At 39.9% G+C, this 121896-nt stretch overlaps 2 protein-coding genes across 3 annotated transcripts; both read left to right on the top strand.

Moving 5' to 3' along the window:
• Positions 1-11867: 11867 nt before the first annotated feature.
• LOC126425070 (XK-related protein 7-like) lies at positions 11868-50007 on the top strand. Its single transcript, XM_050087980.1, has 5 exons — positions 11868-12290; positions 27983-28084; positions 33369-33583; positions 42269-42424; positions 49063-50007. Exons 1-5 carry the CDS (start codon positions 12013-12015, stop codon positions 49809-49811), a joined length of 1500 nt encoding a protein of 499 aa, XP_049943937.1. The 5' UTR covers positions 11868-12012; the 3' UTR covers positions 49812-50007.
• Positions 50008-84736: 34729 nt separating this feature from the next.
• Positions 84737-115310, top strand: LOC126425071 (XK-related protein 7-like). 2 transcript variants are annotated; one of them, XM_050087981.1, is made up of 6 exons: positions 84737-85385; positions 91284-91385; positions 94569-94783; positions 104533-104688; positions 111345-111458; positions 114384-115310. In XM_050087981.1, the coding sequence occupies exons 1-6, from the start codon at positions 85099-85101 to the stop codon at positions 114959-114961; spliced, it is 1452 nt and encodes a 483-aa protein (XP_049943938.1). In that variant the 5' UTR covers positions 84737-85098; the 3' UTR covers positions 114962-115310. The 2 variants fall into 2 exon arrangements, with proteins under 2 accessions (XP_049943938.1, XP_049943939.1); XM_050087982.1 differs by lacking the exon at positions 111345-111458.
• Positions 115311-121896: the final 6586 nt, after the last annotated feature.

The following is a 121896-nucleotide window of genomic DNA, read 5'->3' as shown; positions in this document are numbered from 1 at the left end:
AATTTCAAAATCTTTGTCAACACAGAAATTGTTCCCCCATAACACTTTTTCTGTGGTGGTTATGAACTTACATTTCCTTGAGTAGCTGGCAACACCACTACCTTTATTGTGTGTTCTGCTGTAGAACGTAGCTTGGGTGTAGCTTTCTAATTTGCAATACTGAATGTTGTTCACTGACTTCTGGTGTTCAGTATCTATTACTACATGTGGAGATAGTCCTCTGATAAATGATTCAAAAGCACCTATTCTGTTTCCCAAACCCTGTAGATTATAATGCAAAAGTGATAATTTACTCTCGTGTGGAGAGACGTCTGTTTGAGGCACATATGAAACACATACACTTGCATCTGGTGTTGTTCTGATGAAAGGTTTTATTGTCTTAAAAAAATATCGGTCTCGTCCTGCTGATGTATTGTTTTACTGACCTGGCATTTCGTGGTTCATTGTCCCAAGTATTCGTTATTTTTGTCCTTGAGAGGGATGGCACAACACTGCACATTCAGTTTGCTGTTCACTATTTCTTGAATCCGTTTTATAACTAAGTCCTTCCCCAGTCTGTTGAGATGTAGGCCATGGGACACGAGGAATCTTCTTCCTACGCAGCTTATGTCCACAGATGTAACATTTTTTAACCTCGTGCATATATTTAGGATCTGTTTATTTGCGCTTCGCATATCTCTATTTACACACGACCAGATGGCAAGTCATGACAATGTGGAACAGAGAAGACGATCAAGTTTTAGCTTCTCAGCTCATGTAGTCTTCTTTTAAGATAGATCGCTAGGTCTTTCGTTTCATTTTTTGTTACGTCATTTGTTCCCGCTAATAACACGAAAAGTCGTTATTTGTTGTTGTTTTCATGTCGTGGTTCATGGAAGTCACTGCCTGAAATTTTGCCCCCTGTTTCATTATGCTAGTTATTTTTTGGCTGCTTCTAGATTGAAATTCGGCCGCTATGTTCTGTCCTTGACTATCTGCAAATACACTCCTGGAAATGGAAAAAAGAACACATTGACACCGGTGTGTCAGACCCACCATATTTGCTCCGGACACTGCGAGAGGGCTGTACAAGCAATGATCACACGCACGGCACAGCGGACACACCAGGAACCGCGGTGTTGGCCGTCGAATGGCGCTAGCTGTGCAGCATTTGTGCACCGCCGCCGTCAGTGTCAGCCAGTTTGCCGTGGCATACGGAGCTCCATCGCAGTCTTTAACACTGGTAGCATGCCGCGACAGCGTGGACGTGAACCGTATGTGCAGCTGACGGACTTTGAACGAGGGCGTATAGTGGGCATGTGGGAGGCCGGGTGGACGTACCGCCGAATTGCTCAACACGTGGGGCGTGAGGTCTCCACAGTACATCGATGTTGTCGCCAGTGGTCGGCGGAAGGTGCACGTGCCCGTCGACCTGGGACCGGACCGCAGCGATGCACGGATGCACGCCAAGACTGTAGGATCCTACGCAGTGCCGTAGGGGACCGCACCGCCACTTCCCAGCAAATTAGGGACACTGTTGCTCCTGGGGTATCGGCGAGGACCATTCGCAACCGTCTCCATGAAGCTGGGCTACGGTCCCGCACACCGTTAGGCCGTCTTCCGCTCACGCCCCAACATCGTGCAGCCCGCCTCCAGTGGTGTCGCGACAGGCGTGAATGGAGGGATGAATGGAGACGTGTCGTCTTCAGCGATGAGAGTCACTTCTGCCTTGGTGCCAATGATGGTCGTATGCGTGTTTGGCGCCGTGCAGGTGAGCGCCACAATCAGGACTGCATACGACCGAGGCACACAGGGCCAACACCCGACATCATGGTGTGGGGAGCGATCTCCTACACTGGCCGTACACCACTGGTGATCGTTGAGGGGACACTGAATAGTGCACGGTACATCCAAACCGTCATCGAACCCATCGTTCTACCATTCCTAGAACGGCAAGGGAACTTGCTGTTCCAACAGGACAATGCACGTCCGCATGTATCCCATGCCACTCAACGTGCTCTAGAAGGTGTACGTCAACTACCCTGGCCAGCAAGATCTCCGGATCTGTCCCCCATTGAGCATGTTTGGGACTGGATGAAGCGTCGTCTCACGCGGTCTGCACGTCCAGCACGAACGCTGGTCCAACTGAGGCGCCAGGTGGAAATGGCATGGCAAGCCGTTCCACAGGACTACATCCAGCATCTCTACGATCGTCTCCATGGGAGAATAGCAGCCTGCATTGCTGCGAAAGGTGGATATACACTGTACTAGTGCCGACATTGTGCATGCTCTGTTGCCTGTGTCTATGTGCCTGTGGTTCTGTCAGTGTGATCATGTGATGTATCTGACCCCAGGAATGTGTCAATAAAGTTTCCCCTTCCTGGGACAATGGATTCACGGTGTTCTTATTTCAATTTCCAGGAGTGTAGGTTTATTTTAAACATTTTTGCTGGTTGATGATAACTATTTTTAGGCCTACCGGTACTTGGATGTTGCGTGGTGGCACTGTCTGTTTTACTTGATGTTGATTATATGTCGACGACTACACTCACGGTTGAACTGTTTTTTTCCTGTGGTTGAAAGCAACTCTGTCGTTTTTTATGATATCCTTTTTCTTTCCATTGGGTTCGACGCAGCTCATTGATCTATCACAGTCTACAGTTGAAAGCACTTCAAACGGGTTTTCGTGCACAAAGACTGTGTCACCGGTAGTTTTACCGTTTACACGATTTTGCAGGTCATGCGTGCTGTTTCTGTAAGTGACTTTAAACCACTTTTCGCTGGCAGGCGCGATGGTTTGCAGAACTTGCTGAGTATTCGGCTCACTTTTTCCAAGATGAAAATTCGAGATATCCACTTTCAGACCACTGATTATAAATTGTAAGCTGGATACACGTTCTTTTAACTTCGTGATTTCGTCATTACAATTTGCACACGTCTTCTTTTTAATGGCAAAATTAACTCTTTTTCCGCAGAGAATCTTCTCGAACTTTAACGTTGGCCGAAATTTTATTAGGGTATTTATTTTATTCATCATCCAAAAGATTATACAAGTGATTCAGGATATGTCGTTAGAATTTTAGCATGTAACACATGACAACAATGCATTACATAATAAACAAGCAACGCAAATTACATATTCACAGTACATAAAAACAAACAGAACATTCAAAACGCATACTCATGATAAACGTATGTAGGGTATTAACTGCACTTTATACACAAAATGTATAGAGGGCATTTAACAGAATCTTCACAAATATTTCATAATTTAAAAAAATTAAATTCCTTTGAATTACTGGAAGCAAGTAAAGGTTCCAATTTATTGTCTGGGACAGATATTCATTGGCACTGTAGAAGCATTTATCCATCAGGTATTTTTTTAGTTCATGCTTGAATTTACTTTCGTCATCCATCTCTTTAATTTGGGATGGACTTGCATTTGAGCTTTTTTCGTAAGTGGCTTACATGAGTCTGACTTCTGATTTGCTACATTCTACATTGGGAATGTGGACGTCTTTACAATGCCTTGTATTGTTGTTATAGTAGCTATAGTTGGTTTGAAGATTACAGAGACTTTTACTAACCATTTCCAGGCATGTTAAAATACATATAGGTGGCATTTTTAATATCTTTAGCTGTTTAAATAATATATCTTAATATCTTTAGCTGTTTAAATAAGAATCTACAGTGTGTTTGTGGTGCACTGTGAGTCATGATGCGATTAGCTCTTTTTTGTATAACAAAAATTTCTTTTAATCTTGACTTGGTTTTGCCCCAAAAACTTACGACGTTGCAACTTATTGGAAATAATCAAAGTACACACTTCTAGCACATTCTGGGTTACATAACTTGAATATTATTCTTAAGGCAAAATACGCTAAATTGTGTTTCTGAGGAAGGTACATAACCTGCTTTTTTAAATTTATTTCATATGGCTTTAAAAACAGCATCAGATTACATCAGTAATACAGCATCAAAATTACATCTGGTACATTTTGAGATAAAAGATATATGTACAATACATACTGATTATAAGATAAAACACTGATATTGACAAATGTACATAATATCAAGTCACATAGAATAAAATAATAAGTCATATACAATTTCATAAGGTGAGCATATAGTTGTGATTACTGTACTGCTCAAGGATGGGTGTCCAGTCCTTTCAGCCAGGCGGTAACTTCTCCCTTAAGCAAATGTAGGTCCTGGAAGGTGCCTTGGAATTTCCTTAAAGGGCATTCAGTGCTGTAGTGTCTGTTTCATGTGTCCACAGTCGCAGTCAAGTTCTATCAACCATGCCTAATTTATGCCTTCAGTAGTGACAATTTTGATGCTCTGTTCAGGACTGGTTGAGTGATGTCCAGGATCTCCTTGGTAGCTCAAATCTGACAGGGCATTGGCTCGGATCTTTGATTAGATTATTTGAGTCTGGATTGGAGGAAGATTATTCTCAGCGCCAAGCATCATCAGTGTTAAAACATTCTCTTACTAAACCCACTCCCACCTTCCATGATGGTTTACGAGACCTTAGTCGAGATTGGGAGATGAGGTCTAGATGTACAGGGAGTTGACAGTTGTCTAGGCATATTTGCCACTCTTTTTTCAATGCTAGCTGTCTTCGTAAGTGGGGAGGATGGATGTTGGACAGAACAGGGAGCCACTGGGTTGATGTTGACTTGATGGTTGCCAGTATCAGCCTTATAGTATTATTGAGTTGAATATCTACTGCTCGCGTATCTACTGCTGTTTAACCACGCAGAACTGCAGTATTCTCCTGCTGAATAGACAAGAGCAAGGGCTGATGTCCTGAGGGTTATCACATTCGTTCCCCAGCCATTTCCTGTCAGTTTTTTTCTTGTGTTATTTCTAGTTTTTATTTTGCTGGCTGTCTTCTCCAGGTGGGCTCTGAAGGTGAGAGTGCGTCTAGCGTTAAGCCCAGATATTCTGGTTGAGGGTTAACATATGATTTCTAAAAGCGATTCTGGCTGCATAGTGTGCCTGCTTGTTGTTTAGGTGAAAGCAACCTGTCTCTGTCTTCATGGCGTTGGGTTTAATTCGCCATACTTGGAAATATTCATCCATCTTTTTCAGATCGTTTTCAAGAGTAATTTCTAATGTCTGGAAGTCGACAGATTGGCTAATTAAACATATATCGTCGGCTTAAATGAATTTAGAGTAAGTGTTTGGTAGGTCAGATATGTGTATATTGGAGAGCAGAGGCAAAAGAACTGATCCCTGGGGAAGGGTGTCATTGAGTTGGTAGTTGTGGCTTTCCTTGCCATTAAGGTGTACTTCGATGTGTCTATTTGCCAGCATGTTGTTAAGCAGTGTGAACAGTTTTTTACAAGGTATGATGCATAGGAATTTCAGCAGCATTCCTTGTCTCCATTCTGTGTCATACGCAGATGACAGATCAATAAATGCAGCTTTGGATTTTTTCTTTTCTTCAAAGCTCCTTTCGATATGTGCAGTTACTGCTAGTACCTGGTCGCTGCAGCTCCTTTAAGGTCTAAAGCCAGCCTGTTCAACTGGTATCTTCTTCTCAACAGTGGGTTTTATTCTGTTAAGAATGAGCCTCTCTATCAATTTATAGCAGGCAATTCAGTCTTCAGGGTGCTTTCCCAGTTTTAGGATTGCTGTTGCTCTGTTTCTCATAAAAAGGGCTGACAGCCTTCCAGTCTGCAATATGTTGTTGAAGAATTCTCTCAACCAATGTAGAGCATTGGGGCTGCAATGCTTCAAACATTCTGGGAATATGCCCTAGATGCCTGTGGTTTTCCTTGTTTTTGGGTCCTTAATGGCCTTGAAGATCTTGTATGTCTCAAAATTCTTTGAGGCGTCAGTTTCACATGTTCTTCCTTTGACGCTCTTCAGTTCTGCTCTGATTTCTCTGGTTTTCTTTTTATCTGTCTCTGGCGTTCTACGTGTAAGTTTCAAAATCCTTTTGGCAACATCATTGGGACTTATATCATAACTATTGTGTACTGTTTTCATTGAAGTCACACTCAGCCTTGACAGTAAGTGCCATGCCTTTCTACCGGAATGTTCGAAACTCATTTCATTCATTAATGTGTGCCATTTTTCTCGGCGAGTGAGTCCAAACATTGCAAAAACTCGTCAGTGCCGGCATTCTCCAAGTATCCGTTATAGATTACAGTGAATTCCTTACTCCATGCAGCAATGTTTGTTTTCTGATAGCCCCTGAGGACATGCTTTCTGGCGATGAATAATAGCAGGCCCACAAATCGTACATACTTTCCTGCTTTTAGGGGAATCCATTGAATGTTAAACTCTAGCTCAGAAGTATAGTTCTCCCAGTTAGATTTACCAAAATTCCATTGGGCTTTAGGAATCGATCTGCTGACAGGAATTTGTGTCCCCATGTTGAGCAGAACAGGCCTATGTTGACTGCGAGGAAAATCGGAGAGGACTTTCTTGTTGCAACATAAAGGTATATTTTGTACACCTTTTGTGACGAAGCATAAATCTGGACAGTAGTCTCTACCCCATCTAGCAGAATGGAATGTGCTCCTGTCTTTGGGGTCATATATTAGAAAAATATTGTGCATCTCTGCCCATTTGAATACTTCTTCGCAGTCTTGGTTGGTGTAGTTGTATCCCCATTGTTCTGTTGCTGCCTGTTCATTCCTGTTTAAACGTTGGTCAATCCGCACTCTGAGAAGCTTTGCAGTACACACCTTTTCTGTTTGTTTGTTTTACAGCATAATGCACTTGTTTCCCTCTTGACACTTACTCCCATAATGAACAAGGTGTACAACATTGTTTCCGCCATTTGCCAATAGGTGGCGACAACACTAAGTAGCGGTCGAAAGAAACAGATCGCAGACATCAGGCAGTTAGCTTGGATCTTGGTCAACATAACCTCACTCAAACATTAGTCGGTTTGTGTCTGCATCATAAAGTTGTTCTTGATTGAAAATGTCAGTTTACGAGCCTAATTCTCATCATTTGCGGGAGGTGTTACTGTTTTGTTTCAATATGAATAAAACAGTGGCCGAGTCTCATCAAATGCTGTCAAGTAAGTATGGTAAGGACGCTATTAGTGAAAGAACGTGTCGTGAGTGGTTTCAATGCTTGTGATTTTAACGTCGTAGACCGGCAAAGTGGTGGAAGAGAGAATGTTTTCGAAGATGCATAATCGGAGACATTGCTGAGTGAAGACTCACGTCAAACTCAAGAATAATTGGCACGATTGGTGGGAGTGACACAACAAGTCATTTCAAAACGTCTCAAGGCTATGGGCACGATTCAGAAAGAAGGAACTTAGGTCCAGAATGAGCTGAAACCAGGAGATGTTGAACGGCATTTGTGTGTTTGTGAACAGTTGCTTCAGAGGCAAAAATGGAATGGATTTCTGCATCGCATTGTGACCGGGTACGAAAAATTGGTTCATTACAATAACCCTAAACGCAAAAAATCATGGGGATATCCTGGTCATGCTTCCATGTCGACAGCCAAACCGAATATTCACGGCTCCAAGATCTTGCTCTGCATTTGGTGGGACCAACTCGGCGTCATGTACTATGAGGTGTTAAAACCAAGTGGAACAATCACAGGTGCACGTTATAGAAGGCAGTTAATGCATCTGAGCAGAGGATTAAAAGACAAATGGCCACAATACAATGAGAGGCACGATAAAGTGATTTTGGAGCACAACAACGCTCGACCCCACGTTGCAAAAGAGGTCAAAACATACTTGGAAACGTTAAAATGGGAGTCCTACCCCACCCGCCATATTCTCCAGACATTGGTCCCTCTTGACTATCACCTGTTTAGATCAATGACACATGGCCTGGCTGACCAACACATCTCGTGAAGAAATTTCAAATTGGATCAATTCGTGGTTCACTTCAAAAGATGAACAATTTTTTCGACATGGGATTAGTATACTGCCTGAAAGATGGGAGAAGGTAGTGGGCAGCGATGGAAAATACTTTGAATGATACATGTGTAACCAATTTGTTTCATTAAACCCTCAAATGTTGGCGAAAAAACGGCGGAAGCAAAGTTGTACACCCTGTATAAAGTTATTTTTTTAATTTAAAGTCAAATTATTTAAATAAAACTATGACTGTAAGTATTAGGGCACTTTTTCTTCTATATCGCCAACTAAGACACTTTTTACGTCATCTTCAAATAGCAGAATTTTGGTTGAGCTTTGTGGGACCTGTAATATCATTGATATAAATGAGAAACAACAATGGACCCAGGATGCGGCCCTTTGAAACACCTATTACAGGTTTTTTTGGTTCTGATAGGAGTTTAAAATTATGAAAATTGAGAGATGACTCAGCTCAACAACTTGTGACATGTTTTCCAGGTACGATACAAAACTTTTTTTGACAATACCCCTAATGCCTATTGCTTCAAGTTTCCATAATAGTGTTTAACACATTGCAGTTGGGCCACAGGGACTGCTGCAGTCCCTTAGAAGTCGTGCATTTTGGCACCTTTTTTGCAATGGCTCCTGACCAATAGATAATGAACAAAAGTAAAACCTTTTAACTAATGTTTGTATTATCATCCTATATCTCAACATTTGGTTAAAGTTGTTTGAAAGATATCACATATTTACAGAATCATTATATTTTGAAAATTAGATGATTCAGAGGTAGAAAAAGTTTGTAATTACAATAAATCAGAATTTATTATACAATAAATGTACAAAACTATGTAACTGAATTTATACAACTCTTTTCATTGAGCAAAATTTGTCTTTGTGTGATATTGCTTGAAACACAAACAGGTAGACACAATACTACATTACATTATTCACACCACCATCTGGTCTCTCATTTGCCAGTACTGTGTGCGACCTGTGTGTAAACAATGCAGTATCTTGATGCATACTTCTTGCTTGTTGTCGATGGGATGTGAGTGGGGAAATGTCTTGCTGTTAAACTGTTTGCTGCTGAACCCTGCTTTTCATCTTCGTTGAAAGCTTCACCTGATTTCTCGAGTATTTGTTTTCCCAGGTTCCCCATAAAAGTAAATGTCGTGTGAATAGGGCTTACCATCAGGTAGACCGTTCGCCAGGTGCAAGTCTTTCGAGATGACGCTACTTTGGCGACTTGCGCGTCGACTGGGGTGAAATAATCATGATTAGGACAACGCAACACCCAGTCTCTGAGTGGATAAAATCTCCGACCCATCCGGGAATCAAACACGGGCCCCTAGGACTGACATTCTGTCACGCTGACCGCTCAGCTACTGGGGGTGGACACCATAAAAGTAAACAAGCTAGTTCATTTGTGAGAGATAGGCCGAAGTTTCTTGTACAGAATGTAAGAATTGACCACGCACATCATAAATACATGAAAAAATACCTTTTTCCACCATTTCATTGTTTATTGTTGAAAATAATTGTAGGTCACTAGCTGATCTCCATGATCAACACCAGTTATATTTTTATTATACTCAAGTATGAGAACAGGCTTCAGTTTTTATACCATTCCAGCCTTGGATTTTGTCTTTGTAACACTACTTGCCATTCTGTGTTTGGTAGAAAGAGCAAACAGATCCCTAGTATCTTTCCAGTGGAGTGCTAGCATGGAATTTTTTCTCTTGAATATTATTTCACCTCTTCTTAGCTTATTCTGTTTGGCTAAATGGCTCGAAGCACTATGGGACTTAACATCTAAGGTCATCAGTCCCCTAGAACTTAGAACTAGTTAAACCTAACTAACCTAAGGACATCACACACATCCATGCCCGAGGCAGGATTCTAACCTGCGACCGTAGCGGTCTCGCGGTTCCAGACTGCAGCGCCTAGAACGGCACGGCCACTTCGGCCGGCTATATTCTGTTTGAATTCCTTTGGTAGGTCTCTTCAGTTTCTCATTACTGTGCCAATAGTAGATGTGTCCTCATCAAACAATCTTCCAAATAATTTAAAGAAGTATAAAACCAGTCCATGTACAGTGTATGGCCCTTACGTAGATAACTGTTACACAAACTTAGCACCACTGAATCTGCACTGTTGTCTTTTTCACCTGCACCAGTGTACACTTCGCAGTTCAAAACACATCCAGTTGCTGAATCACTTCAAAATTTTATACCATACCTGCTCGGTTTGTTCTTGATGTACACTCGAAATCGAATTCTCACTCTGACTGGACATAAACCTTCATCAACTGTGAGATTTTCGCCAGGATAAAAACTGCTCTTGCTTTTCAGTACAAAGTTATCAAAAAAAGGTCAGATTTTGTGTAAAGGATAATGGTTTGGTTGACTCCTTCGTACGTAATTATCATTGTTATTCACCTGAAACATAAAGTAAATTGACCTAAATCTGTCTCTTTTCGTGATTTTTACAGGTAAAGAGGAATCTGGTATTAGCTCATTGCTCCAATAGTCCGTAACATTAGGTTTGTGCACAAGGCACATGTGAATAGTTACGTATAGCAAAAAACTGATATATCTCAGGTAGTGTCATAGCAGACCAATTGGTCCAAAGCGACCAGGAAGTTATCTTATTGTGCCTCCGCAATTTGGAAATTGTTGCTGCTTCGTAGTGGCTTGATCCTGGCTTTATGTTTTTTATGACACTCGCGTCAATGAAGGCGCTCCTACAGTCGAATTCAGTGCTTTCGGCGTTCTAAGGTGCCAAGACATTACATACTCCTTCAAAGGGCTTTAATTGATGCTGCACATCGTCATTTACCCAGTCAACAACGTTGCTTTGAGACTCCTGCTGTTGTTGTATTCTGCCTTTGCCTCTTTGAATGGGAGCTTCACACTCTTCAAATACATCTGATGGCCCATTTTCATTTTCGGAACACTCGTTATTACCTTCAAAATAAATTACACGAGTCAGTGAAACTGCCGAGGATATAATTGTGATCCCTAAACACAATGACTGACCACTATAATTACCATCTATCTAGGAAGAACTATGTCAGTTTCAGACCCATTATCGTCAATTTCAGATCCAGATTCTTTGAGCAGCCTCAGAATTTCCTCTTCGGCCAAACTGTCCCCCATTTTACAACAAACGTTTGCGATAAGAGAACTGCAGAAGCACATTGCAAGAACGAATGCGCGGAAATTGTTTTGGCGCCTTTTTCGAGTCACATACCGGTGAGAGGAGGCAGGAACGCCATCTATCGGTCATCCGATGTACTACAAGAACGAAAAACTCATCTCCAGACATCACCGCACAGATATACTGCTCAGCAACCTGAAATAAAAATCAAGAAGGTGGCGCGCGGAGGTTATCCGAGCGCCGACTGTTACGGCAATAAATGCGCACTCGTAGTTTCTAATGGGCAGCGACCTGTATGTGTTAATGGTTCACATTATCGGAAGCTTCTGACAAATCTAAATAAATTCTAACGACATATTTATTCAACTCCAAATTTCTTACCATTTCTGTTGCGTAGTCCGAGATGGATGTTTCTGTACTGTACCTTGCTCGAAAACGTGTTGACTGTTATTTATTAGTTTATGTTTTTCTAAATATTTTGTGACTGATTTCCATTACCGCCTCAAGTACTTGTCATTAAACATGCAAATGTTTAATACTGGGGTGCATAATACAGTTTTACAATACTGTATTACTGCACTGAATTAAAGAAGTGAAATAGTACCTAATATTCCGATATTGTTTGATATTATTACTAACAAATACAAACCTGTCGACTCTGCTAAGAAATACATCAATGGTGGAGCGTAATTCGACAAAATACTTTTATGTTATTCAAATCGGCGCAAAATAAAGAATATTATTAAAATGATATACAGTATTCAGATAATATTTCTCTTTCTTGGAACGTATTGCCGGAATTCTACCAGAGTTCTAGCTTTTCGATACGATACTATTTCATGCTCAACAATCGATTACGACATCGGGGTGTAAGCTGTCAAACAGTTTGTACAGGTTGTTGACTTGTGTGCGAAGTTGTCAATTGAAAAGGAGGCTAATACGCGTGATGTAATGTGTAACAAAGAGCTAACAGTAAGCCATAGAAAAGCGATATGTGAGCGAGTACTGTGTAGGGGCTTAAAATGCAGTTTATTAGAAGCGATGCCAGTGAAACAGAAGATGAAAACTGTCGTCCAGCTACGAGACTGGACGATACGGACTATGTTCCAAAAACCAGTCGCATTACATATCGAGACATACTATCACCGATAATTTCAATAATAAGTCACACTGCAGACGTTGCACTCGATGCTAATCTGGCGTATTCTTACTATGCTAGCGCCGAATATGTTTACTTCAAGTTAACACTTCTATTTATACTATTCCCAGCACTCGTAAACACCGTGATTAGCACAAGAATGTAAGTAATATTATTTCAAAATTATGCGTGTTTTTTTAAATGATTAATTATCCCAGGTGTCATGCAATCCTAAACTGATGAACTATATTTGGAAGCTAAATGACAAACAAACGTTTGGGATAGTGGTCTTCACCTTTCACTTGCAATTTGGTCGTAGTTTGTCATTGCTGTTGTTACTCTTTGTCTTCTTGATCATCAGCGTTCTCTTCTGGCCAAGTGCTTCTATCTTAATACTACATCAAAATACTCTGTTAATACATTCCTAACTGTGTCACACAATACTGGGCAAATATTTGTTATCCCCCTCCACATTCTCGTTCATAAACTTAGTATAGTTTCTAATGTGTTTCTTTGTCATTTAATGAAGTGATTACTTTTAATATGAGGATACGTGGGGTCGCCAGAAGCGTCCGATCCCACGCGTCGGCTTTGACCCGTGGCGTAAGGGTGTTGTCGTGTGTGACGTCATGACGGCGCGGAGTTTGGTTTGAGTGTGGCTATCTCCAGTTCTGTTTTTTCTTATTTTATTTACTTTTCTGATCTGTTCGTTCTATCTCGTGAGATTTTTTTTAAAATTTAAAAACGCTTATTACTTATTTTAATTATCTGTTTCCTCCAATTTCTGTTTTAGTTTATTATATTTATCTTTCTGATCTGTTCGTTGTATCCCGTGAGATTTTTTTTTAAAAAAGACAAAAAACACTAATCAGCTACTGAAGCATCTTTATCTTCTATGGGTTGCAGGGGTTACGACCCCTGGGGAGGTGGGTGGATATTCATGCATGGCTGTCTTCACTTACACGTTGTAGCTACGCAAGGCGTCTAAATTTGTTTATATTTAGTTTGCCCCCCACCCAAAACACCCCATTTCCCGCGCTTGTCCCGTTAGTGTCATTAGGCTTCTTGTGAAAAGTGTGTGTGTTTGTTATTGTTTCCGCCATATTTGTGACGTCATGGGTCAAAGCAGACGGGCGGGATCGGACGCTTCCGTATTTCCCATGGTATAAGACGGTGGTGTGAATGGATGGTATCTGGAAGAATCCTAGATTCTAAGTATTTACACAATTTGTACATGAAGTTTAGATGTTTGTTTATTAGCCTTTCAGCATGTTTACCATGCAGTTGGCTTCATCAGTTGAAGTTACATGTGTACTTTTTAGTTAAACGTATGCAGTTAGTAACACATTTACAAACTGATTTTCGTTACATAATTTACAATTTAGTATATATCATTGCATATCTACATAATCCTATCTAAATAAGAACATCATCTGATCCATTCTGCGTATTAACTGCAGAAGTACGCACATTTTTTTACCGTTTCACATTCTGTACATGATGTTTCTACACTTTACATGAACGAAAAAGTATATTTTGATTACACAGCTATGATACTCGTGTTTACGAGTTTTTTCCCCTCATTATTCATGTCCAATGTTTTGCTTTAAAGGTATTCTACTCTGAATAATAATGACGTATTTTTAAGTCATGCTTCTATTACTATCTTAAATTTACTTAGAGTCAGGGTTTTTACTGATTGTGGCAGTTTATTATACATTGTCAGACTTAGGTGTTTGTGGCTATTATGTGTTAGTGTTTGCCTTTGAATGTGGAATGTGTAACCTGCAGTTGTTTCTGGTACTGTGTACATGTACATTCATTCTTGGAGTAAACTTTTTTATTTCTTCTTTGACATATATATTAAGTAGTTATATATATAAAGACATGGGATTGTCATTATATTGATTTGACTGAAATATTTCTTACAGGATTCTTTCTGACCAATCTTTGAATACATCTGACTGCTTTTTTCTGCCATCTGAAAATGCAGTTTGTATGTAGCAGATTTCCCTATAACAGTACCCCATACTGCAGCTGTGACTGAAAGAATGCATAGTAGCTGAGAACCAGTAGTTTTTTGTTGATACAATACCTTACTTTATTTAGTAGAAAAATCACACTTGGCAGTTTACCATTTGGATACTTGATATAATTATCCCATGAATCATTGGTCTAGTATGAACCCAAAAGCACAACACTTTTTGATGAATGAATGAAGAACTAATTAACGAATGAATCACATCAGTTCTTGACAGTAGTTAATGTAATAGAGAACAGTCAGCCTGTAGGAGTGCTGTTGGGTCGTAATTTGTCATTAGAGAATGCTGTTACAATCAAACAATGGAAACTCCAGGTAGGAATATCAACACTGTGGGAAAAGATAGATGAGTCATTCCCCTGTCAAATCAACACACTTTAAATAAAAATTTTACCTCACCCTCTTAGATTTTGCTGAAAGTTGGCATACTCATAGTGGATGTTGAAACTAAGAAAAATACCAAATTTCAATTTTTTACCTCAAACCATTCCTGAAATATGGTCATGTAAACTTTTCAAAAACTGGCCAAAAATGTGTGATCAGACTTTTTTTAAATTGCCCTAGGAGCTGCCCTAATTGAGCTAGAGAACTGGGAAAGGTGTCATTTTGCAGCATTTTTCATGCTCTTTCCAGTGATAGACAAAGAAACATAGATTCTAATTAATAACCTTTTTCAAAATGGTAATTAATATTTTGATTTAATTTTTTTACAAAAAGTACGTAATTGAAAATTTTCAAAATATTTCCATAACTACTTCATACTGTTGTAAATCACATGGCAAAATATAAATCTGGGATGATGATGGGTTCAGTGCTAAAAAAATTATTCCAGACTCTTGTTTTTCACTAACTAAACCTTATGGAATCTGTATTTGTTGTCATATGTGATTTTTTCAGAAAATTATAGTATAGTTCTACAGGATGAAGCTCAGAGTTTCCACTGGACAAGAAAACAGATTACCATTCATCCTTTTGTTATATATTACAAACAGGAAGACAAAATTGAGCATATGAGCTTTGTCATTGTTTCTGATTGCCTGGAGCACACTACAACTGCGATTTACACCTTTCAAAAGAAGCTAATTTCATATCTAACAAATACATTTCAAAATATTCCAAAAAAGATATACTATTATTCTGACGGTTCTGCTGCTCAGTATAAAAATAAGAAAAACTTCCTGAACTTTTGCCTTCATGAGGAAGACTTCAACATAAAAGCTGAGTGGCACTTTTCAGCCACAGCACATGGGAAAGGGCCTTGTGATGGAGTAGGGGGTTCAGTAAAGAGACTTGCATCTCGTGCAAGTGTGCAAAGGCCATACCAAAATCAGATCCAAACCGCACGAGATCTATTTGAGTGGGCAGTAGATAATATCACAAATGTTGATTTTGCATATTCCACTCAAGAAGACTATTCTGCTTCAGAAATATTCTTAAAAAGCCGACTTGAAGAGGCATTGACAATCAAAGGAACACAGCAATTTCACACTTTCATTCCCAACACTACATCAAAATTAATAGTCAAATACTTCTCAGGTGATATGCAGAGTTGGGAGAGAGAAGTAACTACATCACCAGACAAACTGAAGTTACAAGGTGTATCAGGCTATGTCACCACTGTGTATGGCAGAAACTGGCGGCTTGGATACATTTTAGAAAAAAGCGAAGAACTTGATGAAGTGAAAATAACTTTTCTTCATCCATGTGAACCAGCTAAGTCATTCTCTTATCCTGCACATGCAGATGTCCTGTGGGTGTCAGTTGTGGATGCTCTCACAAAAGTGAACCCATTTACTCAGACAGGGAGAACATACATTCTTAATGAAAGTGATTTAAACCAAACCCAGTCAGCTTTATTAAAATGTAATATGTGAAGTTCCAAGACAATTTATTGGGAAACTGCTTTCAAAACTTAATTTTTGTCTCAGGTTAGTGTTAACATATATTTTATAGAAAGTTGTTTCAAAATTATTGTTACTACCTATTGTGTTAAATCTAGCATGTACAGATACCTGTTACTCAAAAAGAACCATTATGTATTTAATTTCTTTAATAGTTCCATTTCAAACATCATGGACCAGAACTATTATGTAAATACTTGTACTTATTCATACTTTATTTCAGTTTGTAGTTAAAGGCTCAATTTCTTGTTTTTGTTGTATCGGTTAATATACTGTTAGTGAAGTTGTATGAAATTAAAATAAGCAATCAACTTAATTATAAAATATGATGATTAGTTTTGGTTTAATAAGGTGATGTTTTGATATTTGTAATACTTTTTTTACTTACCTTTCAGTATATTTTAAAGAAATTCCTGTTTGTTAAGGTCAATTTGGTCAAACTAGGGCCATTAGTGAAAAACAAAAGTCCGGAATAATTTTTTTAACAATGAACCCATCATCATCCCAGATTTGTATTTTGCCATGTGATTTACAACAGTATGAAGTAGTTATGGAAATGTTTTGAAAATTTTCAATTATGTACTTTTTGTTAAAAAAGAAATTAAATCAAAATATTGATTAGTATTTTGAAAAAGGTTATTAATTAGAAGCTATGTTTTGTTGTATATCCCTGGAAAGAGCATGCAAAATGCTGCAAAATGACACCTTTCCCAGTTCTCTAGCTCAATTAGGGCAGCTCCTAGGACAATTTAAAAAAAGTCCGTTCACACATTTTTGGCTGGTTTTTGAAGAGTTTACATAGCCATATTTCAGGAATGGTTTGAGATAAAAAATTGAAATATAAGTATACCAACTTTCAGCAAAATCTAAGAGGGTGAGGTAAAATAGGTGCGTTGATTTGACATGGACTGACTCAGATTGCTACTTACCGTGAAGAAATTAGACAGTGGCTTGTTGCTTTGTGCTTTTCGTTTTGCAGGAGTCTACAGCTGTCTAATACAATCGACACACATAGCATTATCATTGCCACCGATAACACACAATTTCATTTTGGTGATGCAGAGTATGCTTGATCCAACAATTAGAGTGGGGATATGACATGTTTGCCATAAAATTTAACTCTTTTTTTACTTGAGATGGCTTTTGCATGTGATTAACATCTATTCTTTTACAGTGCGCCTGCCTCCCTCCCGACACACACACACACACACACACACACACACACACACACACACACACACACACACACCACTCTCTCTCTCTCTCTCTCTCTCTCTCCCCTATTAAATGTTAGGTGCTATCTTTGATGAAATTATGCCATTGTTGTAGGTTCAGGATTCATGTCTTTTTATTATGATCAGTTGTGTTTCCATATTGGATATTGTCACCCCTTTTTTTATTATCCTTTTAAGCATAAAACATGTTGTATTATGGACCAACGAGAACTTGCGTGCTACTTCAGTTTGTGTTTTGCATTCAGAGAACATTTCCAAAGTCTAAATTTTGCTTGTGCCCCATAAGAGTTGTTTGGAAACTTATGGCAAAGAAAGAAGAAAATTACCAACAGAAAGGTGTTTATTTTTTTACATTTATTTTTTTGTTTTGTAGACATCAAATTGGTGAATGTTGCAAACTTGAAATGTAAGAGTAATTAAACTTGGAAAATGTGCTTCTTGTACCAAAGGAAAATGCAAATGAGGTAACTAATAAATTAAGAGTCAAAATTGCTGACCAGCACTCAGGAGCACTGCCAACAGACAGATGTAGAAGGAAAAACACTATGTATGAGCCTCCGTATTAGCCCTAATTTCCCCTATTTCCTCTTTGTGGTCCTTTGGCGAAATGTAAATTGGCAGCAGTAGAATCATTCTGTATTGAATAGGATTGGGGAGAAGAGGAGTTTGTGGCACAACTTGACAAGACGAAGGGATCGGTTGGTAGGACGTGTTCTGAGGCATCAAGGGATCACCAATTTAGTATTGGAGGGCAGCGTGGAGGGTAAAAATCGTAGAGGGAGACCAAGAGATGAAAACACCAAGCAGATTCAGAAGGGTGTAGGTTGCAGTAGGTACTGGCAGATGAAGAAGCTTGCGCAGGATAGAGTAGCATGGAGAGCTGCATCAAACCAGTCTCAGAACTGAAGACCACAACAACAACAACAACAGAATCATTCTGCAGCCAGCTTCAAATGCTGGCTCTCCAAATTTTCTCAATAACGTTCCTCAAAATGAACCTTGCCTTCCTTCCAGGGATTCCAATTTGAGTTCCCAGTGAATCTCTTCCCTGTGAATTGCTGCAGTATCTGCCTTTAATCTGATCTGGTGGGGATCCAAAACACTCGAGTATTACTCAATAATGTGTTGCATTGGTGTTCTACACATGCTCTCCTTTACATATGACCCACACATTCCTAAAATTCTCCCAATAAAACAAAGTTGACCATTCTCCTTCCCTGCCAAAGTCCTCATGTGCTCTTCTCATTTCATATTGCTCTGCAGTGTTAATCAACATAGTCGTGTCAAACAGCACATTACTAGCACTGTATTTGAACAGTACAGGATTGTTTTTTATACTTATCCTCATTAGTGTACGTTTTTCTGCATTTGGAGCTAGCTGCCATTCATCACACTAACTGGAAATTTTGTCTAAGTCACTCATTGAAGACACCTTCCCAGACACCACAGCATCATCAGCAAACAGTCACAGATTGCTGCCCACCCTGTCCGCCACATTATAAGTCTGTAGGGAATAAAGCAGTCCTATCACACTTCCTAGGGAGCACTCCTAATGATACCTTTGTGAATGAACACTCACTGTCAAGGACAACATATTGCTTTCTATTGCTTCAGAAATCTTTAAGCCACTCACACATTTGGGAACCTACTCCATGTTCTCATACTTTATGCAAGGGGAACCATGTTAAATGCTGTTCAGAAAATAATAGTTCATTCGTCGAGGATAACCTAGGAGAAGGTTAAAAAGGAGTTGCAGTCACTCAGACTGCACAGTGATAGTGAGCCACTGGTAGTGACACTTAGATCTGTCACTTTTCATTTTCCACTTTGTTGAAAGTAGATATTTTCTTTTTGAAAGGAAATCTTTTCACCTATAACTTTGAAGGGTATAAGCACAATGTGACTTCCTTTTGGTGTATTTATACGCACTATGGACCTGTGTTACAAGAAATTTATAGTTATATTTTGTTCTGGTGTTGTAATTGTGTAAACTACTATATTTACTGGCTTGTTCCTCATGTGTTAATAAGAGACATGAGTAGTGTTATTGTACAAATACAAGCCACTATTTTGGAATTATTTATTTTATTGTTACTTTCATGAAGTTCAAAGTTGCTGCAGTGAACTCTTGTAGCTCCCACATCTTTTTGGATTATTTTTCAACATTGCTTTTGTCTCAAGCCTGAAATTTGCTTTTTGATTGTCATTTTCTAACTGTGCTACCTGTTTATACTGTTTAAAACAATGAAAACATGTTTTGTGGTTTGCTTTGAGCATTCATAGAATCTCCTCTTATTCTGGGATTGTATTTTAATTCCTGATATTATCACTAATTTGAATTTTGTATAGAATTTTTACTGATTTTTGTTTTGGAAAAACTATAAAAAATAACAGGTTTGTATGTGGCCTTAAATTTATTGGAATATTTGTGTGTGATATTTGAAATGTAAACATCAGCCCCATTTCCTCTTCTCGGGGGCGGGGGGGTGTTCAACATTTTCATCACTGAACTTACATACATTAGCTCTGATTTTTGTGGTTTCATGTAATAGCCATTTTAGAATCTGCGAATGGTGATCACTAAAACCAATGTTGCCTTTTGTCTTGTAGGCCTGTTGGGCCGACCCAAGCATCCGATCCCACCCGTCAGCTTTGACCCGTGATGTAAAGGCTGTTGTGATGTGTGACGTCATGATGGTGCGGAGTTTGGTTTGTGAGTGTGGCATGTTTGTAGGTCGTTGCGTTGCCATTCGTGGTGTCCTCTGATGGTGTGTTTAGGGGTTTCGTGTTGTCTGGTGTATTGGATTCATTTTGATGTTACTGCTTCTTCTGGCTGGTTCTCGTTTTGGCTGTGTGTGTAGCGGAATTGGTTTCAGCGAGTTAACGATTTATTGTTTTTGTGTGAAAGTTATTGTCGCACTGTTCGCTGTTTTGTGTTAATTTGAGTAAATTAATTTGTTGTTGCTCTTGTTAGGTATGAATAGGACCGATAAAATTAATAGTGTGCGATTACATACTATGATGGGCGCGACTCTGTTGGAGTTGATAAAATTTCTACAGCTGTTTTGGTTGATTGCAGAGGTGGTTAAGTGGGCTGTTTGTTGGCATGAAATGACATTGGCAAAAGTTCCGGTGTCTCGGACCAGGGACGCTTATATGTGGCGGTGCCATAGGGATAACCTATGGCGCTCCATACGTCGCATTTCCTGATTCGAGAAGTTTAGGTTAGGCTTGCGCGAGATTGTGTTATTGACATATTACTTTTGTTATAGATACTCTCAAAGTTTTTGCGCACGTGAGTGAGAGGAGTGTGCTTGACTGATTTTCTTATTGTCATGAAGTATGTTCTGAGTTTATTAAGTACAGGGGTAAGTTGAGTGGGCCTGGGGTTGTGTTGGAAGTGGACGAGTTGCAGTTTGGGAAAAGGCAGTATGGGAGGGGTAAGTCAGTGGTTGGTCTCCGGTTGTGTGGGGCGGTGGGCTATTGTACCGGGGAGTGGGTGTTCGTGATGTGTTTTTTAGGGTTGTGTAGGGGCGGTCTAAGGTGGAATTAGTGGGGTTAATTGAGAAGTTTATAGAACTGGGTTCCACTGTAGTTTCCGATGCTTTTTCTTCTTATAGGGGGTTGGGTGAGAGGGGGTACTATCATTAAGTTGTGAATCATAGTTTAGAGTTTAAAAATTATAAGATGGGGGCTTGTACAAATACTATAGAGGGAATGTGGGGGGCCGTTAAGTTAGTTCTTGGGAGTGTGAAGAGGCGCTCTTCTAACCTTTAGTCTCATTTAGATGAGTACTGTTGGCGGAATAGCGTCCCTGAGGGCTATTGTTTTTTTCAGTGTTTTTTAATTGCTATTAGTAAGATTTACAGGCTGAAGGTGGTTGGTTAGGGTGGTTTGGGTGGCTGCAGCTCGGCGGATGGGGGGGGGGGGGTTTAATTGTTGGTACTGTTTGTGGGGGGGGGGTGTGTGTGTTGGTTTGTGATTTAGTTGTGTAGGATCTATTTTGTTGCAGTTTTTGTTGGGTTGTAGTGTGTGATTGAGATTTTTTTATTTTGCATTTGTTTTTTGTTTATGGGTATTTTATTTTGGGGTGAGGGGAGAGGTTGAGTTGGGGGTAGGGTGTGGGTGGGTTGGGTCTTTCTTTTGGTTGTGCATTTTTCCATTGGTTTGTGTGCATGTGCGTGCGCCAGTGTGTGTACTGTGTGATTGTGGTAGCCGACCTAGGTTATGGCGCCAGAACTTTGTTGTGGTAAGTTTCTGTTTTTCTTGTTTTTAGTGTATTTGTTGTGTGTTGGGGTCAGGGGAAGTGTTAGTCCGATGTGTGGTCGTGGCTGTGTTCTGGTATCAGGAGTTGCTGTTGAGCTGTATAGGTCAAGGGAAGTGTTCAATTCCAGTTTGTGGGATCGGGAGCTGCTGTAGAGCTATATAGGCCAAGGGAAGTGTCCGATTGCAGAGGATATTGTTTTTAGTGGAATTTAGGGAGTTTTGTGTTGCCGGTTTTTTCGTCTTGTGTGGTTTGGTATGGTGGTGTGTGTCTGAATTTGGTTATATTTACTTTGTCCCCACCCAAAAACCCCCAATTTCCCATGCTTGTCCCGTTAGTTTCATTAGGTTTTTTGTGGAATGTGTGTGTGTGTGTGTGTGTGTGTGTGTGTGTGTGTGTGTGTGTGTGTGTGTGTGTGTGTGTGTGTGTGTCGATTTTTCAATGTATTTTTGTCTTTGTTGTCATGTTTACATAATGACGTCATAGATGCCATATTGGAGTCATAGTGTATGTGTCGTTTCTGCCATATTTGTGACGTCGTGACTCAAAGCAGACGGGTGGAATCGGACCCGTCTGTATTTCCGGCCTGTTTGTCTGTATTTATAAAAATCTAGTAAATAGTTTTTGTAGAAGTACTGTTTATTTGAGCTGTGTCAGCTATGGTTAGTTTTGTACTAGGGGATATCAGTATATATTTGATTTCATTTAAATTTATTGGCCTTGAGGAAATCAACATTAAAGGCTCCATGTGTGAGACAGTATTTTACTTGCCGGTGTACATATTTTCTAAACGAATTATTCCATGTGACCATGTCAACATTTTTGACACCGTGTGGCAAATATATGGATAATTATATCTTGATGTGGCAGCTCTGCTGTTAAGAGTTCTATGTCTCTTTCATTGAACAAGCTCTCAGATTTGGCTATGTTGCTGAATTTTATATTTTACCAATATGCAACTGCCACCATTCCTGAGTATTTCTCTGCAAAACATGTTCTCCAATTAGAACTGAGGGAGTTGTCATTTCTGACAAGCCTTTATTCAGTCAGTGCTCATTCACTTTATTACCATAAAGTTTGTGGTAATAGAAAATAGTGGTTGAATGCAAGGAGTGTAAGGTGTAAACTGCTCACTTGTTCCTATAATGTTTGTAATCTAACTTTTGAAGTAGGTTTTCTTAGGTTCATTGTATGGTTCTTTAAAAATCTGTGAAGTAGTTCTTCAGATGTACAATGCATTCAGTTAACACTATCACTTTTAATCTACTCTTCAAGGCTATAATTAAACTATGTTGACTTACTTTGCATATTGTTGTCTTATAGACTTATCTTTTGGGCCATTGCTTCTAAAGTAAGTATAGCATTTGTTCAGCACAAGTAAGTAGTAAGAATATTGTGTAAAGTAGGTAGCTGTAAATATTGTAGAAGTGTTTCTTGAGGATTTTAGAATTCTTACACACACACACACTTTCCAGTGCATTTACTGCTTAAAAGTTTTTGCTGTTGGTAATAAAGGATCAACCAAGAGTCGTGATTCCACTTTTTGCTTCGACCCATGATGTAACTATGTTCTTTTGTGTGACATTACAGTGGCTCAGTGTTCTTGAGTCACATCATATCTGTAGATGGTGTGTTGTAGTATTTGGTGGCACTCTCTTGCGTTAGATGTCTATGTTACAAAGTTGTGCTTTAGGTATGTTAGTGAGTCATTTGAGATTTGTGAACTGAATGTATCAGGTTGTTACAAAGAGTTTATGCTAGTTTCCTATTGACTTCTCAACTTTATGTATTATCACTGATGGACTGTTTATGTTCGGAATTACTACTGCTTCGTGTTTAATATGCTTGGAGATTTAATATTATATTTCCTTATTTGTTAGCCATAGATATGATGGAAATTTACAAGTAGGTCTCTGCTCATTGCAATGGGCGAAGAATGTTAGCTATTAAGACGAAGTCCCCATAGTTATTTGGACTGATTGCAGATGACTTTTGAGTGTGCTGCTCTTAGTACTGTGGGTTTTGTTGTAGCTGCCATATAGGCCAAGTGAAATTTGCAGTATTGAGTTTTGGAGTAGTGTGCTGGTCCGTGGTATCGAGGGCCTCGTATGAGCTGTGTAGGGTGTTCTAGGAGGAACAGTTAATATGCAGCGATATGACAGGAATGATCATTCAAAGTTAAAAAGTCTAATAAACATAGGCTCTAAAAAGTACACCTTTGAGAATTCCATGTTCTTCATTTTTGGGTTAATATATGTTTTGGGTTAGTGTCATTATTCTTATAGGCTTATATTTACTTAGTTTCTGCACAAAACTGCTACTTCCCTTAGCTGTCTTGTTAGTTTCATTTTATTGTAGGAGTTAAATAATGTTATTTATGTTTGTTTGCAGATGTAATGAATGACATCATGGTCACCATATTGTACCACATGGGTATAATAAAGTGCGCCTACTCATAGAAGCCCAGTGTGGGCTGTAAGTATTGTATGACAGTGGAACCTGGTAGTTATGCTAAGGGATTAATGCAGAACTGATCTACATTCGAAGAAAAATTAGTTCCAATTTTGGCCACCAGATGCAGATCTGGCACTGTCAATGCAAGAAAGACATTTACGAGGTGTACAAGAAAAGTAATGAGACTGAAAACAGTGCGAGCAATCTGGAAATGCTATGTTGTTCTAGTTGTGTAGATCTGTGTATTCATCCTTTCCAGATGCTCAATCTAAGTTTCAGCTCCATTTAGCCATCACGTTATGTTTGAGAGCGCCATCAGTGAAATTGTTTTTTGTTTTGTTTCACGATAATGGAAAATCGGAATTTTAGAGCAATGTGATGCCATCAAGTTTTGTGTGTTAAACTTGGGTAATCTACAAGTTTGACCTATGAAAAGTTGAGACAGACCTATGGGAAACATTCTGTGCCAAGAGCACAAGTTTTTCACTGGCACAACTGATTTTTGGAAGGCTGAGAACACGTTGAAGATGAACTTTCCTCAGGGAGACATTCAACTTCAAAAATTGGTGAAATCATCAAACATGTGTTTGTTCTTGTGAGATCAGACAGACGTTTAACAATAAGAATGGTGGGTGATGTGTTAAAACTTACACTTTCATCGTACATCAAATTTTGACTGAAGTTTTGCACATGCAAAAGGTTTGTGCCAAAATGGTCCCCCCTCCCCCCCCTCCCCCAAAAAAAACCTCACAAATGAACAGAAAGACAATCAAAGAAATATATGCATTGATCTCCTGAGAGGATTTCCTATGACCATGATTGGTTCAGTCATGTGATGACAGGTGATGAATCCTGGATTTTTTGAGTATGATCCTGAGACAGTGGCAATGTGAGAAGTGGCATGCAGAGATATCTCCTCAACTGGAAAAAGTTCAAGTGAGCAAATCGAAGATTTAAACAATGCCGATTTGCTTTTTAGCTGTAGGGGTATCGTGCATAAGGCATTTGTTCCATCTGTCAACCAAGTGTTTTACAAAGACATCCTTCAATGGCTCAGGAAATGGATGAACAGAGTGAAACCTGACATTACAGGCAAGTGGGTGGTACATCTTGATAATGCTCCATGTCACACGGCCACTTGCATTACAGAAGTTTTGATCTCTGAAGGCTTTCCTGTTGTTTCACAGCCCCCCCCCCCCCCCTCCCCCTTTTCATCAGATCTTAGTCCTTGTGAAATTTTTCTTTTCTCAAAATTTAAAAAGTCTTAAAAGCACATCATTTTGGGACTCTGGAGACTATTCAAAAGAATGTGAACGATGTGTTAAAGTCCTTACCAATAGAAACATTTCAGTGCTGCTACCAAGACTGGGAATAATATCTACCAAGTTTTGCTTGCCATAACGTGATGGCTAAATGGTGTATAGCTGCCAAAGGGAACTGCTTTAAAGGGAACAGGATTGTTGTTTACAAATAAAAACTTTGGAAAATAAAAAGTTAATCTCATTGCTTGATTTTCATTCACCTCATAGAAATGTTTTCATATGTAATGGGTTAGGGACGGGACATGGGCAGAACAGGTCAAACAAGTGAGATAGTCATAATGTTGGTATTATTAACTGCTGCTTACACAGTTTGTTCAAAATAGCACCGGAGACGTTGGCGAGATGCTGTGCAGTGCCAGATTTGCACCTTGTGGCGAAAATTGAAACTAATTTTTTTTCCAGCATAAATCAGTTCCGCATTCACACATTATAATATCTACCAAGTTTTTCTTGCCATATGATACAGTCCACACTGGGCCTCTGTGAGTAACTGAACAGTAATTGTAACCACAAGGGGTGGGCTTGAAATAGGGCTACCCACAATCTTGAAGATGTCACAGGCCACAGTATACAGTTGATATTGCAACTTTAAGCTTTGATGTAGTAGAAACTGTTTCAACTGAACTGCGATGTACACAGTCCCAATACAACACATAAAAGTGATTTTCATGTAGACTGACTCCTTGTCTAGTTTTCATGATTGTATTACGCTCTCTGGTGGTTTGATATTCGACAAGTTCACACCTAACACACAGCAAGAAACTGGGAATCCCTACCAATTCGAAAGGACAGTGCTTTGTGTTGATGAAGGATATGTCTATGCCGGGAGTGCCAAAGGTGGCGGACTGTGTGAAACCTTAATGGCAGACATTTCACAGTTCGTACAGAAATTTAATAGTAGCCAGATCAATCATGATAACTCAAAAAGAAACATGTACATTACCATTATTTGCACGATGATTCTGATGGTGTAATCAGATTTTCAATATCTTTATTAGTTTAAAGTTTAGTATCTGACAGTAAATTATACGAGTAACACCCAGCAATGAATTTCCAAAATATAAACGCTTGATCCGATTTTGTCTATTGCCATGTCTTTAAAAAGCTATTAGTGTAAACCTAAATTGGACTGAATTACAGGCATGTAACTTAAATAGTACATGAGTTATTGGAGGTCAAAGTGGCCGATTACTATCGATTGCGTCAGGCCATAAGTGAAACTTCCTGGCAGATAAAAATTGTGTGCCCGACTGAGACTTGAACTCGGGACCTTTGCCTTTCGCGGGCAAGTGCTCAGTCAGCGCACACTCCGCTGCAGAGTGAAAATCTCATTCAGGCCATAAGTACTCCACAATTACATGGAAAAAATAGTAGTAGCATGCTTATAAGTACGAGGGTTATTCCAAAAGTAAGGTCCGATCGGTCGCGAAATGGAAACGACTATGAAAATCCGATAAAGCTTTGCACAGATGTGTTGGGTAGTGTCTCTAGTATAACCGCAGTTAGCATCACGTCGCTCTTCTCATTTCTGAGCTCGCAGTGAGTGCGTAAAGATGTCTAGAAAATAGTGTCTGCCGCCAAGTACGAGGGCCTGGTGAGAAATTTCGCCTGAAGCTATGCAGCCAACATTACATAACTGTCGTGCTGTTTCGTCTTCACGACAATTCTCAGCCGCATTCTGCAGGGGCAATGAAGATGCTCCTGCATCGTTTTCAAATGGAAATGTTAGATTACCCACAATACAGTCCGCAATTGTCTCCCCCTGAGTTTCATCTCTGGTCACATGAACCGCTGTCTTTGAAGACAACATTTTGACACAGACAACGAGGTGTAGGCCAGCGTGGAGAATTGGCGGAAAGCACTGGCGGCTGCCTTCTATGATGAGGCTATTGAAAAGTTGGTACAACACTATGACAAAAGTCTAAGTCAGAACGGCGACTACGTAGAGAAGTAGCTGAAAGGTGTAGCTAATTGTTACAAGTAAAACATTTCTGATGTTCACTGTGGTTTCAATTTGGCAATCAATCGGACCTTACTTTTGGAATAACCCTCGTATATTGAAAGAAAGTGCTGGCAGGTCGATAGACACACAAACATACACACACAATTCAAGCTTTCGCAACAAACTGTTGCCTCATCAGGAAAGAGGGAAGGAGAGGGAAAGACGAAAGGATGTGGGTTTTAAGGGAGAGGGTAAGGAGTCATTCCAATCCCGGGAGCGGAAAGACTTACGGGTATACACTCGCGCGCACACACACACACACACACACACACACACACACACACACACACACACACACACAGTAAACACTACGAAATGTTCGGAAAACATCCCATGCAATCAACCCTGGTGTTTTCAGCAGCATGTTTGGGGGTTCTGTAGGTTGCTAGTAGTTTCCTTCATGACCAAAGATGTCGTGACTGGGACACCAAGCATGCATTGATTTTATGTAATTGCCAAGATCTTTATGTCTGGCCCTCTCATTCCAGGCCATTTTCTGACTGTGTGTAATTGGAGCAGCGATATATGTGCGGAAAGTGCTATGTTTAATTTATTTGGTCACTGTTCTGTTGTTGGTTAATTAAGATGTAAATCTAAGATTATTTCAGTCAGCTAAATACTTTTGATGCTCACAGGTATGTTGCGGATGAAGATAACATGACACTTACTAAGATAGCCACGAAGAGATGGCTACTTCGAATGTTTGTGCTATTTTTCCAGATTGCACCAATTTTAAGGCAAGTTTTATATTAAATAGTAGCATTTTATCTAAAATGTAGTACTTTTCATTATGTAATTCATATGATAGCTTAGCACCAGTGCAAAACTATTGTTTGACATAGTGGGTGTATGTAACACTTGTCTACTGGATATTCTCACAAATCTTGATTCTAACATCATTTTTCAGGGTGTAGCAAAAAGATCTGAGAGTTTTTGATTTATAATGACTCAAGTACTATGCATTTGAATTGTTATGTAGTTATACATTGTTGTCATTGTGGTGCCATTTTCGTAGCCATGAATCTGTGTTTGTGTAAGCACAGTGCATGTGTAGTGGGATTAATTTTTTTAAAAGTAGTGATCCTTGCATAACAACTTGCAGCTCGGTGTTAATTCCACTGGAACTTGTGATATAGGCTGGAAGATTTCCAGTCAGTAACACAATTAGTTATTATGACTGCAAATTTCAAGAGAAATGAGTTCAGCTTTAAAATGAAACTCAGCAGGGCTTCCCCTATTTGTAGAAGACAGTAAGCCATTATGGGTACATATTGCACGCAAGGGGCACATGCTTAACATTTTGGTGTGGAAGTATTTTCACACAGTAAAAGGAGGACAGTGCTAAATAAACAGACCGATTTCAGTAGTAATTGTTTCTTAGATGTCTTTAATGACTTGATGTGGATATCTGACTGCTCCATCAGTCCCCTTCCCCTCTCTCCTACTGTATTTGGGCTTTTACAACTTTTAGAGAAGCTGTATTATCCGTTTGTTTGCCCATAACTTTATCATTGATGCTGACTACTAAGTACAAGTTTTCCTCTTAGATCTTATCAAGATTGCTACAGAAACCAAGAAGATGGCTAGTTCTTCACAATTATTATAAAAACAAAACCAACAACAGAGTGTAATGATGAAGAAGAGGTTATTCTACTGTCTAATTTCATTTTACAGTTGTTTCATAAATTTCTCTTCAAAGGTTTAATCACCTTATACCAACATCTGGAGGGGTAAAACCTGTTCTTTCTATGTCAAGTGTGCCAATAAGGATATCGGGGTCTTAAAACTGTTTCATATTTGTTAACTGTACCAAAAAGGAAGTTTGTAACATTATAAAGAGGCAGAGTGGCTGATCAGTGACATAGCTTCAGGTGGTGAAATTCCAAGTACTACATATTGTTAGGATGAGGAAAACAGTTTTTTATGAATTTTAAATGTTTCTATCAGTAGTACTTCAAATTTCACCTAAATATGGACTAACAATATCATTTCTCAATTTTGATTTAGACAATTAAGTGATATGTAGAATTAAAAAGTAAGTTAGTGTGAGCTTTTCTTAACTTGGTAAAGTCACCAAACTGCAGATGCAAGTACAATCAGTCTTTTACATATGCTTTAAAAAATAAATCTCCAAAGTATTAGGTCAGGTGACAATGGAGGCCACTGGAAAAGAAGCCTTGTCATCTCCCTTCTGGCCACCACAGCATTCTGAAAGGTTACCATTTGGCCTTAATTGCTTTGATCAACATTTTAATTTCTCATCCAGTGGATGAATCAGTAGGCATTTAGATCAGTTACAAATAATCAAATAACACTGTCAGTATTTTAAGTTTAAGTTAATGCCTATTTATTGTTTGCTCAACACTTTAATATTATCAGCTTGCCAGTTAGAAGTACATTGGCACTTCTTCTGCATTGCCATGTACGGCAGTCAGCTACACTAGCAACCTCTTGAACACCCGCCTTTAGAGTCTGGACGTGTCTCCATGTGATTACTACATGTTTGGTCCACAGAGGAAGGAATTAGGAGGGGGTCGTTTCAAAGATGACACTGCAATCAAACAGTAGACGCATTATTGGGGCAGCCAGTTACTTTCTTCTGTGAAGGAAAATTTTTCTGTCTGATGGAAAAAGGTACATTTACTACAAGAAACTGTGTAGAAAAGTAAGGCACTCCAGTTGTGTTGATATGTTACAGTATTCCAGTTTATATGTGAATGCCCCTTGTATATGTTTATCCTTTGTAACATGAAAGACTTCTGTTTGGAAACTTTCAAACAGTGGTGATTGTAAATTATTTCAAAGTGTGCACACAGGTGCATTGAAAAGTTGGTTCTTTCATTCTCATGTTGAATTTTGTTGTGTATCACATCTGTGATACACATTAAACAATTAATATCTTTGTATTCATTTTGAACAATTCAGTATTTCATGCTATGAGCTTGAGATGTCTATCTCATTTTAAGTTTCTTCCTCTATTTTATTAGTGTTTTGTAATGTACTTTTGCAAGTGTCTGAGATTATTGAACATACCAATACCGTTTGTCTGCTACGATCTGTGACATCATCAAAATGGTGGATGGAAACCGCTCATTTAAATATAGTATGCTTTAAATATATGCCACAAGAAGATTCATAAGTACACTTGAGTCATCACATTATTGATTCTACCTACTGAGAGCCATACTTCCACATTTGATCCTGATGTTACACTTCAGTCTGTCACCCAACAGTGTTCCCAGGCTCTGAGCATTGGAAGATTAGGGAAGGAGTGGGAGCAAGTCATGCTAATTGCATTTTCAATGACGATACAGTTTAGAAATCTCATGACAAGAGCCGCAGGGTATGCTATCTACTAGTCAATAAACACAGCTTTTTAGTAGGTTCACCATGCTACACTGCTCTCTCAAAACATGCAGATGATGCTCTCAGTGGAGAACTTATGACATTACACGAGTCATACTTGATAAATGAGCAGTAATGCACTAGCATTGTAAAAACAGTGGGACCATTGTAGACATGAAAAGGTTCAGCATGAGGATCATAAAATTTGGTGTGTCATTGGGCTTGATAGTTGGACCTTTTCTTTTTGTAAGATACTGGGTGTCCCTCTCAAAAAAAAGCCCCACAAACTTTTGTTTAAGTTACAGTTAATGAGGCTTTGCATAAAAATCAGGAAATGAAATGAACTTGTAATACTGTTCATGGAGAAATTGAGGTGAATAACACAAGGTGCTGGAAGTGACTGCACTCGACTTGCAAACACAGTTGAACACGATGCTACAGACTTGAATGTTGGGGACCAATGACCGTAGCAGTCTGGTCCCTACAATCCCACAAACCAACCAACCAACCAACCAACTTGAATGTTGCGGTCAAGCCTCTGGTGTCACTGCCTGGATTTCACGCATAATGCATTCTTGTAAATCTTCCAAGTTGTATGGTTTGTTACTGTAGATTTTGCCTTTTATTCCACCCAAGAGGAAAAAGTCAGGTGGTGTTAAATCAGATGACCTTTGGGGGCCAGAGTCTTTCCAAAATCACTCTGCTGGGAAAAATGATTAAACTTGTAAAAATGATTAAACCTCAGCCACGGTCACTTGAAATATGTGGCATGTAGCACCTTTCTGTTGGTACCATCCAAGGGTAAGTTCTTAAGTGTCTAACTGGTTCACAAATTACCGAAACATTTCGATGTAAACTGCAGTTGTCACAGTAGACTCAAAAAAAATTGGTCCACAACACTGTGATATTGCACAGAACACACCAATCTTTTGTGAATGCAGGTGTTATTTGACCCGTGCATGTGCATTTTCATTACACCACGAACATGTATTCTGAGAGTGTACATAACCAGAGAGGTGGAACCATGCCTCATCACTGAACAATGTGTCCTGCAATATTCATGGCCTCTGAGCCACAAATTTCTGAAACCAATGGCAGCTCTGTGATATGTGCTCCACAACATTCCACATTCCTGAGATAAACATCAAACAAATGTGCAGGAAAGACCAATAATCATTGTTCCATGTCAGCCACTTTCTTCCATTAATGGCGGTCACATCCTGCTGTGTAGATTCAAAACACTGTTCCACTGCTCTTCATCTTGCAGCATTTAAATGGTATATACTGGTTACCAAACCATTCAACAAACATTCACTGACATGTCTTAATGAAATGAGTAATCCAATATTGTTTCACAAGAAATACGCGCTCTATGACAGAATAGCGATACATTATCACTAAACAGTGAATTCTGAACTCCAGCAACAGCGACATGCAGAAACACACTATTGCGTCGAATGATGTTGCAGAGTGCAGTGTTCCCTTGTCAAAAGTCACAAATTACACAGAGCAATTTCAACGGAATTGCTAAATGTTTGTGGGGCCTCTTTTGAGAGAGACACCTTGTATTGTGTAAATGATCTTCCAAGTACCCAAGTTATGAACCAGTCATTATCACATATGTTATTGTACATCTGGTCTTTACTGCAAAAAAAGATCCAGGTAATTTTCATAAGAAAGTTCAAAAGTTGATGGAGAAAACACAAAATCACACTGAAAATGAAAATTTAATGGTTAACCTCTCATAAACCCAGTGTAATTGTACTTTCAGCATGGTGGATCAAATGAACAGAATATGATGAATAGAGTCTACTGGACAGCAGAAGCCCTGTTGGTAAATCTTTGATGCATATAGAAACCTCAAGTTTATCATATATGTAATCAGGTAACATATAGTCAATATGCTTTATGGGAGTAACCTCATATCTAAATTCAGAAATATTAAGGATCACATGAACACTCTTAATCACAGGAGCCATTTACTAAAACTCATCACCCAGTGCGCTCAAAATGTTAGAGGACAAAAAGTTGAAGTGAAAACCAAGAAATGGATTATAGGTAAATGTCCATATGCCCCAGGACTGGGGAAGGGAAAGATTAAAGTATTGTGCTACTAACTGTTTTATGAAGTTTAGCTTTGACACTTGAGAATATGCATATTTTAAATCCACAGTATTTTGCTATTAATTTGAGCATCACAAAATTGTAAATGTAATGTTACAAGTTAAGCTCCTGCATGTTTTGTCACATGTTATAAACAGATAAATAAATCACATGTTGTAACTTTCTTCGGATACTGAACTGATAAGTCTGCCTGTCTGTCAGGACAGGATGCGAGTTTGATTTGCAAAGATTTTTTGTCCTTTAGATTGGGGGGATGTGAGGGAGGGTGAAGCACATGCCTCCATCTTCAGGCCCTTGAAGCACATGGCCCCCATCTTCAGGCCCTTGCTGTGTATGTTGTTGCTTTCACCACAATTTAAATAAATATTGTCATTGTTCCGTTCTCTCTCTGTCTGTGTACCTTTGATAGCATTATCATGGATCAAAGCCTACTTCTGGTGTTGCCAGGTTGAACACACCCATCTTTGTCACTATCTTATGAAATTTAAGTATTATCTTTACTGTGTCCACCGTAGAAATTTATATGTTGACTGGTGTTTTTAACGTTTCCAGACATTGCGATGTTCTTATGTACGCTTTGCAATCGTGGAAAGCAGAGAAAGATAAAGACTTCATAAACCAGCGCAAGTATTACGAACTGATGGTGAAGGAGGACTCAGATGCGGCACTTCTGCGTCTCTTCGAATGCTTCTTGGAAGCAGCACCTCAACAGGTTCTACAGGCAACTATTATTCTAACAAGAACAAAAGCAGTTTCAACTTTTACGTGTAAGATTTTATGGAACAGTTGCTTTTTTATATTTTAATCATTATTACTTCGCTGACTTTCTCGTTGTACTGACACAAGTTGCAACCCTCTGCCACTAGATGGCTCCTAATTGTAACATGTAACATGGCAATGTGTAACATAACTGTGTCAGTGTATGAGAAATAACATACTGTAATCAAGTTTCTAACTGCAGAAAATGTGACTCCAATTGAAATCCATAGAAGAAGGAAAGTTCTCTACACTGATGATTGTATTGCCATGAGGAATGTGCAATGTTGGGTTGTTCATGCTCATAATGGAGGAATTGGTCATGCTAACCTCAGTGTGTGTGTGTGGCACACCTCAGAGTGGACAACTGTGTTTCCAAAACTTAAAGAACACCTTCAGTGACTTCAGTTTGATAGTGAAGAAGCAAAGCAAGCAGACCTGAGGGATAGTGAAGAAGCAAAGCAAACAGACCTGAGGTTGCAGTTCAGTCAATAAAGTCAGATGTTCTACAGTGACTGTATCAACAATCTAGTGTCTCATTTGGAGAAATGTGTTTGTCACCAGGGTGACTGTGTTGAGAAATAAATATTTAGACATGAAGAATAAAAATTTAGTGTGTTAACAAAGTTTGTTTTATTTAAATAAGCTTTAAGAGTTTTCATGTAAAAAAAAAATTTAGAGGCATTAGTCTCCAGCATGCCCTCATATATAGCCTGAGAAGTTCCAAAGCAACCAACAAAAATTACAACCCTCTGCATCCCATAATATAGTGCCCATAACTTTACCAGCATACTGCACGCTCTTCACTTTCTTTTGTGATAGCGAATCCAAAAGGTGCCATTATACTCTGGTGTTTTCACTCGGGTTCGTAATGATGGAAATGGCTTTCATTAAATGTCACAGTACTTGCCAAAAGCAGTCTCCTTCCAAACCGAGCTTCAAATTCTCTCCTATACTGCTTATCTTCTATTAAAAGTTTTGTAGTGATTTCATTGATAGTGACACTTAAGTAATATCTAAAGGACTATTCAACTGTTTCCTTGCTGTGCACTACGGAGCAGTTTGATGTCAACCACTGTGAGGCTCATTTAGGATGCAACAGTTCACATCTAGGTGTCTTCTGTCACTGCTAACACAAATGTGCAAATATCCATTTGCATACTTAAAGAATTCGAAGGTCATCGTGAAATGCCAGTGTCTGCCATTGTGTAAATAAAGCTAATGATAGATAATAGGAATTTTCATCACAGTGTTATATCTGGATTACACTGATGTGTGGATCTTTAACACAAATCAGAATTCTAATTAATATAGATAATGTAGTTCACACGTAAAATTCTACATTACTGTATATTTTTTCTTTGTGGTAATTCAGTGTTTAAAATGTAACAATACTACGTGTACAATTGGACCTTCCAGTAAACATTAAACATGTCGGCATTCTAAGAGATTTCAAACTCTGCTTTTTTATTCTATTTTAGTTAATCTTGTTTCTTTCAATGACATATCTGACAAAACATGGGAGCCAGCATAAGCAATTTCTCTGCTCTCACTTGGTGCTAATGCCACAATGATTACATGGACAATTATTTTTTGCTATAGCAAAAGGACTTCTGCGCTTGGGTACAATCTGATGTTACAATGTGTCACCACATAGTGTAAAGTTTGTGTATTATGATAATGCAGTCATTTTTATTATATTGTAAGAATTACTTTCATGACAAACCATTGCTCACAACTTTCAGTAAGACTCTTGTAATTCCCAAGATTTGACACAACATCTTATTATGTTAGTGACCTCAAAGCCATATCTTTTCACGTGGATTCAGAAATGATTTGGTGTGTGTGCGCCCCTTCCTTGCTATATACTTAGTGTTACAGTGAATGAATGAACAGGACATACATTACGGCTTTGGTTAAATATCTGCTGATGGACATAAGCAATGATTTTTACTGTTGGCTTACTGTGTATTGTGGCTGAAAGAGAAACAATAGTGTAGCATTTATAAATATTTTACTGGGAACATTATATAACTACTGTTATTTTGCTTTTTTAAATACACATTGCATTTTACTTTTTAAGTTGAATAATGCACAGTGAAGTTCTGGAAGGTTTAAGAACTTTCCTGTATACCCTCAATGATTTAATCCTTATGCACTAAGTCATGAGAGATGAAAGTATCTGAAATGCATACCATTTTTTCCTGTATGGCTGTAAGTTTTTATGTGCAAAATTCTGTTGTCATTGGGAAATTTAATTGAATCTCCCATGTTTGTGAACCTCTTAAACATAAATGTTCCTCGAATCCAGACAATGGTGAACATCATTTAAAACCAAATCAGAACTTTGACAGGTTTGGTAGTACCTCTCCATGCAGCTGCTCCATACTCCTGTAATTTTAATGAATATGTGTGTGTTTTTATTTCAGCATAGCTATCGCAGAAAAGTTATAACAACAATAAACTGTTCACTACGTAAATTACTACTTTTGTCCCTTCTCTCTTTTTGCCCTTCTCTCTGTGCACGTGTATGTATCATTATATTGATGAATTGCAGGTGTGGAGGCAGTGAACAGGTGAACAGTTCTTTCAGTATCTGTGCACACAGCTATGTTCCACAAGCCACTGTACAATATTGGTGAGGAGGCTATTTTTAGCAGTGTTATCAAAACACTGATCTATTGAAGCAGCAATAAAAAAAACTGTTCAGTTTCTGTCATTGAATGAATTTGTTCATCAAAGAATGGTTTAAGAAATTAGTAATGCAGGAGTGTTGTACAGACATACCCTCATTTGATTGCCACACAGACTCCCTTATGGAGGATATAGTAATTAACAAGCATCCCTGCCATAGAGAAGCAACTTGAAGAGTGGAAAACAAATAATCATCAGATCCGGATGGAATCTGTCTGACTTTACCGAGAGTACCCTATAGTGTTGCCTCTTCACGTAGTTTATATTTATTCGGAACTACCACCCAGTAGAAAGTCCTGTGACGGGAGAGAAGTGCAGGTGACTCCTGTATATAAGAAGGGTAAAATAATGGACCTGCAAAATTAAAATATCAACATCCTTAACATTTGTTTGCTGCAGAATTCTTGAACATATTTTAAGTTCAAATATAAACAATTTCTTTGAGATGGAGTAGCTTCTGTCCACAAATGGATTTAGAAAACAATTGAAACTTACCTCACCCTTTTCTTACATCATGTCCTGCAAACCACGATTGAAGGGCAACAGGCAAATTCGCTATTGCTACATTTCTAAAAAGCATCTGACATGGTGCCCCACTGCAGACTCTTAATGGAGGTCCAAGTTTATGAACGGTTTCCAGATAGGTGAATGGTTCAAAGACTTCTTGTAACAGAACCCAACACTTTGTCCTGGACAACAGGTGTTCATCAGAGGCAATTGTGTAGTCAGGAATGCCCCAGTGAAGTCTGGTAGAACTGCTAGTGTTATCTTTATACATGAATGATCTGATGAACAAGGTAGCCACCAACTGTTTGTTGAAAACAGTGTAAGTGTATGGGAAAGTGTCATTGTTGACTGTAGAAGGGTGTAGGATTACTTAGACAGAATTTCTATTTGATGTGATGAATGGCAGTTTGCCCTAAATACAGAAAAATTTAAGTTAAATCAGACAAGTAGGAAAAATGACCGTGTAAATTTCGGAGTATAGTATTAGTGGTGTGCTGATTCACAAAGTCACATTGATGAAATACCTAAGTGTAATATTACAGAGTGGTATGAAATGGAAATAGCATATAAGAACAAATATAGGGAAAGCATAGCTGATCTATAAAGCGGATGACATACAGAACTCCAGTGCAGTCCATTCTTGAATACTGCTAGAGTGCTTGGGACTCTCACCAGGTTGGATTAGAGGAGGACAATGAAGCAGTTAAGAGGCATATTGCTAAATTTGTTACTGCTACATTCAGTCAACATAAGTGTGTCACAGAGAGGCTTTGTGTATTCAAATTGGAATCACTGTGGGGAAGATGATCTTTTCACAAAACACTATTGAGAAAATTTTGAGAATTGAAATTTTTAGCTGATTGTAGAACAGTTCCACCTATGCCATCATAAATTACACATAAAGATCACAAAGACAAAATTAGAGAAAGTGAGGGTCGTACAAAGGCAGTTGTTTTTGTTCACTCTGTCGGTGAGTGGAACAGGAAACTTACTGACTTGTAGTAGTACAGGGTACCCTCTGTCAATACAGATATGTAAGTAAGTGTAAATGTTGATGTAGATGTACAGGTAAACCTCATTATACAGAATAGTTATGTTCTGTGGAATTTGCACATATGCCGAATTAGCGAATTACGTAAAATAAGTGATTAGGTTCATGTATATTCACACATTAAGTTTAAAATAGCAGTGTTTCTCAGTATTTTTATGAAAAATAACCATTACCGTCTTCCTGAAATTCATTTTAATGCAAGATTTATATGCTTATTAACACTGAAACACACAATAATACTCTGAAACTATTTTAATTAAGCCTACATCCTAAATAGCCTCTGGATCATCTACATCAGAAAAATTTGATGATGGTACAGTCCATTCAGTTTCCGTGATGAATTTCCTCACATGTAGATTCTTTGTAGGTGAAGTGTTCTTCCTAGGTGCTTGTCATTCATTTGAACTGCCACAATGTTTTCCATATATATGTTTGTGAGCTGTGGAGTCTTCTTTGCCATTTGATTACAGAACTCTTTGTAACATTTAAGAGAATGTTCAACTTCTCTCTCTAGTATTGCACTATTTACTCCTTCAGCATCCTGTTCCTCAAAAATCATCATTTCAGTGTTTATCAGTTTGAAAGACTTGGCCATTTTCTTTTTTGTCAACTTTCTAACAGGCTGGAGTTTGTTGACTTCTGTTTCTTCTTTGTTACTATTCTCACTGAAAAGTCTCAAATCTTCATTGCTCTGATCCTCACAGTGACATTGTAGGAGAGCACGCACATTCTTTTTGTTGACATAACTGAATCCAGTATATCATGCCACGTATGCACTTTATCTCGTTGCAATGGTGATATCAGTAATTGCTTCATCTTGTAGCACTGATGCAATTTCGGGGCACTGTGTCCTCCATACACCACTCGTACATTTTGGAGTGATGTCAGTCCACACATCTATAACAACCATTAGTCACCACCTTAATATTAAACTATCGCCAGAAAATCTTGATGGTAAGATTGTCACCCAAATCACATATTCTATGGGACTGAATAAATTTTATGCAGATAGTATGCCTTGAATGTAGAAATAACTCTCTGGTCCATGGGTTGCAGGATTGATGTCTTTGGTTGTGGAAACAGATCTTCAGTATTTTTATTTGAATCAACCCCCACCCCCCATAGTAGGCTTTCAGTTTTCTATTTAGTTAGTTAGTCACTTAAAAAATAGTCACTGAAAATAGCAGAAGTCATCCAACCTTTTTTATTCATTCTCCATTGAATTCCCAGATTGCTCCTGTGACAACCCTTCAGTGCCTAGGATTTTGAGAGTAGTAGATCATAAAGTGTTTAATTTGCAGTCCCCTGTAACATTTCCTCTGAAGAGAAGGATGCATCGGTCCTTGAAACTTTAAATCATGTGCTGCTTTTTCTTCAACAGAAGTGAATACACAGTTAGGCACTTATTTCGAAAATGAGCCTGTTTCGTAGTATAGTCTTTTTCTGCCACAACTTTAAACATTTTTTTAATTCCTCAGCTCCAACATAATCTGCTACAGCTGCCTCTCCTGTCATTTTAATGTTGTGAAATCCAAAATGATGTTTGGAGTGGTCAAAACAATTTGGACTAGCCGTGGAAGGTGCTGGAGCAGTCTCTTCTTTAGATAAATCTGCATACGTCTTGTCTTTAGCCTGAATAGCTGCTCCAGAGAGAGGCATGTGCTGTTTGTTACGCTGCTCAATCCAATGGCTTAGCATTTCCTCCAAGCTTCAACATTTACATCACATCCATCTTTTGTACAGCAGTCCGAAACTTCTATCCTTGTTTCTAATGAATACGACCTTCATACACACTTCTTTTCCTCGGCAGTCACACTTTCTTTCCTTTTTTCCCTATGGAACCTGTCAAGTGCAACTTCACAACTCTACTAACCTGAACCGATGATTCTCATCTCGACAAACATGACAGAAGATGCCTGTTGAGATGCGTAACACATTAGTGCTTCCAGGTAGTGTTAACAAATAGCAGTGATGGAGGTAAAAATAAAATTGCGCGTATGTGAAAACACAGATAATGAATCTGCATATAACAGGACCTACTGTAGGTGTTCGTGTTCCAAATGCTTGTTTCAATCACAAGGCATGTTTTCACAACAGAATAACTTCATGTACTAATGTGAAATACAGAATGGGGAAAGAAAGGGAAGGGATGGATGGGAATTTGGCATTATGATAATGCAATTGTGAAAATTGCAAATTTCTGCCAGACCAGGACTCGAATCTGGATTTACCGCTTCTCACGAGTAGTTACCTTAAACCACTTCGGCCATCCAGACACGGGCCCTGACTCATCCAAATTTCCAATTTACTGCATGCTGCAGTGCAGCATCCCTTGTTTATTAACTCTCTATTTGCAAGTTGTTGATTCCTGTAGGAGTTTGGATGATATTAGTGGATCCACACTGATGCAAATGTCAAGGAGCCGTCACTCTCATACAGAAATGTATATATTTGTTTGTTGTCTGTTCTGTTGGGTATGACATCTGTTTTGTTGGATATGACTGATAAAAAAGGCACCACATACATATGTAAATTTCGCTACTAAAGGAAAAGTCAGTAATATAATATTATCTGTATGAAATCTGTTGTGTGTCGAATAAATTAATTCGGCGAGCAAAAGCTGAATATTCCCTTTATTACTGCATGTTCTCAAGCTGCCACAATTGTCATCCCACCTTCAACTATGGGCAAGTTTACTGTCCAGTTTTCATTTGCATGTTGAAGGAGGGAAAAATGACTGTATACGTGCTATCCCTCTTATCTTATCCTCACAGCTTTTATGTGAGATGTGTGATGAAGGTAGAATAATTGCTGTACAGCTAGCATCAAACGTTAGCTCTAAATTTGTCAGTGTTCGGTCAGAACAATATCACCTTTCCTCCATTTTATATTCCCTGACAGTACATGCTACATTTTCATGTGGTCTAGACAGCATAAATTCCAACAGTCAACAAAACATCACAGACCAATGCTTTAGTGTAACTGTCGAATTTTCCATGATATTCAGAACATTTTACTATACTTCCAGAGCATACCTAGCATTACTTTCATTTCTGTTGAACATTCATTGTCAAGAATAACATACTTGGTTCTACCAGAAAAATTTCTTTGAGTCAATATCACATTTGTGGAGATATTCCACTGTGCGTAGAGAATTGCTAATAAAGTAATAGTGTCACTGGAGAATGTCTTCGCTCTAAGAAAAGTTTTATTTATTTTTCTCCTTGGAAGTTACCTGGAGGGAAATAATAGATCATGTTAGTAGGGGAAGTAAGGTGCCATTTCAAGAATGCTCAGAGAGAACCTGATAGATTACTTTAAAAGAGGTATTTCCATTATGAAGCTCATACAAAGCTCCTGCAACTATAATTGTAGTGCCTTGGAAATATAAAGAGTTGGGATTACACCTAGGATGTGCCAAAACTTGGCATCATTTTTGATGTGGGTTTTCATTTCTGTGGATTTGTCGTAGTGGTTTATATATTCATTGTAGTCCAGTACTGTCAAACACACTTTTCATCACTGTTCACATTAACACCTGGTGTTTAGAGATTCAAGCCTCTAATTGTTATATTGTCATTATTAAAATCATCTCACATTGCTGCATTTTGTGAACATAGGTGTAAGGTGGCCTGAATGCTACTAAGCTATAATACCTGGTGCCAATCTTTTCCTCCCCACTACCATGCTCCAAAATTTGTTTCCTAGCAGTGAAGCTGTGTGGTTCTTGCAGTGAGCACCACTTCACGCCGTAGCCGGATACAAGAATTAAGGCAGTCTGAGCAGCAGCAGCAGCTCCATTTCTGGCTGCATCAGCCAGTGAGATTAATAACTACTACCACCACTACTACTACTATTACTACTACTACTACTACATGCCAGGAAGACTCGCTGGCTGGCCAGAGAGACCAACTTTGATATGTCTGAGAGGGGGGGCGAACCATTGCATCCGGGAAGTTTCTGTGCACACATTTTCTCTCTGTCACTCATACATAGTGACCACTGGTGCTTCAGTTTGTTGCTGCTGGGTATCTGCGACTTTTTTTTTAACTGCCAGACTTAACAAAAGTAAATTTTCCATGTTACTAACATTTTCTCTGTATTTGATTATTGTGTAATCTATGTGGGTGCTATACTGCACAACTGGAGAAAGCCCCACCTCAGAAAAGAAAAAGATTTTTATATTCCTTGTGCACATGCTTCTCAAGTTCATGCACATTCCTTTTGAGAAATGATTAATGTCTGTTTCTTCTCTTACTACACCATTTTCTGTCCGTCTGCTTACATGTACATCATCATACTTGAATTAATTTTGGTTCACTATGTATCTTTACAATCATGTGGAAACAGTAGTATGTTTCTGTGAATCAAACATGCACTTTATTTATTTATTTTATTGTGAGATATCTGCTCAGTAACATTGAATGCACGTTTCTCTTTCTAGATTACAGTCAGTTAGCATCTTTTGGAAGTTCAATATTAAGCATGGGCTGGTCTATGGCCTCCTATCAAAGAGTAATACGGTTTGCACAACAAGATAAAGAGAACATAACGTGGAAAGGAACAGTAATGCAGTTCCTCTGGCACTTTATGGTTACAGGTAAGGTTTGTTTTCTTTATTAATTGTTATTAACCATGTAAGAAAAGATAGACTGCACTTTACTGTAAAGGTAACACTCCAAGTTGCAAACAGACACAATTAAGACACTTACACACAATCTTTTGGCCTCATCCTTCATCAGAAAGAGAGAAACACACTTCATTTATCCAAGCAAGTACAACTCGCACACAAATCACTGCCAACTCTGGCAGTATTATTATTATTATTATTATTATAGTCAATAGGATTAATTAAAAATTGTTAACAGTGTGAAACTACTCGGTAATACAAATAAATGAGCATATTTTGAAATCTTCGTTGTAGCCATCTTCATGTAATACAGTTCAACTTGCTTTCTGTAAATAACGGATTAGTGTGGAATATAATTTACTCTTTGGGAGGCCTAAAAATAAATTATGGACTTAAAAGTATACAACGTGCAGTAATATAGCTGTAATCGTCATCCTCAACAGGCATAAATGTTGTGGTATACTTGGTGCTAACACTAAATATGACAGTAAATTTTAACTATAGAGCATCAGTGTGACCTTGTAGTAAAAGGAAGGAGGCAGATAATGTGGAGACAAGCATAAGATACTCTGAAAGTTAGTTGGGACTGAACACATGGTGTTTACAAGTCTTGTCTTCATTTGAGACTGCTGTTATCTTAGGGCTCTGCTCTTCACTGAATTTTAGAAATTTAAATGCTTAGGCTTGTCCATCTGCTTTACATATATACATACACTCCTGGAAATTGAAATAAGAACACCGTGAATTCATTGTCATAGGAAGGGGAAACTTTATTGACACATTCCTGGGGTCAGATACATCACATGATCACACTGACAGAACCACAGGCACATAGACACAGGCAACAGAGCATGCACAATGTCGGCACTAGTACAGTGTATATCCACCTTTCGCAGCAATGCAGGCTGCTATTCTCCCATGGAGACGATCGTAGAGATGCTGGATGTAGTCCTGTGGAACGGCTTGCCATGCCATTTCCACCTGGCGCCTCAGTTGAACCAGCGTTCGTGCTGGATGTGCAGACCGCGTGAGACGACGCTTCATCCAGTCCCAAACATGCTCAATGGGGGACAGATCCGGAGATCTTGCTGGCCAGGGTAGTTGACTTACACCTTCTAGAGCACGTTGGGTGGCACGGGATACATGCGGACGTGCATTGTCCTGTTGGAACAGCAAGTTCCCTTGCCGGTCTAGGAATGGTAGAACGATGGGTTCGATGACGGTTTGGATGTACCGTGCACTATTCAGTGTCCCCTCGACGATCACCAGTGGTGTACGGCCAGTGTAGGAGATCGCTCCCCACACCATGATGCCGGGTGTTGGCCCTGTGTGCCTCGGTCGTATGCAGTCCTGATTGTGGCGCTCACCTGCACGGCGCCAAACACGCATACGACCATCATTGGCACCAAGGCAGAAGCGACTCTCATCGCTGAAGACGACACGTCTCCATTCGTCCCTCCATTCACGCCTGTCGCGACACCACTGGAGGCGGGCTGCACGATGTTGGGGCGTGAGCGGAAGACGGCCTAACGGTGTGCGGGACCGTAGCCCAGCTTCATGGAGACGGTTGCGAATGGTCCTCGCCGATACCCCAGGAGCAACAGTGTCCCTAATTTGCTGGGAAGTGGCGGTGCGGTCCCCTACGGCACTGCGTAGGATCCTACGGTCTTGGCGTGCATCCGTGTGTCGCTGCGGTCCGGTCCCAGGTCGACGGGCACGTGCACCTTCCTCTGACCACTGGCGACAACATCGATGTACTGTGGAGACCTTACGCCCCACGTGTTGAGCAATTCGGCGGTACGTCCACCCGGCCTCCCGCATGCCCACTGTACGCCCTCGCTCAAAGTCCGTCAACTGCACATACGGTTCACGTCCACGCTGTTGCGGCATGCTACCAGTGTTAAAGACTGCGGCGGAGCTCCGTATGCCACGGCAAACTGGCTGACACTGACGGCAGCGGTGCACAAATGCTGTGCAGCTAGCGCCATTCGACGGCCAACACCGCGGTTCCTGGTGTGTCCGCTGTGCCGTGCGTCTGATCATTGCTTGTACAGCCCTCTCGCAGTGTCCGGAGCAAGTATAGTGGGTCTGACACACCGGTGTCAATGTGTTCTTTTTTCCATTTCCAGGAGTGTACATTATCAATGGGAACAAAATGAAAGCTATGCCCAGAGGATGACTACAATGAGTCATAATCCTAGCAAACAATGGATGATGTGTTTATTTCCCCCCCCCCCCCCCTCCCCCTCCACCGCCCTACATCCTGGCTCCACCCAAATTGGTCTTCTGACTGGTTTTATCCAGCCCACCATGATGTCCTCTTCCCATTTGCCCTCTACAGGGTGGTACAAAAAGGTAAGGCCAAACTTTCAGGAAACATTCCTTACACACAAATAAAGAAAAAATGTTATGTGGACATGTGTCCGGAAATGCTTAATTTCCATGTTAGAGCTCATTTTATTACTTCTCTTCAAATCACATTAATCATGAAATGGAAAAACACACATGTCCACATAACATATTTTCTTTCTTTGTGTGTTAGGAATGTTTCCTGAAAGTTTGGCCGTACCTTTTTGTAACAGCTTGTATAATTTCCTCTAGTACCACATAAGTTACTATCAACTGATGTCTTAACACATGTCCTGTTGTCCTCACTACATCTGCAAAAGATCTCCACATCTTTTTATGTCATCAATGCACTTGATTAACAGCATCCTTTTATAAATTGCATCATAAATGGTTTGGATATTATCTTTTCCAGACTTCCCCCAGTCAACAATTCAGTCGCATACAATGCTGTGTTCTGAAAATATATTCACAATTTCTCACTCACATTAAGACCTGCGTTAGACACCAGTTGGCTTTTTTTTGGTGTAGAATGACTCCCCCCACCCCTTACCCTGGTCCAATGGGATTCTAATCTCCTCTTTGCTTCATCTGTTATTCATTATTTTGCTTCCAAGGCACCAGAATTTCTTCACTTTGTCAACTAAAGGATCCACAATTTTTTTGTTTATGGTTAACTTCATTCTGGTACTTCTCACAACTTACATCTTTCTTTGGTTTACTCTGAGTTCAAATTCTGTCCTCAAGAAATCGCTAATTCCATTCTGTAATACTTCCTTGTTTCTAAAGTTTCCTAATATGTTTTTGGAAGGAAAAAGTCAAGTTTCCATGAAAGAGAATAAAGAGAGCACTTCCCAAAAAGATCTAGTGATGATTTTTTATATTGTGATGCAAAAAGAGACAGCCAGAGTTGCAACTAAAATGGATGTTTATGTAGCCAGTGACCGGTAGATACATACAGCAGCATATGTGATTACTGTCTGCAAAATGCGTTGTGAATAGAGTTAGTAGCAAAGAATTAATAAATTTAAATTTCATTCACTGTGTGTGGCAGTTTCCCACACTTCTCAGTGTTTATGATATCATATCTACTGAACTATGTGTGATACCCTGACATAATTGTGTAGGTGCATTTAGCAGCATATTTGAATACTGTCTGCAAAATTTATTGTGAATAGAGTTAGTAGGACACATGTAATTAATTTAAACATCATGCACAATGTGGAAATTTTTCACATGTCTCAGTGTTTGATGTCATATCTCTTGAAGTATGAGTCATACAGTGACACATTTGTGTAGTCACATTCAGTGACATGTGTGGATACTGTCTGTGAAAAATGTTACAAATAGATTTAGTAGCAAAGAAGTAATAACTTCAAGTGCCATGTATGATGCAGCAGTTTTTCACACACCTTGTTGTTCAAGTTGTTATATCTTCTGAATTGTGATAGGCAGATGGTTCTTATCCCCACAGTGATTGTTGCCTGGCAGTAAGGGATATGTGTACCAAGTTGGTTGAAATCAGTACAGTGGTTTAGGAGGACATGTGGAACATACACACACACATATGAGGTGGTTTGATAAATCTGGTAAAAAGCAAAAAAAGATGTTTATTTGACATAGTCCCCTTTGAAAGTTATGCACATGGTCCAGCAACTCTCCAGCTTTTTCATCCAATTGGAAAATAGGTTGTGTCCAACTCCACAAAATACTCATTAACTGCAACTATCACTTCCTTATTTGATGAAAATGTTTTCCCAGCAAGTCAAATTTCCAAGTTAGGGAACAGAAAGAAGTTACTTGGGGCTAAGCCTGGTGAATTGGTGAATAGGGCAGATGATGAACCAATTCAAAGCCCAATTCATGCGCTTTCACAATTGTTATCACTTTGTGTGTGATGGTGCATTACCCTGGTGATGAGACACTGTTTTGCATCCCAGACTTTGTCTCTTTTTCAGCCAACACAAATGACCCAGCAATGAAGCACAACATGGTCCAGTTATGGTTCTGCCTTTTCCAAGTAATATATGAGGATTATTCCTTGAAGTCCCAAAAAACATTGACCATCACCTTACCGACTGACAAAGTGGTCTTTGCCTTCCTTGCCGTACTTTCACCAGCCTTTGTCCATTGTTTTGACTGCTTTTTGGACTCTGGTCTGTAATGTTGGGTCCAGGCGTCAGCAACAGTCACAAATCTGGCACAAAAAGACTTGCGGATTGCGATTAAACATTGCCAGACATTCTGTTTAAATGTTGCACCAGATGAGCTTTTGGTCAATTGTGAGCAATTGTGGCACCTGTCTCGCACACAACTCCTTCGTAGCCAATTCTCTGTGCAGGATATTATGCACTTGCTCCGTTGAGATGGCCACAATCTCAGCAATCTCATGAATTTTTATTCAGTGGTCTTGCATTTTTATTTATTTACATTTTATGGCCTTCATTGGACCACTCTAGCCAACTTCATACAAAGAATTTTTCAGTTTCCTGTCAGCTCAGTACTTCTTCATTCTCTTGGATCTCATCCTTCTTTCTTCATCAGAAATCTCCCTTCCTATTGTCTGCTTGTTGATTCTCATTTGCAGTCTGGCGTGTTTGTCTGTGAGTTTCCTGATTTTGTCAGTTTTGTTTCTTAGGTCTTCCAAGGTAATCTGTAGCTCATCCACATCTTCCTTGATTTCTGAAATCCACATAATGTTGCACTTACTATTCCACAATTTTTCTATTATGCTCTTGATGATCCTGTTCTCTGTTGTTCCGATTAGATGCAAAAAAAATGAAATGTGTTTCTTCCTGATTGTACTCATTACTGGTTCTATTTCCTTGTAGGATGTTTCATTTGTAGCTACTCTCCAGTGTCCGTTACCATATGATTGATTTTTTTTTTTTATTTTTATTTTTTTTTTTTTTTTTCCCAGTGGTTTCCTTTATGATGACCTTAATTGAATGGCCAGAGTGTGATTCGTCTCTGATGCTTATCCGACCACATTTAAATTCATTAATGGTCTTCAATGATGATACAGAGTCTGTGTGAACTTCATGCAATTCTGTTTTGATTTGTGTGGCAGTCCAGCCCTTAAATCAATATTTTTAATAACAGCACACAACTCAGTTTTCTCCATTTACAATTGCAATTGACACACTGGCCAATTCAGACGCTGTCAACCATGAACTTTACTCTGTGCATTGTTGAAATTCTTAGACAATCCTTGAAGTAATAAAGGATATCAACTATGAAGGCACAACAACAAAATTTCCATTCTTTCGTGGAAATTTACCAGAATTATCAAACGACCCTTGCACATACATCCATTTCTGTTGTTTGTATGGGGTTAAACAAAATGCAGTGCATATTTTTTCTGGCTTGGAGCTCTTGTAAAAACGAAATTTTATTGTCCCAAGGTAGTTATTTAGTGAAGTTAAATATTTAAAATTTTTAGGACTGAGGGTAGATGAGAGGCTTTTTTGGAAGAATCATGTTTAAAATGTTCAGAAACAGAATACTGCTTTCTTCACTACAAGAATAATCTCCACTGTCTCTGACGCTGATACTCTAAGGCTTGTTCATGTTGATTACTTTCACTCTCTTGCCTCATATGGGGCTATATTTTGGGGCATTCTGTGCACTCGCCAAGAATATTCTTGGCTTAAAAAAGGGTGGAAAGACTGATTTGTCATATCACTTCAAAAGCTGCTTTTGGATTTCTAGGAATTACAACTGTGCCATCCCTGTACTTATATTCCATCATGTATCTTGTTGACAGTACTGACTCATTCAGAAGTATACATTCAGGGAATACTAGGTGGAAAAAATATATGGTTGAATAACACTTCCTTAAGCATTGTACAGGAAGGTGAGTACCATTCAACAGGTTTCATTTTCAGTAGACTTCAAATAGAGCTGAAAGCGTTTTGTGATAAACCCTGAATATTCAAATCCAAGCTGAAAGGTTTCTTTGTTGCTGTTGTGAACACAAGTTCCTTGCAGTAATTGAGAGCTTTTATCTTCAATGTGTTACTTATTTGCATACATTATCACAGTTTTTCTACTTTTTTAATTGAGTCTTTTGTTTTTTATAAGTTTTCTGATCAGTTTTCTCTACACTGACACATACCAGGTCAGGCTCACATTTTCCCACAGAACTTGATAGTTAAATAGACGGAGAGTAATGTGTATAATTTTTTTTTTCATGTTTCTTATTTTACTGTATTAGATGCACTTTCAGTTGGTGGCACAGCATGTTTATCAATTTGTTTCAGTTTCGAGAATTCTGTCAATTTCTGTGGCTTCAGCGATGTTTCCCGCAGAGACCGCTGTGGCGTGTGGTGTGCACTGGTTAATCATGACGGGCTGGCTGTCCCTGTGGGAACGCACGAACTTCTGCTCGTCACGGAAATTTTCTGTGGCAAAGCAACAAGCTGCAGAGATACTCTTCTGCTCCGTCCTCGGACTCGTCTACATTTTTACGTACGTGACACCGAAGGACGGGCGGAACAGGACTCGGTATACCATCTACTACATGGTCTGCTTTGCAGAGAACGTTCTGGCAGTGACAGCGTGGGCCACAGCTGACACGGTGATGCAGGAGAAGTGGTACTTCTACCCACTTTTGATTGGGTGCATTGTGCCTTTTGTTATAGGTATAGGTTTTATGCTTCTCTATTACTTGTGTTTTCACCCTAGACTACAAAGGGTAAAGTGTTGTGGTAAGTCCCACGACAGGTCCAAAAGGGGAGATGTGGAGCTGCACGGTAGCAACAGTGGCAGTGTGGAACGGAATTCATTGACGCACGAACCTAGCAATGAATCTGCCAACGGAGCTAGTGACCCAGTCAGTGAACAGGCAGGCAACAGTTGTGCCGAAGTGATCAGAATTGAGATAAAATCTCACAAGCAATCACAGCGACAGCACGATGAAGGAAGTCTGGAAAACGGTGAACAGGATGTACCTTCTGTATCCGATATGGAAGTACACCAGTGTAACAATGACCCACAGAGTACAGCATAGGTACGCATTTACTGAAGTTGTTATTGAGTACAAAGTTTATAACTGGAGTGATAGTTTTTGATTTGTGTAACAGATCAAATATTTATAATATTTATACTCTTTATTTTTGTTAACAAAACATTTTTTCCTTCTGCTCAAATAATTCCTAAGGATTTTTAAATTTTGTAATATACATCTCAAACTGTAGGTGCCAAGCACTGAGCTGTTGCAGCTATTTTGGAAATGTTACATTTTTGTTTTATAAAATACAAAAGAAAAAATTTGTTTAGTTGTTGTTTGCTATTACAGTCATACATGTCCTGTCCTACTTATCCATCTAAAAATACATCCTCTAAGGTTTGCATTTGAATGCTTTTCTGTAAGCTGGCACCAGCAAAATCTTCAGACTAAGTTAATTTAAACAAATGTGTTAAAATTCAGGCAGTGAAAGGGGGAATGTCATTACACTTTAGCAACAGCAGAGCTAGGGGAATAAGACAACAAATATGTATGTCTTGAAAATTGCAGTTATTCATAAATCTGTTAGTAGTAAATAGAGCTAATGTATAAAATTTTGTACACACAAACCACCAACCCTAAAAAGGATTAATTTACAGAATTAAAAACAAATGAGGAGTTTGACAATAAAAGCAGACATTAAAAGAAGTTCCACATGTTGAAAAGATTGACAACCTGCACTGGAATATTATGCTATAGGACAGTACTGAGTTGAAGAATGTGCTGGTCAACACAACATGAAAGATTACTGTGTGCAAAGTGGGTGCAAGTGATCTTTTTGGTTCACTTACTAATCTGGTGCTATCTCAGCTAATGCCCAGGAACTTTACACCTTTTCTGTTAATGTCATTAATTTGACAGACAATGAGAACAAGTAAGGTGTGATTAGCACTGACAAGGAAGGTGATGGGATGTCCAAGCAAATGCTGACAAACAGTAGTATAGTCAGTCGACTTTGTGCAAATTGCAGAAAGAGGAACACAATGCCCCAAAGTAGAATAAGCAGAATGCACACAAATAATAATTTGTTGATTGTATAGATAAATGCGTTTTTAGAAAGCAGTTTCTGCAGTATTATGGACAGAATAAGGAAGTATAATATTTGCAAAAGCTTCACAGCTTTTTTTGCACAGGACTGGAATTCCAGGTTAATAAAGAAACTCAGAAAAAAGTGGTCTATCCCAATGAACTGTGAATTCTTAGCACCACACTGTGAATAAATAGTGAAAAGTGACAGTGTGTGATGAGTATTGTAAAGCAACAGTGCCAGACACCATTTCATTGTTGTGAATGCAGAGTTTCATTTTGTATCCACTTCCTCTCCATGGCTATAATAGGACGGCTTCATGTAGAAAGGAACAGCCTACCAGAACCATGTTCATCATAACAAATGTAGCTCATAGGTGTGATCAAAGGGTGCACATTTTATAGAAAATTAAGAAAAAACACTTGGCTCTTCTAAGTTGGTCACCCCAAGGGCTTAACCAGAGCTTAAAGGATGGAGCCACTATCTTAGTATTGCCCCAGTTCAGAAATATCGCAGATCCGAGGCTGATATGCAGAGCAGTCTGAGTTATAGTGAGGAAGTGTGTAGTCTGCACGTGACCCACATTTACATTTAGTGATTTTGCTGTTTCCTCTTCGTTTACTGCTCTCACATCAAATGAAAACAAAATGAATTTCTGTGGCCGGGAGTTATCAAGTGAATTAAAATACATTCACATAAGTCTCAGATTTTAATTTATTCTACTTTTCTGACAGCCATGCATTAATCGCCTTGTAGAGCAATGAAGTTATTTTTGTCGGTTTGCTAAAGAAATTTGGTTTTTATTAATCTTTTACGCTGAGGCAGTCAGTATGTTTGAAACAAAGTGTTTGATTCCACACTTCATTTCAAGTGCACGTTTTCGTCCACTAGTACATATGGCATTATGCCATAATAAAGAATAAAAAATGCATTAATACAGTACTGTTACTCCAAGAAAATTTACGTTCCGAAACCCACACTGAAAAGCTTAATTTCAGGTCGAGGCCTACTTCATTGGGAATCTGGACATACGAATGTGCTCGTAAGTATGCACTTTAAATGTGCCATTTTAGTATGGTTCACAAAATTCCGATGCTCTTGGAGTAGCCTCTGATGTCTTGTTTCTTTTATGACATAATGTAAGATCTTTTAATGTTTTACACATACGAACATACGGACTTCCAGCGTCATACTAGCTGCCAAAGCGTGGTGGCGCCTGTTATCTGGCGCTCTCTAACTACTACTGATACAAACCTATCTCTTAACAGGTCGCAGGAAAATATTGCCATTTAGAAGTATTTTGAGCCCAGAAGATCAGACATTCGTGTCGTTATTATTAGCAAATTGATGTAGTGCTACAGGAAGCTCTCTCTCCTCTGCAGTAGCTAATTTATTTGTGGAAAACTTTGAGGCCAAGTCACTGGACTCAGCTAAAAATTTTACTGGCACATTTGTGTGATATATCTTAAAGTGTAACACTCGCAAAAAATATCAACATTATGTGTGAAAGCTTAGCTTCTCTTGTAGCTTATTAACCTTAGAGATCAATATTATATGTGAAAGCTATGCTTTTCTTGTAGCAACACTATGTATATTAATTTAAAACATTAACTTTTCCTGTTTGTGTATCTGCCCTACTTAACAGTGATGTTGCTATTAGCTGACTACATCATGTGTCCTGTGGTCTGAACATCCGTTGTCATCAGCTGGCGGGATCACGTGACATGAGCTGTGACTGGCTTACAAAAGCGCATCAAAATCTTGATTACAATGGTTCGGAAAGTAACATGCAGTGTTTGGTGGAATTTGAATTTATACGTTCGTAATATGAAAATATGTAGCGCACATGTTACTGCACATCAAAAATCTTTCCAAAAGGTTTTTTCTTCCCTGAGTTTCGTTTTCTACGCCCGTGTATAAAAACATAACCATTCAAAGGATTGATAAGTTTTACAGTTCAGAGGGAAAATATATGGTCACTTAATAACATGAAAAAAGTGTGTTCTCATCTGGGAGAAAGTGTATTTTTAACTGGGAAATCCAGGAATTTTTTTTCCTTGTCCACGTGTACACCCTGTTTATGTGCACCCTGTATTTGTGTTATGAATTTTTAGGGGAGGACTGAAACTGCAGTCTCTTGCATCCATTTGGGAAACAAAGAGCTACAAATTAAGAGAAATTACTTAATCCCCAGAAAACATGCAAACTTACGAAAATTAGAGTTATGAGAAAATTAAAGTGTCCTTATGTTAGTTTACAGTTTCATCTGGATTTTGGCCTGTCCCATTTCTTCAAGCCTTTTGACACACACATGAATTCAAAAGGAGTTGTTACATGAAATGCTTTGACTTTCATACAGGTGACAAAGAATCCTGTATTATCGTGCATTGGAAATATGTCTAATGTTTGTCTTGAAAATGAACGATTGTATATTAATGAACTTTATAGTGAGCTGTCACTTGAAAAGTCACAATAGGCCAATAGGTATATTTAATAAACGTCAAAGTGAGAAACTTCATTTCTAAAATACTGGAGGGTTGTAGATGCAACTAAACAGAAAATATTGAGGAACTGTTTGGGGCTTTATTAAGTGTGTGGCTGTTTTTCAAATGTGTGTCAGACAAGATTCACCAAAATCAATCTGGACTGTGCTAGTGGATGAGCTACGCGATGCCAATTTCCTTGTGTGCCAGTGCATATTCAAGGGGACAAAGGTGCGTGCGTGAAAATCAGTGGAAAGAATGTACTGTATGCATAAGGTCTCTTAGGGTCCACATGTTGCCCTATTTTTCGGTCAATCTTCCATGCATCCACGTTTGTGCTCAGCAATTTGTGCTACAACTATTGTGACAAAGTGTGAGGTGAAGACGAAAACATGAAGGTGACTATCAGTAAAAGCATCTCTGAATGGCATAGGTACTGCATGCAAGATCAAGAAACAGAAAGTGATTGCAATGACTTGGTTCATAGCAAGATTTTGGTTTTCTGCTTGGAGAAACTGCAAACCTGTCTTTCTTGGCAAGATATTGTTATGCACAATGCATTTTCCGCAGCAGTTAGGCTGGCAATAACATTTGTCACTAACACATATACCAATTAGAGCTGTTTATTCCCTATGTTACTGATCATCCCTGAAATTGGGAAATAATCAAGGGATTGTTTTGGTGGTTACGTGAAGAAGAAAGTACACAGGTTCCTTGGCATGCTACATTTTTTACCACTGCCACTAACCACGAGCTGCTGAATTGAAAGAACCATTAACAGCTGCATTGGCTGGTCCCAAGGCGAAAGTCATTGTTGCAATGGTCACAGCCAATGATCAGTGTGTTAGAGGCAGCCAAGAAGACGCTAGCTGAAGTTGCTCTTCTTACACACCCCACAAAAGATGCGCCCCTGGCACTGGTGGTGGATGCTAAGCAGGTCACGCTCAGTGCGGCACTTCAGCAATGTGTCAGTGAGATGTGGCAGCCGCTTGCCTTCTTTACGCACAAACTAGTGCTGGTGCAACAAAGGTGGAGCGCATACAATCAGGAATTCTTGGCCATTTATACAGTGGTGAAGTTTTTCCGCACACAGCTAGAAGGGCGGATCTACACAATATACACTGACCACAAGCCTCTCATTCATGCCTTCCATCAAAACGATGATAATTGCTTGTCAACACAACTTCACCAGCTCAAGTACATCGCTCAATTCACCACAGGTATACAACACATCTTGGGGTTAAATAACATGGCGGCTGACTATTTACCTCAGGTTAGTGGTGTCCCGAACATCACTGATCTGTTATGCCTGTGTGTCGCGCAGCAGTCTGATCAAGAGGTACGTACCTCCTTCGAGACACTGGGACTGGATTACAACTTGAAGTTGTGAATGTGCCCAGTTTAGACACTCGTCTATGCTGCGACACTTCCACTGGGAAAACACATCGATAAATGTGAGCAGGTATACGCAACCGTTTCTTCCGTGGACTACATGACATCTGCCATCCAGGCACCAGAGTATCAGCAAAACCTCCTGCTCTGTTTGGCCCCGAGTACAAAATGATTGTCGGCAGTGGATCCAAGCATACATGGCTTGTCAACAAAGTAACATTGCTTGTCACATGCTGCGCCCATCAGTAATGTCCCTTAGACAGTAGAGACATTTTCCCACGTCAGATGTACGACATAATTTATTGACGATGATAGACAGATTCACACAGTGGCCTGACACACTTCAGGTTGACAACACCTGTGTCAAGACACTGACAGTGGTATTAATGTCACAGTGGGTTGTGCGATTTGGCTGCCCATTAGATATCATTACTGACAGGCGATGCCAATTTGAATCGGAGCTCTGTCACAGATGAGAAAACTTTGCAGTGCTACCCGCTATCTCTCCACGAGCTACCACTCAGCAAGCAATGCAAAGTGGAACACTGGCACCACGCCCTCAAGGCAGCGCTCATGTGTTACGACACTAGGTGGACTAAAGCCTTACCCCTTGTTTTACGCCAAGAGAGGTCGCGCAGTGGTTAGCACACGGGACTCGTATTGTGGGAGGATGACGGTTCAAACCCGCATCCAGCTATCCTGATTTAGGTTTTCCGTGATTTCCCTAAATAGCTTCAGGCAAATGCTGGGATGATTCCTTTGAAAGGGCACGGCCGACTTCTTTCCCCGTCCTTCCGTAATTCGACGGGACTGATGACCTCGCTGTTTGGTCCCTTCCCCCAAATCAACCAACCAACCTTGTTTTACATCGCCTGCAAGCGGCACCTAAACGAGACCTGGATGTCGCACCAGCAGAGCTAGTATACAGTGAGACGTTGTGCCTATCGAGAGAATTTTATTCAAGTGCTTCGTCAAAGGAAAGTTTACACCAATCAGAATGTATAGCACAACTCAGATAGCATATCACATGGATCTGATCCCTGTCAGCATCACGGCTGGACGACGTCAATCATTCGTGCACAAGAAATTATCGAATAGTGCTCACATTGTGCTACATCACAATGGAATTAAACCAGTCCTTATACCACCATATATCAGTCCCCACCGTGTCCTCACCTGCAACTACAGAACTCCGGACATTCTGGACAATGGTTTACGCAATACTGCCTCAACTGACCGGGTTGAATGTTCTGTCGTGTTTGAGGACCACATCAATACGTCCCTGCCCAGTCAGCCGCCTTCTACAGGTGACCAGCCACCTGCTGCCTCACTGGTGTCACAGCTGCCGCCCCAGACATGCTGTTATTGGCATGTCCACTTTCCTGCAAGATTCCTCGATAGCATCGGGTCTCAAGGATTCCAAAGACACTCTGCTTTTCTGGAGGGGAGGTGCTGATGTGGCGACCAGTGGAGATCGCACGCTCAACTGGCATGATCAGCTGATTGCCCGTAATGTCAATGAGGATCACGCGCCATCCCTTCAGAGGGCTGTCTCACACACTTTTTCCTTGCTGCGACAGCAGAGTGTTCTTTGAACTTACTGTGTTATAGTTGAAAATTATTATTGTCTTGTTGTTTGCATTAGTCAAGATGTTCATTGCTGTTGAGACTCAATAAATGTTACTCTCTTTCCATTTATTTATATGGTAATTCGGAGAGAGTACAGGAGCATAATTAAAAGATAGTTGTATACTATAAATTCATTAACTGTATACCCCACGTAATATATGAAAGCAAGTGGTGGTCTTGTAGTCCTACAATACTCAGCTTCAGTAGTGAGCCCAACATGATAAGTGCTGAAAGAATACGATTTTTGACAGAAGATCTCATCTCGCATCTCTAAAATGACAGATAATGACCCTCACATCACGTCAAGACTGGCACAGATCCCTCTTCTGTCACCACATTCCATGCCAAAGGTATTCATTTATAAAGATCTCAAACATGTGACCAGGTGATGTTCCACGATGACACGATACACCCCACACTGCAACCTCCTAATTCAGGACCATACACTCAAAATGGAACCCATAACTTTCACATTTTGAGTAATGAGAAACTTACCACTGTCTCCCTTAACCACCTCAAACCAGCACAGATACTGCAAGACGAATCTCCTCCAGTGTCGCTGGATGATGATGACGTCCACCTTGACAACCCTAACACTGACATATGCAACGCAACACTTTAGCTGCCACAAGAACTGTGCAATGCTGCCACATCTCCACATGCCTGACTGACCTCCCGGACCCGTAGCATCGCACAGCACAGCTGCTACCAAAGCACCTTGCCCCCTACCATGTATACAGGATCTGCCATGCTGCTTCTTCCTATGCCAGAAGTGGCCTGGTCATACCTCGTGCAAGCTCTGGCCGTGATCTGATAGGCCATAAATGCTCCCACATGCTCAGCGAGAAATGATCCAGTTGGTCCCTCTGCAGACATCATACATGGTCCAGCTGGTCACCCTCACCTGCACCACCACAAATAGTGATGCTGCCTGGTACTCCCACGTCTGTTGACACAGACTGGTCAACACACCCCACAGTGCTTCACACTGCTGGCTGCAGTTCTGTGAGGACATTCATTCTAGAGTGACCAAATGTTTTTGACACAAGTGGTGTGGAAGCTCTTTGGCTCAGTGCAATGCGACTTGAGTGTGAGCTGGATTATGCAATTGACTAGACACTCTGTATTACTGCTCTGTTTAATAAATAGTATTCTTTGATCCGAGCATGTTCTCTGTATTGGTGGTTTGCTAGTTCTCTGTATTGGTGGTTTGCTATCTGTGTAGTATCCCACTTTCTACACTGTGAAACACTGCCTGTAGCCTTGATAACAGCTTCAAAATTTGGCAAGGGATAAAGTTCCCAAGTTTCTTTAGTTATGGGATAGTTAGTTGATGAAGCCACTTCCTGATGATTCAATCTTTTAGAGTTATGAAACTGTGGAGATGTTGACTGCTACACTTCACTGACTAAATAGTCCCAGAAATTTTTCACAGGTATAAGTTCAGATGACTTGTGGGGGGGGGGGGGGGGGCGGGGGAGGGGGGGGGGGGGTCACTTGAGGTGTGATATTGGGTACCTGAGTGTTTGTCTAACCAGAAACCTCCCCCCCCCACCCACTCACACTCACACACACACACACACACACACACACACACACACACACACACACACACACACAGAGAGAGGGGAGAGAGAGAGAGAGAGAGAGAGAGAGAGAGAGAGAGAGAGAGAGAGAGAGAGAGAGAGTGTGTACACAGTACGTATTTCCAGCCAGTTGCTGTCCAATTAATGCATTGCATGGCCTTTTGTTTCGTGAGAACTGTTTTGATTTATAGAATATTTCCCCAGAAAATGCTACTGTACCTTAGTAATCAATGTGCATGAGTATAATATATCTCCTAACCATTTCAGAACTAGTTTTACTGCAAAGAATTCTTAGTTTGAAGTTCATTTTTGTACTATTGAATTTTGGGTTGTTCTCATTACCCATACACATTATTGGCTGTGCTGCATTTTCATTTTTTCTTTATGGAAATTAATGGGTATTGTTTTGTGGGGATTTACTATTAATCTGTTTCTGGTAAAACATTCAAACATTTATTCTGTTATATCTTTTGTAGACACAGTAAGATCACAGATAATGATAAATGTGACAGATCATAATCCAAAAGAATTTTTCTAGTCCTTAAGTCGCTGAATGGGAGCAGAGCCTGTCCCTGTGTTTGCTGTCAAGATGAAAGTGACGGCCATGAGATGAGAGGTACTCCACCAAAGTCCGACTGCTTTCATGCAAAATAGGGAGCGAGAGGCCCTAGCAATGAGGATTATGAGAGTAACATTCTGAAAACAAAAATGATTAGGCCTTCTAGTGTAATTACTTGAAGTTTGTACAAAAGTAGAATCTTAAATTCTTCATCATGATAGCAGGGAAAAATGGGTAAGCTACCCACAAACCTTAATTATTGCGAGTTTCTTTTTACTTATTTACAGCATGTACATGAAGTCTGGGAACATTTTCAATTATTTATTGCACAAGAACTAAACATTGTACAGATGTCATACATATTGCATTTTGAAGTGAAACTCTGAAAGTGGTTGTTTTTCGTACAAACATTTGATACGTGAACCATGAGTGACACAGCAGACGTCAATACGGTCACTGAATTCTTGCCATTCCCGTCTCAGCATGGCATCGTCGACTGTGGCAGTCGCTTCCCGTATTCTCTCCCTAAGCTCTGCTACATCATGTGGTAGAGGCAGTACATACACTGGATCTTCAATGTGTTTCCACAGAAAAAAGTTATACTGAGTGAGATCTGGTGATTGGGGAGGCCATTTCATGAAACAGCTGTCCCCTTCTGTAGCATGGCCGATCCATCAATGCGGCAGCTCCGTGTTCAGGTACCCACGAACTTCACGATGAAAATAAGGTAAAGCCCCATCCTGCCGAAAGATGGAGTGTCCGATTGCTGAAACATGTCCAAGTAGGAATATCCAGTGACAGTGCTCTCGGCAAAGAAGAATGGCCCGTACAGTTTTCAACAAGGCACAAAAAACATTTACGTTTGGGAAATAACGCTCAGATTCAATGCATTTATGCGGATGCTTTGTACCCCATATTTGACAATTACGCCTGTTCACTTTCCCATTAGTGTGAAAACTGGCTTCGTCGTAAAAAATTAAGTGATCAACAACGTTGTCCCCATCTTCATTCACTTCTTGCAACTGCAAACAAAACTCAAAACACTTGTCTTCGTTGTCGTCATTGAGCTTCTGCACTAGCTCCAATTTGAATGGTTTCATAGACAGCTTCTGTCAAAGGACTTCCTACTCTGTCATTGGAGCCATTCTGAGTTCACAGGATGCACGATGCACCAATTTCTTTGGACTCCTTATGAATGTCTCTTGTATGTGCTCCACATTCACTTCACTCGCAATGGTACATCTGCTTCTCTTTGCCGGACGCAAGCAACCCGTCACAACAAATTTGATGTGCCAGTGGTAAATGGCCTTCCTTGTTGGTGGCTTCTTACCGTATTTGGTTCTAAACATCTGTAGAACAGCTGTGGCACACTTGTTTATGTCGAACTCCAACGCACAGAAAGCTCTCTCTGCACCTGAATTCGCCACGTTTGCGACTAGCGCTGACTATCGGCAATTTACCAAACTACGCTGTGGTGGTATACATGGAAAAAGAACTTTCAGGGTTTCTCTTCAAAATGACATACATATGATATCTGTAAAATTTGGTTCTTGTGCAATAAATAATTGAAAGTGTTCCCAGACTTTATGTACACCCTGTATTCTACATGTATATCGTCTACTGCAAAATCGTATAAGCGTTCTGACAGTCAGGATGTTAATTAACATGAGATCATCCTTTGTGGGATGGATAGAGGACTTAAGAAGAAGCAACAGAGTTCGTGCATATATATGGTCAATTTTTTTTAGTTTCTTAGTTACAGATTCCTCTCTTTTTTTCTAGTATGACATAAGCTCACTGACAGCTGTATACATTTAAAGCAAAATGATGAAGCAGGAGGGATTCGAGGTATAAGCACCCACTCGCCTGCACCATGTCCCATCAGAATTTCTGCTTCTGTGATGTTACCTGGAGATAAGTAGCTTTAAGAATCTGTGAGTGAAGGGTTCCTGAGGAGTGAGAAAATGCATACCACTCTCAGTCAGAGTTATGTTGCACCTCACTTTCAGAAGGAGTTTCCAAAGAACGAAATAAAGCCTGGTGTTCTCAAGCTGCAGCAAGTCTCACCTCACGATCTCCATCAGGTTCTCAAGACCGCGATGTTATCAGTTCTTTAAGTGTAATGGTGTATTCAGAAAGACTCATTCATTTTCTACATGTTTTTAAACAAAATCAAAAGCAAACTTAATAAATCCCTTTATTTCTATTAAAGACTATAAATCAAAAGTGGCAAAGAAATGTCCTCAAGTGTTTAATACACAAAGTGAAATCTGTATATACTAACCAATTATATTTGTTGTTGGTTTGTATTCGCAAAGATAAGATTGCACAGCTTAATTCTGCCCACTGATGTAAACTTCACATTTGTCACCAAGAACCAATTATATTTGTTGTTGGTTTGTATTCGCAAAGATAAGATTGCACAGCTTAATTCTGCCCACTGATGTAAACTTCACATCTGTCACCAAGAACCAATTATATTTGTTGTTGGTTTGTATTCGCAAAGATAAGATTGCGCAGCTTAATTCTGCCCACTGATGTAAACTTCACATCTGTCAGCAAGTTTAAAAAAAGAAAGCTAACAGTGCATCATCTATTGGTTCTCTGATATACTACACTGATCTGATTAAACATCTGAACAACTAAGCTGAACAGACAGTTTTAGATAAAACTTTAAACTACCATATGCTTTGTTTTCCATATTCTGATTTTGACGAAATAAAGCCTATATTGTATGTTGCCCCAGGCTACGCTGAAATTATCTGTGAAAACCCTGTGAGTATTCATCTAGTAGTTTCAGAGACTAACGTGTTCAACAGACAGATCCAATGGTTTAAATGAGATCCAATGGTTTAACAGTTCTATTATGGGGTTTAATAATTTCTATGTTGTACATGTATATTGGTAAGAGTTTGGCTCTGAATTGTGCCATTTCTATTCCTAGACTGAGAGATTTGATGTGCTCTATTTCATGAATAGCGACTATTGCTTGCATCACCTTCTCTGTTATGTGTTTTATGAAACATTTTGCACTTATTTGTAACACAACAACTTGGTATTTGAAGTCTAATATGATTTTCGCTCCCATATTAAGATATCTATCTCAGCACCATAATTCTGGTTTTGCCAAATGTATTTCAAAGTCATGTTCTCCCATATCAATGTAGTGTGGTTAGACATGTTTCCTGAAACGTAGCACAATGTACAGGACAAAAATATGGAAACCCCATGAGAAATGTATACTTGAACATAAATGCAGGTGCTGGCCAATGTCTGCAGGTTGCATTGTTGTATTTGACCACAAATGGGACCTGTACAATATCCTCAATACGTTTGCGAGTGTCAGTCATGTTCAGAACAGTGTTCTGTGTGATTGAAAGTGCATCATGTTGGACCTAGGTGAATTTGAATGGCGCGGGGGGGATTGTTGGTGTTGGTGCACATGTGGTGGGTAGTTCTGTACCAAGGCACCCAAAGTGTTCGATGCTTCAAGAGGCACTGTATTGAAACCTGAAGCTGCATACAAGGAAAGCGGAAGAACATCATCCGCACAGTAACAACATGGGCAAAAGTGTGCATTGGATGATTGTGACAGGCAGTCAATGAAGAGGATTGTGATGAAAAATAAGACTATGACAGCTGCAAAAGTCACTGTAGAACTGAATGTCGCATGCGCAAACTTTGTCAGCACCAAGAGAACACAAAGTGCACTCCAGAAGTAGGGAACTGGAGGGCAAGCTGGAATTCCAAAACCATTTATCAGTGTTGCAAATGCTTGTCAACAGGAAAAGTGGTGCCAAAGCCAGAAACCTGGAGTATGGATCAATGGAAGAAAGTCATTTGCTTGGATATGTCTTGTTGCACACTTCTGACCAGTTTTATGTTCCAAGAGTGAAACACGGTAGGATTTTGGTGATGATTTGGCAGCCATATCACGGTATCCCGCAGGCTCCACAATTAATCTGCAAGGTTGCATTACTACCGAGGATTATGTGACTGTTTGGTTGATCAGGTCCGTCCCTAGTTCACACAACTCACATCGTCCAGGACTGGTTTTGTGAGCGTGAAGATGAATTCTTGCATCTCTCCTGCCTGCCACAGTCACAAGATCTTAATCTTATTGAGCCTTTGTGGTCTACCTTCCATTATCATTACCTGAAGCTGCACCTATTTTGCAAGAAGAATATTATAAGATTGCCATGAAAACCGTATAGGATCTGCATTCATACATTCCGAGATGACTAGAAGCTGTTTTGAATTGTAATAATCAACATACATTCTCTGTGAAGTGCATGGCAGAGGGTACTTGCCATTGTACCAGTCACTTGGCATATGAAGCACAGTAATAACGGTTCTTTAAACATCTCTGTGGGCACTGTAATTGTCTAATCTTGCACTTGCGATCCTTACGCGCGTGATATGTAGGGGTTTATAGCATATTGCTGCCTGGCACTGCTATTTTCTTTGCTCACATTGTCAATAAAATCCTTTTCCGTGCTATACTCAACAAAATGCAAGGTTCTGCATTTCACGTCTAGCTAGCAATAATTTTTTGCTAACTAGGCAATATACAGGGTGGTCATACGCAATCTGAAAAGCTTGTAAGGGCGTTAAAGGGTAGGATACGCTGAGTAATAATTGTTAAGAAAAAGAATGCGATACTTTATGCTGTTTCAGGGTTAATTAGCACTGAAGTGAGCCAATCGCGATGTTGCACGTGCAAAATCACCAGGTAACAAATACAAAAGTTTTATTCCACCTTTGAGCATATTTACGTGAAATTGGTGTCATCAGTGTTAACATAGTAATAATAATAATAATAATAATAATAATAATAATGTTCTGCCAGTCGTAAAAGGCGACAAAAAGAACAAACCTCTAATAGGGCTAAACCCCCTTTTAGTGTGATTAGTTGGTTCAGGACAGAACTAAAGAAGCCTCGGACAAGCGCCGTCATGGTCGGGGACAACGCTTGAACCCTATGCCCGCCCACAATGGTAACGACACTGCTAGCCAACTGGAAAATGATTTAAATCCAAATAGAGGTGTTTTGCAGGATATGCTTCCTGCAACCACCCTAGAAGGAAAACAAAGACAGAGTATGAGATGGTCAGATGAAGTTAATCGACACCTCATGTTCTGTTATTACCAAGCAACAAACCTAGGAACCAACACAGCTGGATACAGATCACAAGTATACACAACATTTATTACCAGATACCCAGAATTAAAATTTTTAACAGAATAACGACTAGCTGATCAGATCCGTGTAATAATCAAAAATAAAAGGATACCCCAGTCAGAATTAGAAAACATCAAACAAGAAGTACAACAAATACTGGAACAAAATAATGTGCAATCAGAAGAAGAAGAAAATACAGTAATGGACTCAAACATCCCAGAGCAAACAAACAAAGAACAACACGCATCAATTAAACAATCAGAGCAAAACGAAATCTTAAGGCAGCCACCAGAACACACACAAATAGAACACGAAGTGACACACATGTTAGATATAGAATACAAAGACACAAATACAGACATTAGACCATTCTTGCATAGACCGCCAAATAACCCACAAGTCGAAACAACAATAAAAACTATCAACACAATCATACACAACAAAATAAATGAAAACACAACTATGGAAGAGTTACAACTACTGGTTTATATAGGAGCACTGACTACACTAAATATACACACTAGGCAGAGATCAGAACCAACCAACACACAGAATAAACCCATAAAACCAGCATGGCAACACAGGCTACAGATCAGAATAGAAAACCTGAGAAAAGACATCGGACAGCTAACACAATTTATAAGAAATGAAATGTCAGAAAAAAAAACAACAAGAAGCGATAGAGCAATTAGATGAAAAGAAGCAGAAATTACAAGCATTGGCCAAACGACTTAGAAGATACAAAAAAAGTGAAAATAGAAGAAACAAAACCAAACATTCAACACAAACCAAAAGAAATTTTACCAGACAATAGATAACACACACATTAAAATAGACAATCCACCAAACATAAAAGACATGGAACACTTCTGGAGCAACATATGGTCAAACCCGGTACAACATAACAGGCATGCACGGTGGATACAAGCAGAAACAGATACGTACAAGATGATACCACAAATGCCTGAAGTGATAATTTTGCAACATGAAGTCACCCAAGCAATTAATTCTACTCACATTTGGAAAGCCCCTGGAAAAGATAAAATAGCAAATTTCTTGCTAAAGAAGTTCACCTCAACACATTCACATCTAACTAAATTATTTAACAGTTACATTGCAGACCCATACACATTCCCTGATACACTTACACATGGCATAACTTATCTGAAACCTAAAGATCAAGCAGACACAGCAAACCCAGCTAAATATCGCCCCATAACATGCCTACCAACAATATACAAAATATTAACTTCAGTCATTACACAGAAATTAATGACACATACAACACAGAACAAAATTATAAATGAAGAACAAAAAGGCTGTTGCAAAGGAGCACGAGGATGTAAAGAGCAACTGATAATAGATGCAGAGGTGACATATCAAGCTAAAACTAAACAAAGGTTGCTGCACTACGCATACATTGATTACCAAAAAGCTTTTGATAGTGTACCCCACTCATGGTTACTACAAATATTGGAAATATACAAAGTAGATCCTAAATTGATACAGTTCCTGAACATAGTAATGAAAAATTGGAAAACCACACTTAATATCCAAACAAATCCAAATAATATCACATCACAGCCGATACAGATTAAGCGTGGAATATACCAAGGAGACTCATTAAGTCCTTTCTGGTTCTGCCTTGCTCTGAACCCACTATCCAACATGCTAAATAATACAAATTATGGATACAATATTACTGGAACATACCCACACAAAATCACACATTTGCTATACATGGATGATCTAAAACTACTGGCAGCAACAAATCAACAACTCAACCAATTACTAAAGATAACAGAAATATTCAGCAATGATATAAATATGGCTTTTGGAACAGACAAATGTAAGAAAAATAGCATTGTCAAGGGAAAACACACTAAACAAGAAGATTACATATTGGATAACCACAGCAACTGCATAGAAGTGATGAAAAAAACAGATGCCTATAAATATCTAGGATACAGACAAAAAATAGGAATAGATAATACAAATATTAAAGAAGAACTAAAAGAAAAATATAGACAAAGTCCAACAAAAATACTGAAAACAGAATTGACAGCAAGAAACAAGACAAAAGCTATAAATACTTACGTTATACCAATATTGACCTACTCATTTGGAGTAGTGAAATGGAGTAACACAGACCTAGAAGCACTCAATACACTTACACGATCACAATGCCACAAATATAGAATACATCACATACATTCAGCAACAGAAAGATTCACATTAAGCAGAAAGGAAGGAGGAAGGGGATTTATCGATATAAAAAACCTACATTATGGACAGGTAGACAATTTAAGAAAATTCTTTCTAGAACGAACAGAAACTAGCAAAATACACAAAGCAATCACTCATATAAATACATCGGCTACACCACTGCAATTTCATAACCACTTCTGCAACCCTTTAGATCACATAACATCAACAGATATGAAGAACATAAATTGGAAAAAGAAAACACTACATGGCAAGCACCCGTATCATCTAACACAGCCACACATCGATCAAGATGCATCCAAGACATGGCTAAGAAAAGGCAATATATACAGTGAGACGGAAGGATTCATGATTGCAATACAGGATCAAACAGTAAACACCAGATATTACAGCAAGCATATTGTTAAAGATCCCAATACCACAACAGATAAATGCAGACTTTGCAAACAACAAATAGAAACAGTAGATCACATCACAAGCGGATGTACAATACTAGCAAATACAGAATATCCCAGAAGACATGACAATGTAGCAAAAATAATACATCAACAGCTTGCCTTACAACATAAACTTATAAAACAACACGTTCCCACATACAAGTATGCACCACAAAGTGTACTGGAGAATGATGAATTCAAATTATACTGGAACAGAACCATTATAACAGATAAAACAACACCACATAACAAACCTGACATCATATTCACCAATAAAAAGAAGAAATTAACACAACTAATCGAAATATCCATACCCAATACAACAAATATACAAAAGAAAACAGGAGAAAAAATTGAAAAATACATCCAACTGGCTGAGGAAGTCAAGAACATGTGGCATCAGGATAAAGTTGACATTATACCAATTATACTATCAACTACAGGAGTCATACCACACAATATCCACCAGTACATCAATGCAATACAGCTACATCCAAACTTATATATACAACTACAGAAATCTGTAATTATTGATACATGTTCAATTACCCGAAAGTTCCTAAATGCAATATAACACATACCATACAGTTAAAAGGGAGTGACGCTTGATCAAGGTCCGCGTCACTTTCCATTTTTAACCAGACTTAACGTCTGAGAAAGTAAAGAAATAATAATAATATAAACTTGGACAAATGTCATTAACTACAATATAATAATATCCAAGATGAATACAATATACATTTATGCAAATGTCAGTAACAATAATAAATTTCCTAACATCAATTACAAGATAAATGAACTGCATACTATAGCGAATGACAAATAAATAATCAAACATAATTAACAATAAGTACATGAAACAGTAATAAAATAGTTGCACAGTGTGGCATATGTGTAGTCTGCAGTTAATTTATTGCTCATTCTTATAAGGAAAGTGGGTCATTTGTCACATACTCAAGGAACTCTTGAGCAGAATAAATTACTTTACTTTTCACCCACCTCGAAATACTAGTTTTAATCCATTTCAAAAGACTAGTTTTTTCTACTGGCACTGTGTAGGCATTTTCAGGTAATTTGTTGAAGTAAACAGAACCAAGATATTTGTAACTGTTTTGTATCTTTGCAAGCCTAGCATATGGCATGTTAATTATACATCCACTTCTTATGTTATGGTCATGAACTGCCCTCAAGTCAAATCTATTCAGATTCTCTTTAACAAAGACAAGGCAGTTGTAAATATACAGGCCAGGCACTGTCATTACATTTAGTTTCTTAAAATAATCTCGATATGATTCGTATGAGCTACGTCGTGCTATGCACGTTATGGTTTTCTTTTGCCATTTAAACACTAATTTTGAGCCTACAGAATTGCTCCATAATAATATTCCATAACTCAGGTAGGAATAGAAGAATGCAAAATATGCATATAACAGAAGTTCTTTACTGACACTGCCCTTCAGCTTGTACAGCAGATAGATGTTACATGGCAGTTTGCCACACAACTTCCCTGTATAGGTATCCCAGCTGAGCTTTTGATCTATGAAAAAAATTCATAATTTAACTATTTTGTTATAGTGAGTGGGAGCGTTCGCATTGAATACAATAGCTACAGTTTTACTATCATTCTTCTGCTGTACCAAGTAGTGCATCTCTCCATTGTCACTGCCTTGATGTGTTGCACATCTTCAAGGTTGGTATCACATGTGATGAATGTTGTGTCATCAGCATATAGCATTGCATCACATGATACAACTGCAGGTAAATCATTTATATAAATAATGAAAAGGAAAGGTCCACCCATTACAACTTGGAGACATTCTGACATTTGATTATTTACCTTAACTGTTTTCCATTGACCAGGTAGGACTTCATTAGGCATAGAGCATTCCCTCTCACTCCGTAATGGTAGAGCTTTTTTATGAGAGTATTGTGGGAGACCATACTGAAAGCTTTCCTGAGGTCTAACAGTGTTGCACAGATAATATCTTTATTTCCAAAACAATTGTATATTTTTGCAACCATACTCTCAACTGCTTTGACTGTATAAGAGGCTTAATCTGAAACCATCCTGTGAGGAGGTAAGTACATCATTATGTTCAAAATATTGACTCACCTGTTTATACATGCAGTATTCTATCATTTTTGATATTATGGGTGTAAGTGACATTGGTCTCGTGTAACAATGAACTACGCAACAACGTAAAGAGTCACTCTTAGAGCTAACAAGTACAGACCTTGTTTCAAAAGTGAGACAAATACCAAAGAGAAAATCTTCAAGTGTGGGAATGACTGTATTTGTTTTAAGTGACACATTATAAAGTTTACGACATAAACTGGTATTAAATGATGTGAGGCAACGATCTATACCCGGTTTAATGAAAGATGTGATTCTGATACAGTAGAGATTCCTCCCTCTCTTCTACTAAAAAATTTGAATTGGCATCGCCATTACTTTTAACGTGTCATAGAAATGAACAATTTTAACTTTTTACATATTATAATTATAAATTGATTAATTACCTAAAGATATATGAAATATTTTAGTTTCAGAATACAGTTCAGTCGTCAGTAGCACAGATACTTTTAGTTCTACTTTACCGGTCTCGACAAATTACTTTGTCATCTCTAGACGCCCACAAAATTAAGGATATTATACAATAAATCATTAGATCTTGGCCATGCATCTGTGCAAATGATGACTGAATTTTTTCCTTAAATATATACTACAGTTGCTGTTACAACAACAGCTATGAATAAACAATAAATATATTAATTTAATAATAATAATAATAATTTGTTTATACCAGTGAACAGTACACTGCTTCAGCATAACATCCAACAAAATGTAATTCAGAAAAATATTGTTTTTGAAAAGCATATGTCCAAAACCCCCCATGAACCATGGACCTTGCCATTGGTGGGGAGGCCTGCGTGCCTCAGCAATACAGATAGCCGTACCATAGGTGCAACCACAATGGACGGGTATGTGTTGAGAGGCCAGACAAACGTGTGGTTCCTGAAGAGGGGCAGCAGCCTTTTCAGTAGTTGCAGGAGCAACAGTCTGGATGATTGACTGATCTGGCCTTGTCACACTAACCAAAACGGCCTTGCTGTGCTGGTACTGCAAACGGCTGAAAGCAAGGGGAAACTACAGCCGTAAATTTTCCCGGGGGCATGCAGCTTTACTGTACTTGAGGACAATATTATGGAAATGGAAGAGGATGTAAATGAAGATGAAAAGGGGATGATACTGCGTGAAGAGTTTGACAGAGCACTGAAAGACCTGAGTCGAAACAAGGCCCTGAGAGTAGACAACATTCCATTAGAACTACTGACAGCCATGGGAGAGCCAGTCCTGACAAAACTCTACCAATCTGGTGAGCAATATGTATGAGACAGGCGAAATACCCTCAGACTTCAAGAAGAATATAATAATTCCAATCCCAAAGAAAGCAGGTGTTGGCAGACATGAAAATTACCGAACTATCAGTTTAATAAGTCACGGCTGCAAAATACTAATGCGAATTCTTTACAGACACATGGAAAAACTAATAGAAGCCGACCTTGGCGAAGATCAGTTTGGATTCCGTAGAAATATCAGAACACGTGAGGCAATACTGACCCTATGACTTATCTTAGAAGCTAGATTAAGGAAAAGCAAACTTATGTTTCTAGCATTTGCAGACTTAGAGAAAGCTTTTGACCATGTTGACTGGAATACTCTCTTTCAAATTCTAAAGGTGGCAGGGGTAAAATACAGGGAGCGAAAGGCTATTTACAATTTTTACAGACACCAGATGGCAGTTATAAGGGTTGAGGGACATGAAAGGGAAGCAGTGGTTGGGAAGCGAGTGAGACATGGTTGTAGCCTCTCCCCGATGTTATTCAATCTGTATATTGAGCAAGCAGTGAAGGAAACAAAAGAAAAATTTGGAGTAGGTATTAAAATCCATGGAGAAGAAATATAAACTTTGAGGTTCACCGATGACATTGTAATTCTGTCAGAGACAGCAAAGGACTTGAAAGAGCAGTTGAACAGAATGGATAGTGTTTTGAAAGGAGGGTATAAGATGAACATCAACAAAAGCAAAATGAGGATAATGGAATGTAGTCGAATTAAGTCGGGTGATGCTGAGGGAATTAGATTAGGAAATGAGACTTTTAAAGTAGTAAAGGAGTTTTGCCTTTTGGGGAGCAAAATAACTGACGATGGTCGAAATAGAGAGGATATAAAATGTAGACTAGCAATTGCAAGGAAAGCTTTTCTGAAGAAATGGAATTTGTTAATATCGAGTATAGATTTAAGTGTCAGGAAGTCATTTCTGAAAGTATTTGTATGGAGTGTAGCCATGTATGGAAGTGAAACATGGACGATAAATAGTTTGGACAAGAAGAGAATAGAAGCTTTCGAAATGTGGTGCTACAGAAGAATGCTGAAGATTAGATGGGTAGATCACATAACTAATGAGGAGCTATTGAATAGGACTGGCACAACTTGACTAGAAGAAGGGATCACTTGGTAGGACATGTTCTGAGGCATCAAGTGATCACCAATTTAGTATTGGAAGGCACATGGAGGGTAAAAATCGTAGAGGGAGACCAAGGGATGAATACACTAAGCAGATTCAGAAGGATGTAGATTGCAGTATGTACTGGGAGATGAAGAAGCTTTCACAGGATAGAGTAGCATGTAGAGCTGCATCAAACCAGTCTCAGGACTGAAGACCACAACAACAACAACATGTCCAAAACTTTGAGAACTACACCTGTCACGCAGTTACTTTTAGAACTACACAGAAGTGCCAAAGAAATTGGTGCAGACATGTGCATTCAAATGCAAAGATACGTAAACAGGCAGAACACGGCATTGCACACCTATATAAGACAACGAGTGTCTGGTGTATCGTCGATGACTGCACGGCACATAGCTTTACGCCTTGTCTGGGCCCCTCCACACCGACATTGGACTGTTGATGACTGGAAACACGTTGCCTGGTCAGACGAGTCTAGTTTCAAATTGTATCGAGCAGATGGACGTGTACGGATACGGAGACAACATCATGAATCCAAGGACCCTGCATGTCAGCAGGGGACGGTTCAAGCTGGTGGAGGGCTGGAGGCTCTGTAATGTTGTAGGGCGTGTGCAGTTAGAGTCTTATGGGACCCGTGATACGACTCTCACAGATGGCATGTACGTAAGCATCCTGTGTGATCTCCTGTGCATTACAACGGACTTGGGTAATTCCAGCAGGACAATGCGACACCCCATATGTCCATAATTGCTACAGAATGGCTCCAGGAACACACTTCTGAGTTTAAACACTTCCACTGTCCACCAAACTCCCCAGACATGAAAATTATTGAGCATATCTGAGACGCCTTGCAACGTGCTGTTCAGAAGAGATCTCCACCCCTTCCTACTATATGGATTAAAGGACAGCCATGCAGGATACATGGCTTCAGTCGAGTCCATGCCACGTCGTGTTGCGGCACTTCTGCATGCTCGCGGCAGCCCTACACGATATTACGCCGTTACACAGTATGAAATCTGGGGGTGCACTCACTACGGTATTTGATCAGCGCTTAACTTAGTACTGTGATGCAAACTCTGCTATGCGCATGTGTAAATCAGGCGACTGCTGATTATTTTAGTAGGTGTCGCCGACGTTCGTGAAGTCTGACTTCCTTCTCCTTGTTTCCCTCTCTATCTTGCCTCACTGAAGATGCTGTGGTTTCCGGAGCGACCTGTACACTCACGATTGATCTGCATTTTTTTGCTGCGGAATACATATTTGTCAATTCTGATATAGAGGTACAGAATATTTCAGAGACGTACTGACACCAGCAAGGCGTAGTGCTTTTCTGTATCACTGGAACCCGAAAGAAAAATATTGTATCCCCAACTTGTGATGTACGCCAAAATTTTAAAAACTCCGTAGAATAAATTAACATGCACTTACCCTCAGTACCGTAAGTTTCTGCATAAAAAGACAGTTCTCAACAAAACCCTTCTCTCTCCACAACCAGCTCCGCTACGTCATCGATTCAGAAAGTCTGAGGATTCACTTCATGGAACTTTTGGTATTACATACTGTTGTGAACATGCATCATGTGATAGCTTCATTGACAGTAATTTGCCAAAGCAAGACACATTTCAGATTCATTACGGTTTGCCAGGCAACTTTCTTTATCACTGCTTTCTGCTGAAGATATTTTTCTATCACCCAAAAATGGTTCAAATGGCTCTGAGCACTATGGGACTTAACTTCTGAGGTCATCAGTCCCCTAGAACTACTTAAACCTAACTAACCTAAGGACATCACACACATCCATGCCCGAGGCAGGATTCGAACCTGCGACGGTCGCGCGATTCCAGACTGTAGCGCCTAGAACCGTTCGGCCACTCCGGCCGGCTTTCTTACGCAGATTTAATATTCACACGACTCTGCGGGTGAATGATAAAATGTAAACGAAGTGCTAACCTGCAATCTATCGATAGTTGTCATTTATTCCACAATAAACAGCGTAATCTGAAAAGAAATACAAAGGACGGTATTCACTTACAGTTATTACACCTCTTTGGATAAAAAAGCTGCAATATCGTCGTTCGTTTAAACGCTATAACAAAAAACAACGAAATATCCTACTTTGCTTTTGCGACAACACTCGCCCGACAAGTGACTTTGTTTGTACGTAAGTCCGGCTGAAATGACATGCCATTTTGTTTTTAGGTCATTATTGATTCGTAAACCATGCTATTAAATAAAATTTGGTTCAGGATCGTGTCTCATTCACTTGTGGGTTTCGCCATCTTGGTGCCATATTTTTAAATTAACATGAACCATACGGTTTAACATTCTTGTAAAAAGTGCATAACATGTCATTGTAGACGGACGTCAGGGTACAATGACATAGGAGTAAGTTAAACATTAAGTATGTTGATGTATTTAATAGATCGGTACTTAATAAAAGGCTGTTCCTGAAACAATTGTTCAACAGTACCAATTACAGTTTCTCAGCTCAGTCGCACAAAGGGCGAAGACTGGAGTTAGAGTTACGTATGTGAACCCATGAAGCAACAAAATTATTTCCCCTCGGGAAAAAAATATTTCTCGTCAATACTATCACAAATAGGCCTTCTTTGTTCTGTGACACTTCAGTGCGTGCAATCAAAGTACACTTCTGACACCTTAAACAGTGTTCTCCGTATTTTGACTGTGAGTGTAGTTCCAAGCAGCACAATAGTGTCACTCTTCGGAAGCATCACTGCCGTCGCCAAAAAGGTCTTTTTCGTACGATATTTCTTTCCCAAAAATAACTTTATTTTTCTCGGCTATTAGGAATGCAAGTTGTCTCATCTCCTTCACAGTCACACCAAACATGCGCGACTCCAATAGTTTCAGGTGCTGTACCAGTTCACGCTCCAATACTGTGATGTAAGTTGGCTGGAATCTATCTTCTCAAACCCTTCTGAACGCCACTGAAGATTTTGTTCGTATTCCTAGTTCGTCTTCCAAGCGGAGTCTGGGGAACTCTGAATGCTTTCGACGCCTGCTATCACGGATCACTCCATCTCGCCGCTGGTAGTACCAACTATGGCCTTCTGCATCCAAAGACTGTCTTGACGATCTTCTTACTTTATTGCCCACCAACGAAAAGGCGAAATTCATTTCCTTATATCTGGCCTACGTAAATGCATTGCATTTGTGTATGGTCGCACTCAGTTCATGTTTAATGTTTCGTTTAATTTATGTTATTAAATGACCTACTGCTATTGTTGTTAAATTTAAAAAGGTACTTAAAACAAATAGCTTAACAATATCAGAGATCACACAGAATAGCACTAGACACCACATCAGGATAAAATGACATACTATATCGTTTTACCATGACACACGGTATGTCATTGTAGCATGAAACGCCTTCTTTGATTCATTTGAGAAACGTTCAACTACTGCGTGCTCTAGCAATTCTTCCACCTCTCAAAACATAGCTAAAAGTATGCTTGCTTTACATAATGACTCATACTTTTCTCAAACATACACTCCTGGAAATTGAAATAAGAACACCGTGAATTCATTGTCCCAGGAAGAGGAAACTTTATTGACACATTCCTGGGGTCAGATACATCACATGATCACACTGACAGAACCACAGGCACATAGACACAGGCAACAGAGCATGCACAATGTCGGCACTAGTACAGTGTATATCCACCTTTCGCAGCAATGCAGGCTGCTATTCTCCCATGGAGATGATCGTAGAGATGCTGGATGTAGTCCTGTGGAACGGCTTGCCATGCCATTTCCACCTGGCGCCTCAGTTGGACCAGCGTTCGTGCTGGATGTGCAGACCGCGTGAGACGACGCTTCATCCAGTCCCAAACATGCTCAATGGGGGACAGATCCGGAGATCTTGCTGGCCAGGGTAGTTGACTTACACCTTCTAGAGCACGTTGGGTGGCACGGGATACATGCGGACGTGCATTGTCCTGTTGGAACTGCAAGTTCCCTTGCCGGTCGAGGAATGGTAGAACGATGGGTTCGATGATGGTTTGGATGTACCGTGCACTATTCAGTGTCCCCTCGACGATCACCAGTGGTGTACGGCCAGTGTAGGAGATCGCTCCCCACACCATGATGCCGGGTGTTGGCCCTGTGTGCCTCGGTCGTATGCAGTCCTGATTGTGGCGCTCACCTGCACGGCGCCAAACACGCATACGACCATCATTGGCACCAAGGCAGAAGCGACTCTCATCGCTGAAGACGACACGTCTCCATTCGTCCCTCCATTCACGCCTGTCGCGACACCACTGGAGGCGGGCTGCACGATGTTGGGGCGTGAGCGGAAGACGGCCTAACGGTGTGCGGGACCGTAGCCCAGCTTCATGGAGACGGTTGCGAATGGTCCTCGCCGATACCCCAGGAGCAACAGTGTCCCTAATTTGCTGGGAAGTGGCGGTGCGGTCCCCTACGGCACTGCGTAGGATCCTACGGTCTTGGCGTGCATCCGTGCGTCGCTGCGGTCCGGTCCCAGGTCGACGGGCACGTGCACCTTCCGCTGACCACTGGCGACAACATCGATGTACTGTGGAGACCTCATGCCCCACGTGTTGAACAATTCGGCGGTATGTCCACCCGGCCTCCCGCATGCCCACTATACGCCCTCGCTCAAAGTCCGTCAACTGCACATACGGTTCACGTCCACGCTGTCGCGGCATGCTACCAGTGTTAAAGACTGCGATGGAGCTCCGTATGCCACGGCAAACTGGCTGACACTGACGGCGGCGGTGCACAAATGTTGCGCAGCTAGCGCCATTCGACGGCCAACACCGCGGTTCCTGGTGCGTCCGCTGTGCCGTGCGTGTGATCATTGTTTGTACAGCCCTCTCGCAGTGTCCGGAGCAAGTATGGTGGGTCTGACACACCGGTGTCAATGTGTTCTTTTTTCCATTTCCAGGAGTGTATAATTACCTACAATACTAATGAATGAATATACGTGAATAAAGTAAAAAGTTGGAAGCTTACCTACAAGTTTTCGTTCACAGTACCAAGACGAAAGTTGGTAGCACGTCGCCATTATTCGTAGAAACGGGGTTGAATATCGGCCTTCCTACACAGTTTAGTGCACAACTGGTTTCGCCCATAGCCTTCCTGTGTCATTTTACCCGCGTATGTCATTATAGCCAGACTTCCCCGACTGCAGTATGCGGGCAACAAATGTAAAACGAATTGCAGCCGTACCAACAGTGATAGCTTATCCCCGCACGGCTGACGAGAGTCGGTATGAGTCAGAGAAGTGGAAACAAGCGAAGAAAATAATTTTACAAACTGATCCGCACATTCCTCCCGATCGGGGTTAAAAGGGACATCAACTGGCTCCTGTTACGACATTTTCCCCCCTTAAACTTGTAACAACAAACTTTCTTCCAAGATTGTTTAATTACGAACCAAAACAGGGGCGAATGCAAGTGGCTCAGGAGTCGCTAGAAGATAACAATGTTGCAGAAGTACTGAAACGTGTTACAACAGGTGATTAAACTGGGCGTACAAATATGACGTTGAAACTAAGACTCGGTGGTCCCATTGGAAAAGCTTTCTGTATCGCCAGAAATGAAAACAGCTCGATCTAATGTGGAGGCTAGGCACACTGTGTTCTTCGATGTTAACAGTATACAGCACCACGAATTTTTGTCATAAGGTCGAACGAGCAAAAAGAAGTTCAGCACCCAGATTTTTGGCGAAAAAAACACTGTTTTGCTTCACGAAAATGCACCTAATCACACTTCGTTGCCTATTCGTGAATTTTTTGCCAAAACAATAACGATGCCTCAGCATCCATATCTCCCCGGCACGGCCCATTTTAAGTTTTTATCTGGTTGCAAAAAAACATTAAAGAATCGTCTTTTTATAAGCACAGACGAGATTAAAAACACATCGCGGAGAGAAATAAAAGACTTCAGAGAGAACTAGTACCAGTAGCGTCACAATAATTGGAAAAAGGAGTGAATAACATCTAATGGGGCATATCCTGAAGGGTTTAACATTCATGTAGAGGAACAAATATTTTTTCTTACAATTCCCCTTTATTTATTAAACAAACCTCGTATGTAAAAATATAAACGCTTCTAGTTTTGGGGGGTGATGCGTCATGACCCCTTGACCAGTGGTTCCCAACCCTGGGGTAATTACCCACTGAGGGGTAAAATGAAATTTTCAGAGGAGTAAAAAGCAAAAGGGTTACATTGTGTTCCAATTATGAAACAAAAGTTTTTTAAGTGATCATAACTATTGCCACTATTCATAATACTGTTAACACCGATTGTACAAGTCGTCATACATACACTGAAGAGCCAAAGAAACTGGTACACCTGCCTACTATCGTGTAGGGGCCGCACACGCACACATAACTGCAGCAACACGACGTGGTATGGACTCGACTAATGTCTGAGGTAGTGCTGCCGGGCACTGACACCATGAAACCTACATGGCTGTCTATAAATCCGCAAGAGTACGAGAGTGTGGAGATCTCTTCTGAACAGCAAGTTGCAAGACGTCCAAGATGTGCTCAATAATGTTCATGTCTTGGGAGTTTGGAAGTGTTTAAACGCAGAAGAGTGTTCCTGGAGCCACTCTGTAGCAATTCTGGATGTGTGGGATGTCACATTGTCCTGCTGGAATAGCCCAAGTCCGTCGGAATGCACAATGGACATGAATGGATGCAGGTGATCAGACAGGATGCCTACGTACGTGTCACCTGTCAGAGTCGTATCTAGACGTATCAGGGCTCCCATATCACTATAACTGCACACGCCCCACACGATTACAGAGCGTCCACCAGCATCAACAGTCCCCTGCTGACATTCAGGGTCCACGGATTCATGAGGTTTTCTCCATACCCGAACATATCCATCCGCTCAACGCAATTTGGAACTAGAATCGTCCAACTAGGCAGCATGTTTCCAGTCATCAACAGTGCAATGTCGGTGTTGACGGGTCCAGGTGAGGCGTAAAGCTTTGTGTCGTGCAGTCATCAAGAGTACACGAGTAAGCCTTTGGCTCTGAAAGCCCATATCGATGATATTTAGTTGAATGGTTCACACGCTGACACTTGTTGATAGCCCAGCGTAGAAATCTGCAACAGTTTGCAGGTGTGTTGCACTTCTATCACGTTGAATGATTCACTTCAGTCGTCGATGGTCCCGTTCTTGCAAGATATTTTTCCGGCCGCAGCATTGTCGGCAGTTTGATGTTTTACCGGATTCCTGGTATTCACGGTACAGTCGTGAAACGGTCGCACGGGAAAATCGCCACTGCATCGCTATTTCGGAGATGATGTGTCCCATTACTCGTGTGCCGTCTATAACACCACGTTGTAACTCACTTAAATCTTGATAATCTGCCATTGCAGCAGCAGTAACCGATCTAACAACTGCGCGACACTTGCTTTAAATGGGCGTTGCCGACCGCAGCGTCGTATTCTGCCTGTTTACAGACTTCTGTATTTGAATAAGCATGCCTCTACCAGTTTCTTCGGCGCTTCAGCGTATGTAATGGCTATTAAACTGCTGTGAGGCCTACACAGTATAATAATAATAATTATTATTATTATTGTTATTATTACTGCTACTACTACTGATATTACTTGTGGCAGTGCTTAAGCCGTCGGCACACGGACCGTGCATCCGAATGTTGAGCGTTGAGCATGCCGAGTTTCTGACGTCACAGCATGGAATAGCACGCTCGGGAGTCTTTCCGAACGTGCAGAGCAATATATGGCATGTCAGATATTCTCAGCGCGCGTCTGAGCGTTGACCAATGACATGGTACAACGCCATCTACGTCACACGCACGCCGTCTCCCTTCAGTACAGAGTTGTGACGCGCCATATTGTCATTCATTTCAAGCCTATACGTATATATGCCGTTCCGAGCACCAGCAGATTGAGAATCACTGCAAAACTCATTGTTAACTGTGTGATTCGTTCCAATAAAATAATGAGAAACATCATATTCGCGGCAAAATAATTATTGTAACTTGCGTATAATGAGAGTAGGCTATTTGAAGGCAGCGACACACTGAAGATCCACCCAAAACGCATTGTTCTTGGTACAATGTGTTATAATTAAATTTCAGTTAATAAAATATCTACGATTAAAGTTTCTAGCAAGAGGTAAGGTACTATAATTAGACCCAGCAGACGCAATGTTGGTATAGCGTAATGTATAGCATCATTGTATACTAATGAGCTTTTTTTTTTTTTTTTTTTTGTTGGGGCGAGGGTTCGCGTCCTGACACGACAAATTTTTTTTTCCTAACATTCGTGTTTTTATTAGGTTCTGATACTTTATTATTAGTTTAATATAAGTATAGACTGTAATGTTTGATTTTATGTAAATACAAGTTCACCTTTTTTTGAGGGGTGACTTTGTTCGATTGGCTTAATCTAAAGGACAGCTTACGCTACTTGTATAAAGGTATTTTTTCTCCTTTTTCTTTTACGCTTCGTAATTGACATGTTGCAAGGATTCTGCTACTGGGTACGAACAGTGATCAAGTAAGACTGACCTTGGGGTTTTACTAAAATGTGGGAATGATGAAATAATGTTTATCTTATGCGGAAAGTATTCCAATTTTGTAACGCACTGCTAGTAATGGAACTTTTATAAGCCTGTGTCCTTTTTGATTGGACATGGTACTTTCCTTTTCGTGGACGATGGAAGAAATGTGCATTTTAATAGAGCTAACGTGGGAATTTTACGCGCCCGTTGAGTAAACAGTGTGATTAACGAACTAGAAACATCCCTCAACTGTCGCTTGAGTGCGTTGCGATCGCGTATACCACGTTGGGGTCCACGTACCGTATGCACAAGTCGCTTCGTTCCTGAGCGTTCAGCAGCACGTTGAACTTGGCACGCTCAACGTCGACGTTCGGCAGCACGGTCCGTATGCCGACGCCTTTAGACGCACTTAATTGCCAGCCTGAAGTCTTCCAATGTCTGCCACTGTAGAAGCATGGAGTTCAGCACTAGGCGATTTAGGAATAATAAGTGCAGCCGAAACAAGGCCCCGGGAGTAGACAACATTCAATTAGAACTACTGACAGCCTTGGGAGAGCCAGTCCTGTCAAAACTCTACCATCTGGTGAGCAAGATGTATGAGACAGGCGAAATACCCTCAGACTTCAAGAAGAATATAATAATTCCAAACCCAAAGAAAGCAGGTGTTGACAGATGTGAAAATTACCGAACTATCAGTTTAATAAGTCACGGCTGCAAAATACTAACACCAATTCTTTACAGACGAATGGAAAAACTGGTAGGAGCCGACCTCGGGGAGGATCAGTTTGGATTCCGTAGAAATATTGGAACACGTGGGGCAATACTGACCTTACGACTTATATTAGAAGAAAGATTAAGGAAAGGCAAACCTCAGTTTCTAGCATTTGTAGACTTAGAGAAAGCTTTTGACAATGTTGACTGGAATACTCTCTTTCAAATTCTAAAGGTGGCAGGGGTAAAATACAGGGAGCGAAAAGCTATTTACGATTTGCACAGAAACCAGATGGCAGTTATAAGAGTCGAGGGGCACGAAAGGGAATCAGTGGTTGGGAAGGGAGTGAGACAGGGTTGTAGCGTCTCCCCGATGTTATTCAATCTGTATATTGAGCAAGTAGTAAAGGAAACAAAAGAAAAATTCGGAGTAGGTATAAAATCCATGGAGAAGAAATAAAAACTTTGAGGTTCGCAGATGACATTGTAATTCTGTCAGAGACAGCAAAGGACTTGGAAGAGCAGTTGAACGGAATGGACAGTGTCTTGAAAGGAGGATATAAGATGAACATCAATAAAAGCAAAACGAGGATAATGGAATGTAGTCGAATTAAGTCGGGAGGGATTTAGATTAGGAAATGAGACACTTAAAGTAGTAAATGAGTTTTGCTATTTGGGGAGCAAAATAACTGATGATGGTCGAAGTGAGAAGATATAAAATGTAGACTGGCAATGGCTAGGAAAGCGTTTCTGAAGAAGAGAATTTTGTTAACACCGAGTATAGATTTAAGTGTCAGGAAGTCGTTTCTGAAAGTATTTGTATGGAGTGTAGCCATGTATGGAAGTGAAACATGGACGATAAATAGTTTGGACGGGAAGAGAATAGAAGCTTTCGAAATGTTGTGCTACAGAAGAATGCTGAAGATTAGATGGGTAGATCACATAACTAATGAGGAGGTATTGAATAGAATTGGGGAGAAGAGGAGTTTGTGGCACAACTTGACTAGAAGAAGGGATCGGTTGGTAGGACATGTTCTGAGGCATCAAGGGATCACCAATTTAGTATTGGAGGGCAGTGTGGAGGGTAAAAATCGTAGAGGGAGACCAAGAGATGAATACACTAAGCAGATTCAGAAGGATGTAGGTTGCAGTAGGTACTGGGAGATGAAGAAACTTGCACACGATAGGGTAGCATGGAGAGCTGCATCAAATCAGTCTCAGGACTGAAGACCACAACAACAACAACAAGTGCAGCATTAGGGAGAGGAATGTTGCAGAGGAAGGATGTTTTGTAATAGGTGTCTTGATGGGTGCAAATGTTCACGATGGTGGGGATACCAGTCAATAATATCTGATTACACTTAGGGTAATGGTCTCAGAAAGGTTGGGAACCACTGCCCTAGACCTGTACCTTCCTTCCCCCTTCTCCCCCTCCCCCCAGCCATTGGATATGCGCCTCGCAGAGTTTGGGATTTGCTTCATGGAGATCTATGTCCATCACCTGCATTGCTGGGGTCGTTGGCACAGTCTGTATGCCGGCGCGTTGAACATGAACATGCAGAGTGAGAGAGTGACTCTCATCTTAAAATACATTTGTCTGCAGGAAACTGGCGTAAAGCGATTCGATAAAGCTCTGTTTGCAAATGGCTCTGAGCACTATGGGACTTAACTGCTGTGGTCATCAGTCCCCTAGAACTCAGAACTACTTAAACCTATCTAACCTAAAGACATCACACACATCCATGCCCGAGGCAGGATTCGAACCTGTGACCGTAGCGGTCGCGCGGTTCCAGACTGTAGCGCCTAGAACCGCTCGGCGACCCTGGCCGGCTCTGTTTGCAGTTATGCCTTTTTTGTATACAAATGATTTGACTGGTTTATAGTGTTTGTGGAGGAAAAATGCACCCACAGCGTGAACGACGTTTGTTCTAGGAATAAATCCTGGGCATCAATGAACAAGACCTGATCACTGAGAACGATTTGTAGCTGGAAAGCATCATCTTTCTCAAGTGTACTCCATGTAATACGATAGAGGGGACTGCTGCTACACACTGGAACACTTGCATCAACAGATATTTACACCCATGTGTCGATTCCCGTGAAAACTGAATGTGGAAGCACCGGAAAACGTGTGCTTAAATAAATGCCGATCGCTCACAGTTTCCAGTAAATGCGAAAAATGGCTATAAGAAGTTAGGGCTTATCTTCCGGCATTGAAATATGGAGACACTGGCACAAGGCAATACATACCGAATCAGATTCGTGCGGCCTTGACGGAACGAAGCGGCTGGCTCGCCTCAAAAAAGTATCGGTCTTTGTTACGGATATCTATATAGCTAAGAAACTAGAATTTCACACCACCTCCTTAAAAGCAGCCTTAGCTGTAGTCCGCGGCCAGAACAATACATCACTCACGTAAAACTCAAATACATAGGAAAACAGTGGAGACTGAAACAACTTTATTGTTATCAGTCACTCTTTATTTATTTCCACAGCGCGCTTCCAAGGTTTGAAACCTCCATCAGATGGATTTATTTGGATTGATATGACATGTCTGTGTCGTCTTACGGCTTCAGAGTAACATGTGGCACTGTATAGTAAAGGAAAACAAATACTGTTTTAAAACTTCATGGCATACTAAACTTGTGTTCATGTCCACCACTCGAACACGGAGGGCCCTTACCTTTTGCGGGCAAGCGCTCTACCAACTTAAAGAAGAAAAGGCTACATACATCAATCGATAGGAACCAACCTCTGTAGGGTCACTTTGTCGTGTACACGTATCAAGTTTAAATATATGCCACATACTTTGCAGTGTAAAATGTTGAACCCTCTAAGTCAATGAAACCAAAAAGTACGACCATTTTTGTTACATATTTTGCTAACTCGCTCATCAAAACCTATAGCGTAGGCTACTAAGTCTTGAAATTCGCAGGACTGATATATTGCCAGTGACAGTGTGGTTAACAGGCAAAAATCGTCAAAATTTTAGACTCCCGGAATGGATGAACTGTCTGTACACATAAATAAGTTTGCACCGAAACCTCACAGAGTAAGTCCTACTCGCAGCTAGTTTTTTTATTGTTTGTTTGTTTGTTTTTTTTCTTTTTAACTTTGTGTGAACATGACGTCATTTGACATCACACGCACTAATCGAAGACTTCAAGAAGTGATACCGACTTTCGTTAATATTCGATGCTGGATGCTTGGGAAACACTATGTTGCATTCCGTTATTTCGTATCGCAACTTGACGTGTTATGAATGTATGCTGTTTCAAGGCAATGGCACATTGAATATTGTTAAAAACATGCCATTTTTGGAGCGATTTGTTGTAATTAAACTCCACATAATGGCTTATTGGCGGTTAAAGCTTCCATGAGATCTAAGTTACAATAAACAAAGAAAGCTTCGCTAGTTCATCGCAGTGCAGTGGTAATAAGCGCTGAATGACGGAATGTAATGTAACTACACGGAAGTGCCAAAGAAACTGGTATAGGCATCCATATTCAAAAACAGAGATGTGTAAACAGGCACAATCGGCGCCGCAGTCGGCAACGCCTACATAAGACAACAAGTGTCTGTCGCAGTTGTCAGATCGGTTACTGCTGCTACAATGGCAGGTTATCAAGATTTAAATGAGTTTGAACGTGGTATTATAGTGGGCACACGAGCGATGGGACACGACATCTTCGAGGTAGCGACGAAGTGGCGATTTTCCCGAACGACCATTTCACGAGTGTACCGTGAATATCACGAATCCGGTAAAACATCAAATCTCCGACATCGTTGCGACCGGAAAAATATCCTGCAAGAACGGGACCAACCATGACTGAAGATACTTCTTCAACGTTACAGAAGTGCAACCCTTCCGCAAATAGCTGCAGATTTCATGCTGGGACATCAACAATTGTTAACGTGCGAAGCATTCAATGAAACACCATCGATATGGGCTTACGGAGCCGAACGTCCACTCGTGTACCCTCGATGACTGCACGACACAAAGCTTTACGCCTCGCCTGGGCCCATCAACACTGACATTGGACTGTTAACGACTAGAAACATGTTGCCTGTCGGACGAGTCTCGTTTCAAATTGTATCGAGCAGATGGAGACAACCTCATGAATCCATGTCAGTAGGGGACTGTTTAAGTTGGTGGAGGCTCTGTAATGGTGTGGGGCGTGTGCAGTTGGAGTGATATGAGACCCCTGATACGACTAGACACGATTCTGACAGGTGACACGTACGTAAGCATCCTGTCTGATCACCTGCGTCTATTCATGTCCATTGCGCATTCCGACGGATTTGGGCAATTCCAGCAGGACAGTGCGACACCCCACACGTCCAGAATTGCTACAGAGTGGCTCCAGGAACACTTCTGCTGGCCAACAAACTCACAGACATGAACAATATTGAGCATATCTGGGGTGCCCTGTAACGTGCTGTTTAGAAGAGATTCCCACCTCCTCGTACTCTTACGGATTTATGGACAGCCCTGCGGGATTCATGGTCTCAGTTCTCTCCAGCACTACTTCAGACATTAGCCGAGTCCATGCCACGTCGTGTTGCGGCACTTCTGCGTGCTCGCGAGAGCCCTACACCATATTAGGCGTGTCTGAGACTACAGTCGATAGACAGCTCTTTTCGATTCAGCGTGTTACGTGAAAATGACGTCACGTTTGCACGACGTCTAGTGAACTGTTGGTTACCACGCTTTGCAGGCTGTGACGTCAGACGCCAAACTGGATCACTTCACAGTAGCCGGTGCATTCGGAGAAGCCAACAGGAAATGACTAGCGGAAGACGGCCGCCTTCTACAACGGAAAAGATGCGAAATTCCCAGCAGGGAAGCCGAGCCGGCTGCTTACGCAGCTTGCTCCCTGTAAGGCTCATATCTCGGCTGTCAAGCACGTCGTTGACACGCAAAAAGTGGTCAGTTAATAATTAGGCTCCTACATGTGATGTATTGTGTAACAACGGTGGTCGTGTAAGCTGTAAAAATGGGGGTCATCGAAAGCGATGCCAGTGAAACAAGTGATCCGTCTGCTTCAAGACTGGCCGATACAGACTCAGAGTCGGAATCTGACTATGTTACAAAGCATTGTCGCATTACGTATCTAGCAATGCTACTACCGATGATTTCCATAATAACTCACATTGCAGACGTTGCACTGGATGCTAATCTGGCGTATTCTTATTACGTTAGCGCCGAATATGTTCACTTCAGGTTAACACTTCTGTTTATATTGTTTCCAGCATTCGTCAACACCGTGATTAGCGCAAGAATGTAAGTATCTTTATTATTTGTGTCGTTTTCATAAGGTGAATTATCCCTGGCGTCAGCCAAACCAAAATTATGATAGACGATATTTGCTACCTACATGACAAACAAATGCTAGGAATTGTGGTTTTTGTACCATTCACTTTTAAGTTGCCCTAAGTTTGTCATAACTGAATTTTTGAAGTTATCTTCTTTTTCACCACAATTCGCAGTGTTACCGTACTGCCCGATGACAGATTCTTATTCTATAACACTACACCAAAAGAATCTATTTGTTAATACAGCCGTTGATTTTTCAAATAATACTGGTTCTTAAATTTTTATAATTCAGGTGGGTAGTGATTGTTGTCCTCTGTGTTCCTCATTTGCTTTCGTAAACTTACTATGTTCCCTGCTGTGTATCTATGTCATTCAATGAAGTGGCAACGTGTAATATAAGGTACTCTACTGTATAACATTAAGTTGGAAATGCATTTTTAAATCTCATGTAAACAAGGGAGGTGTAACTGAGTTGAGAACTAAAGGAAGCCGGCCGGTCTGGCCGAGCGGTTCTAGGCGCTTCAGTATGGAACCGCGCGACCGCTACGGTCACAGGTTCAAATCCTGCCTCGGGCATGGATGTGTGTGATGTCCTTAGGTTAGTTAGGTTTAAGTAGTTCTAAGTTCTAGGGGACTGATGACCTCAGATGTTAGTCCCATAGTGCTCAGAGCCATTTGAACCATTTTGAACTAAAGGAAGTGTAATGGGATGGTTGTTGGAACAATCACTGAAGAATCTTCTATTTGATGCCGTATGTAGAACAGGGTGATTTAATAAATGAATGATCACTATTCTTGAAGGTGGTTACAATTTTCCAGATGTCTGCAGCTATCTAGCAGAATTGTTACTGATAACATGTAATTCCTTTTTCGGTGATGCAATATTTTTACGGAGGCGGTGGCTGTTATGTTGCGTGCCGATGTTGGTAACTGTAGGCCGTTATATTGTATGGTCTATGTTGGTGACCGTTCGCGTGAATTACTGAATTACAGCGGATCGTATGTCGGTTGGCGATAGGGGTCAGATTGCTCATTTGTAATTTCCAGTGGTTCGTAAATAAAGATCGCTGGTATTATGTTTGTATCAAGCACAATCTAACTAGACTGTTGAATCAAGTTAGAATGTAATCATGGGTGCAGAGGTACTGTGTGTTTGGCAAGAGTCGTCGGCTCCGACCAGTGACGTAATGGCAGCAGTGACGTCACGTTTTGGCGCATATTTTGAATTGCACAACATTATAGTGACTGCTCAGCAGAAGCGACCATTAAGAATATTATGTAAAGTATATAACAGTGTGTCTTGCAGATGTCTTTTCAATTATCTTGGAATTCAGACACGCAGAAGAATAAATCTTTTGCAGCAAGATGGCGTGATTAATTGTGTCAAATGCCTTTCTCAGACCAAGAAAAATACATATGATGGTCACTTCACATCAACAAAAGTTGGAGTAAAATCTACGAATTTCTATATTGCATCAGGTTATGGACTTCTGGAATGTCAATAATCTGGCATGGTGTACTCAAACATTTTCTATTCAAACGTTTTGCTGAATACTGAAAGTACTGCAGCTGGCCTGTAGTTGCTAGTATCTTCTGCACTTCCCAGTACTTTTGCGGTTTGAGTTTGTTTCTGTGAAGCAGGAGTTGAATTCATTAGCTATTTCCTTTTCATTGGAAACTAATCTCCTTTACTATTAGTTTAATGTTACTTGACAGCTGTTTGTTTTAACACCTACTTTTCTTTGATGATTTGAGCATATTACCATTTTGTAGATTTTGGCTGCAGTAACTATATTCCCAAAGTCCTTTCTAATGTGTATTGAAGAACTTCATAAATTCTTCATCATTACCACATTTTTCTTTGCTGAGAGAGAACAGCTCTCAGTTTCTTTTAGCTGATATCAAGATACTTGTGATGGTCCACTTGGGGTCTTACCTACTGGTTGATATACTTATTTTTAAAGTGAAGGAGAAGTAACAGCACAAAGTATTTTGGATGCTGTTTATGGTTTGGAGCTGGTACACAGTCTGACAATTTTCTCTCTGTCTAGGGGACAGAAAAGAGTGCACATTGCTTTCAAAGATGTTATTGCTTTGTGTTATAAATTTTAGTGTTGGGTCTTGCTTATTGGCAAATGTATCTATAATTAGTGCATTTCAGTCAGAGAATCTTACTAGCTACTTGAGCAAGACAACTTATACAATGAGATTGTTGCTCATAAACATCTACTTCCATAATCTGCAAACCAGCATGAAGTGCATGGCAGTGTGTACTTCCTATTGTACCTAGCTTTTCCCATTCCATTCACATAAGGAGCGTGGAACAATGACTGTAATTTGTCTAATCTTCTCCTTGCTGGCCATTTGGTATCAATAAATAGGAGGCTCATCATTTAAGTTTATCACTTAAAGTTGGTTCTTGAAACGTATGAAGTAGGCTTTCATGGGATAGTACCTGTCTCTCTTCAAGCACCTGCCAGTTAAGTTTGTACAGAATCTGTGCTATACTCTACCACTCGTCAGACAAATATGTAACCATTCATGCTGCTCTTCTATGTATGTGTTCAATATCCTTGTTAGTTTGGTGCAGGTCCCACCCACTTGAGTCACATTCTAGGATGGGTCACACAAGTGTTTTTAAGCAGTCTCATTTGTAGATAAATTGCATTTCCCTAAATCTGCCAATAGACCAAAATTTGCCACCTACTTTACCTCTGAATGAGCATATGTGATTGTTCCATTTCCTATCCCTATAAATTTGTTGAACCCAGATATTTACAGGAGTTGATCGATAAAAATTACAACTCGTTGATACTGTAGTCATAGAATACTACATTTAAATTTCTGAACATTTAGAGCAAATTACCATTCTTTGCATCTCACTGAAATCGTATCAAGATAGCACAGAATATTTGTGCTACTTTTTCTGACAGCTCCTAATTATACACACATCAAAAAAAGTTTTGCATCACCCCAGTTCCCAGAACTCCTGCAGATAGACATTGGCTGTGGATATTGTATCACAAACACAGTCGCTTTGACTATTCAGAAATGTCACTAAACCCACCCAAAGATGTAAAGACTCATGCATGAGCAGCACCTATTAGACGGAGGGGGTCTGACAGCTGATCAGTTCCAGTCATTCCACTAGGAAGGAGGCACACGGCTCGTGTTGTCTGTGGTTCAACCATGCCTAGATGGTCAATAACCGTGGTTCAATCACATCCGCAGTTACTTTGTGCTAGGAAGGGCTCTCAACAAGCGAAGTGTCCAGGTGTCTCGGAGTGAACCAAAATGATGTTGTTCGGACATGGACAAGATATGGAGAGACAGGAACTGTCGATGACATGCTCCCTCAGGCTGCCCAAGGGTTACTATTATAGTAGATAACCGCTACCTAGGGAACCCTGACAAAACGCCACCCTGTTGAATAATGCTTTTCGTGCAGCTACAGCACATCATGTTACACCTCAAACTGTGCACAATAGGCTGCATGATGTGCAACTTCACTCCCGATGTCCCTGGCGAGTTCCATTTTGCAACCACAACACCATGCAGCACAGTACAGATGGGCACAACAACATGCTGAAAGGACCGCTCAGGATTGGCATCATGTTCTCTTTACCGATGAGTGTCACGTATGCCTTCAACCAGACAATCCTTGGAAACGTGTTTGGAGGCAACCTGGTCAGGCTGAACGCCTTAGACACACTGTCCAGTGAGTGCAGCAAGGTGGAGGTTTCCTGCTGTTTTGGGGTGGCATTATGTAGGGCCGACATATACCTCTGGTGGTCGTGGAAGGCGCCATAATGGCTGTACGATACATGACTGTCATCCTCTGACCTATATTGCAACCATATCAGTAGCATACTGGCGAGGCATTCATCTTCATGGAGGACAATTTGCGCCCCCATTGTGCACATCTTGTGAATGACTTCCTTCAGGATAATGACATTGTTCGGCTAGAGTGGCCAGCGTGTTCTCCAGACATTAACCCTATCGAACATGCCTGAGATAGACTGGAAAGGGATGTTTATGGATGACGTGACCCACCAACCACTCTGAGGGATCTACACCGAATTGCTGTTGAGAAGTAGGACAATCTGGGCCAACAGTGGCTTGATGAACTGATGGATAGTATGCCATGATGAATATAGGCATGCAACAATGCAAGAGGACGTGCTACTGGATATTAGACATACCGGTGTGTACAGGAATCTGGACCACCACCTCTGAAAGTCTCACTGTATGGTGGTACAACATGCAATGCGTGGTATTCATGAGCAGTAAAAAGGGCGGAAATGATATTTACATTGATCTCTATTCCAATTTTCTGTCCGGGTTTCGGAACTCTCGTAACCGAGGTGATGCAAAACTTTTTTTGATGTGTGTAGATGACTGTGTCATCTCTGAGTAGTCTGAGATTACTGTTACATAATGTACAGTTTGTTAAGTAAGAGTGTGGTAAGTATTACACACAGATTTTAAAAGATATCACACTAGTTCTTTCACAGCCCAATAGAGGGAAGCTTTGTCCTTCATGCAATGTTCATAAAGCATTAGTTTACTCTGAATTCTTGGCTGAGACCTACATGAGTGTAGCACATTGTCAAAGCCATCCACATTTTTAACCAATTTATAGTGTGTTACCTTCTTTTGTGCAAATGACTTTGAATTCCCTATATTATGTAGATGTGTCGGTATGACTCATTTTCGGGTCTTTGGGGTGGCTACAGATAAACACAGCCTCAAAACGCAACACGTTAGCTGCACTGATGTTTCTTCTTATGTATCTCGGTCAAGAATTCAAAGTAAACTAATGCTTTATTGACACTGAATGTAGGACAAAGCTACCCTCCACTGGGCTGCGAAAGAACTAAGGTGATATTTTTTACCACCTATGTGTAATGCAGTCCATGCTCATACTTAACAGACTGTAGTCTGCAATGTCATGTACACCAAGGGTCCCAACACACTTCCCAGTGGCACATTTGAAGTTACTTATACACCTGTACATGACTCTCCATCTAAGGACACACTGTGTCCTTCTTAGCAAGAAATGCATTCAAAAATTTTGTTTAACTGCGTGATATACTTTTGATAGTAAGCATGTCTGTGGTACTGAGCCATATGCTTTTCAGAAGTCCAGAAATACTGCAACAGCCAGACTGCTATGATTCATGGCTTTTAGGATGCCATGTGAGGAAAGTGCAACAAGTTGGGTTTCACCCGAACGATGTTACTGATACCTTCAGTGATTGGCATGGAGGTGGTCATTCTATTTGAGATATTTCATTATGTATCAGCTTTGAAGATATTCTAAGATTCTACAAAAAATTGACATCAAAGATATTGGACGATAGTTTTATGGACCACTTCTGCTGCCCTTTAACATTTAACAATGTCTCAGTTTTACATAATATTATCATAAGGGCTTTTAATATTGTTTGTTAATTCATTCGTAACTCCCCCCCCCCCCCCCCAACACACACACACACACACACACACACACACACACACAAATAAACACACCTAAAAGACTATGAACTGTTCTAGATGTCCACGCACAAACACATTCTGCTGTTCCTAGCAGATTGGAACTTACAGTTTGGCATTCTGTAGGTGAGTACTTTCCTTCATAACCACAGACATCACTAGTAGGACAATGAGCGTACTTTGATTTTATGTCATTTCCTAGAACTTATGTCAGACCATCTTCTCATTCTGGGCAGTTTTCCAGTTGTGTTTATTTGGAGCAGTGATGTCTGTGAGGAAGACTTAACTGGTCATTGCTATATTAGGTCAACTAATTAAGATATTAATGTCATGTTATTTCAGTCAATTAAATATTTTTGATGTTCACAGGTATGTTGCGGATGAATATAATATGACACTTTCTAAGATAGCGACAAAGAGATGGCTACTCAGAATTTTTGTGCTGTTTTTCCAGATGGCACCAATTTTAAGGCAAGTTTTATCATGAAAAAAGAATGTCATGCTATATTTTATTAAAATCATAATAGTTTGTGTGATGTAATCCTTGATAGCTTAACACCGATATGCTACAAAACTACTGTGTTAAGTTATAGGATACATAGCAAAAAGAACTGATAGTTGTCTATGCAATGCAATATTGACAGCCATGGTTTTTTTGTTGTGTAACCACATTGAATTTGTAGTTGATATTTTTTTCCCCAAACAGTGCCAGTATGTGTTGAGGGGGATGTGATCCATCCAGTAACACTATTTTCTAATAGGGGAAGCACTTCAAAGAAATGAGTGCAGCTCTAAAATGAACATCAATAGGTCATCCATTGATAATAGAAGGCATAGAGTCATTACAGGTGCATATTGCACCAAAGGACTGTGTGCTTAATACTTTGGAGGAGTTGGACATATTTGCACACAGAGAAACACACGGAATGGGTGCTAAAGAAGTGGACTGACTTCAGTAGGAATTGTTTCTTAGGAATGCAGAGGAGAATTGGGGAAGCCTCTGACCCATCTAATGAACATCTCTGTCTGCCATAGAGAATTCCCTGATCTTTTGAAAATCACTGAAATCCTACCTGAGTATAAAAAGGAAATAAAAGCTGACATGAAAAACTATAGGCCAATATCATTAAATTCAGAGCTTGGGAAGTTATTAGAGAAAGTAATATTAAACCAATTTGAGACATATTCCATGAAACATAATCTACTTAACAATCTACAACATGGTTTTAGAAAAAGATGATCTACTGTAACAGCAATAGCAATTTTTATACATGAAATATTAAAGAAGCTAGAGGAAGTAGACAAGGTAGCAGGCACCTTCCTTGGCATGAGTAAAGCTTCTGATACTGTGAATCATAGACTTCTACTTCATAAATTAGAAGCATGTGGGATGAGAGAGCTAGCCTTACAACTACTTACCTCCTATCTGAAATACAGGAAACAGTGTGTCAAGTTAACTTATAAAAGGAAAGAACAGTTGGTAACAACCCAATCATCCCACAAGATACTTCAGTGTGGTGTGCCCCAAGGAAGTATATTGGGGCCTTTTCTGTTTCTCTTGTACATTATTGGTTTAATTGAACCCCAAAACTGCAAGGTAGGTGATGACACATCTTTTGTCAGCTCGGGCCGTGATGTGCAAACTACTACAAACAGTAGTGAAATCTGTTATAATTTGTAAATAAGATACTCGCAAATAAAGAGAAGGGAGTAACAATGCAATTTATGCTTAGTAAGAGAGGTAGCTAAGATAAACAGGAGGGATTCCTGCCAAGTAATCTTCAGAAAATATAAAAATACCAACCATCTACTCTATGTACATCCTACAGGCAATAGTGTTTGTGAAACAAAATCCAGAATATAATGTAACAAACACTAATGTACATAGGTGCAATTCATGGCAAAGGGAAAATGTTCACAGAATTGTAAGTAAAAAAGAAGGCTGCAGACCATAGTCCACATACAATAGGAACCATGTTTTACAATAGACTTCCACCTAACCTCAAGACAGCTAATTTAAACACTTTAAAGAATAAACTTCAGTATTTATTAATAGAGAAAAGATGTTATTCAGTACAATATTTCAAGTTGTTATGTCCCTTTGTAAAACAGTGTATATACTGTAAGTTTGCTTTTGCAACACAAAAATAATAATTTCTGACTTTCACATACTATATCAACATAATAATTTATATTTTAAGTTATAAAGTCTCTCTGTAAAACAGTTTATATAGCATAAGTTTGTTTTTGCAACAAAAAATGATAATTCTGACCTCCACTATTTATATCAATGTGTGCACTTATGTCTGTTAACTAAACCTTTGTATATGTGAACTAAACTCTATGAAAATGTCCAAAACCTGATTGTTATATGGACAGCAAACAAAAATAACAAATAAACAAAGATATCTTTTATGACTTGATATGTTGCCTTGACACTGTCTTTTGGCATCCACAGCAAGAACAGGGAACATGTGGCATTCTGTCTTTCACTTTTAACTATATTATTGATACTATCCATTAAGTATGTGTTTTCCTATTGAGTCTTTTCCTGATTGTTAAAGAAACCAGAAAGCTGGATAGTTCTTCAACAGTATCAAAACAAAACAGCAAACATACCATGATGAAACAGGACAATTTATTCCACTCTCAATTTTAATTTATATTTTTTCTATGAATATTTCTGCAAATATTCCTTCACCTTAGACTAACTCATGGTGGTTCTGTGATGAATGGCTAGATACTTTTGAAATTTCATGATAAGTTGCTCAGTATACCCTTTCTACTTGTCAACATATGAAGCTTTCAACAGGGTCACTGTGGTGCACTAGTATGTCAAAACTGGCAAATTATGCTCTTATTGGAAGTCTTATGACATTGCTAGAGTCATATTTAACTATATTCCACAATGTACCGAAATCGTGCAAGAGAATGGGAACATCATAGACAGTGAGAATCATAAAATTTGATGTGCTACAGGGCTTGACAATGGGACAATTTCTTTATGTAAGATATGTACATGGCCTTCTAAGTACTCAGCATAATGAACCATTCATTACTGCGCATTCTGCTGATAAGTGGGATCTTTGCTGAACAAAAAATCCAGCTAATCTTAGTAAGGAAGTTCAAAAAATTATTTCATAAAGAATTGGATGTATAATGTTATAAGTTAATCTAATGCATGTATTGTCATGTCACATGATGGAAGTATATAAAATAAATAAATAAATTCATTACACATCTTGTGATACAGAATTCTGTAAGCTGTCTGTTTGTTGGCGTAGGATACAAGTTTGATTTGCAAAGTTTTTCGGAGATGGAGATTTTTTGGGGGGGGGGGGGGGGAGGGAGAGGGGGAGGGGGGGAAGGGATGGAGCAGATGCTCTGTCCTATTCTGCCTCTTACTGGGTACACACTTGCTGTCATCCCATTTTATTACAGTGTTCTGTTCTCTCTCTCTCTCTCTCTGTCTGTGTACATATGAGATCATTCTCATGATCAAAGTCTACTTGCAGTGTTGGTGGGTTCAGTCTACACATTTTGATATACTTTTTCATGTTAGTGAACTAAAGTATATAAAATCAAGTATCCTTTAAACTTCACTACACCCTTCATAGAAATTGATATGTTGGCTGGCATTTTTAATATTTGCAGACATTGTGAAGTTCTGGTGTATGCTTGGAAATCGTGGAAAGCAGCGAAAGAGAAAGACTTCGCAAACCAGCGTCAATATTATGAACTGATGGTGAAAGAGGATGCTGATGCAGCACTTCTGCGTCTCTTTGAATGTTTCCTGGAAGCAGCACCTCAACAGGTTTTACAGGGAACCATTATTTTAACAAGAACAAAAGAGGTTTCAACTTTTACATGTAAGATTTTGTGGAACACATACTTTTTTTATATCTTAAACAGTATGTAATTGAGCCAACTATGATAACTGAACAAAAGCAAATATGATGTAAGGTGTTTTTAGTAGTAGTAGTAGTAGTAGTAGTAGTAGTAGCTTTATTCATCTGTTGATCTCTTTTTACAAGGATATAGGACATGTCAAAGTATTTACAAGTTTATATATCTAAAAACAAAGATGATGTAACTTACCAAACGAAAGCACTGGCACATCGATAGACACACAAACATACACACAAAATTCAAGCTTTCGCAACAAACTGTTGCCTCATCAGGAAAGAGGGAAGGAGGGGAAAGACGAAAGGATGTGGGTTTTAAGGGAGAGGGTAAGGAGTCATTCCAATCCTGGGAGCGGAAAGACTTACCTTAGGGGGAAAAAAGGACGGGTATACACTCGCACATACACACATATCCATCCACACATATACAGACACAAGCATTCATATTTACAAGTTTAGATCAATTTAAAATAAGCTAATTCATATACACATATATTTACAGAATTCTAGTTAGAGACAATCATTAAATTTACTCCTGGTATACAATACTTTTCTTACAAATAACTTAATAAATAATGTAATGACACACCGTTCTCTCATATCTCACTATCAGTCACAGCACACACTATACACACATTGTTTCATAACACTTCACACACACACACACACACACACACACACACACACACTGGTGATCTCTGGGCCATTTTCTGTACTGCAACTTCCCATTTGCTATCCTGAAAAACTGAGTCAGCATGTTGAGCTCAGAAAGAGGAAGAGGTATTAGTATTGTGCTATGCATAGCTTGGGGGTAAGTATTTCTAGAAAGGAAAAAAAGGTGGAAAAAAAAACATAAAGTGAAGGTGTTATGTGGAATGTTGGATGTTTTATAATCATTATTATTTATTTGTATAACATTTCTTTTATCAAAGCCCTACTCTGTTTTATCTAAGTAATCTGTCAATGTATAGAATGTATTGCATAACAGGTACTTTTTAGCTGCCTTATTAAATAATTGTATTTTTGCAATTTCTTTAATCTCTTTTGGTAACTTATTGTACAGTTTTATTCATTGGTAGAAAATGCTGTTTTGAGTTTTATGTTTATTTTTTTCTTGGTAAATGTAAGTTGAGTCTAGCTCTTGTTGCATGGTCAGATCTGTTTGTGCAGTGATTATTGTTGTGGTCCTGAGACTGGTTTGATGCAGCTCTCCATGCTACTCTGTCCTGTGCTGGCTACTTCATCACCCAGTACCTACTGCAGCCTACATCCATCCGTATCTGTTTAGTGTATTCATTTCTTGGTCTCCCTCTACGATTTTTACCCTCCACGCTGCCCTCCAATACTAAATTGGTGATCCCTCGATGCCTCAGAACATGTCCTACCAACCGATCCCTTCTTCTAGTCAAGTTGTGCCACAAACTCCTCTTCTCCCCAATTCTATTCAATACCTCCTCATTAGTTATGTGATCTACCAGTAATTACCAATGTTATTTTTTATGTTTACAACTGACTGGTAAATGTATTCACATGGAGCAGTTAAAATCCCCAGTGCTTTGAACAGATCTTTACAATGAGCTTGACTAGTATTTTTGGTTATTATTCTTATGGCTCTTTTCTGGAGTTTGAAAATTGTGTTCATATTTTGTGCATTTGTTCCCCAAAAAAGAATGCCATAGCTAAGGATTGAGTGTACATATGAATAGTATGTAACTAAAAGACGCTGCTTGTTACACACTGATGATAGGATTATAGGGGCATAACATGCTGATTACCTTTGTGTGTTCACACCACTTCAACTTAGAATCAATATTCATCCCTAGAAATTTTGCATTTGTTGCACAGTCTATAGAGGTGCCATCTACGTTTAATTTAACATGGTCATTTTTCCTCTTCAAACTGAAATTCATGGCATTAGTTTTCTTTACATTCAATGTCACTTTATTGCTTATTGACCAAACATAAACTTCCCTGAGAGTTTCATTTCAGTTCTCAGCAAGGAGTTCTCTTGTTTACTCAGAGACTATAATATTGCTGTCATCAGCGAAGAGGATCTTTTCACCGTGAGTGACAGTACTGGGAAAGTCATTCTACCTTGCAGAACCCCTATGTTAATGTATTTTGTTTCTGGTAAGTGTTTTACTAAATGTTTGGATCTGTTTGAAGTATGTGTTATCTCTACTCTTTGTACCCTATCTGTTAGGTACGATTGAAACCAGTCATTAGCTATGCCTCTTATTCGTAATACCTCTAATTTATTTAATTGAATCTTGTGGTTGACTGTATGAAACACCTTAGAAAGATCCAAAAATATACCCGTGACACACTGATCTTTATCAAGAGCATCAAGTACAACTTTTGTGAATTCTACTATGGCTGACTCCATATTTTTGTAGCATATTGACTGTCTGGTAAGTCTCCTTGCAATTTAAAAATTCTGTAGCTTCAAAATTTGTGATTAGTGTTTGAATCACCACATCTTTCCCTCTGCCAGTACCTTTCTTCCAGTTGCCAGCCATCACAGTAACTCTCCTGTGTATGTAGCACTGAGAGCACTCCTAAAAAAAAAGTGAAATAGCATAGTCACAGCCTAGTGGATTGTTTCTACATTGAATATTTTCTCTGCAATGGTCTGTGTGCTATTTCGAAATTTTCTAACAAATTAAAACTGTTGTCAAATGAGGACTGTTTAACAAAGACCCTGGCCTTCTAATCTACATCTACGTACATTTTTTATCTTGTCTTTGTACTCCACATGCTGCATGTACCTGGGTGGAAGTAGGATCATTTGGCAGTCCCTCATGAATACCAGTTCTCTAAACTTTCTCAATGGAGTTTTGAAAAAGGAGCAACTTCCTCCCTCCAGGGATTCTGTTTGAGCTCACACAGCATTTCTGTAATACTCAGATGTTGATAAAACCACCTGCTAACAAAGCTAGCAGCACACTTTGATGTCTTCCTTTAATATAAGCTGGTTAGGGTCCCAAAAAGTCAAGGTGTACTTAAGAAAAAGTTGCAGAACTTTTCTACTTGGGATTCTTTTATAGATGGGCTACACTTTTCTAGAATTCTCACGGTAAACCAAAATCAACCATTCACCTACCCTACAACTGGCCTTATGTGCTCATTCTGTCGCATGTTGCTTTGCTATATTGTGCCTGGATATTTAATCAACATTCAGTTGTCAAGCAGTGCATTACTAATACTGAATTCAAACATTTTAGGTTTTTTATCCTACTCATCTGCCTTAACTTATATTTTTATAATGGAAGGAAACATTCCACGTGGGAAAAATTATATATAAAAACAAAGATGAGGTGACTTACCGAACAAAAGCGCTGGCAGGTCGATAGACACACAAACAAACACAAACATACACACAAAATTCAAGCTTTCGCAACAAACTGTTGCCTCATCAGGAAAGAGGGAAGGAGAGGGGAAGACGAAAGGAAGTGAGTTTTAAGGGAAAGGGTAAGGAGTCATTCCAATCCCGGGAGCGGAAAGACTTACCTTAGGGGGAAAAAAGGACAGGTATACACTCGTACACACGCACATATCCATCCACACATACAGACACAAGCAGACATATTTAAAGACAAAGAGTTTGGGCAGAGATGTCCGTCGAGGCAGAAGTGTAGAGGCAAAGAAGTTGTTGAAAGACAGGTGAGGTATGAGTGGCGGCAACTTGAAATTAGCGGAGATTGAGGCCTGGCGGATGACGAGAAGAGAGGATATACTGAAGGGCAAGTTCCCATCTCCGGAGTTCGGATAGGTTGGTGTTGGTGGGAAGTATCCAGATAACCCGGACGGTGTAACACTGTGCCAAGATGTGCTGGCTGTGCACCAAGGCATGTTTGGCCACAGGGTGATCGTCATTACCAACAAACACTGTCTGCCTGTGTCCATTCATGCGAATGGACAGTTTGTTGCTGGTCATTCCCACATAGAATGCATCACAGTGTAGGCAGGTCAGTTGGTAAATCACGTGGGTGCTTTCACACGTGGCTCTGCCTCTGATCGTGTACACCTTCCGGGTTACAGGACTGGAGTAGGTGGTGGTGGGAGGGTGCATGGGACAGGTTTTGCATCGGGGGCGGTTACAAGGATAGGAGCCAGCTGCCACCCATTCCACATCAAACGGTCCCTTCCCTACAGCCTAGGTCTTCGTGGCAAACGAATCTGCTCCAGTCCGGAATCCCTGAATCATTACACCAACAACCTGAAAACAGCTTTCGCATCCCGCAACTACCCTCCCGACCTGGTACAGAAGCAATTAACCAGAGCCACTTCCTCGTCCCCTCAAACCCAGAATCCCCCACAGAAGAACCACAAAAGTGCCCCACTTGTGACAGGATACTTTCCGGGACTGGACCAGACTCTGAATGTGGCTCTCCAGCAGGGATACGACTTCCTCAAATCCTGCCCTGAAATGAGATCCATCCTTCATGAAATCCTCCCCACTCCGCCAAGAGTGTCTTTCCGCCGTCCACCTAACCTTCGTAACCTGTTAGTTCATTCCTATGAAATCCCCAAACCACCTTCCCTACCCTCTGGCTCCTATCCTTGTAACCGCCCCCGATGCAAAACCTGTCCCATGCACCCTCCCACCACCACCTACTCCAGTCCTGTAACCCGGAAGGTGTACACGATCAGAGGCAGAGCCACGTGTGAAAGCACCCACGTGATTTACCAACTGACCTGCCTACACTGTGATGCATTCTATGTGGGAATGACCAGCAACAAACTGTCCATTCGCATGAATGGACACAGGCAGACAGTGTTTGTTGGTAATGAGGATCACCCTGTGGCCAAATATGCCTTGGTGCACAGCCAGCACATCTTGGCACAGTGTTACACTGTCCGGGTTATCTGGATACTTCCCACCAACACCAACCTATCCGAACTCCGGAGATGGGAACTTGCCCTTCAGTATATCCTCTCTTCTCGTCATCCGCCAGGCCTCAATCTCCGCTAATTTCAAGTTGCCGCCACTCATACCTCACCTGTCTTTCAACAACTTCTTTGCCTCTACACTTCTGCCTCGACTGACATCTCTGCCCAAACTCTTTGTCTTTAAATATGTCTGCTTGTGTCTGTATGTGTGGATGGATATGTGCGTGTGTACGAGTGTATACCTGTCCTTTTTTCCCCCTAAGGTAAGTCTTTCCGCTCCCGGGATTGGAATGACTCCTTACCCTTTCCCTTAAAACCCACTTCCTTTCGTCTTCCCCTCTCCTTCCCTCTTTCCTGATGAGGCAACAGTTTGTTGCGAAAGCTTGAATTTTGTGTGTATGTTTGTGTTTGTTTGTGTGTCTATCGACCTGCCAGCGCTTTTGTTCATTTAACTTATATTTTTCTACATTTAGAGCAAATATCCATTCATAGCACAAACTACAAATTTTTCCAAGTAATCCTGTATCTTTCTGGTGTCATACAATGATGATGCTTTCCCATATACTACATTGTTTCAGCAATCAGTTGCAGAATGCTGGCAACTCTGTTATCATTCGTGTATACAGCAAACATGAGCAGGCCTACCACACTTCTCTGGAGCACTCCTGATAATACCCTTGTCTTTGATTAACACTCACTCTTCAGGACAACACACTGGGTTCTATTACTTAAGAACCTGTTGATCCACTCACATATCTGGGAACCAATTCCTTATGCTTGGACCTTCATTAAGAGGCAGCAGTATGGCACTGTATCAAATGCTTTCCAGAGATCTAGCAATATGGAATCTGCCCATTGCCCTTCATCCGTGGTTTGAGGTATATGTTATGAAAAAAGAGCAAGCTAAGATTTGCACAAGCAATGCTTTCTAATGCTGATTTGTGAACAGAAGCTTTTCTGTCTCAATGAAATTTATTATATTTTAACTTAGAATATGCTCAAGAATTCTGCAACAAACTGATGTTCAGGGTATTGGTCTGTGGTGTTGTGGATCCATTCTTTTTACTCATTTTATATAGATGCCAATGCCTTTACCGACTGATCTGTCTGGGCACGATTCACGACCCATCGGAAAGAGTGTGAATGGCATGGTTGGTGTCTAAGTTCCCAGTTCAACACCCATTTAATCTGCCAGGAAGTTCCAAACCACACATACCCCACTGCAGAGTGAAAGGTTAATTCTGCAGGTTAGATACTGACTCCATTGCTTGCATGAGAATCTCTTAAACAAAAGTGTTCCTGAAATGCATGCAATGGTGAAAATCAATTAAAACCAGGCCTAAAACATGGCCACATTTTTAATGTGGGTATTTGTTTGTGTGTATGTGAAGTAGTGGTTTCTAGAAGGTATGTTCGGAAATCAAGTGTACTGTGACCATAATGGGCTGTGGGTTTTTGTTTTTTGAGAGTTGACAACACTGAGTGGTAAAGAAGGATCCCCTGACCAGAACAAGCAAACACAGGAACACTGTAGTACACAAATTCACGTTGTCGTGTCCAGTTGTGTGAAAGATGTTGGTAAAAAATCCCGCCAAGTGCGAGCCACATGCTGCAGTCCGCTTTCTACTCGCAGAAGGAATAACACCTATCAAAATTTCTTTGGAAATCAAAATGTTCTATGGCAAAGGTGTTATGAGCAGACTGAGTGTGTTTAATTGGTGTAAGAAGTTTAGTGGAAGCAGAAAAAATGTCCATGGCAAACAGAGGAGTGGAAGACCCTCCATTCTGACTTATGAGTTGGTGCAAAAAATTGAGGAAACTGTTTGTACAGACTATTGATTGACAGCAGATGAAATTTCTGTGATGTTTCTACAACTCTCCAGACCTGTATTATATGAGACACTCACAGAAATGCTGGGGCACAAGAAACTGTGCACAAGATGGGTCCCAAAACAGACCAACAAGAAAAATTGAGTTAACAGCACCTGCAAGTTTCTTGAGTGACTTGAACTGGAAGGTGAGGATTTTCTGAGCTCTTCATGATGTGAGATGAAATGGGTGTGGCTCATTATACACCTGAGACAAAAAGACAGTCATCACAGTGGTGTCACACCAGTTCCCCATCTGCCAAAAAATTCAAAACCAAAATTTCTGGCAAAAAAATCACATCCTAAGTGTTTTGAGATTGAAAAGGCATCATTTTGGTCGAATTTCTGCCTCAGGTGAAGGCCATCAATGCACAATAACATTGTGAGACCTAATTAAACTCAAAAGAAGCATTCAAAACAAAAGAAGGGGAATGATGATGAGAGGAATGTGCTTGTTGTACGACACCTGTCCTCACATAGCCCTAGCCACTGAGGCATGCTTGGACTCAATTTGGTTGGGATGTTTTGAACCGCTCTCTATATTCCCCCGGCTTGGTGCCTCAGACTGTCATCTTTCATATCCCTGAAGGCACACATGAGTGGCATTAAATTTTTAACTGATGCGCAATTGCAGAAACAGTTTCTAAGGTTTGGGAGGGGGGATGAGAGCTGGTGGGAGAGTTCTTAGAATGGGGCATAAGGAAGCTTGTGCCACAGCTCATTCACATGCAGCGAATGGGATCGTGATTATGTAGACAAATGGACAAACAGAGAACAAAATCTTCTAATTTCTTTTAAATACTCTTTTCCTAAAAAAAATAAAACAAAAAATAAAAAAAAATCTAGTACACTTGCTTTCTGAAAATGCCTTGTATAATCATTGTAGTTTACTAGCATTCAACACACTTATCACCATTGCTCACAAAGCACAGAATATATAGAGATTTGAGACTCTTATCATTACGGTGTCAGTGTTAAAATCATCTCACATTGCTGTGTTTTGTGAACATTGGTGTAAGGTGTACCGAATGCTACTAAGCTAGGATAACTGATACCAATCGTTTTTTCCTCACTAGCGCCAATCCAAAATTTCTTTCCTGGTAGTGAAGTTGCATGGTTCTGCTGTACCATTTGCCACATTCTCAGAGCTTACTGCAAAAATGATGGCGGTATTATGTTATGGGAAGTCCAGCTTTGGCATCTATATCTCTCAGAACTAATTAACAATCATTCACATCCATTTCCTTTTTCTCAGCACTCATTTTTTTTAGATTGGCTTGTACATAGTAACCCCGTTTTGGTTTGTTGTTGCAGGACATTTGGCCTTTTTTATACCACCACACCGACATAAAGAATTTTCAGTGACCACAATGACATCTCCATATTCAGGTCACATGCAATTTTTATGGTTGCTACGCCACACAACTGGAGGAAGTCCCACCTCCAAAAGGCAAAGATTTACACTGAAGAGCCAAAGAACTGGTATGTTTGCCTAATATTGTGTAGGGTCCCTGTGAGCACGCAGAAGTGTTGCAACATGACTTGGCATGGACTCGACTAATGTCTAAAGTAGTGCTGGAGGGAATTGACACCATGAACCTCGCAGTGCTGTTCATTAATCCATATAAGAGTACGAGGGGGTGGAGATCTCTTCTGAACGGTACGTTGCAATGCATCCCAGATACGTTCAATAATGTTTATGTCTCGGCAGTCTGGTGGCCAGCAGAAATGTTTAAACTTAGAAGACTGTTACTGGAGCCACATCGCAGCAATTCTGGATGTGTGGGGTGTCGCATTGTCCTGTTGGACTTGCCCAAGTTCATCAGAATGCACAATGGAGATTAATGGATGCAGGTGATCAGATAGGACGCTTATGTATGTGTCACCTGTCAGGGTCATATCTAGATGTATCAGTGGTCCCATATTACTCCAACTGCACATGCCCCACACTATTACAGAGCCTCCACCAGCTTGAACAGTCCCCTGCTGATGTGCAGGGTCTAAGGATTCATGAGGTTGTTTCCATACCCGCACATGTCTATCCCCTCAATACAATTTGAAAAGACACTCAGCCAGGCAACATGTTTCCAGTCATCAACAGTCCAATTTCAGTGTTGATGGGCCCAGGTGAGGCATAAACCTTTATGTCAAGCAATCATCAAGGGTACACGAGTTGGTCTTTGGTTCCGAAAGCACATACCATTGATGTTTTGTTGAATGGTTCGCACACTGACACTTGTTGATGGCCCAGCATTAAATGTGCAGCAATTTGCGGAAGGGTTGCATTGCTGTCACATTGAACAATTTTCTTCAATTGTCACTGGCCCCATACTTGCAGAATCTTTTTCTGGCTGCAGCAATGTCAGAGATTTGATGTTTTACTGGATTCCTGACATTCACAGTACACTCGTGAAATGGTCGTACAGGAAAATCCTCATTACATCACCACCTTGGAGATGCTGAGTCCCCTCGCTTATGCACTGACTATAAAAACACATTCAAACTCACTTAAATCTTAATAACCTGCCATTGTAGCAGCAGTTACCGATCTGACAACTGCACCTGACACTTACTGTCTTATACATTTGTTGCTGACCGCAGCACCATATTCCGCCTGTTTACATATCTCTGTATTTGAATATGCCTGCCTATACCAGTTTCTTTGGTGTTTTGGTGTATATATTCCTTATCCACATCCTTCCATTCTCTGGTTCATTTACAATCCTCTTGAGCAATGCTTAACCTGTATTTTGTCTGTTAGTAATCCATTATTTGTCAGTATCTTAATGTATATATTGTCAGAGTTGAGAAAATTTTGGTTCATCATGTACCTTTAGAATCATATGCAAATAGCAATATGTTTATGTGCTTCAAACATGCTCTTTATTTTACTTATGGATAATATGATGAGATATTTCCTCAAGAAAATATAATACCTGTTTCTGTTTCTAGATGACAGTCAGATGGCATCTTTCGGAAGCTCCATGTTAAATATCGGCTGGTCTGTGGCCTCCTATCAAAGAGTAATACGGTTAGCACAACAAGACAAAGAAAACATCACATGGAAAGGAACAATTATACAGTTCCTCTGGCATTTCATGGTTACTGGTAAGATTTGTTTCCTTTCTTTCATTATTATTATTTTATTTTGGTTCATAGAATTCAGACTAAAAAATGTTTACAGTATGAAACTACTCATGAAAGCAAATTAATCAGCGTATTTGGTTCATCAGTTGGTTTGTTGCATTTGGGAGGGAACCAAACAGAAAGGTCATCAGTCTTGTCAGATTAGGAAAGGATGGGGAAAAAAAATCAGCTGTGCCCTTTCAGAGGAATTATCCCAGCATTTGCCCAAAGGAATTTAGGGAAATCACGGAAAACCTAAATCAGGATGGCCGGATGTGGGTTTGAACCATCATCCTCCCAAATGTGAGTCTAGTTTGCTAACCACTGTGCCACCTCATTCAGTGAGCGTATTTTCAAAGCTCATTGTTGTAGACATCTTCATCTGATACTGATTTAAACTATGTTTCCTATGAATAACTGATAAGTTCAGAATATAATTTACACTTCACTTTGCAAAGGCTAAAAATTATTTATGGAGTTAGAAATACAAACTACTATAGTACAGCTGTAATTGCCTTATTCAACAGTCCTAAATGTTATAGCATACCTGGCACTGACAGTAAATATGACATTAAATTTTAACTGCACAAGGTCGATATATTCTTTTATAGCAAAAGAGACAACTGAGGCAGTGAGTGCATAGACAAGAATAAGACTCCCTGAAAATTATTGAGGACTGAACATAAAAGTTACATAGCCTTGTCTTCATTTGAGACTGCTCTTACCTTAGTGCTTAGTTCTTCACTGCATTTTGGAGATTTAAGTGCTGTTACTTGTCCATCTGCTTTAAATGCTTTTTGTCATTTAGCTCACAAAGAAAGGATTTTGGCTACGTAACCGAAGGACACCAAGTCCACATTCACCACAGCAGTACAAGTGTATGTGTCAACTAGCTCCACAAATGAAAAAGAGATTGAGAAAATGTATGAAGAGGTTATAAATTATTCAAGTAGTTAAAGGAAATGAAAATTTACACTGATGTGGCAAAAGTCATAGGATAGTGATATGCACATATAAACATGGCAGTAATATCACATACAAAAGATAAAAGGGCAGTACATTGGTGGAGCTGTCATGTGTATTCAGGTGATTCATGTGAAAAGGTTTCAGATGTCATTATGGCCCTTACCGTGCGGATTAGCAGACTGTGAATGCGGAATGGTAGTTGGAGCTAAACACATGGGACATTTCGTTTTGGAAATCTATAGCGGATTCAGTATTCTGAGATCCACAGTGTCTCGAGTGTGCTGAGAATACCAAATTTCAGGCAGTGCAGTGGGCAATGGACTTTACTCAACAAATGAGAGCAGCGGTGTTTGCATAGAATTGTCAGTTCTAACAGATAAGCAACACTGCATGAAATTACCACAGAAATCAATGTGGAATTTATGACAAATGTATCCATTAGGACAGTATGGCAAAATTTGGCATTAATGAGATATGGCAGAAGACAACCAACATGAGTGCATTTGCTAACAGCTTGACATCACCGGCTGCACCTCTCCTGGGCTTGTGGCCATATTGGGTGGGCCCCAGACAACTGGAAAAGAGTGGCCTGGTCATATGAGTATCAATGTCAGTTGGTAAGAGCTGATGGTAGGGTTCAAGTGTGGTGCAGATACCACAAAACCAAGAACTCAAGTTATCAACAAGGTACTGTGCAAGCTGGTGGTGGCTCCATAATGGTGTGGCTGTGTTTTTATGGAATGGACTTGGTCCTCTGTTCCAACTGAATTGATCATTGGCTACTTGGAGGCCGTTTGCAGCCATTAATGAACTCCATGTTCCCAAACAATGTTGGAATTTTTTATGAACGACAATGCTGTATATCTCCAGGCCACAATTGTTCCCAATTAGTCTAAAGAGCATCCTGGACAATTCAGTGAATGATTTGGACACCCAGATTGCCTGACATGAATCCCATTGAACATTTATGAAACATAATCGAGTGGTCAGTTCAATATTTATTGCAGGGGACTTCCAATGACTTGTTGAGTCCATGCTACATCACTTCTCTCGCTCTATTTTTTTTAAGTCAGTTATCTGATGGTTTTAATGCAGCCTGCCACGAGCTCCTCTCCTGTGTTAACCTCCAACCTCTTCATCTCAGAGTAGTACTCACAGCCTACATCCTCTGTTATTTGCTGGATGTATTCCTATCTCTGTTTTCCTCTGCAGTTTTTACACACTCTACAGCTCCCTCTAGTACCATAGAAGTTATTCCCTGATGTCTTAACTGATGCCCTACCATCCTCCCCTCCTTCTTGTCAGTGTTTTCCATACAATCCTTTCATCACTGATTCTGCAAAGAATCTCATCGTTCCTTACCTTATCAGTCCACCTAAATTTCATCATTCTTGTGTAGCACCACATCTCAGATGCATCAGTTCTCTTCTTTTCCCATTTTCCCACAGTCCACCTTTGACTACCATACAATGCTATGATTCAGATGTCCATTCTTGGAAATTTATTACTTAGATTAAGAGCTATGTTTTACACTTGTAGACTTCTCCAGGCCAGGAATGCTTTCTTGCCAGTGATAGTCTGCTTTTTATGTCCTCCTTGCTCTGTCCATCACAGGTTATTTTGCCACCTAGGTAGCAGAATTTCTAAACTTCATCCACTTGGTGATCACCAATCCAGATGATAAGTTCCTCACTGTTCCTCTTTCTGCTATTTCTCGTTACTTTTGTCTTTCTTCAATCTACTCTCAACACATATTCTGTGCTCATTAGACTGTTCATTTCATTCATCAGATCCTGTAATTATTCTTCACTTTCTCTGAGGATAGCAATGTCATGAACAAATCATATCATTGATATCCTTTAACCTTGAATTTCAGTTCCACTCTTGAAAATTCCTTGTATTTCTGTCATTGTTTCTTCGATATACAGATTCACCCTCTTTAATCTGAGCACTTCGTTCTTGGTGTTCCAGTCTCATTGTTCTCTCTCGGCTCTTATACATATTGTTTATTACCCGTCTTTCCCTATATCTTACTCTATTTATCTCAGAATTTCAAACATCTTGCACGATTTGACACTGTCGAACTCTTTTTCCAGGTTGACAAATCCTACGAATCTGTCTCGACTTTTCTTTATTCTTGCTTCCATTATCAACCACAACATTAGAATTGCCTCTCTAGTGCCCTTACCTTTCCCAAAGCCAAACTGATCATCATCTAACACATTCTCAATTTTCTTTTCCATTCTTCTGTATATTATTCTGAAAAGCAACTTGGATGCATGTGCTGTTAAGCTGTTTTTTACAATAATTCTCACACTTTTTGGCTCTTGCAATCTTCAGAATTGTGTGAATGATGTTTCTTTGGAAGTCAGATGATATATTGCCAGTCTCATACATTCTATACACTAATGTGATTAGTCACTTTGTTGCCACTTCCCCCAATGATTTCAGAAATTCTCATGGAATAATATGTATCCCTTCTGACTTATTCAATCTAAAGTCTTTGAAGTCTCTTTTAAATTCCAATTCTAATACTGGATCCCCTGCCTCTTCTACAATGGCTCCTGTTTCTTCTTTTATCATGCCTTCAGACAAGTCTTGCCCCTCACAGAGGCCTTCAACGTGCCGTTTCCACCTACCTGCTCTCTCCTCTGTGTTTAACAGTGGAATTCCTGTTGCACTCTAAGTGTTACCACCATTGCTTTTAGTTTCACCTAAATCTATTTTAACTTTTCCATATGCTGAGTCAGTCCTTATGATGATCTTTTTTCCCCCTGATTTCTTCATATTTTTTCTGCAGCCATTTTGTCTTAGCTTCCCTGCACTTCCTATTTATTTCATTCCTCTGTACCTATGGTTTTTTTTCAACTTCTGTGATTGCCCTTTTTAGAAATGTCCATTCCTCTCCAACTGTACTGCCTACTAAGCTATTCCTTATTGCTGTATCTGTAGCCTTAGAGAACTTCAAGCATATCTCGTCATTCCATAGTACTTCCGTATCACTCTCCTTTGTGTATTGATTCTTCCTGACCAATCTCTTAAACTTCAGCCAACTCTCCATCACTACTGAATTGTGATCTTTTAATCTATATCTGCCTCTGGTTATGCATTACAATCTAGTATCTGATTATGTTATCTTTGCCTGACAATGATGTAATCTAACTGAAATCTTCCCATATCTCCTGACCTTTTCCAAGCATACCTCCTCCTCTTGTTATTCTTGATTAGAGTATTTGCTATGGCTAGCTGAAATTTATTGCAGAACTCAGTTAGCCTTTCTCCTCTCTAATCCCTATTCCAAAGTCCATATTCTCCAGTAAAACTTTCTTGTACTTCTTTTCATACGACCACATTCCAATCCTCCAAGACTATTAGATTTTCATCTTGCTTTACATATTGAATTACCCATTCAATATCCTCATATTTTTCTCTAGCTGTCCACAGCTCGTGGTCGTGCGGTAGCGTTCTTGCTTCCCACGCCCGGGTTCCCGGGTTCGATTCCCGGCGGGGTCAGGGATTTTCTCTGCCTCGTGATGACTCGGTGTTGTGTAATGTCCTTAGGTTAGTTAGGTTTAAGTAGTTCTAAGTTCTAGGGGACTGATGACCATAGATGTTAAGTCCCATAGTGCTCAGAGCCATTTGAACCATTTTTTTTTTTTTTCCTCTAGCTCTTCATCTTTGGCTTATGTCAGTTTGCGTACTTTAACTATTGGTGTTAGTGTTGGTTTGCTGTTGATTCTGATGAGAACAGCCCTATCACTGAACTGTTCACAGTAACACACTTTCTGCTCTATCTTCCTGTTCTTAATTAATCCTACTCCTGTTATACTATTTTCTGCTGTTGCTATTACCCTATACTCATATGACCAGAAATCCTTATCTTCTTTCCATTTCACTTCTCTGATCCCCACTATATCTAGTCTGAGCCTTAGCATTTCCCTTTTCAGATTTTCTACCTTTCCTAGAAACATTTCGCAATGTGGTTATTCAGTCTTTTTCTCCCAGTCACCTCCCCACTGTCAGTCTCCACCTAAGGATTCAAATGGGGCACTATTGTAGAATCTTTGCCAATTGAGAGATCATCGTGACATTTTTTTTCAATTGCTGCACTACACTGAGCAAAAGGAGGTGAGACACAATAGTAGAAGATGTCCCAAGACTTTGGTCACCACAGTGTAATTGTGACGGGTGACTGGAATTTGATAGTAGGAAAACCAAGAGAAGAAAAAATAAGAGGAAGCCACCTGGTAGAAATTTGCTGAGGCCATAATTTAATCATCGCTAACTCTTGGTTTAAGAATCATGAAAGAAGGTTATATATGTGGAAGAGACCTGGAGTCACTGGTAGATTTCACATTGATTGTATAATGGTAAGATAGAGATTTAGGAACCAGATTGTAAGACATTTCCAGGAGCAAATGTGGACTCTAACCACAATTTATTGGTTATGAACTGTAGATTAAAACTGAAGAAATTGCACAAAGTTAGGAAGTTAGGGAGACAGGACCTGGATAAGTTGAAAGAACCAGAGGATGTTGAGAGTTTCAGAGGGAGCATTAGACAACAATTGCCTAGAACAGGAGAAAGGAAAATGGAAGAAGGGGAATAGGTGGTTTTGAGAGATGAAACAGTGAAGGCAGACAAGGTCTAGTAGAAATACAAGGATATCACAGGAGATATTGAATTTAACTGATGAGAGGAGAAAATATAAAAATGCAACAGATGAAGCAGGCAAAAGGGAATCCAAATTGCCAAAAAATGAGATTGACAAAAAGTGCAAAATGACTAAGCAGGAATGGCTAGAGGACAAATGTAAGGATATAGAAGCGTATGTCACCAGAGGACACATAAATAGTGCCTAGAGGATAATCAAGCAGGCCTTAGGAGCAAAGAGAAGTAGCTTCATGAATATCAAGAGCTAAGATGGAAAATCAATCCTCAGCAATGAAGGTAAAGCTTACAGGTGGAAGGAGTATATATAGCATGCATACAAGGGAGATGAGCTTGAAAGCAATATTACGTGGAAGAGGCCATAGATGAAGACGATATCAGAAATATGCTATCGTGAAAAGAATCTGTCAGAGAATTGCAAGACCTAAACCAAAACCAGGCCACTCGTGTAGTTGACATTCCATCGGAACAGCCATGAGAAGAGTATTCCATCTGGTGTGCAAGATGTATAAGACTGTCGAAATACCCTCACACTTCAAGAAGAATGAGCTGACGGGGTGAAAGTTACCAAACTATCAGTTTAATAAATCATGGCTGCAAAATATTAATATGAATTCTAGACAGAAGAATGGAGAAACTGGTAGAAGCTGGCCTTGTGGAAGTTCAGTTTGGATTCTGGAGAAATGCAGGAAAACGAGGGGCAATACTGGCCCTATGAGGGCAGTGCTTATGTCAGATCGGCAGTCTCTATGACCTGGTTTGAGTCTTATTCATGTGTCTGTGAGTGTTAGAGCAACAGAGTCAACTACACATTTGCGGAATATACCAACATGGTCCGTCTACATGATGAAGTTCACAGTAATGCAAGAGCTGCTCGTCATCTTTATGAAAATCGTTATCCAGAATATCTGCCTGCATTGTGTACCCTTTTTGTCACAATTATGTAATGGGTTCAACAAAGAGGTACCTTCACTGTACTCAGATGTGACTGGTGCTTCCAGGAGATACCACACATCCATTCTGGAAGAGGCCACAGTGCATCACGTTGAAGAGAACCTGTCAACGAGTATACGAGCCATTGTGCGTGCAAAGGATGTTGCTCCCAGCACCGTCTGGTATGTTCTGCATGACCAACAACTACATCCAAACCACCTTCAAAAGATAAAATCACTAATGACAGCCAATTTTGCACCACGTGTTGAGTTTTGTATGCAATTTCTGTGCCCCTGCATCAAAGAGCCTGTAGCATTTCCGTGGCACATTCTCTTCATAGACGGTTGTAAAATTACTAGGGATTGTGTTCTCAATTTTCAAAACAGCCATGTCTGGGCAAACAAAAACCCACATCCCACATTCCAAATATGTTCACCCCCCCCCCGCCCCCCATGCTCACCAAGCCCATGGGTCCCATCTACTTGACCTTCCAATAACAAGTATTTGGCATGTTTCTGGATGCTGTGGCACTGAACATGTGGTTTCATTGTGACGGCGCATCTCCCAACTTTTCATGTCATGTTCAGGACCAGCAATTCAGACACCAACAGATAGGCCAAGGTGGCCCAATCATGTGGCCTCCACGATGACCAGATTTTTCATTGGACTTTTTCCTCTGGGGTAGAATGAAGAATTTGGTTTATGAGACACCTCCAGAGACAGAAGGCTTGGTGGCAAAAGTTGTGATCGCTGCAGGACAGATTGCAGACACAGCACATGTGATAGAGCATGTATACCACATCATCATTCATAGGTACAACGTGTACACTTAACTTGATGGTCGTCATTTCTAACCTTACTTGTAGTGGATCAGAATGCTAACCCTCCTCTGAAAAGGACAAAAACAATTTAAGTTTAACTGTAAACAACAGTGTCTCTGAAAACTGATTTAGTTTCCTTTTTGTTTCTTTGGTTATTAATAAGTAGAATTGCAAAACTAGTGATGTACTGGGTCACACCTAATAAACTGCTTGTAAAAATGGTCATGTTACCAATATTTTGTCAAATGGTTGTAGAACAGAAATGTTTCATTTCTTGACCTGGGTTCCAATCCAAAATATTATCTACTCAGCCCCTCTGCAAATCTTAGAAGTTCGTAAGGGGAATTTTAGACCACTCTGTATACAGTGTAGTTATTATAAAATTCCTGCATGATGTTGTTGGCAGAGAGAATCAAGACTGGAAATACCATTAGACCCACTGTCTTAGGAACAAAAACAGAAGCATGTTCGAAGGATGACTATAGACAGTCTTAATCCTAGTGGAGAAGGTAGATGATGCATTCCTTCCCTCCCCCCCCCCCCCCCCCCCTCCCAAACTGGTGTTCCAACTTTCAACTTTCCAACTGGTTTGATGTGGCCCACCATGATTTCCTCTAATGTATCACTCACTTCATCTCAGAGTAGCACCCACATTCAATGTCCTCAATTGTTTGTTGTATATGATCTGATCTCTACTTACCCATGAAGGTTTTGCCATCACCCTCTATAGCTTCCTCTACAACTGTGCATGTTACTCCCTACCAATGCCTTAACATATCTCCTGTCATCATTCCCATTCATCTGTGAAGTATTTCCCTTATATTCCTTTCTTAGCCAAGCCTACAAAGAGCCTTCTCATTTTTTATGTCTTCAGTGCATTTCATTTCTAAATGCCATCGTAATAACTTTGAATCTTTTCTTTTCCATTTTTCCCGCAGTCCACAGTTCACCCCTATACACTGCTGTGTTACAAATGCACATCCACAATTTTTCACTCACATTAAGGCCTATATGTGTGATACTAGTTGGCTTCTTCCCGTTCTAGTCTGATTCTTATCTACTCTTTGCTTAATCTATGATGCATTGTTTTGCTTCCAAGGTACCAAACTACTTTACTTTGTCAGCTACAGGATCCATACATTTTATGTTTATGGCTAATCTCATTACTTCCAGTTCATATTACCTCCTCAAAAGGTCATTCATTCCATCCAAAAAGTCTTTTAATACTTTGCTTGTTACATATGTTTCCTCAAACACAGTGGAAGGTAAACTTGCAACATTACATGGAAGAGAATGGAATGATCACTTATCTTAAATTCTAGTGGTGGACATTTAGAGTTTATTTAAACAAAATGTGAAGTTGACCATTTTGAATTCTTAATACTGAGGATAGACGGAAGGCATTCTTAGAAGGATCATCTTCAAGATGTGCAGAAACTGAATGCTGTGCTCTTCGAGAAAGGTACAATCTCCACTGTGTCCAACACTGAAGCTGAAGGCTTGTTTGTTCTACTGTCGCACAAGCAGTTATATGTTGGGGAACTCTGTGCACTTTCTACCACAAATGTTTATGTTTGATACATACTGAATTCTTCTGGCAGAGAAGGCCACGCTTTTTTCCCTGTTTTCATCTGGCTCCTATTTCTCCTTGCTTCATCTGTCATTCAATGTTTTGCTTCCAAGATACCAGAATAGGCCTTTCTTTAGGTGCTGGAATTCGAAATCTGCTCACTCTGTAGATAGATTGCATCACGGAACATGCTGACAGTACTGATTCATTCAGAAGAAATTGCAACATACATTCAGTAAACACTACAGAGAAAAAAATATAGCTCAAATAACACTTCCTTAAACAGTGGATGGAAAGGAGCGCACTGTTCAGCAGGTTTCAATTTCAACAGACTTCCAACAGAACTGAATAAAATTTAGTGATCAACCCCAAGTATTCAGATTCATGTTCAAGTGCTTTTCCTTGTCACACATTCCTACTATTCTATACAGTACTTCCTATCATTAATGTAGAGCTTTTGTCTTTCTTCATTTGTATGCACTTTCACAGTTTATTTCCTGTTTTATTAACTCTTTAGTTTACAATTTTTTAATCAGTATTTGGTAAACTATGTATTGACTTGTGCCATGACCAAGTAGCTCAAGCTTGCATGGTACTACCAAGCCTGGAAGATACATAAAATAAAAGTAATGCATCTGGTTTCTGAAAAGTTTTTTTTGTTTTACTGTATGAGGTGCTCTTTCAGTTGACGCAGTATGTGTATCAATTTGTTACAGTTTCGAGAATTCTGTCAATTTCTGTGGCTTCGGTGACATTTCCTACAGAGACTGCTGTGGTGTGTGGTGTGCACTGGTTAATCGTGACAGTCTGGCTGTCACTGTGGGAACGCACAAACTTCTGCTTCTCACAGAAAGTATCTGCAACGAAACAGCGAGCTGCGGAGATACTCTTCTGCTCCGTCCTCGGCCTCGTCTACATTTTTACGTACATCGCACCAAAGGATGGGCAGAACAGGATTCGGTACTCCATCTACTACACAATCTGCTTTGCAGAGAACGTCATGGCGGCGGTGACAGTGTGGGCCACAGCAGACACGACAATGCGAAACGAGTGGTACTTCTATCCACTTTTGTTAGGGTGTATTGTGCCTTTTGTGACAGGTATAGGTTTTATGCTTCTCTATTACTCGTGTTTTCACCCAGTACTGCAAAGGGTGAAGTGTTGTGATAAATCCAACAACAGGAACCAAACAGGAGACAGGGGGCTGCGCTCTACTAGGTCTGGCAGTTTGGGAAGGAACTTACTGACACAGGAACCTAGCAATGAGTCTGTCAATGAAGCTGGTGACACTTAGTGAACTGGCAGCTAGTGGTTGTGCCAAAGTGCTAAGAATTGAGGCAAAATCTTATGAGGAGTCACAGCAGGATAATGGTGAAGAAACTGTGCAAAGCAGTAGACATGATGTACCTCTTCTACCCAATATTGAAGTACACCACTGTAACAATGGGCCACAAAGTACTGTTTTTAGTCAGTGTAAGGTTTTTTACTGAAGCGTTCTTTCTTTATTCATATAGCAGGTGAAATACATATACTCATTATTTGTTTATAAAATTTGTTTTCCGTGCTGCTCAAATGATTCCCTGGGATTTTTAAAATTTTGTAATGTACATGTTGAGCAGTAAGTGTCAAGCACTCACCTATTGTCCAGCAATTTTGAAAATGTTACATTTTTGTTTTATAAAACACAATAGAAATGTTTCTTGGCCATTGTTTTCTAAAACATCCACATAATTATGTCCTGTCCTCACCACCTCTCCAAAAATGCACACTCCAAAATGTCATTTTTTAAAGAAAAGACTGGCGGTAGGGAAAACTTCACACTCACAAGGGAACTGCACATACTCATCATCACTGACTTCTTTAAAATTCGTGGTATATGCAGTGCTTGGTGTGAAATGAAAGTGACAAGCATTTAGAAAAGTTTGCAGTTTTGGTACAAGTCAGGCTGTGCACAAGACATTTATGTTGGCGCAGCAGGAAGAGCACAGAATGCTGATTTGAGGGTTGTGGAACCGAGTTCCTAAATGGAAACTTTTTTATTTGCCAATTTTACATTACTTGCCCTGCAGTTAAATTGAAAAAAATGTTATACCCTTTGTATTTATTAATATTTCCATAAAAAACACACAAAAAAAAAATATTGGAATTGGAAATAAATTTCCGGGAATGGACTGTGCTGGGATGATATTCAATATAAAAACAGGGAAAACATATTTGCATTTTGCACAAGTTAAAAATACAGCATCTTTACAGTTACAGGATTATTTTAAAATTTCTATAGAATAACAGACTTGGTTTAGTTTCACAAAACATTCTCTCTCATCGCATAGTTTGGCAGCAAACCACGTATAACACATCATTTCGGCACATACTTGCGAGGATAAGTGGAGATGTACAACGGAGTGTATTTTTATGCAATTTTTTTTTTTCTGGGGGTGGTTCATGATTTCTTTTTCTCTTCAGATAAGAGCAGTTCTTAAATTTTTTGATCAATTTTTTTCCGTGGAGGCATCGCAGGGTTGCACTGGCAGAGTGCATTTGGAGGGGAGGGGATTATTTTAATAATGCACTATAGCAGTGCTCCTCCATCTTGAAAAATCTTTTCATATAATTGTAGATTTGTTTGTCTTCCCCAGAAGTAAATTAATGGAAGAAATTTGTACTTCTGCACATGGGGCTGCATCACATCAGCCAAACAATTTTTGTACAAGGCTGCTGTAAGTCTCCTAGATTTTGATGTAGTGATGACATTCTTAAATTTTGTAGCATACTCATCCACGGTTTTTTGAATCCTCTGTCCACAAATGCCACTGCTTTCTTGTAGGCGTACATAGATCATTGACAATAATTTTCCGGAAATGGTCCTAGCGTACTCCACTGTATGCAAGTGACTGACTTCATTCATTTTCAGTTTATTTGCAGTGTAAGTAACATAAAAATTAAAAATGAGATCCGGAAAAGGGTCAACCCCACGAACTTCAGATTAATGTTCTGCACTCTTCCCACAGCACCAACTGATGCATCGAAACTGTGCTAACATAAATGGCTCATGCTCACCTGACCTGTCCAAAAATTCTATTTTTTTCTAAATATTCGGTCATCTGGAGCTCCCCTTTCTGTCACTTTCATTTCTGACTGAGCCCTGCATATACCATAAAACTGGACAAAATCAGTGATGATGAGTGGGTGTGGTTCCCCTGCCAGTGAACGTGAATAAATGTCTTAAAATTCAAGATGTGAAAGGGAGAGTGTACTTTACCATTTGGTAAATGAGGAGCTAGGGCAGCAAAGCATGAAATATGTAAATATTAGGAATGGCAGCACTTCATAAATCTGCTAATAGTACATAGGGCTAGTGTATTCTTTTGTGTTAGCAGAAGAGCCAACACCGTGTTATGACTGGAGGCCAAAGTGCACACGTTTTAGCTCACGCAGGCTAGCGTGAGAAGGGAAGAACTTTACTGACGTGAGGTCTGGAACATGACAAGGAATGAGAATTCAGAAAGCGGACATAATTAGTTTGATACTTAACTTTAATCCATTAATGATGAATGTCACTCTTGACCGTAGGTGAGTCACAATATTATCTGTTCAGAATACATTCCTGAAGATACTAAGTATAGTAACAATATGGCGCCTTGCTAGGTCGTAGCAAATGACGTAGTTGAAGGCTATGCTAAACTGTCGTCTCTGCAAATGAGAGTGTATGTAGACAGTGAACCATAGCTAGCAAAGTCAACTGTACAACTGGGTCGAGTGCTATGGAGTCTCTCTAGACTAGACCTGTCGTGTGGTCTGCAATCACTGATAGTGGCAACACGCAGGTCTGACATATACTAACGGTCCACGGCCGATTTGAAGGCTACCACCTAGCAAGTGTGGTGTCTGGTGGTGACACCACATATTCCACATAGTGTGTACCTAAGATTGCAGCTGTTCTTTCACTCTACATTTTGTTTCATAAATCTTATTGTGACAGGAAGCCTTCAAGCCTGTGGAACGAGTCAAGTCACAAATCAAAAGGTAGAAGCAACTACTGCCGGCTGTTTCAGCAAAGTGTACTTGCGACAAATTATGATTATTGCTAATCCTCTCATGCTGATAATTATGGGAATTACCTCTAAAAAATGGTAGCTTATGGCTATAATATCAATGAGTCACAGATGCAATCGACCAGCTCAAAAAAATACCTCAGTGTAACACTCTGTAGGGATTAGAAACAGAATGATCACATAGGTTCAGTCATGTGTAAAGCAGCTGGTAAACTTAAGTTTATTGGTAGAACACTGGGGAAGTGCAATCAGTCTACAAAAGGGACTGCTTACAAATCACTCATGTGAACCATCCTAGAATATTGCTCAAGTTTGTGGGACCCATATCGGATAGGACTAGTTGGGGGATATTGAACGCATACAGAAAAGGGCAGCACGAATGGTCACAGGTTTGTTTAATCCGTGGAAGAGCATCACAGAATACTGAAGGAACTGAAATGTCAGACTTTTTTTACATTTATATTAGGAGAAAAATGGCTATTGTGTAAGAAGCGACTACTCTGCTCAGATACAGTTGTCATCTAATACTTTAAACAAAGCCTTTACGTAATTTTACATACACCAATGTCAGTTGTCATTGTAGTGACAAGTCAGGATCTATCTAATACAAACATTAGAGTTACAACAATAACAAGAGAATAAATTGTCACTCATCACATAGAGATGGCATTGAGTATCAGAAAGGCACACTAAAAAAGAGCGCTAAGCTTTCAGACAAAGTTCTTCTTCAAAAATTGAAAACACACACACATTCACATAAGCACAATACACACACACACACACACACACACACACATATTCACATAAGAACAAGTCACACACACACATGGCCGCTGCCTCTGGTTGTTGGGGCCCCTGGCACCTGGAGATAGTGGCCATATGTGTGAGTTGTGCTTGTGTGAATGTATGTGTCTTTTATATTTTTGAAGAAGAACTTTGTCCAAAAGTTTAGCACTCTTTTCCAGTGTGCTTGCCTGAGACTCAGTGTCAATGGCCTTTCCACAGTAGTAACACTGGCTCCCATCAGATACCGAAGTTAAGCATTGTCGGGCTGGGCTAGCACTTGGATGGGTGACCATTTGATCTGCTGAATGCTGTTGGCAACTGGGGTGCACTCAGCCCTTGTGAGGCAAACTGAGGAGCCACTTGATAGAGAAGTAGCGGCTCCAGTCTCGGAAACTGACATACGGCCAGGAGAGCGGTGTGCTGACCACGTGCCCCTCCTTATCCGCATCCAGTGATGCCTATAGGCTGAGGGTGACACAGCGGGCAGTCGGTACCGTTGGGACTTCACGGCATGTTTGTGAGGAGTTTTTTTTTTCTTTTTTTGTTTTTAGGCTCAGTGGCTCCTCTATCTGATGAGTAGCAGTCTATGCTTTCCATATTATTGTTACTCAATCCTGGACTTCCCATACTTTAAATATTATAGTTACAAAGTTCAAATTTCTGATAAATTATATGAACAGCAACTAATGATGTAATCTTTTACATTGTGTTTTTATATCTTGATATTTTGAGTTGCCCTGGTGTTTACTGGTGACTGTTATTGACTTCTGCAGCAGAGTACAAAGCTCTGATCTATACTCTAGATGTGGATGTGTAATCTATATGAATTTTTTTTAATCATAACATTGCCATTGTTAATTGCAGAGTCCTTCTTATTATCAAACACAAATACACAGCATTATGCTTACTCCCTCAAGATAAAGAGTAAGAATCCCTTGTTCCTTGAGAAGGCTTCTGCAAGAAGTTCGGTTGTCAACCACAATATTCTTATTCCACACTTATGTAGACTAAACACCGTTTCAATCTGGGTTGCACTGCTCTAGAACAGATTTTCTTTCTGCAGGACCCAGGGGTTTCATGGAGTACACTCGAGAGTTCTTCAAAACTTAGATGCATTTCTTCAAAACATTCAAGAAAGCAACTTAAAAAAACTTATGACTCTATAAAATTAAAAATAAAATAACTGTTATTCCAGCTTCCATTTACCAATTTGGATAGTAGGTTCAAATGTGACATCAGCATGGATAAGGCTGTATTTATCAGAGATAAGACATAACTTCGCAGAGAGTAACCTCAACAATGAGTGAATGGCTGCAGAAAGTGTGACTGTAGCAGTTCATTCAAACCGTCACCATCGTCTGACTCACAGTGCATTCCCATCCATATCAATCCCTATCGCTGTGTAATCTATCATCAGGAAGCTTTTTTACCTTTGATATACTTATAAAGAAGAGTGTCTGTATGGTTGTTATAGAAAACTAGAGGTTTTTTTCCTAGCTTGATAAAATTTTGTTCACAGGAACTTCAACAACCACAACATGATTAATTTACAGAATGTTACATTCAAAACAAACATCTATGTATATACTCTGCAAATCACCATGAAGCACGTGGCTGAATACTTCCTGTTGTACCAGTTATTAAGGTTCCTTACCATTCCATTGACATACGGATTGTGGGCAGAATGAGTGTTTGGATGCCTCTGGACATGCCGTAATTATTCTAATCTTATTCTCATGATGCGTATGTGAACGATATGTATTGGATTGTAGTATATTCCAAGAGTAACAATTTAAAGCCGGTTCTTGAAACTTTGTTAATAGATTTTCTCAGGGTAGTTTATGTCTACCATTAACAGTCTGCCACTTCAGTTTCTTCAGTATTCTGTGATGCTCCTCCATGGATTAAACAAACCTGTGACCATTCATGCTGCCCTTCTCTGTATGTGTTCAATATCCCCCATTAGTCCTAAGCGATATGGGTCCCACAAACTTGAGCAATATTCTAGGATGGTTCACACGAGTGATTTGTAAGCAATCCCTTTTGTAGACTGATTGCACTTCCCCAGTATTCTACTAATGAACTGAAGTTAACAAGCTGCTTTACACATGACTGAACCTATGTGATCATTCTATTATTAATCCCTACATAGTGTTACGCCCAGATATTTTTATGAGCCAGCTGATTCCATCTGTGACTTGTTGATGTTATAGTCATACCATGTTTTTTTTGTTTTGTGAAGTGCACACTTTTACATTTCTGAACAGTTAGAGCAAGTTGCCAGTCTCTGCACCACATTGAAATCTTATGAGGATCTGACTAAATATTTATGCAGCTGCTTTCAGTCAATACTTCAGTATAGGTAACTGCAACATTTGCAAAAAGTCTAAGGTATCCATAATGGCATTAATATACAACGTGAAACTACAAACCAAGAGTTCAACAATGAAGTTGGACATTAGAAAGTGTTACACTTATCGAAAAGATTATAAAATCCTAGAAGATTATGCTATAGGATAATACTGAGTTGAAGAATGTTGTAAGTCTTGTCAGCTGGTCAATGCAATGTAAAAGATTCCTAAGTGGAAAGCAGGCGGAAGTAATCTTTTTCATTAGTTATAAATGTGCTGGAACTTCACATCTGGAACATCTCATTTGGAACATTGTGTTCCCACTAATATCTATTTCTGGTGCCTATAACTAAACTAAAAGAAGCAAGTGACTCAATAACTGCAATATCAAGCTGTCAATAGTCAGATGAATAAGACAGAGAACTTGGATAGTTCAGGGCTACAGAGTACACATACCATACAAAGACAGTTGCCAGGAAAATTTTGCTGTACAGAGGTGTGGTCTGTGTGTGTTTGGGCAAGGGGGTGGCGGGGGGGGGGGGGGGGGGGGGGGGGGCACGCACACCTTCACTCTCACAGATCTGAAGAAGGGGTCATATTGAATATAGAAATGATCTCTGATCTTGTTTATATGCTTATCGACAACTCAGCAAGACAACATGGATACCTTGCTGTAGCTGGACCTATACTTGATCGCAGTACTAGGTATAGTCATGTTCCAATTCAAAGTTACGCATGCTGATACCTTGCAATACAAGTGCAAAAAGTGATCAGGAAAACGCCTTCATTGTCAGCTGCAACAACCTGCTGTTAATGCCAATAGTTTCACATAGTGAGGATGAGAAAGATGTGGTTAGTGCTGACAGGGAGGTTGATGGAATGTGCAAACAATGCTGACAAGCAAAAGTTACGTAAGTCAACTCTGTGAAAATTAAGGAAGGTGGAACAAAATGCAGCAAAGCAGAATTAGTAAAATCACATAATTAAGTATTTCATTGATGATAGTGATAAGTTTGTTATTAGACAACAGTTTCTGCAGT

The sequence above is a fragment of the Schistocerca serialis genome, chromosome 10 (assembly GCF_023864345.2).
Source record: "Schistocerca serialis cubense isolate TAMUIC-IGC-003099 chromosome 10, iqSchSeri2.2, whole genome shotgun sequence".
Lineage (NCBI taxonomy): Eukaryota > Metazoa > Arthropoda > Insecta > Orthoptera > Acrididae > Schistocerca > Schistocerca serialis.
The sequence above is the reverse complement of the archived record's forward strand: the minus strand, read 5'-3'. Positions and strand labels throughout refer to the sequence as shown.

What these genes read in the sequence shown, in the direction of transcription:
- LOC126425070 (XM_050087980.1), top strand. Translation starts at nt 12,013, where the DNA reads ATGCAGTTTATTAGAAGCGATGCCAGTGAAACAGAAGATGAAAACTGT. An exon ending in CAGATTGCACCAATTTTAAG is followed by an intron (nt 28,085 to 33,368) that starts GCAAGTTTTATA and finishes TAACGTTTCCAG; the next exon opens with ACATTGCGATGTTCTTATGT. An exon ending in CTGGCACTTTATGGTTACAG is followed by an intron (nt 42,425 to 49,062) that starts GTAAGGTTTGTT and finishes AATTTGTTTCAG; the next exon opens with TTTCGAGAATTCTGTCAATT.
- LOC126425071 (XM_050087981.1), top strand. Translation starts at nt 85,099, where the DNA reads ATGGGGGTCATCGAAAGCGATGCCAGTGAAACAAGTGATCCGTCTGCT. An exon ending in AGAGGTTTCAACTTTTACAT is followed by an intron (nt 94,784 to 104,532) that starts GTAAGATTTTGT and finishes TTCTGTTTCTAG; the next exon opens with ATGACAGTCAGATGGCATCT. An exon ending in CTGGCATTTCATGGTTACTG is followed by an intron (nt 104,689 to 111,344) that starts GTAAGATTTGTT and finishes TGGTGCTTCCAG; the next exon opens with GAGATACCACACATCCATTC.